The sequence below is a fragment of the Lynx rufus genome, unplaced genomic scaffold (genome assembly GCF_022079265.1).
Source record: "Lynx rufus isolate CCGP_SWC_20201006 ecotype Redwood Valley unplaced genomic scaffold, mLynRuf1.p SCAF_10, whole genome shotgun sequence".
In the NCBI taxonomy this organism is placed as follows: Eukaryota; Metazoa; Chordata; class Mammalia; order Carnivora; family Felidae; genus Lynx; species Lynx rufus.
Genome location: NW_025814824.1, coordinates 57578524 through 57719457, shown reverse-complemented (window position 1 = coordinate 57719457; position 140934 = coordinate 57578524). Strand labels below are relative to the sequence as shown.

General features: G+C 46.9%; 10 protein-coding genes across 14 annotated transcripts in view; 6 read left to right on the top strand and 4 right to left on the bottom strand.

The window, feature by feature from the left end:
* The window catches only part of LOC124526080 (olfactory receptor 2S2), a 5271-nt gene extending 3094 nt beyond the window's left edge, over nt 1–2177 (top strand). The window contains exon 2 of one of the 2 annotated variants that reach the window (XM_047098819.1): nt 1228–2177. In XM_047098819.1, the coding sequence (XP_046954775.1) occupies nt 1228–2177 (950 nt within the window). Of the gene's footprint in view, nt 1–1217 lie in introns of those variants that run through there. The other variant, XM_047098811.1, reaches the window with a different exon arrangement.
* A 26602-nt stretch (nt 2178–28779) lies between these two features.
* On the bottom strand, nt 28780–29007 carry SPAAR (small regulatory polypeptide of amino acid response). Its single transcript, XM_047100420.1, has one exon. It carries the CDS (start codon nt 29005–29007, stop codon nt 28780–28782), a length of 228 nt encoding a protein of 75 aa, XP_046956376.1.
* Nucleotides 29008–33834: 4827 nt separating this feature from the next.
* Nucleotides 33835–34164, bottom strand: HRCT1 (histidine rich carboxyl terminus 1). Its single transcript, XM_047100408.1, has one exon. It carries the CDS (start codon nt 34162–34164, stop codon nt 33835–33837), a length of 330 nt encoding a protein of 109 aa, XP_046956364.1.
* Nucleotides 34165–58264: 24100 nt separating this feature from the next.
* LOC124526073 (olfactory receptor 13J1-like) lies at nt 58265–59212 on the top strand. The gene has a single exon (XM_047098797.1). The coding sequence runs from the start codon at nt 58274–58276 to the stop codon at nt 59210–59212; it is 939 nt and encodes a 312-aa protein (XP_046954753.1). The 5' UTR covers nt 58265–58273.
* Nucleotides 59213–68152: 8940 nt separating this feature from the next.
* On the top strand, nt 68153–69169 carry LOC124524405 (olfactory receptor 13C7-like). Its single transcript, XM_047096676.1, has one exon. It carries the CDS (start codon nt 68153–68155, stop codon nt 69167–69169), a length of 1017 nt encoding a protein of 338 aa, XP_046952632.1.
* A 2452-nt stretch (nt 69170–71621) lies between these two features.
* On the bottom strand, nt 71622–97971 carry TMEM8B (transmembrane protein 8B). Its single transcript, XM_047098787.1, has 13 exons — nt 97434–97971; nt 92966–93155; nt 92383–92590; nt 86198–86331; nt 85614–85882; nt 84682–85007; nt 81596–81689; nt 81288–81411; nt 81059–81201; nt 80610–80788; nt 72877–73023; nt 72627–72743; nt 71622–72376 (listed from the first exon to the last, which is right to left on the bottom strand). The coding sequence occupies exons 1-13, from the start codon at nt 97969–97971 to the stop codon at nt 72041–72043; spliced, it is 2805 nt and encodes a 934-aa protein (XP_046954743.1). The 3' UTR covers nt 71622–72040.
* Nucleotides 97972–100802: 2831 nt separating this feature from the next.
* On the top strand, nt 100803–109881 carry FAM221B (family with sequence similarity 221 member B). Its single transcript, XM_047099789.1, has 8 exons — nt 100803–100905; nt 100978–101021; nt 101076–101559; nt 103704–103847; nt 108689–108799; nt 108975–109172; nt 109359–109478; nt 109844–109881. Exons 1-8 carry the CDS (start codon nt 100803–100805, stop codon nt 109879–109881), a joined length of 1242 nt encoding a protein of 413 aa, XP_046955745.1.
* Nucleotides 109882–113172: 3291 nt separating this feature from the next.
* HINT2 (histidine triad nucleotide binding protein 2) lies at nt 113173–115358 on the top strand. 2 transcript variants are annotated; one of them, XM_047098766.1, is made up of 5 exons: nt 113173–113403; nt 114534–114674; nt 114771–114875; nt 114982–115054; nt 115176–115358. In XM_047098766.1, exons 1-5 carry the CDS (start codon nt 113227–113229, stop codon nt 115265–115267), a joined length of 588 nt encoding a protein of 195 aa, XP_046954722.1. In that variant the 5' UTR covers nt 113173–113226; the 3' UTR covers nt 115268–115358. The 2 variants fall into 2 exon arrangements, with proteins under 2 accessions (XP_046954722.1, XP_046954729.1); XM_047098773.1 differs by having other exon boundaries at nt 115165–115254.
* A 905-nt stretch (nt 115359–116263) lies between these two features.
* Nucleotides 116264–118459, top strand: SPAG8 (sperm associated antigen 8). Of its 2 annotated transcripts, XM_047098756.1 has the most exons (7): nt 116264–116343; nt 116441–117134; nt 117260–117434; nt 117631–117676; nt 117762–117876; nt 117993–118055; nt 118161–118459. In XM_047098756.1, the coding sequence occupies exons 1-7, from the start codon at nt 116306–116308 to the stop codon at nt 118350–118352; spliced, it is 1323 nt and encodes a 440-aa protein (XP_046954712.1). In that variant the 5' UTR covers nt 116264–116305; the 3' UTR covers nt 118353–118459. The 2 variants fall into 2 exon arrangements, with proteins under 2 accessions (XP_046954712.1, XP_046954705.1); XM_047098749.1 differs by having other exon boundaries at nt 117993–118459.
* Nucleotides 118460–118582: 123 nt separating this feature from the next.
* NPR2 (natriuretic peptide receptor 2) lies at nt 118583–134727 on the bottom strand. Of its 2 annotated transcripts, none has more exons than XM_047098727.1 (22): nt 134061–134727; nt 133031–133236; nt 127931–128044; nt 127494–127629; nt 127157–127251; nt 126798–126930; nt 126484–126568; nt 125887–126016; nt 125650–125724; nt 125375–125452; nt 125038–125142; nt 124869–124940; nt 122732–122891; nt 122422–122577; nt 122175–122343; nt 121864–122010; nt 121254–121377; nt 120996–121064; nt 119562–119736; nt 119392–119490; nt 119027–119118; nt 118583–118895 (listed from the first exon to the last, which is right to left on the bottom strand). In XM_047098727.1, the coding sequence occupies exons 1-22, from the start codon at nt 134725–134727 to the stop codon at nt 118830–118832; spliced, it is 3153 nt and encodes a 1050-aa protein (XP_046954683.1). In that variant the 3' UTR covers nt 118583–118829. The 2 variants fall into 2 exon arrangements, with proteins under 2 accessions (XP_046954683.1, XP_046954691.1); XM_047098735.1 differs by having other exon boundaries at nt 125887–126007.
* Nucleotides 134728–140934: the final 6207 nt, after the last annotated feature.

Sequence of the window (140934 nt, the reverse complement as noted above, 5' to 3'; positions counted from 1 at the left end):
ATGCTCACACACGCACACACACACACGCACCATTGCAATTAAGAAAGAGCTATAGAAATATTATGAATGAGGATTCTGAATATAGAGTCTGGGCAATTGCAGCTGAGAGCCTGGAAATCCTCTACACAAAGGCAGACAGGTCTTCCTATAAGCTAGCTGCTTGTGTAGAACACAAGAATGGAGGCAGAGAGCCAGAATATTACCCAAGAATAAAGTATAAACATAAAAGGACAAAGAAAAAACATTCCGTAGTCACCCCTGGCTAAGAATGTCACCAAGATTCTAATGAGCTGGGATTAGAAGTCAATGCCACATAACCTGCTGTCTGATGACTGTAGTCAGCATGGTTATTAAGAATTGTGTTAACTGGCCAGTGAGCTGCAAGCTGCCATTCCATAGTGTGGGTTCCATCACTCCAGTCAATCCTTGTGTTGGCTTCATAAAGTTCTGCCCCCTAAGGAACCTCCCCCCAATTTCTATTAGTGTGTGTGAAAATAGGCAGATCCCAGTTCAGATGACAGTCAAGTCTGTGTTGCTGAGGCTGGGCAGGCTAAGGAAGCAATCCTCGTTATGGCTGAGCCTTTACCTAGGCTTCATTCTGTCTGGATGTGGGTTAACACTTTTATACAAGTTGCTTCCAAACGTTAATAAAGTTTACAGAAGCTTAAAACTTTGCCCATTCTAAGAATTGGATCAGCTTGGGAATTCTCCTCTCTGAGAATCTAAGAGAGCCCAGATTAGGTGAAATTTCTATAGAAAGAAATAATTTACAGCATTTTCCAGCTGTTGATCATAAAACAGAGGAAAAGTCCTCCTTGACTGGGGATTAGCTCTACTGGGCTCCAGTCCCGCCTCCATCAGCAACTTGCTCAGAAGACTCAGACAGGTCACACCCCTCTCTGGGCCTCAGTTGCTTTTTCGGGCCATGAGAGGATGAAACATCAGAAAAACCCCTCGCACACAGTCGGCTGGAACATTTGAGGCTTTTCCTTGGTGCTAGTCTACTCTAAGCTCTGTTGTGTTCCACCCCCGACCCTCTCTCATCTAAAAGCTAAGGACACTCCCACTTACTGTCTCTTACTGCCATTTTTCTCTTACACACACATGCTCTCCTCTTATGTAGCAGAGACTTGATGGCATACTAGATGCCTGAGACTCTTCTCAAGAAAGCCTGATGTGCTGCTTTTGTACTTTGCTGATGACAGAAGGGATATCACATGGAAAAAGCCAACTGGTCCTCCCCCATGGTGGGGTTCATTCTCCTGGGACTCTCAGCCCACCCAAGGCTGGAGAAAACATTCTTTGTGCTCATCTTGTCTATGTATCTGGTGATCCTACTGGGCAATGGGGTCCTCATCCTGGTGACCATCCTTGACTCCCGCCTGCACACGCCCATGTACTTCTTCCTGGGGAACCTCTCCTTCCTGGACATCTGCTACACAACCTCTTCCATCCCTCTAGTCCTGGATGGCTTCCTCACTCCCAGGAAAACCATTTCCTTCTCAGGCTGTGCCATGCAGATGTTCCTCTCCTTTGCCATGGCAGGGACAGAGTGTGTGCTCCTGAGTGTGATGGCATTTGATCGCTATGTGGCCATCTGTAACCCCCTGAGGTACCCTGTGGTCATGAGCAGGTCTGTATATGTATCCATGGCTGTCAGCTCCTGGACAATTGGTGGGGCTGCTTCTGTGGTACACACATCCCTGACGATTCAGCTGCCTTTCTGCGGGAACAACGTCATCAACCACCTTGCCTGTGAGATCCTGGCTGTCCTGAAGTTGGCCTGTGCTGACATCTCCATCAATGTGATCAGCATGGGAGTGACAAATGTGATCTTCCTGGGGGTCCCAGTTCTGTTCATCTCCGTCTCTTATGTCTTCATCATTGCTACCATCCTGAGGATCCCTTCAGCTGAGGGGAGGAAAAAGGCCTTTTCTACCTGCTCTGCCCACCTCACTGTGGTGGTCATCTTCTATGGGACCTTATTTTTCATGTACAGGAAGCCCAAGTCTAAGGATCCCCTGGGGGCAGACAAAGAGGACCTTTCAGATAAGCTCATCCCTCTCTTCTATGGGGTGGTGACGCCCATGCTCAACCCCATCATCTACAGCCTCAGGAACAAGGACGTGAAGGCTGCTGTGAGGAACCTGGTGGCTCGGAAATACTTCACCCAGTGATGGAGGAGGGGTCCTCTGTGGTTCCTACCTCCAAGGGAGCAAGGGTTTTGATCATTGCAGCTGCCACTCAAAAACCAGGTGATGTTAACTGAAATGATCGCTTGCCCTCTAGTTCATTTTCAGGGATTGTGTAACTTTTCACGTTGTGTCTTCTGAGTTTTAGCCAGATATCTGAGAGCTTCAACAGATGCCAGGCAATAAATCGCTAATGTAATGTACAAAGACATTCTGAACACATCCTAAAACCGAGGAGAAAGGGACCATTAGGGCAAGCCGAATAGCGCATACTGTGTCTGAGCTACACAGTCAGTACACACAGGTGAGAGGGCTCTCACAGCAACTTTTTCATCCCTACTGGACTCCCCAGGACAGCCAGGAACAAGGAGGAAGTGGACATTTTCATTATTAGACTCAGTTTGCCTGAAATACTAAGAGGAGACAAAGACAAGGTCTCCACACAGAGGGCTTTTGAGTGGAAATAATCTAGCCTGATGAACTGAATTGCTTTTTAGCTATGAGAAAATTGAGGCTTATTTTTTCTCAATGCATTTCACATTATGAAACACTTCTTCTAAGTTAAATTCAAGGAGTATAGAGTTTGAATTTGATGTTTACCACTTATACAATTCCCAACAGAAAAGCTAGTTTTCTGGTAGATAATAACTCAGATTCTGGAAGAGAGAGAGAGAGAGGGAGGGAGAGGAGAGGAGAGGAGAGGAAGGAAAGAAGGAAGGAAGGAAGAGGAATGAAAGAAGGAAGGAAGGAAGGAAGGAGGAAAGAAGGGAGGGAAGGAAGGAAGGAAGGAAGGAAGGAAGGAAGGAAAGAAGGAAGGAAGGAAGGAAAGAAGGAAGAAGGAAGGAAGGAAGGAAGGAAAGAAAGAAGAAGGAAGGAAGGAAGGAAGGAAGGAAGGAAGGAAGGGAGGGAAGAAGGAGGGAGGAAGGAAGGAGACAGCTAAATAGAGGCTAAAATTATTTGAAGAGTTTAGTGGGGTACAATTTGACACATTTCTTTGTTCCAGAACTTCTCAAAGTCTTTAATATGTTAAAATACACCGTGAATGTCCAAGAGATGTAAAATCTGTAGCTTTTCTGAGCCTCCATAGCTCAGCACAATAAACACTGGGAAGCATTTTCTTACCTATGACCTTGGGCAGGTTGCTTAATCTTTCTCAGTCTATTTCTTCATATTTAAAACCTAACCATTTGATTTTAGACAAATTAGATAAGATACTATATAAATGAGTACCTATTTATGGTAAACGCAATAGAACTACAGATGGCAGTGGTAGTATCACGAATGCTGCACAGTGCTGTGTACCGTGTGGAAATGAGCCAGACATTGTTCCTTTCTAGACCAATAGACAGAAGATGAATGAGAGTCTCAGAGATGGTAGTAGATGGATAGAAGCAGTTTTAGGCCAAGTTATATTAAATTACATATTTAATTCTTTGAACACTGGCAGACTTATTTGAAAAGAATTTAGAAAGTGAATCCAATTTTGAGATTAGATCTTGGAAGTTTTTGCTTCAAGTGATATTTAAGTTTTATTATATTTATGAAAAGTGAATTGCATAAAGATGCATATTTTGTTAATACAATTTCACATCCTTATGTGAGTCCTGTTCCTGATTTCTACCATTACACCATTGCCAAGGATCTTGCTGTTGCAAATGCGCCCGTGACATCTAGCGGCCATTTAAGCAAACTTCAGACACTTAGCGCAGACAAACAGTATCATTGTTTGAAGAGGCTAGGGGTTTTCTTGTTCAACCCTATCTACAGGATGCATAGAGTTCCTCTCCAATGACCCTGACCCTAGTCAACCGGCGTTTGCGTGGACACCTCCAGTGACAGAGAATTCAATACTTCCAGATTCTAGCTGTTTCACTCAGCCCTAGGAAACCCTTCCTTGAATTATGCTAACCTATATCCTCCTCTAGCTTCTGCCTTTAGTCCTAATTCAGCTCTGTGCCTCTACATGAGATGCACCTAATCTCTTTCGTTCTGACATATGAAGACAGGTCTTCTGGTGCCCTGAGTCCCCTCCATCCTTCCTCCAGTGCCAAAATCACCCAACTTTACCCAACTGCCAGGGGCTGAACTGTACGTAGAGCACCATCTAGTTTATTCCAACAATAGAAAGACTGTGAAAGTTCTGAAAATACCTTGGAAATAAAAATGATGCTGCTAAGCTAACTCCATCTCCCCAGGATAGCCAAGATCAGACTGGCCAAGAGACACACTTTTGACCAAGCCCACCTTCTTGTCAGGCTGTCCTCTGCTCACTTGCTTTTCCACTGAGTAGTGGCGGCCGTGTCCTTTTATATTATGAATGACATGTTCCTAATGTAAATGTTAAGTTAAAAATCATGTAAATAGTTTCCTCCAGGGATAATGGCTACTTCTATTCCCACCCTCCAATTTCACATTCCTTGCATTTCAAAGTCAGTCACCTGTCTCCTGGTCCATGCTTTCGAGAAGAACAAGATGCATCAACAGTAACAAGATGACAGAAGACTGAGGAAAATTTTTCTTTGACCTAGGTCTTCAGTCTTAAAAACTATGGCTATGGTACCACACAATATAGGAATCCATCCCCCAAATGAAAAGAATCAGAATGTCTAAACTTTAAAAGATTACTGGTCTTTACCACAATGACGTTTGTTTCATGGATGATTGCTGGACCATAGCTAGTGGTTGACTGGATGGCTGGGAATGCTTGGGATTAAGGGGTTTTTTTATCGCTTTGCAGGGGAGTTGATCACTTTGGGGGATGTCGTGGCTCTAGAAGCTTAATTAGGTTTTTAGGGTTGATTAGGCTTGAGGAAAGGAAGATCACTGAGTATGTCTGGACTGATGGTGATTGTATTTGGTGAGGTTGATGGAATGACTTGATTAGGTAAGAACTTTGATAAGATATATAGCTCCTGGTCTAACATCAAAATAAAAAGAAAGGTTTCAACTATAAGTTTGGTCATTTTAAGAAGTAACCTTTTTGGTTTGCCAAATATAAAAACTTTGAAGTAAAAACAGGCTATGCTTAGTTATTTTTTAAAAAAATTAAAATGTTCAATTCTCTCTCCAGCCTTTCCTTGTGCTTTGGTACCTCAGCGTTAATATTCATTTCATTTGAGGCCCACCCGGTCTCTTAAAAAGCCAGCCACAAATAGCTCTCAATAGCACCTCTGGGCAGACACCAAAGAAGTAAATCTGATCCTACGTAAAATGTAGTGGCTTGCCAATGTTTTTGCCGGTTAGGAATTATAAGAATTTAGCCATAGAATTTGAAAATAAATCGAAGTCTCTTTTTAGCCATTTTTTGTTTTTAGTACAGACCAAGATCCTATTCATTGCAAAATGTTTTCATAGGCATGAATGCTTGTGTTTGATCCAGGAATAATAAATGATTGACTGTTACCCAGCAGCAGGGTGGGGTGGGATTCCTGGCACTTTGATTTTTTTAAGCAAAGGAAAAAACAACTGAGCAGAAATTGTTCTTTCAACAGCTTTTTGTGGAAATGTAGATTAAAGAGACTAGGTTTTTAAAAAATCCCTTATTGCAGTAATTACAAATACGGTTGCATGAAGCTAGTGGAAATACTGCTTGAGTCAGTGTAAGTTATCTGACCTAGACGTCGCCTCGAGGGGCATCAACTAACAAGACATCTTCAGTTTATTAGCTTTTTTATCTTAATGAGTTCTGGGTTAAAATATTTTCTTCTTAAATATAAATATTTGCTTTTGCTAAAGCTAATTTGAAATTCTTTGGTGTTGACTTGAGTATGCACAGAAAAGTTCAGTTTTGCTGGAAGAAGCTAGGAAATCCACTGTGGAAATTTAAAAACGCTAATGTGTTATAAATCATTACATTTCATTGTGCAAATTTTTACAATATAGAATAATATTTAAAATTATTTAGAAACAAACCTTGATGCTAGGCATCACAAAAGAAAAGTTTGTCTCATTTAAGAAGTGCTCTAAACTGACAGTTCTTAGACTTTTTGTCCTGAAGATTAACAAAACTTAAAAGACTGATGATACTATGTGATGTGGATGAGGATAGAGGGAAATAAATACTCTCACATTCTGCTGGTGCTAATGGAAAGTAGGTCAATTGTTTAATATAATGTTATAATATTAGGTAGACCTGCAGAATAAGGAGGCTGAATAAAGAAAAGAAAATTTAACCATCTTCCAAGAAAGAAATCAAAGGGGCCTAAAAGTCAAAGTCCTGTTTCACAAACGGTGTCCCCATATGTTTACTGGGAGGGAGAGGAATGCCAGGTTTAGCAAATCAATATACAGAATGCCTGATTCAGTTCAAATTTCAAATAAACAATGAATGCTTTCATAAATATATACACAAAATATATAAACTTTTTAAAGTATTCATTGTTTACTTGAAAGTGAAATTATACTGGGCAACCTGTGTTTTATCTGGCAGCCCTAAATTAATATAAAACAATAACAGAGGTGACTGGGTGGGTCAGTTGGTTGAGCAGCTAACTTTTGATTTAGCCTCAGATCATGATCTCATGGTTCGTGGGATCAAGCCCCACATCTGGCTCCGTGCTGACAGCATGAACCTGCTCGGGATTCTCTCTCTCTTTCTCCCTCTCTCTCTGCCTCTCCCCCACTCGTGAACACTCTCTCTCTCTCTCTCTCTCTCAGAGTAAATAAACATGAAAAAATTATTATAATAACAAAAGAGGAAACTTTTACCTTGGATTGCTGCTAAAAATCCCGCCCTGGGTCTTCTCTTTTATGATGTCCCTTCCCCTGGGGAATGATTACTGCCAAAGTTCTGTCACAAGAATGGCTCAGCTAGTTTCTTTATTTTATCCTTATCCTTGGGTCTGTCTTACAGTATCCTCCAATATTCCTCCTTCATTTGGTCTTTCTTTTCCATGTATAAGCCTTTTCGATTTCATGTTGCAGTTAACAGCTGCATTCAACATTCAGTTAGCAGTACATTCAAGAGCCCATCCTCTTATCTATCTCAAAACTAGGGAAGGGCGGGAGACACCAAATCCAGAACAGAAAGTACAAATAACAAGCTAAATCTTTGGGGTGCTCAGCTGCAAAGGACAATTGTTTCACTACTCTTGGTGCTTTGAGAAGTAAACGACAGCCTAGAATAGACAAGCGAGGACAAGATTCTTTCAAGAACATGAAGTTTACCTGGAGCCTGATTAGTTCCAATCCCACTTATTCTGATTTGCAACCATCCTCCTCTACCACCACCCAGACCTTTGGGGGCTTAAGAGGGCCTGTTACAAATATAAGAAAATATAGTCAAAGCAAATACTGAAAATTATATAGACATGTGGACACTGATGTGATATTTGATATGAAGGAGTTGCTCTTAAATGTTTTGGGGTATAATAATGGTAATGTAGTTACAGCTTTAATCAGAGTCCTTACGTTTTTAAGTACATCCTGGAATATTTTCAGGTCAAATGATATTTTTGGAATTAGCTTCTGAAGGTAGGAGGTGGACTGTGTGCAAGTATAGATGAAACAAATAAGCTTGTTGCAAGTGGGTAATGGGTGCCTGGGAGCACAATATACACTCTCTATGCTCTTGGGTATGTTTGAAATTTGCCATAATCAGAAATTTTAGATAAAAATCATCATACTCATTCAGTGGAATATTAATTCAGCCTTAACAAGGAAGAAGCTTCTGGCACCTGCTATAACATGGATGAACCCTGAAGACATTATGCTAAATGAAACCAGTCACCAAAAAAACAAATACTGTATGATTCCATTTATATGAGGTACCTAGAGTATTAACATTCATAGAGACAGAAAGCAGAACGGTGGCTGCCAGGGGCTGGGGGACAGGGAAATGGGGAGCTAATGTTTAACTGGAACAGAGTTTTCATTTTGGAAGACCAAGAGTCCCGTCGGCAGATGCTGGTGATGGCCGCATAAGTGAATGTACTTCATACTACTCAACTCTACACTTTAAAATGGTAAATGTTGGGGCTCCTGGGTGGCTCAGTCAGTTAAGCATCGAACTTCAGCTCAGGTCATGATCTCCCAGTTCATGAGTTCAAGCCCCGCGTGGGGCTCTGTGCCAGCAGCCTGGAGCCTGGAGCCGGGAGCCGGGAGCCCGGAGCCCGCTTCAGATTCTGTGTCTCCCTCTCTCTCTGCCCCTCCCCCACAGGTGTGTGTGCTCACGCTCTCTCTTTATGTCTCAAAACTAAACATTAAAAAATTTTTTCAATAAAATGGTAAATGTTATGCATACCTTAATACCACAATAAAAATGATACCAATTTCATTTTAAAGTAAAAAATGCTACTCTCATAATGGATAACACAAATAAAAATAGAAAAGAGCAATAAAATCTGAATACAGGGGATTAGAAAACTAAATTTTAGTTCTTGAAGAATAAACACACATTCTTTTTTTTTTAAATTTGAGAGAGCGAGAGAGTGAGAGAGCATGAGTAGGGGAGAGAGACAAAGGGAGGGGAGAGAGGGAGAGAGAGGGAGAGAGAGAATCCCAAGCAGGCTCCATGCTCAGCTTGGAGCCAAACTCAGAGCTCAATTCCACAACCCTGGGATCACTACTTGGGCGGAAACTAAGAATCAGACATTCAACTGACTGAGCCACCCAGGTGCCCTAAAACACACATTATTTTTAAGATAAAAAAAAATCTACCTCTTAATCTCCTCAAATGGCAAAATTGAGCTTCCCTTTATTATTTTTTTCTTTTTTCAACGTTTTTATTTATTTTTGGGACAGAGAGAGACAGAGCATGAACGGGGGAGGGGCAGAGAGAGAGGGAGACACAGAATTGGAAACAGGCTCCAGGCTCTGAGCCATCAGCCCAGAGCCCGACGCGGGGCTCGAACTCACGGACCGCGAGATCGTGACCTGGCTGAAGTCGGACGCTTAACCGACTGCGCCACCCAGGCGCCCCTGAGCTTCCCTTTAAATGTATTTTATATTTGAATTTACCAAATAAAAAGAAACAATAATGAACAAATTACTAAAAATTATCATAGGACGGCACCTGGGTGGCTCAGTCGGTTAAGTGTCTAGCTCTTGGTTTCGGTCCAGGTCATGATCTCACAGTCGTGACTTCAAGCCCCGCATCGGGCTCTGTGCTGACAGTGTGGAGCCTGCTTGGGATTCTCTCTCTCTCCCTCTCTCTCTGCCCCTCCCCTGCACTCGCTCACTCTCTCTTTCTCTCTCAAAATAAATAAACTTTAAAAAATACCATAGGAAATACAGCAAGCATTGCCATCAGACACTGTTTACCCAAATGGTTAAGTATGACAATTTCTGTAAGCCATGTGTCCTCACACCCCCTAAGAACCAGATGACAAAGTCAGCTGGGAGTCCTGATATTGCCGAGATCCCTGAATGGGGCACCTTCCCCAGCACATGCCCGCTGCTCTTCCACATTCATTGTGCATTCTAGGGATCATTACCTTTCATTCCAGTCCCTTTGGCCAAATCCCAGGAGCTTTTCCACACAAAACAAAAGCAGGAAGCAGATAAAATGACAAAGCAGCAACTCTTTCACTAAGAAAATTCCACCACGAAGCTCAAGGTGGTAAGTTTGTTCTCAAAACTAAACATCTCACGCCGGCATTCACTGTTTTTCATTTTCTATTGCCCTGAAAGATAACTGACATCAGCTACCTCTAAAATGTCAAACTCCTTAGAAATAATCTAATTCTTGCAGTGTTCCCTACGCACCCATCCCACCACCCATCTCTCTAATCCAAAGTAAGCACCATGGGCTTAGGGCTGAGGACTCTATGGGTCCTCTGACCTGGGGACTCACAGGATGCTAGACCTCCAGGGAACTCATTCTCATATTGTGACTTGGCCATGCTAAGGGTCAACCCCTTTCGCATACTTATACCTAAAGAAAACAGACTAAGCAATAAGCACGAAGGCAGTGACCTAGAGCCAACAGGAGAAGATGGACATTGAAGGAGCAATTAAAAGTGTGATGAGTGCTATGAAGAAGCATAGAACACCTTGGAAACCCACGAGAGGCTACCTAACCTAGCCTGGAGTGGCAGTGGTCAGGAAGACTTCTCTAGCAAGACACAGGATGAGCAGATTGAAGTTACAGCTCATCTTGGAAAAGAACCTTCCAAAGGGATGCCCTAGCTCAGGAGGTATCCCAACAGAGGATAGAGCATGAGTGAGGATGCTGGAGGGAGCAACCCCCGCCCTGGATGGACTGGAAACAGGTAGAGGAGCACAGTCATGAAGAACACAGGCTTTGGAGACAAACAGCCCTGGGTTCCATTTCCAGCTTTATCACTTAATAACCACAGAAATGTAGACCACCTGCTTGACCTCAAAATTATGGACAATTTAACTATATGCAAAAGTAGAATTGTTTCGTGAACAATCACATCCTATTCATCACTCAGCCAAATGATGACCAATAGCCAATTCATGACCAATCTTTCATTTATAACCTTATCCAACTTTCTGATGCCACTTTTATTTTGAAGCAAATCCAAGACACTGTATCCTTACACCTATTAAAAAAAACAGCATATCTCTCAAAAGTAATGAAATTTTTAATGTAAGGTATAATACTGTTATTATGTGTAAAATTTTATCAGTAATTAATATCATCAAATATCTGCTCATTTCCAAGTTTGAAACTTCCACTTGTCTCCTAATGTCCTAATCTTTTCTTTCCTTTCTTTTTTTCTTTGGGTTTCTCTGAATAAGAATCTGAATAATCCTTACATTGTGCTTTGCCTCTTTAAGCCTCAATTTCCTCAACTAACCGTGACCTTCTTATTACAGCCTTAATTTCAGAAGGTCATGGCGACCTTTTGTTCTCAATCCTTGCTGCTGCCCAGGAAGGCGCCCCTCTCTCAGACTGCCTGGGGGCCTGTTACCTCTAGACTCCCTCCCCCTTTACCCCCAATCTCTGTGCTCCTTTAACCACCACGCCCACTCCCTCCCACTGGAGCCTCCCCTTGCCACCTGCATCTGTCCCTGGTTATTGGTCATTGAGTGCCATCTTGTTATCTCTTGGATGGAGACAGAAACAATTTGAAATGCACGAGCATGAAGGAGATGAAGGCAAAAAGTCATGAAGTACAGCCTCAAGGTCAAGAACCCATGAGACAGTCAGGCTTTTACCACAGCCCAGGTTGTCTCTTAGTATATCATGTATACATTATTATGCCAAGGAAGTCTCTGTCTCTTTCTGTGCTTCAACTTGTGTTAACTCCTGGTCAACTCCTGCCACCCAGCTTGCTATGAGTCTTACTGTCTCCAAAAGAGGGAGTTGATATGTGAGGGACCCTACAGAAGGGGTAGGGAGTGGAGAAATCCTGCCACATAAAAATGGAGTTAGGTAGGACACATAGAATGTGCACAATAAATATTTGTTGGGTGTAACTGGTGAACAAAATTTGTAAAAGGCACCAATCACAGTGCCTGACATTGTAAATTTTCAATAAATACAATCATAAGATAAGTGTTATTATCAGATGATCACTGAGGTCTCTTCCATCTTACCACCAAAGCTCTAAGGCATGAATGCGCCAGGATTGGGCCCACATCCAGTGGACGCTGGAGACCCACTCCTTGGGGCCAGGACAGAGTGCTCAGAGGAGTTACTGTGTCTGTGGACTTCCCTTCCCCTTCAGTTACCTCCCCCCACTAACTCTGCACTGGTGGGAAAGGCAGGACATTGACCCTACAGTCTTTGCTGGCATAATCTGTAAGATCAGCCCCTTTGCTGGCATAGTTGCTAGATCTTCACATCAACTCCAGAAAGGAGACAGGGTGGGTTCCCAGCCACATTTTGCAGGTAAGAAACCTGAGGCTCAAAGAAAGAATAAATTCTTCCCTGCTCAAAGGGTCAGCCAGGACTCTGGTCCCAAATCCTTACCTTCTGATTCCCAGGCCAATGCTAGTTCTTTCCATTTTCCCATTTCTTTTTCATTGTTTTCAATCCAAATGATTTATTTTTTTTTTCAGACTACAAAATAACACATGCCCATTGTAGGAAGGTTGGACAAAAGCAAAGCCCTGTAAGAGGTGATTCCATCCCCTATGGTGAGCTGCTCTAAAGAGTGTGAAGTAATTTCCCTGTGCTCATTTTTACACATAGATATTTTTATGTAATTGAGATTATATTGTATGTGCACATTTATAGCTTATGACTCATTTAATTTTATAGCATAACCATCCCTACCATGTTACCAAAAACTCTTTGTTGACATCTTTTTAGTGTGTATAATTTTCCATTTTATGATATGCCACAGTTATTGAATATGCCATTTACTGATGAACAATTATTTTTCCAATATTTTTCTTGTAAATAATGATGAGATGTACATCTTTGTTCAGAAAACTTGATCTACTTCTTTGATTATTTCCTTAAGACTAAGTCCTAGAAGGGGATTGCTTCTGTCTGGACCATGCTGGTCTCACCAGCAGCTCAAGGAAAGCTCTCTCAGGTTGATACAACTATCATTCAGAAGCAAAGCAACTTTTAAATTATAACTTAGTTAAGCCAATTTAATAGAAAATTGTAATCTTTAATCATTTCTCGGCCTTTTGGCTAAGATCAAGTGTAGAAAATTGTAAATTTGTATGCTTTGTAAAAATATTTTTTAATGTTTATTTTTGAGAGAGAGAGAGAGAGAGAGAGAGAGAGAGGGAGCATGAGCAGGGGAGGGGCAGAGAGAAAGGGAGACACAGAATCTGACACAGTCTCCAGGCTCTAAGCTGTCACCACGGAGCCCAACACAGGGCTGGAACTCACGAACCACGAGATCATGACCTGAGCTGATGTCAGACACTTAACCGACTGAGCCACCCAGGCACCCCTATGCTTTGTATGTTTTGAAACATATTGGTCTTATGTCTGACAGCTTTGATAAATGTAGAATTTACTAAATATTCCAGTTGAAATGCAGTGAAGATATTATGAGATCATGCCAAATTTATTTTTTTGTTATTAATTTTTTTAAGTTTATATATTTATTTTGAGGGGGAGAGGGGCAGAGAGAAAGGGAGAGAGAGGATCCCAAGCAGGCTCCACACTATCAGCACAGAGCCCAATACAGGGCTCAATCCCCCACAAACTGCAAGATCATGACCTGAGCCAAAATCAAGAGTCACATTCTCAACCGACTGAGCTGCCCAGGCACCCTGATCATGCCAAATTTCTAAGTGTCAGTGGAGCAAATTAAAAAGACCGTGTTGTATCTAAGCTGCCCAGATAGCAGAGGTCCACAAGAATGGATCTCACAGCAACTTTGCCAGCCCCGATCCATCCTCCAAAGTCCAGACTTGAATAACCACCTGCCTATTTGACGTCTGTATTTGGATGTATAATAAATCCTCAAATCTAGTAAGTCCAAAATGTACCTCTCAGTTTCTCAGTGCCCTTCTTCCAATTTGTTCCATTCCCATTTTTCCCCATCTAAGTAAATGAGGGCACCACCACCTACCTACTCAGCCCAAGAACCTATGGATCATCCTCATTGACTCTTCCCCCGCCCTCTACATCCAATGCAGCAGGAAGTTATATTTGCCTCCTTCAAAATATATTCAAATGGATGGGGCGCCTGGGTGGCGCAGTCGGTTAAGCGTCCGACTTCAACCAGGTCACGATCTCGCGGTCCGTGAGTTCGAGCCCCGCGTCAGGCTCTGGGCTGATGGCTCGGAGCCTGGAGCCTGTTTCCGATTCTGTGTCTCCCTCTCTCTGCCCCTCCCCCGTTCATGCTCTGTCTCTCTCTCTCTGTCCCAAAAATAAATAAATGTTGAAAAAAAAAATAAAAAAATATATATATATTCAAATGGAGCTGATTCAGTTGGTGCACATGCTTCCCTGCAGGCCATTCTTCACATTTCAAAGCATGCTTCTTCCCAGCTCAAAACCCTCTAATGGCCCCTTGTCACATTTGGGAATAAAATCTCAATTCCCACACAGTCTGTGTCCTGTCTACCTCTTCAGCCTCCCCTCCAGCTGACATCCTTCTGAGCTCCTTTCTTGATGTCAAACTTCCCAGTTCCATTTTGTTACAAGGCTTGGCATGTGCTTTGTCCAGATCATCACACTGTGTTGTCCTTCACATCACTCAGGTCTTTGCGTAAAGGCCCCCTCTTTACATACCTAAGATGGACACCCTCCCATCCCCCTAAGCTTTTATTCTTCCCCATAGCACTCTTTACCACCTGACAAACAATCTCTTCATTTGTTTGTTTATTGACTATCTCCCACTGGAATGTCCACTCCGTGGGGGGAATGGACTTCATCTGTTGTGTTTATTGCTATAGTAACTAACATGCTCAAATAAATATTTGTTGAATTAATGAATGAGGTACAAAGTTTTCACTATGAAGAATGTGCATTAGAGTCACTAGAAGGACAAAGAAAAGGTCATTCTCTTGAATAACTGAGTTCTATTCCTGAAGCCAAGACTACACTACATATTAACCAACTTGAATATAAATTTTAAAAGAGAGAGAGAGAGAAATGCAGAAGCCAAAAAAAAAAAAAAAGGTCATTCTCTGCAACTTGAATTCCCACTGAGAGGAAGGAAACTGTAAGAGCATTGGAAAATGTAAGCCACTAGACAAACTGAGATTATTAGCATCATATTTCTGTGGCATCGTGCTGGATGTGTCCAGCACATCTGGTGTGCTCTGGTGGACATGACGTAGTCCCTGCTCACATGAATAAAGACATCAGTAGTTGAGATGCTCACAAAAGGCTCTTGACTGAGAGAAAGAGTTTGTTTTAAGTGCACCAAATTTCTGACAACACTGGAGAGTTAAAGAGAGCATTTAGGAAAGTAATCATTTCAATTTTAAGAACAGAACCTTGAAAATTAGTTTTGTTCTCAAATGCTAATAAAAAATTAGTGTTTATCCAAAGTAGTGACGTGTGGGAAAATGAATACTTTATCTATTTTAAGGCAAGTGGATACCATTTCTTATTTCTCTATGCGCATGATGAAATTATGTAATTGCTGGAAATAGACAAGAGTGTCATCTAGTGGCCACTCATATAAACTACAGTTCCTTGAAAGGTCAACTCCAAGACCATCTGAGGGTTGTATGGTCCATCTTGCCAGTGATTACCAGATTTCCAGATTTCACAGTCATGCAAATCTTTTTTTTTTTTTTTATGGAGACTTACATGGAGTCAATATTTGATTTTGTTGATTTAGGATGTTAAATAACAACAAATACCACCTGCTATCTAACAACAAAAAAACATTTTAGCACCCCCAAAATAGAACACGATCTCAGAATAATAAAAACAAAACTAATAAAGAACATAATCTCAGAATAAAGGAAGTGTACTTCAAGTTGCAAATATTTAGCTTTATAAAAAATGCACCACCCTGTTTCCTTTCCTCAGACCTGGAAAGCTTTATGGACAGGCACCAATGTGGAGACTGGAATTCAGGAGCTCTGCTCAGTTAACGAATCCTTTCTGCAACAACCTCTGCTTTAATACCCACAACCGAGGAGAGGCACGCTCCTCGTCCACCTCCTTCCAGCCCTGGGAGAAAGGCTTCCCTGTAACTTAGAGCAGAATTTGCACCCTCCACCACGGGTCCTGGTTTGGGACTGGGAGTCTCCAAGAAGATGCCTAATCTCTTTTTTATTCTGATGTGTGAAAGTGGCTCTCAGATCCCCACCATCCACCTCCCCTAATCTTTTCCCCGGGTTGAACCCCCTAGGTCCTCAGCCTGGTACTTAACACTCCCAGCCGGCTGTCAATAAAGTACATTCTTCCACGGCTCTGGTTGCTACAAAGTTAAGATCAGACATTTGTGAATAGATCCTGTGAAGAAGAATCAGAAGTCTGAAAACTTTTCCCAGGCTAACCAGCTCAGAGCAGCACAGAAGTTTACTTACGTATCTATCTTCTTGGCAACCCCTCAGCAAGCACCCAGGGAGCCACAGCCTCCTATATTACAAATTATATCATCCATACCTTTAGGTAAAACATCCTCCCAGACGCCTCCTGAGTCTCTGAATAATGCTGAGGTCTTTCATTGGTCTTACTCCATTACTGACCTTTCTTAGCCTCTTACTAGTGGGCTGTGCTTTCAATAGGAAGAAAAAAAGTGGGTTAGTATGCTGTTTCATTTGTTCCAGCTGAGAGTGATAGAAACCTCATTATCAACAGCGGTTTAGATAAGATGGTTTATTTCCCTCTGGTGTACAAGTCTGGAAGTAGGCAAGGTATGGTGCCCCCACAATACCAGAAACCTAGGCTCCTTCTACCTTGTTGTTCCACCATGCGGGGCTTCCACTCCAAGGTCACTTTACTGTCCAGTGTGACTTTCTCCAGTCATTACATCCACATTCTGGCCAGATGGAAGGCAGAAAGGCAAAGAACAGTACTCCTTCTCTACTTCAGGACATTCCCCAGAAGTTGCACACCACTTCCACTGGTCATTCCTAGATCCAATGGACGCCACGTTGTTGCTGTCCCTTTTCTAATAATAAGGAAGAAGGCAGAGGGGCGCCCCGCTAGCTCAGTCGGTTAAGCAGCTGCCTCTTGGTTTCGGCTCAGGTCATAATCTCACAGTTCGTTGAGTTCGAGTCCCATGTGGGGCTCTGTGCTGACAGCATAGAGTCTGTTTAGGACTCTCTCCCTCTCTCACTGCCCCTCCCTCACTCTTTCTCTCAAAATAAATACAATTTTCAAAAAAAAAAAGGAAGAAGGGGAAACTGAGACTGGGGGACAACTGTGCTGACAACCAGCTTGCGCCACATGTGCCCGAGATCAGACACAACAAGGTCCAATGATTAATGAATGACCCAACCCTAGTGGTCAGCCTCTCTGCAAAATCACTAAACTTGACACCAAATTGAATAGGATCCCACAATTAAAATCCCCTAAAATAAGATTAGTGACCTGTGGGCAAAATTGGGACCAAAAAAATATGTATCCAGTGGAATCATGATCATTCAAGCAAATGGGTTTTTTAACTCAGATCTTCTCGATTAGCATTTCTGTGCAAGAATTCCTTCCCAGCATTTCTCAGAAATGTTATGTTTTTCCGAAGCCCAAATCCTCATTAAAATAAGTTGAGAAATCTAGAAAAACTGGGAAAAGTTTTCTCCCATGAGAATTAAAACTTAATGATAGAGTGGGGGAGGGGCAAACCAGGGGAAGGGGATTAAGAGGTACAAACTCCCAGTTATAAAATGAGTTAAGTCATGGGGATGAAAAGTACAGCATAGGGAATAGAGTCAATAATATTGTAATAACTGTGTGGTGTTAATAACTGTGTAATAACTTACTGTGGTGAGCATTCTGTAATATAGATCATTGTCGAATCACTAGGTTATACACCTGAAACTAACAAAATAAATGTCAACTAGGGGCACCTGGGTGGCTCAATTGGTTAAGTGTCCAACTCTTGATTTTGGCTCAGGTCATGATCTCACGGTTCATGAGTTTGAGGCCTGCATCAGGCTTTGTGCTGACAGCGCGGAACCTGCCTGGGATTCTCTCTCTCCCTCTCTCTCTGCCCCTCCCCTGCTCTCTCTCTCTCTCAAAATAAATAAATAAACTTATAATAATTATAAATGTCAACTATTCTTCAAGTTTTAAAAAAGATTTACTTTATCAATTCAAGGACTGGTTGTTGTGTTTATATTTTACTCTGAAAAAATAAAACTAAAAAATTTTTAGGATAGAAAAACAAAAAAACCAAAACAACAACCAAAAAACCTTAACGACCAACATAGAGATGTCACTAGTTCAAAGGAATCCACTGATATCGTGGCGCCTGGGTGGCTCAGTCAGTTAAGCATCGCTTGATCTCAGCTCAGGTCTTGATCTCAGGGTTGTGAGTTCAGGCCCTACATTGGGTTCCCTAATGGGCATGAAGCCTGCTTAAACACACACACACACACACACACACACACACACACTCACACAAATGAATCCACTGATGTCAAATCAGAAGCAAGCGTAGAAAACACTGAAGCATGCATTGGAGAATTAAGGTAGACAGTTCCTGAGCGGAAGAATCACAGGACTTGACTGCAGCTGTTGCCACGTCATAAGCAGCGGTGTAAGGGAGCCGGTTTGCACAGGCTCCAGAGGGCCGGTTGTGTGCATCTCTTTCCAACGCTCAGTGACATCACATTGGTAGCTTGAAATTGACCATGGCGGGAGTATTTATACCTCCCCTCAGACACTGGCAAGTGCTATATATCAGGGCTTTTATTTTGCCCCCAGAGAGTTGGTTTACCAGCATATACTAATTCCAAGTGTGTGTTTGTGGACTGGTCTGCTGCTAACAGTAAGTCATTTTTACAAATAAAATATTAGTAACTTTATACACATCAGATACTTATAGGAGTCCTATGAGTGGTGTTAGAAAAAATAACAAATTTTGAGGCCAAATAAGTCCTTCTATTGGCAATTTCAATAAGCAATTTTTACATAATGTTATTAATCTTCCTAGTGGGTTTGAATGTTAATGTAATATTTCCCAATAATGATGGCCGGCATTTCCAAGTGTTTGAGTATTCACTATGCTACAGCTTTGTTAATACTCAACAGGAGAGAGGCAAAAAGAATACGACGTGATTGCTGTTGTCAAACACTCCAACAGGAAATCAGAAACTACTCGAAAGTCTGAATGGGCAACAGCAATATTGACTTCAGCAGCAAAATCAAGACTAAGGCAAGCAGAGAAACATGGTTTATCATTAAAAAAGGAAATAAACTTCTCTGAAACAACATGTACCCTAAACTCGAAGACGTTTAGGACACAGTCTTAATTCAACCAACATTAGGGCAAAATGAAAGAAAATTTTCTACATCTGGAACACTTGTCTCAAAGCAAATATCAAGACTATCAGGTGGAACAATTTATGCTTTGTGTTTTTAAAGTTCATTTTGTAAATGATAACTTTTAAATATCAAATATTTGTGGTATTCTCTTTCCATTTTCAAGTGATTTTATTTGGCATTGATTTTGTGTTGTTACCATTCCCTTCCTTTTATCACTTTCTATATACCCAGTGTCTGTATCAGGTAGAGATCTGTTTTACATGTTATTAAAATAATCTTGTCACAGTATATTGGTTCATGATAATAATAATATAAAATCGTGTTATTCACTGAAAACTTCTGGAACTTTCAGCATCATACTATCAGAAAATTATTCACGGTTTATTATTATGGTCACTCATTTAAAAGCATGTAGATAAGTATTATGAAAAATGTGGAATGATTTATGGTTTCAGAAATCTTGAGAATTCCTGGAAATTGCAATTTGTTAATCTTGGCTGCTGAATATTAGCATCAGTTGGAAATTTGGAAACATTACTCTGGATCACTGATTTTCAAACTTTGTCAAGCAGCCCATCTTTATCATCAAACAAGTCTACCTTGGAAACAGAAAATACAACAGATATAAAAGGAAGCTCTGGCTGAAGGAGACAGAATAAGGAGATGCAATTCTGTCCTGTACATTGCAACCGAATTGCTGAGTGACTTGGGGCGGATCTCATAGGTTTCTGTCTTGGTTTCCTCACTTGCAAATTGCAAGTTCATTGCAGCTCATGCTGTTCTCCTGTTTTGTGGGAGACACTTGAGACAATGCTGCAGGAGAGCTTTGCAAACCTGGGACAGCTTGTAGAGGGTTAGGAGCTGGACACATAGAGGCCATCCACACACCTGATACAACCTTTCTAATGTGAGCCCGAGGGGGAGAGCAAGGACTGAAACCCCAGACTCCATACATCCTGGCCGCTTTTCTGGACTGTCTGCCGGTGCCTGTCCCTTTTAAGAGCTGGAGCGTCAAGATGGAAACAAGACCTTGGGTTTAAAGTAGAATCATTCTACACCTAGTTAGGATCAGGCAGTAGAACACAGAAAATCATATTCCTCACGTGAAAGTCATGGATTATAAAAAGGGGAGTGTGAATTGTGTGCAAGTTCAAAGTTCACTGAAATGGGGGCCAGAAAGTTGCATTTCAGTCTGGCACTGCCACAAAATGTAGAGGAATGTGTCAGGTCCCCACTCTGAACTTCAGATCTTCGGAACTGTTACATCTGTTAAAGTCCAGGAGGTCTTGGATGACTCCACATTTCCATGAGGATTCATGCTCCTCATTCCCCAGCTGAGCTCACACAGAAACAGGAATCAGTTTTGTTCGTCTGCGTCCGGAATGTTCCTGCTAAGTGGAGCTCCAGCATTCCTCAGCCCGGAGAGAGCTCTTTTTGGAAATAACTGCTATTTTCTGAACAGTAGCAGCTAAGTTTGCTTTTCTTAACCTTTGCACCATCTTTAAAAAAATATTTTTACATGTAATAAAAAGCAACACTCGTTCAAATAAATTCCAACAATGCAGAAGCATATGAAGTCAAAAGCACAGGCTTTACCCCTGTAATGTCCTCTGCCTGGTCTCCCTGTCCTTAACCTCACCACTGCCCACCTGGGCCTCAGAGGGATCTTTCTCATCTAAACTCATACGTCTAAACTCCTTACAAGGCTCCTGTGTGGGCTCTGTTCTCACCTTCGGGCTCTTGGTATCCGTGGTAGGTATAAAAATGGTCTCCCAAAAATGTCCACGTCCTAATCCCCCAAACCTGTGAATATGTCATATTATACCCAAAGGGGAATTACTCTTGCAGATGACCGCGTGCCAGCCCCTGCCCAGGGAACACGGGGGTCAACAAGACGTGGTCCCAGCGCTTGGTGAACCCCCAATTTACTGATCTGGACAAGGCTGCAAATAACACAATCGGGTGCTCAGGGGAGGGAGAGCGGGGAGACCCAAGGAAACTTGGGAGGAGGGGCCCTTGAGCTAGACTTACAGAAGAGGGGGCACTTCAACAAGGAGAATTTGGGAGAGGGTGTTCAGGAGGAGCAGCACGAGTGGACATTCAGAGAGCTTGTGGCGGCAGGGAGTAGGCAGTTCGGCCGGGAGGAGGTGAGGACAGCTAGCTCCTAGAGAAGGAAGCACTTCTTGTCACACCTGACCAGCACGTTTCTGGGTAACAGAGGACGAAGGCAACAAAGAGGCAGCAACCATGGGGAGGAGGAAAGGTCCCAGGGAGGGTGGGGCTCAGAGGCTCTGCTGCTGAGCCTGCATCTCAGACATTCTTGGGGATAGGAGGCCTTTTTATATGATGCACCACCTAAGTGGGGACTTTGGGCAGCCAGAAAGGCTTTGGCCTGGAAGTCCTAAGTGGTGGTAAGGAAGCCTCTCCTAGCCGAGGGCCCTGTCATCTCCTCTACCACTGGGGGAGGGGGAACTAGTTGTCTTGGCAGTTTCTGCGGCCGAAGACCAGGATCCACATGCTGTCTCCCGACATAGGATGCATGTGTGGACAGCCAGTCCTCTCCTGTAGGCTAAGCCGAGTCCCCGGACACCCCCTGTACAAACTGCACCACCCAAACACACCCCTTGGGCCCAGAACTTCTGACAGTGACCTTCACACCCAGATCCCGGCATTTTCTGGAAACTTAACAACCATGCCCCTACTCCCCAGGCTTGCCCACCCTACCCATGCGAATGAGGCAGAAGAGGTGTGTGTGTATGTGTGTGTGTGTGTCTATCCCTGTCTGTGTGTCTGTCCTAAGAATTTGTTACTATTGCTATGTCTGTGTTTGACTATGGTTTTGGATCTCCACTCAGATTGGAGTTGGTTTATATTATAATTGAAAAAATAAATTTTAGGGGCTCTTGGGTGGCTCAGTCGGTTAAGTTTCCGATTCAGCTCAGGTCATGATCTCACAGTTTGTGGGTTTGAGCCCCATGTCAGGCTCTGTGCTGATGGCTGAGAGCCTGGGGTCTGCTTCACATTCTGTTTCCCTCTCTCTCTTTGTGTGTCCCCCCCCCCCCCCGCTTATGCTCTGTCTCTCTCTCTAAAAAATAAACATTTAAAAAAATAAATTTTATTCCTTTTTCTTTGGTTCTTGTTTCTCTTATTCAAAAGCAAACCATTCATTGCAGGAAACACAGATAAACAAAAAGGGAAAACATTTGAAACCCTACAAACGGTCCCCCTCCCCCAGAGACAATCACTAGTCAACACCCGGGCGTGTCCCGCTCCTCCATGATGCAGCCAAGTGTATTTTCTCAAAAACACAATTTTACACACGGCACATGTGTAGTTCTCTAATTTACTCCATTTCTTACTCACTGATACATGACAAATGTCCTTTCATGTTAATGAGTTTGAATGTACCTTATTGTTTTCGAGCCTGTGTTCCATGTTAAGGCTGTGCTAGGATTTGCTGGATCAGCCCTCTCCCGAATAGGCTGCTTCTAACTTTTCACTATTACAAATGAACCAGACAAACGCATCTGTGTGTAGGTGCGTCTAGTTGTGTCTGATTTTTTTTTTCAAGTGTCATGTCCTAGGGAGAGAGGGGACCTGGCAAGGTACAATGACCCTTTTCTATTCCTTGGAACAAGTGGTTTCCTCTAAGGAAGGTACTTTTCCGGAAAACATGTTATTTCATGGCCTACTAACTCCAGAATCCAGCCTGTCCCAGAGAGAAACACCCCCCTGGTTGCAGGGCCAAGAATGTGCAGAAAAAGCAGGGCAGGGGTGAGCCCCTCCGGATAGCTGGGTTCAGAGGAACTTCCTGCTTGCTTGCAGACATCCTCTAGACAAAACAGGACAGAATCCTCACCTCTGCTGCACAACCCGGGAAACGGAGTCTGGGCCAGTCAGTGTGGGGGGTGGGGAGGGCAGGGCTAGGAGGGGAGGGGTGGAATGAGCTGGGTTTTCCCTGCCCTTTGCCCTTGGGTGGAGCTGGGAAAGGAGCTCCAGAAGGTGAGGGGAAGGTGTGTGTGGAGAGGCACAGTCCCGGCCCTCTGCAGGTGTGAGGCCTCAGGAAGGGAGGCTGTGGTGGGCTGGCTCCTGGCGGAGGTCCGTTAGCCCGGAAGTCCAGGCCTCCACAGAGGTTCATCAGGGTGAGGCCCCAGAGGCTGCTTATTAAAACTGTGTCAGGCAAAGGCCCCCTTTCTTCTCCGAAGTCAGAGATCCAGGGAAATCCACGTGTAAGGCTTCTGTCCAGGGAAACCCTGGGCAAATCAGATCCCCAGGTGCCCTGACCTCCCCTTCATTCGGAATATATGAAATGGGTCTGCTGTGAGTCGGCTGGAGGCAGACCCCATTTGTGGAGGGAAAGGACTTGGGCTTTACTCCCGAGGGTTCCCGCCCAGCACTGCTGGGAGGCATTGGTTCCAAGTGCCTCCCAGTGGGCAGCTCGGGATCCTCAAGTACAAAACGGAGGTGATGGGGTGGCTGTGAGCACTGAGGAGCTGACGGAAAGCAGAGTGCCTCGGGCACAGCCAAGTCCAATGCAGAGGAACTAGGAGGAGGAGGAGGACTGCAGAGACACTGGATTTGGAAACTGGGTTCACGTGAGGCTCTGCCTCAGATTTCCTGGGTGAGTGTAAGCAGCCCCTTCCCTTGCTGACACCAGATAAACACCCCTGCTTTGCTAGCATTCTAGTGCCAGCCTGTGACTGTCCCCGCGCAGCCACCCCTCCCCTGGGAGACAGATGCTTCCTGCCCTCTTCTTAGGCGCTGGGCAGAAGAGGGGGGGCACCTGGGCCAGTATACAACACACGTACACACCCATGCCACACGGCACACGTTCACACACCACACACATACTCTGCCTCACGTCACATCCCCCCCACACACTGTTGCACCCACGTGCTCCACACGCATGGAGGACTGTAGGAGCTGCTCCTCCCTTTTCTGGGTCATCATGCCACACTGTCCTTACTCCCAGCTACCCTATACTCATCTTTGAGCAGATGCTCCCACTTCGCTTCGCTGAGAAAACCATCTGGCACGACTCGCTCAACTCCCTTCTCCCCTCCCCCACCCCAGGCAAAGCAGGCAGCCTTCATCTCATCCCCATACCCCACCACCCAGCCCTGGACCCTCTGACCCCCTTCCTGAGCTCCCACTCCCAGGCCCACCCTGGGGACTCCTTCCGTGGGTCTTGTCCTTGCCGGTGTGCAGTTAGTGTCTCCCTGTCCGATCTTCCTTGCTCAGCTCCTGCTCAACCTCCCGCCCATTCCCAAAATTAATAATCAGCTCTCCCTCAGGGTGCTGCCACTCTGGTCAAAATATATCACTCCTTCAGCAAAACTAAAAGGCAACCAACAGAATGGGAGAAGATATTTGCAAATGACATATCAGATAAAGGGTTCGTATCCAAAATCTATAAAGAACTTCTCAAACTCAACACCCAAAAAACAAATAATCCAGTGAAGAAATGGGCAAAAGACATGAATAGACACTTCTCCAAAGAAGACATCCAGATGACCAACCGACACATGAAAAAATGCTCAACATCACTCATCATCAGGGAAATAAATACAAATCAAAACCACAATGAGATACCACCTCCATACCTGTCAGAATGGTCAGCATTAACAACTCGGGCAACAACAGATGTTGGTGAGGATACAGAGAAAGAGGATCTCTTTTGCATTGTTAGTGGGAATGCAAGCTGGTGCAGCCAGTCTGGAAAACAGTATGGAGGTTCCTCAAAAAGCTAAAAATAGAACTACCCTATGACCCAGCAATTGCACTACTAGGCATTTACCCATGAGATACCAGGTGTGCTGGTTCGAAGGGACACATGCACCCCCATGTTTACAGCAGCACTATCAACAATAGCCAGAGTATGGAAAGAGCCCAAATGTCCATCGATGGATGAATGGATAAAGAAGATGTGGTATATGTATACACAATGGATTATTAACTGGCAATCAAAAAGAATGAAATCTTGCCATTTGCAACTACATGGATGGAACTGGAGGGTATTATGCTAAGTGAAATTAGAGAAAGGCAAAAAATCATATGACTTCATTCATATGAGGACTTTAAGAGACAAAACAGAGGAACATAAGGGAAGGGAAACAAAAATAATATAAAAACAAGGAGGGGGGACAAAACAGAAGAGACTCATAAATATGGAGAACAAACTGAGGGTTACTGGAGGGGTTGTGGGAGGGGCGATGGGCTAATCGGGTAAGGGGCACTAAGGAATCTACTCCTGAGATCATTGTTGCACTATATGCTAACTAACTTGGATGTAAATTTTAGAAAATAAAAAATAAAAATAAAGAAATATATCGCTCTTCTTCCCTTCAAATTATCTTCAACTGTGACCTCCCCTTCCTCAGTTCCCACTGATTCAACTGCCCTTATGCATATACACACACACACACACACACACACACACACACCACTGTGCAAGCTGCTCCCTTCACTCCACTCAAACTGTTCTCACCAAGGTCACTATCAACCCTCATGTTGCAAAATCCAAGGTCTCTTCTCTCTGCTCACAGTTGCCAGCTGCCCCACCCCCACCCCAAACAGTTCTTCCAACCAGGTGACTCACCCTCCCTGAGAACCACTTTCTCCTTTGCCAGATAAAATACAGGACACCAGTTAAAATAAACTCTCAAACAACAAATAATGTTTTAGTATAAGTATGTCCCAAATATTGCATGGGACATACTTATGCTATTTTTTTTTTTTTGTCTATCTGAAATTAAAATTGACTGGATGTCCTGCATTTTTACTTGCTAAATATGGTAACCCTACTCCCTGCTTCTCTACCCCATGTGCTCCCCACCCTGCTGTCCCTTCTTTAGCTCCTCCTCATCAGCCTGCTCCACAGTGGTTGGCCTTGACTGCCTTCTCTTCTCAAACTCCCTGATCTCTGGGACAGCTTCTCCCACACCCTCGAGCCCAGCTCCACTCGAAGCTGGGCTTGCCCAGAGTCTCTAAAGCCCTTCTCTCTCTAGATCCTACTGCAGGACCCGCTGCTCCTCTGTAGTAACAGCAGATTGCAATGCTGGGGGCGGGGGCGGTGTGCGCACAAGCACACAGTAGGAAAGACCGTACCTGCCCAGCCTGACAAGCAAGGCTGCCTCTTTGTTGCCTTTGTCCTCTGTTACCCAGAAACATGCTGGTCAGGTGTGACAAGAAGGAGCTAGCTGTCATCCGTCCTCACCTCCTCCCGCCGAACTGCCTACTCCCTGCCGCCACAAGCTCTCTGAATGTCCACTCGTGCTGCTCCTCCTGAACACCCTCTCCCAAATTCTCCTTGTTGAAGTGCCCTCTTTTCTGCAAGTCTAGCTCAAGGGCCCCTCCTCCCAGGTTTCCCTGGGTCTCCCCGCTCTCCCTCCCCTGAGCACCCGATTGTGTTATTTGCAGCCTTGTCCAGATCAGTAAATTGGGGGTTCACCAACTGCTGGGACCATGTCTTGTTGACCCCCATGTTCCCTGGGCACGGCCTGGTACACAGTTGGTGCCCAGCCAGTGCTTATTGAATAGAGGAGTGAATGACTGACTAAATAAGAGAACAAGTGACAGAATGAATAAGCACATGCATGAGTAAGTGAGGGAGGAAGACTCAGTGAGTAGATGGAGGGGTAGGTGGGTGGATGGACGGATGGATGAACGGATGGATGGATAGTGGTTAGATAGGTGGGTAGATTAGCAAGTGAACAAATGAGGAAAACTCAGGGCTTGATATGATGCCCATCACCTGCAGAGTGAGGTCAAGCTTCCTACCGTTGCTTTGTTTTCAGAGTCATGTGATTCCAGCCTGCAGACCCTCCTTCCACTGACCCAGCGAGGTTGTGACCATGAGCACAGGGACAGAGCTCTGGGCCTGGGGTCTTGATACCTGGGTCCAGCTGAACGGCACCTGACCTGGAACAGAGCTTACTTTGCTGGAGGGCAGAGAGAGACCAAGGCTTACTTTTTCTCCCTTCCCAGGCCTTGCACTGCTGTCTCTGCCCACCTGGAGCTTCCATGCCCGGGTATATCTTTGTGTCTAGACATGCTTGCCCACCTCTCATACCTGGGAACCTCTGAGAACAGGCCCCTACTGAGCTCTTTAGAGACGCACCACCCAGGACCCCCTCAAGGAAGGATTCAGGGGCAGCCTCAGAGCTGCTCTGCCTGAGGCTGAACCTTAGGGGACAGGGAAGGGGGGCTGCTAGCACTCAGAGACTGAGCAGAGGTAGGAGGCACATATCAAGGTCCTGCCTCATAATTTGACCTTTTCCTCTATCTAATCCTGCACTCTCCTCCTTCCCCTCATGGATAATGATCCCTATAAACCCCAAACTTTGTCTCCGTGTTCATTTGAGGAGAACACAACCTGCAACAGTTCCCTTCACTCAGTCTCTGGGTCCTCTTTGCAGCCGGTTTCCTTCCACGTGCATCTACGAAGACCCTGTTTGGGGGCTTTCAGGTCCAGAGTGACCAAGACAAGCTTCCCAGGAGCTCCCGTTCCTGGGCGGTCAGTGCCTCTCCCTTCCCCGTGCTCCCCTGCTCCATCCCTCTCCACCAGCCTCTCCCCCTGGCCCCTTCCCCCTCTGCACCTCTACAGCCCCAAGCCTCTCTCTGAGAGCCCTTCCTGCGGCAGCCACAAGGCCAAGATGGCCGGTCTAGGTACCCGTAGAGGCCAGACCTCTGTCAGGGTCAGTTTTTCCCTCCTCAATAAGCAGGTCCTAGGAGAGGCATCCATTCAAGGCAGGATGGAGATGTATGAGCCAGGAGAGCCAGAAGTTTGCATCCTTCAAACCATATTCTAAACCTGGCACAGCCTTCATTTCCTGCTACAGAGAAAACAGATTTTCTTTTAATGAAAACTGAGCATGTCTTTATTTGTGATGAAAACAAGAGCTTTGTTACATGCTCTCAATGTAACACAACATTTTAACGTATTTGGAATTATCTTGCAGCTCATGATTTTTCTATCATTCCTAAGTGATGGAAGTCACTTACATTCTCTGAGAATAGAAGTGACCTATAAGAATATAGTAAGAAAGTCTCAAAGTATGTTTCAAAGTCTTCTTTCTGGCGTTGCTGTTAAGAAAACATCTTGTACTTGCTGTGACTTTCTTTTTCCTCTTGATTCTTGACCTTGATTCTTTTCTGTTGATTCTTGAGACGTCTATGAAGGGGTATACATTTTCAATCGTAAAATAAATCATGTGTTCCCAGGAAGCAGCCCTTTGATTTCAGGATCTCAGGGCTGATGCAGGCAACTGGCAGGAGACAATTCTCGGCATCAGGTTCTTTGCAATGTGCACTTGCAAGTAACAAGACAACTCAATCAGAAGGGAGATAAAAACATAAAAATGTCTACTTGAGCTCGCTGTTTCTTCTGGTGGCAAGAGAACCAGTGTCACAGGCATCCCGGGGTAACCTGAGTGAACCAGCACTCTGTTTACAATAAATTCCAGTGACATCTCAGTCCCCCATGTAAATCAGAAGAGCTGGCTCACCGTGCAATCTGACACTGCCCAGCAGTCAGTCACTCTTCAGGCCTCTCCTAAGCCCCATCCTGTGGGAAGGGTCCGGCTGAGCTCTCAGGGGTCCAAGCTGAATTCCGTCTGGTCCCACCGCTGCGGATCTCCCAGGCTGGAGGGCACAGCAAAGTGAGATGGGATGGGACGGGGAGCTTGCAGAATAGAGGCAGGGAAGGACAGGAATGCAGCATTGGAGGAGTAGGACACCGGGGAAGGCTCGCTGGGTGACGAGTGAATCTGACCCACCAGCAGAACAAATCCTGGGGACTGTCAGGCCTCACATGAAGGTCCAGAAGTCCCGGGCACCCACCACTGGTTGGGCATGGTGACCTGGCCCCGTGAAGAAAGAAGCCTCCTGGCAAAACGTGGCCACTGTAAAGCTGTGGCCGGGGCCCCCCTGAGGATCCTGGGTCCTTGAGTCACAGCTGAAGCAGCACAGGATGCAGGTGATGGCTACGGTGACCACAAACAGCACGGCCACCACTCCGATCACTGCTGTTTCCATGGCCCCACGTGGCAGATGACCGGCTGAGCCCTAGCTCCCCATTCAAAACAGGGTGCCCTTGGTGGTGGCAGGCACTCTGCCCTTCCAGCCGCTCTCCTTGTGGTCTCCTAAGCGGAGGCTGGTCTGAGGCCCTGGGTCACGGCCCTTCTGGGCCATGGGGCACCCCGCATGGTGCTACTCAGACCTCGGTGGGTCTTTGTTATTGTTTTCTAAGCCTCTGGTCTGGATTCCAAGAACTGTGGTCAACTCCGCTGGCGACTTCTGGAAGAAGAGCTGTCCTGAAAGATGTGAGCACAAGACTTCCTGGACTTGGAGGGGCTGGAAAGAAGGAACAGAAGACTTTGCTCAGAGGGAAGATTGCCAACCCTGCCCCCTGGTGACGCCTACAGATTTCAAGACTTTGTCTTCTCAGACAAAAGACAAGATACTCCGCCTCCTGGGGACCCCGGATGAGCCTGGGCTCCGCCCCTAGAGGAACCTTGGGCCAGTCCTTGAATCAGCCTATCCGATGCCTCCTGAGCTCCTGGACCTGAGCAGGGGCAGGAACGCAGGTGGGGAGAAAGGCTCTGTGCCAGGTCGGGGCGGAGGCACTGCCAGGTCACCACAAGGGCCATGGGGCCTTTGGCAGGGGGCTGTGGTCCCTTTCACTTGGCATCCTTTCCTGCATGGGGTGGGAGAGCGCTATCTAGATAGGGCAGGATCCAAACCCCTTCAGTGATTCACTATGGGGCTCCTTCACCCTGTGGTTCCTGTTCCAGGAGAAGCCGTCTCCTGCATGGCCTCCCCGCTCCCCAGCCCTCCTTGCTGCCTGCTCACACTCGGATGCTGTGAAAACTTACCCAGGGCTTCTCCAAGCGACAGAGCCGGCAGTGGTGCCATGGCCTCCTGACCTGGGGGCCACCCCAGGGGCCAGGCCACGGCACACTCATCCCTGGGCGCTGCAGCCTTGGTCCTGCTTGGGACAAGGCTCCGAGATGTCTGAGCAGCTCTGAGAACTTCCTGGATTCCTTCCTCCAATTGTGAGTGTGGGCCCAGGACCTGCACAGCTGCCTGCCCCCTCTGTGACTGCACTTACCCCACCCCCCCACACACCCACACCATTGCAGCCCGGCAAGGCAGGCTCTCCACTTAGCCCATCCGGGTGAGGGGCCAGCCGGGCCAGGCCACCCAGGAAGTCTGCCAGAAGGGCTGCCTCCTGACCGCCACCCGGTCCCAGCTCTTCCACAGCTAACCGCCTGAGACGACCCCACTTCCAGAAAGGAGGCTGGATTGCCGGTCCCACTTGACCCAAACTCTGAGAAACAGAGCAGTGAGGAACAATGCTTCCAGGTACCAGGCACAGGGTTTCTTGAGAGTTCTCCAAGGCCCCAGTGAATTTTCTTTAGTACCAGTTTTAGGAAGTTGCTAAGTGCAGGATGAGAGAGCAACTATTTGAACTAAATGAGGCCTGTCATATTCTCACTCTTCCCTTTTCCAGGATGAGCTCCGGGCTCTTCCTCTGCATGAACGGCATTGGGCAAGCCGGGCCCATGGCAAACCTGGACACCTCGGATTATTTGTGTTAAGTAGGGCAGCCAGAGCAGAAAGGAAACATGATGTGCCAGTCTGGGGCGCATGGTTTCAAACTGAATCACCAAAATCAACTCGCCAGTTCAGGAGACAGAGGGCACCAGAGGAATCCGGTTTCAAACTGAATTATTTGTTTCTTTGAATTCTCGTTTGCCTGGTCTTTGTGGACGCATGTAGTTGGAGGCCACCCGTTGTAGATGTGTGTCTTTCAGCATTTTAAAACTGGAACAAAGGACAATTGCTCAGCCCTCTTGTCTTCTGCCTTGGATGGGTTTCCTTATCTGTTTCTGAGATTGGGGCCCCTTCTCTGATTCGCCAGTAAACTAGGCCTTCTGATCCATTCTGACAACAGACATTCAATAGTTGAACACAGGCTGTGTGGCACAATGAGAGGGCCCCAGGGATATTGTGAGGACAGGTCCAGTCTGCTACGAAGGCTCCTCAGGGTTGCATATGATGTCACACCCGCAGTCTGCAACATGGAATGACCAACACGGCATCTCAAGCCCAGGGCACAAGGAGCCATCCTTGATGAAGATGGACAGGGTGCAGATACTTTCACCACAATGCCCACTCAGTTCAGGGTCCTTGCCTTCAACTATCCCCCAACAGCCCTGTCCCGTGATTTAAGCGGCAGCGGCATTCTCAGGCGAGTTGGAAAGATCAAGACAGCCATACATGTTTACTACTGCTCAGAGACGTTTGTGCTAAGGGCTTTTTTCTGGGTATCTTCTCCTCTTCTTGTGACTATTGTAATCCTGTGATATACAGCCCCTGACCATGGACCCCAGACGCCATGGGACTTCCCAAGATAACTACCATTTAGATACATATGTGTCACCCACAGCCACCATCATCAACTGATCAGAAAAAGACACATCCCTTACTTTCCCTTACATTAGAAGGGCAAAGATGATGGCAGACATCCTAAAGCAGAGAGAATAGAGCTCTCCCAGAGACTCCAGGCCACATTTAGGAAAGGCAGGCCATCCGAGACTGACACAGGGCTACATAAAGAGATGAGGGAGGGAGAGGGGACGTCCAAGCCAGCAGGCCCACCCACGTCCATCTGTTAAATGTTTCCCACTTTTCAGGCCCCCAACACTGGGGATGGAGGGGGAGCACAAGCCCCCTCAGCAAGGGCCCCAGGAGCTCAGAGGCCTAATCCCCTCAGGGTCCTACCATACTTGGTGTCCCTCAAGCCCCAAACTTCTGGCAGCGGTTATTCTGATCATATTTACTTTTCCAGAGAGCATGACGTTCTGAGAATTTTTCCTGAGCATCTGTTGTGTGGGCTGGTTCTGCACTGGGGGCAGGGAGCCCTCAAAGTTTCTTAGATGCATGAGGGCAGGGGCCTTGAATCCTGCCATAAATCTCTGGGGGAAGAGACAGATGTATTCAGTGTTCCACCAGAAATATAAAAATAAATATGAATAACAAATTGGAAACCCATAGGAATGAGCAACAAATTCTTCTTGGGCAAAGACACAGAGAGGGGAAAGTACGAGGTGTTTTCTGGGGCCAATGACCAGAGCAGTGTGGATAGGACAAAAGGAGCAAGGGACAGGGACCAGATCAGGGGCCTTTAATAACCAACCAGGAGGCAGGGACTTCACCCCTAGGGCTATAAGGAGTTTCCGCAGATCCTGCAGGCCACGGTGCAGAGATGCTTCAAAAAGGGGCAGGGCTGGACATGGGCAGGAGTCCAGATTGGGGGGGGGGGGGCAGGGAGGACAAGCTAGGACAGACTCAGGAATGCTGGAGGGGAGGCAGATTTGAAGGACGCTGCAGAGATAAAATCAGCAGTACGTGGTGACCCGTGACCTACTTTCCCAGCCCAGAAACCTAGCACGGCTGTCAGTGTGGATTTGCCTCCCTCTCCCCCTTACACTTCCAACCCTCACAGAGAATCCACCAGGAACTAGAAAAGAAACAGGATGTTCTGTTCCAATGAGTCACCAGGCCCCTGACTTTCTGGCCCGTTCTCGAGCCCCTCCCCACCACCTCTCCTGGCCCCTAAGGCTCTCCTCTCTCTGCTTCCCACCCAAGCCCAGGCTGAAGGCCTCAGGACAAGATTTCCTTCCTCCCTGTGGAATTGTGCCAGCTATTCATGGGGTATTTAGAACATGCCTCCAGGCTTTGGCAAGAAGAGGTCTCTGCTATCGATCCATTTTACGGAAGAGGAAACTGAGATCCTGGGGAGACAAGCACTCTCCCAAGGCCACCCAGCACCACCTCCTCCAGTTTAAAGAACCTCCCAGCCCCTCTGCTATACACAGGCACCAGTGGGTCTGGGAGCTGGAGCCTCAAGGCTTGGATAAGAAACCCTGATCAAGTTATCAAGGAAACACTGAATTCAACACAGCTCACAGACTGGGGCTTCTGCAGGTCCCAGGGTTCAGTCTGCCCCGGAGATGCACTGGAAAGAGCACTGGAGAAAGAGCCCTTGGTGACCAGCCTGGGTGGCCTCACCCCTCTTCTCTGAGCCCCTGGACTGTCCCACAGAAGCCCAAAGCCCCCCTGGTACACAGAGAGCCCTCTCTAGGCAGGGCTGCGTGCAAACCCCACGTCCTCCCTCAGAGCTTAGGCCCCAAGCTTTTCTCTCCTACTGCCCTTGGAGCACCACAGGGCCTGCCCAGTTTCCCCCAGGGCACGGCCAGCCCTCAAGCAGCAGGCATAAGCTGCCAGTGCCAGGCACTCACTTCTCATCAGAGAAGGATGTTCCCAGGGCATTGCAGACACATGCCTGGCGGCTCAATCCTTCTCTCCCACTCGAGCTGTACGATCAAGAGCCTCTTCACAAAAGCTTCCTCAGTAGTTTTTATTTTCTTGTATTAAGGCACCAGTGAATTGACCTTGCAGCCTCATACTGTCTTCTCCAAACACAAGGCATTGCTGTCCCCTCCCAGCTACGCCCCTGGCCAGGGCCTGAGTAAATCAGAGGACAGCACTTCAGAGAGCACGGTACATCTTCTGTGCATCCACATGCACTGGTGTCCCCTGGGAGTTACAGTCACAGGCAGGGTCCATCCCCAAAGGACCATCTCTGCTCTCACCTTGTTACCTTCCAGTGTGCGCAGGGCCACCCCTGTGCTCCTCGCTTCTCTCCTTATAGTACCCTGGGGGGGGGGGTAGTATGCAAAAGAAGCCAAGCAGGACCCAGGGCACAGTGCTCAGTGTTTACCACAGAGAGGCGCCCTTCTGCACAGGAGCATGGGGGTCCACGGGAGGGCAGGCAGTGGCTGCCACTCACAGGCGTCAGTGGTGGCCTCGGTGGGCTTGGTGGTGGGCTTGGTGGTAGAGGTGTCGGTGGAGGCGATGGTGGTGGAGGCCCACGTGGTGCGTGTGAGACACGTGGCCAGGATGACGGAAACAGTGAGCGTGTCCCGGGTGGCCCTGGCCCGGGAGGAGCCAAGGCTGGGCCCACCGGACTCGGTTTCTCCTCGCGGCCGGGCGGTTCCTCTCCACGTCATGGTCCCGCTGTCCGTGGTACAGGCAGGTGGCCAGCAGCAGCACCAACAGCAGAAGAGCCACGGCAATGCCTGTGATCAAGCCCGCGAGGGTCGTGCTTCCCAGGAGGCCTAGCATCTGGAAGCTGGACAGTCCTTCCTCTCGGCAGCTCCCTGCTGCTGCCTCCCCTTCGGCGGCCTCTGCTCAGCCCTCACACTCACTGGACTTTGTTGCCTCAGCTCCTGCGGGCTGGAGAGCAGCCAGGGAATGTGGGTGCAGCCTCTTTGGGCTGGAGCTGCCCGCCAAGTAAGAGGCCAGGCGACTGTTAACTCTGGGGAGGTCCATGGGGAGGCTGGGTGGGGACAGAGGAACTGTCAGGAGGGACTGTGGAAGGAAGAACCCTGAGGCTGAAGACAAGAGGTCCCGGCCCCCCCATCCCTGTCACCTGGCCAAACGACCAAACCGGCCCCTTCCCCTCCCTGGCCTCCGCTCCCTCCTCTTTTAGACGGGACAGCATAGCAAGTAAGAACATAGGTTCTGGAACAACACAACGCACTAGTTCTATGACTATACACAAGTTACTTGACCTCTTTGTGCCTCCGTTTCCTCATCTGTAAAATGGCTAATAAGAGTAACTTTCTGGGGCACCTGAGCGGCTCGGTCGGTTGAGGCTCTTGCCTTTGGCCCAGGTCATGATCCCAGGGTCATGGGATTGAGCCCCGAGTCAGGCTCTGTGCTGAGTGTGGAGTCTGCTTGAGATTCTCTCTCCCTCTGCCCCTCTCTCCTGCTTATGTTCTCTCGCACTCTCTATCTCTCTCTCTCAAATTAAAAAAGAAAAAAAAGAAAAAAAGAGTACCTTCCCCCATACATATGGTTTTCTAAGGATTTGAGCAGTTAAGATTATAAAGCACTTAAACCAGTCCCTGACACATGTTTGCCATCAATATTGCAGCGGAGTTTGGGCTGGGGAGACCTCGGGATTTGAGCGCCTCTGGCTGTCTGTCCTGCTGCCGGAGTCCTCCAGGACAGGGGCGGGCCCTGTGCAATGAATTGTCCTGTACTTCCAGAGCTCAGTGAGGCACTGCGGGCAGATTCATCATTGAGACAGCCAGACGCCGTCTCTAGGTCCTCGGTGCCCAGTCTGGGAGTTACCCGTGCTGCAGGAGGCAGGGAGGGGGCTACTGAGCTCAGAGAGGCCAGGCGCCATCCCAGCCTCCTGGTTCCCCATTCAACAGTCTTGACTGGCCATAAATGGCAGGCTTCTGGCTCCGTCCCATGCCTTCTGAGCAGCAGAAGTGACATACCATTCCTTACTGGTGGAGAATTTACAGAGCAGGCCGGACCTGAACAGCCGCAGACTCCCCTACCCCTCCTGGTCCCAAATCCCCTCTGTTCATCCTAAACAAGTACTGTCCATTTGGCTCACGTGCCTCAGGGCTGGGCACCCGCTATCTCCCTGGGGAGCCCTTTCTGCTGTGGGTTTGTCAAGCTGTCCTCAAAGCTCCTTTTCACATGCGGCTCTCTGTCTCACTCTATGAGACCACAGATGTCCAGGGACCCTCCACAGTGAGCGCCCCCACAGTTTCTATCCTTCCCTGCTGTGTGCTCATCTCTCTACCACCTGGAGGAGTGTTTTCAGCAGCCAGCCTCTGTGTGACCTCACGCAAGCCCGTCCCCTGACCCAGCCTGGTTCCTCCTCTGGAAAAGTTCCAAGGCAAAAGGTGACCTCTGGGGACTTTTCCTCTCAGACCTCAATGAGATGAGCTCTCTCAGGGAGGCCTCAAACCCTTAGTGAAAACCCTCTCTGGATGAAAACGTCAAACATTCCCTTCAACCAAATTGGGCTCAGGGGGCAGCAGGTCTAATGAGTCCTGGGGCTTTTGCCCTCAGAGTGAAAACCAATTCAACTTTTAATGATGCTGGAGTGAGAGCTCCTTCCTATGGCTTCCAGGGCCCTGGGGGCCCAGCTGCCTTCCCTCGGGGCCTATTAAGGAAGGAAGTCTGCTGGAAGGAGGAGGAGGAAGACAACAGAACTTTCTCCTTCTCGAAGGAGATTCCCACTCCACACCAGCCACGGATGGGGCAGGACCCTGCAAACTGCAGACATGCAGAGCTTCAGTCAGCACAAAGCACTCTTGGAATCACCCAGACCCAGCCCTCACTGAGAGTTAGAGAAATTGAGGCCAGAGAAGGGAAGGGACTTGCTTAAGTTTTCCCAGCTTTGTGGGCTATTCTGTACAGCAGGTAATCAAGACAGCACTATTCCTAAAGTGAGGGGGGCATCCAGAGTGAGAGTCTGAGATCAGCTGGTGATCTTCTACAGAGATAACCGGGAAAGGGCTGTACAGATGTGAATGAATCTGAACTCCCCACCTCTCTATCTCTGTCTCTCTTTCTCTCTCTTCCTCCCTCCCTCCCTCACTCTCTCACACACACACGTGACATTTGTTTTCTTAAGTGCAGGGTCACTTCCCATCTGGACAGAAGATAGGATCCCAGAGTGGGTGTTTGATTAGATGCTTTGAGCCCTCGGGGGAAGGTATAGAGACCACAGTCCTCTGGGACTGCAGAAGTGACTGAGACCTTCTTGGAGTCCCAACTGAACACAAGGGTTTGCAGGGCTGATGACTTTAGAGGAACGTGTGACTGTGTCAGAAAAGCTCTTGTGTAGCACTGTGGTTGTATTTCTCTCATGGGGTTTGGTCTTCTGCACCCCGCACAAGCTACCTTCCTAGCTGAGGGACTGGAGTTTCAGACTATGCAGCTGAAAGATCAGCCTTTTGGAGTTCTTATCATTTAGCTTCATGCCCATTCTTTCCAGAGTGCACAGATTTATGCATTCACTCACATATCTGTGCACCCTTGTAAATTGCTCTGTAGGTAAACTCATGCACCGAGAATTGTGTGTGTACACATACTCAGGCACATATTCATGCACATATGCATGAGTGCATACAAGTTCCATACAAGCTCACAAACTCCTGTGTGTACTAGATACAAGTGGTTCTTGGCTGTCCCGAGAGCAACCATTGTTTTCAGCGCTTGGTAGCACCACCTAGTGGTGAAACTGTAAAAAATCAGTTTTGTATTCTGATCTTTGTTTATAGATCATAATTTGAATCCATTTACTTAACTCCTCTCTGTTCCAGATTCTGGTCTGGAAATTTTAAGGAATTTCCACAAGATATAGTACAAATGAAACCAGATTGATGGAGGCACTAAGGAAGGGAGTCTCTGGGAGGTAATGAAGGGTATGCCCCAGCAGAGCCTCCCCTAAGACCTATGATAGACAGCCAAGACTAGGAATGAAGGTGAGGTGGGCACTGGCAAAAAACAAGTTGAGTGACTTTAGGTATTGCACGGGTGGCTGCTCTCAGAAGAAAGGCCAAGACTCAGCTCATCTTTTGTTCTGCACAAAAAGCAGGGATATTGGCCAGCACGTTCCTAACTTGGCTTGCTCATGCCAGTTAGAGAAGGGAGATGCTCCTCTGCCTAACCGTGGGTGGCCTTAGTAAATATTGAAAAGAAGTTGCCAAGAACAGCAGCAAACCTCTCTCCTCTTCTCAGGAGCTCTCCCTGCCCTAATCATGGCCAAGTAGACCACCCCCAACCCCAATCTAAAAAACTAAATCATAAACAACCAGGCTCTTTTTCCTTCTTTCTCCATTTGCCTTACACCAACATGCTTGAAAATAAGCTACAGAATTTTTATAGAACTATTTCAATTACAATACCAAACAAACATCAGTCTAGGTCCCTCTTTAAAGCAAGCAAATAGGGTCACCTGGGTGGCTCAGTCAGTCAAGCATCCGACTCTTGATTTTGGCTCAGGTCATGATCTCACAGTTTGTGGGGATCAAGCCCTATGTCTCACTAATAGTGCAGAGCCTGCTTGGGATTCTCTCTCTTCCTCTCTCTCTGCCCCTGCCCCACTCACATGTATGCACACTCTCTCTCTCAAAATAAATAAACTTTAAAAATAAATGAATAAATAAAGTGAGCAAATAGAGAAAAATTGCTAGATATATAAAAAAAGATATCAAGTATTGTACCTTATTACCAAGGTTACTAGAATCTAAAAAACGGAGAAATAGTAAAATCCCAAAATGTATATTCTAAATAATATTCAAAAGTCAATCCATACATAAACTTGGGAAAATACTCAAAGCAGGAAATTTACTCTCATATTAAAAATCAAATCAGGAAAGATTGCTTTGAGAACCATCCTCATAAGTCTCGGGGAAAAAAAAGGAATAAAGAGAGAAAGAGAGGGAAGAAATGCCCAGGAAATCAAATAAGCTTATATAGCAGACATTCTAGAAGTAGAGAACAGAGCCCATGGAGAAATGATCATTAAAGAAATAAAGAAGGGCACCTGGGTGGCTCAGTTGGTTAAGCATCCAACTCTTGATTTTGGCTCAGGTCATGTTCTCACAGTTCATGAGTATGAGCCCTGCGTCGAATTCTGTGCTGACAGTGCAGAGCCTTCTTGGGATTCTCTCTCTCTCCCTCTCTCTCCGTCCCTCCCTCCATCCCCTCTCAAGATAAATAAACTTAAAAAAAAAAACTTCCCTGAGCTGAAGAATTCCATCTTTAGATGAAAAGTCACCCTGAGTACTAGGCAGACTATTTGAAGAAGCCAGAGCAAGCCATCTAGGTACACCCAGGTGAAATTTTGACATTAAAAATGTGATGTAAAAAATATATATAAAGGAACTCAAATGTTACAGTCATTATGTAAATAGTCTGGCAGTTTCTTACAAAACTAAACACATGCTACCATAGGATCCAGCAATCACACCTCTTGGTATTAACACAAAGTAATTTAAACTTATGTTCACACAAAACCTGCATACAGATGTTTATAGCAGCTTTATTCTTTTTTTGTGTTTATTTATTTTCGAGAGAGAGCACAAGCAGGTGGAGGGGCAGGGAGAGAGATGGAGACACAGAATCTGAAGGCGGCTGCAGGCTCTGGGACAGCTCAGAGCCCGACACAGGACTCAAACCCACAAACTATAAGATCATGATCTGATCCGAAGTTGGACGCTTGGCTGACTGAGCCACCCAGGCACCCCAGCAACTTTATTCTTAATTGCCAAAACTTAGAAGCAACCAAGATGTCCTTCAGTAGGTGAATGAATAAATAAACTAAGGTACATTGAAACAGTGGACTATTATTCAGCACTAAGAAGAAATAAGCTATCAAGCCATTAAAAGACACGGAGGAAATCTTAAATGCATTTTGGTAAGAGAAAGAAGACAATCTGAAAAGGCTACATACTGTATGATTTCAACTATATGATATTCTGGAAAAGGCCAAACTATGGAGACAAAAGAATCAGTGGCTGCCAGCGGCTAGAGAGGAGAGAGGAATGAATAGGCGGAGCACAGAGGCAACAGTGCCATTGCCAGTGTTTAGGGCAGTGAAACTATTTCGCAGGCACTATCCTGGTGGGTACATGTCATTATACATCAGGCAAGCCCTTACGATGTACAACACCAAGAGTTAACCCTAATGTAGACTATGTACTTCGGGTGACTCTGATATATGGATGCAGGTTCATTGATTATAACAAATGTACCACCATGGTGCCAAATGTTGACAGTGGTGAAGTCTGTGCATATGTGGAGACGGGAAGTATGTGGGAGATTTCTGTACATTCCACTCAGTTTTGCTGTGCACCTAAAACTGCTCTAAAAAAAATAGTCTATTTTAAAAAAGGAAAAGGAGGGGCGCCTGGGTGGCTCAGTTAAGTGTCCGACTTTGCCGCAGGTCATGATCTCATGGTTTGTGAGTTCGAGCCCCACGTTGGGCTCTGTGCTGACAGCTCAGAGCCTGGAGCCTGCTTCCGATTCAGTGTCTCCCTCTCTCTCCCTGCCCCCTCCCTTTCTCACACTCTGGCTCTCTCTCTCTCTCTCTCTCTCTCAAAAATAAATAAACATTAAAAAATTTTTAATAAAAAAAATGATCCTACAAATAACAGGAGCTGTTCAAACTGTCTCAAAGAATAGAGAAAGAAACGTTCCTTTTTTAATCTATAAAATTTACTTTATAAAACTAGCATAATAATCCTGATACCAGGGGCGCCTGGGTGGCTCAGTCAGTTGAACGTCCAACTTCGACTCAGGTCGTGATCTCACAGCTCATGAGTTTGAGCCCCACGTCAGGCTCTGTGCTAACAGCTCAGGGCCTGGAGCCTGCTTCTGCTTCTGTGTCTCCCTCTCTCTCTGCCTCTCCCCCACTCAACACTCTCTCTCTCTCTCTCTCAAAAATAAATAAACATTAAAAAAAATTTTTTTTTAATAATCCTGATACCAACCCTGACAACTATAGCATGAAAACACCATAGACAAATATCAAAACTCTAAAAAATGAATACCATGTTTGTATCCCTAGCAGAATACTGAAAGACTAATACTCCATAAGCAAATACAGTTTATTCTAGGAATGTGAGGGTGGTTTGATATTTTTAGAAATTTATTGTTGTAATTAATTATATAAATAGGTAAAAGGAGTAAAACCATACAATCACCTCAATAGATGGCAGAAAGACATTTGATAAAATTCACTATTCATTCCTGATAAATATACAAATGAACAAAAAAATAGAAGTGTAGTATTAGAAGGATACTCTCTTAATATGATTAAAAAGAAAAATATCTCAAACCAGTAGCCAACATCATGACTGTTGGTAAAAAAAACACAGATGTTCTCATGAAAATCAGGAATAATTAAGAATGTTCACACTCACCACTTTAAAAAAAATTACTTTTATTTTTAATTTATTTGTATTTATTTATTATTATTTTGAGAGAAAGAGAGAGCATACACACACACAGGCAGGGGAGGAGCAAAGGGAGAGGGAGGGAGAGAATCTTAATCAGACTCCATACACAGCATGGAGTCCAACTTGGAACTTAATCTCATGAACCAACCATGAGATCATGACCTGAGCCAAAAATCAAGAGTGAGACGCTGCTGAACTGACTGAGCTACCCAGGTGCTCCTATGCTCTTTTTTAACTGTGTTAAGTAAAAGTGGTAAGAGAAACATCTGGGTGGCTCAGTCAGTTCAGCGTCTGACTCTTGATTTTGGCTCAGGTCATGATCTCCCAGTTGGTTCATAAGATCAAGCCCCGTGTAGGCTCTGTGCTGACAGCACGAAGCCAGCTTGGGATTCTCTCTCCCTCTCTCTCTGCCCCTCCCCCTACTCACACACTCTCTCTCCCTCAAAATAAATAAATAAACATTTTATTAAAAAAAAAAAAAGAGCATAAGGGTGCCTGGGTGGCTCAGTTGGTTAAGCGTCTGACTTTGGCTCAGGCCATGATCTCATGATTCATGAGTTTAAGCCCCACATAGGGCTCTCTGCTGTCAGCACAGAGGCAGAAGCCTCAGGTCCTCTGCCCCTCCTCTGCTCTCTCTCTCTCTCAAAAATAAATAAACATTTAAAAAATAAAATAAAATAAATTTTAAAAAGAGCATAAAAGGCAGAGATCATGAATTGTATAATTGCATACCTAGAAAATTTAAACGATTTTGCTAAAAACTATTCACAAATAAGAGGTTAATAAATAAGATTATTTAAAAATAAAAATACAGGGACACCTGGGTAGCTCAGTTGGTTAAGGGTTCGACTTTGGCTCAGGTCATGATCTCGCAGTTCACGAATTCGAGCCCCACGTCCGGCTCTGTGCTGACAGCTCAGAGCTTAGAGCCTCCTTCGGATTCTGTGTCTCCCTCTCTCTCCGTCCCTCCCTCGCTCGTACTCTGTCTCTCTCTCTCTCTCTCTCAAAAATAAACAAAACATTTTTAAAAAAGGAATAAATTAAGCAAGAATACTAATGGTGGGGCAAGGAAGAAATAAAACATTCTGCTGAGGAAGGAAATATGTGAGCTTCTTCCTAGGAAGCCCAGGGTATCTGAAGAAGAATCTGAATTATTACAGAAAGAATACAAAGAAAAGGAATTAATGGGCAATCTTTGACATTCAAAACGGCCCTTTTCCTTGTAAGTCAAGCCATTTTTTTGAGAAGGTTTTCTAAGTTCCTTTTTCTCCCCCTTTCAACCTATTGAATCAGGAATCAAGCTGAGGACCCAGGCCACGGAGGTCCCCCCCATTGTAGAAAGCTACCCACTTCCACACATGACAGCCGAGTAGCAGAGGTTTGAAGCTCTAAGGTAGATGGGAGCCGTGATATCCAGGGCCAGGGGAATACTGGTCTCTTCTGGCCCCACGTGGTGATGGAAAAGAGAAAAGAGACAGAAGGAGGAGGAATGAAGTATGAAATACGTGAGGTAGCCCCCAGGGAGTTCCAAAAATAAGTGGTGAGACTGTGGGAAGATGGGGTTAGAGATGAGTATATGGAAACACTGACATCACTTGAAAGGAAAATACAGTCTACAAAATCTGGGAACATAAAAATGTGACCTTATCTGTGCGTATAGGGCAGTTAGCGCTAGGAATGTTTGCATTGTAACCCTAAATATATGCACAGACAAGTCTGGAGAGCTATACAGTGTGATGTTAACAGTGCTTCTCTCTGAGTGGTGAGGTTACCAGTGATTGATTTTTATTCTGGCAATCTATATTTTTTAAAATTTCAACAATAAACATCTACCTTGTGTAACAATAAAAGCAACAAAAGTTATAGCTTTAGAAAAAATATTCAGAAACCATGCCCACCCAAATAGAATAGCTCTGAATACCAGCCAAGCAATCTACCTCATTCACCAAAGATCAGTCAGACTCCAGAATCATAAACTCAATTGGTGCCAGCTTAAATATGCCAAAAAGTATAAGAAGTATACCAGATTGTCTGTCCTCAGAAATGTGTGAGAGCTGATTAATCCAAGGGGAATGCTCTTCCCCAACTCTCCTGGATGGTATCCCCATGAGCATTTAGACGTGAATGTGCAGATAAACAGTAAATTTTCTTGAGCCTCAGTTTCCCCTTACGCACTATGAGAGAAAGACTGGGGACAGATTGAATCTGTACAGTCTAAGTTTTTTTCCTTCCTGACTTCTCGAGTCTCTGTAACTTTCTGAAACCACCACTGAAAGATAATTGTGACCCTTAGAATTCTATTCGTTTATTTAACTAATATCTATTTAATCAAGTCCTGAATTCAATGCTAAGGCTAGGGAGAAGAAAGACATAGTCCTTGCCCTCCAGGAGCTTTTTACCTTGAATAGGAGACCGATATAGAAATGATTACAATGTACCAGGTAAATTCTGGGACCTAAGTGTTCACAAGGCCCCAGCAAAGTGCAAAAGAAAGGGTCATTCATAAGTAATAAACTTCTTTCCCTTTTCTCCCCAACCTACTATTTTAGTAATTGCTAGAATAATTACACTTTACAAATTGATCTGACTTGAACCTCCCACAACTCTGTTATTCTCATATTACATATGAGGCACAGAGCCAGGAAGTGGCAGGGCCAGAATTGAGCCCAGGCCTGCCTGGCCCCAAAGTCTACCTCTAACCCAGTCCTGGACTGAGAGATGGAACTGAATGAGACATGATGCCATCCTTGGAAAGAGAAGCCATGTCTGTGAGAATCCACAGGAGAGGAAAAAGAGAATATGGGAGGATAATGGAGAAAAAGGGAAGAGTCTTTCAAGACTTTTGCCCTAAAAATTTGAAAAACTCCCGATTCAGGCTTATGTAGAACATCCAAAGAGATAATAGATTCCTGAATGGCTTTCCAACCTATCCTTCACTAAAAAAAAAAAAAAAAAAAAAAAAGACAATAATAAAAAAAATAAGATGGTTGGATAGATGAATTCATATGTGATAAAGCAAATGTGGCAAATGGTTAACAATAGTTGAAATTAGATTTTAAGTATATGCCTATTCACACTACAGTTTTTATAACCTATATATATATTTGAAAATTTACACACACACACACACACACACACACACACAATGTTGTAGGCAGGGGGAAATAAGCAATAGTTGGGCAGGGAAGTAGGAAAATAGAGTTTTCTAGTTCTGTCTCACTTGGCAGCTATTAGCCACATGGCAATTGAACACATGAAATGTGGCTAGTCTGAGTTGAGAAAGTCTGTATATGTGATATAGACTTCAGATTTCAAAAACTTAGTACACAAAAGAATGGAAAATATCTCATCAATAATTTTTATCCAATTCACAGGTTGAAATAATAATTTTTATGTTGGATTAAATAAGAATATATTTTTAAAGTTTATTTTGAGAGAGAGAGAGAGCAGGGGAGGGGCAGAAAGAGAGAGAGAGAGAGAGAGAGAGAGAGAAAGAATTGCAAGCAGACTCCATGCTGTCAGCACAGAGCCCTACTCGAGACTTAATCTCACAAACCATGAGATCACGACCTAAGCCGAAATCAAGAGTTGGATGCTTAACCAACTGAGCCACCCAGGTGCCCCTAAAATATATTATTTAAATTAATTTCACCTGCTGCTTTTTACTTTTTTTAAAGCTACACATTTAACTTACACGTGCACCCTGTGTAGCATTTCTACTGAACAGTGTCACCTAGAGCATCCAGTCACCACAGATCCTATTCCTTTGCTCACTCACACCTGCTCTGGATCACGTCCTGTGCCAGGGCAGGCAGGGATGAATCATAGTCACAGCCTCAGAGAGCTGAAGGTCTAGGTCCTGGAGACAAGCCAAGACAGACTTGAAAACACTATAGGATTTCAGTATCTAGGTAATCTCTGTGACTTCCTTGCTTATGAGTGTCCACATGGTGCCTTTTTTCTTTTTCTTTTTTTTTTTTTTTTTAGACTGAGGACAGAATCTTTCTAGAGTACATTTAGAAATATGTGGGGTGTTTGAAGTGGTCAGCATTTGGGGTCAGCATTTCATATGCAAGAACTAGGGAAGGTAAACATTCCACATTGAGGACAGTCCCATATGAGGAAGAAATATCTTGTCCAAAACACCAGTAGTGTACCTGTTGAGAAATTCAGTAGAGGAAGAATGACATACCTGTTTCTACCCTCTGGATAAGGACTCTGAGGCCTGTTAACCAACCCACACTGAGGTAGCACCATTATTTCTATGGAGGCAAGAACAAGGAGTTTCCTGAGGTACTGAATCTCATAACACAATTCTGTATCTCCTGAAAGGTAGGAAAATTACCCTGGGACAGTTAGGGACACCCAAGGGTTCAGCTCCCAGTAGGAAACCCGTCTGATTATGAAGACTGCCAAAGGCAGTGTTCAATTAGCCCAGCCTAGTTAACCATCTGGGAGTCTGTACCCAGAGCTCAGGGCACCACTCTCCAGCATTAGGCTCTAAAATGCCACAGGGACAGACCACTTCTGGAGGTGGTACCCAGTGAAAATGAGCCATCCCTCTGGTCTGATCTCTGGGGGCCAGAGCTATGGGAGATGAGGAGTGTGGGTGGGTGTGCCACATCACTTCAGCTGAAGGACAAGTCCCCAAACTAGATCCCCAGAAGGCCTTAGCTGAGCAACAGGTAAATATATAAGAACTCACAGATAGATGAGTATCACTGCTAGCCTGTGAAAGGATCAGAAATCCCTTCCTAGAACAAGGTGCAGTGGTCCAAGCAAGAGATGATAGGTGCATGCATCACAATGGTATCTGGGAGAAAAGCAGGTAGAACAAACTTAAAAGATATTATTGAGATGGAAGTAAGACAACTTTCTGACACATCTGATGAGGAGAATTAAGAAGTAGAAGCCACGTATAAATCTAGGGATCTGGAATGAACAACTGAATAGTAGAACAGGCAGGAATAACTTCTTGAGAAACTGGTCAGTGAAGGGGAGAAGAAAGATGAGGCAGCAGCTGCAGGAGGAAATTATGTCAAGAAGGTTTTATTTTAAAGGTGCAAGAAGATTGAGCCCTATATTCCATGGGAATCACCAAGGGAGAGAGGTGACTCATGGAATGATGTTTCTGTGGAGGAGAGAGGGATTAGAGTCAGGAATGGGGGTGGAGTGGGATATTTTGAGATTGATTCCCTGTCTCAGTGCCTGGTGTCATGAGCCATGAGCCTCTAGCCAACTAGATACCTGAAGTGACCCTCCTTAGACCTCATTCCTTTTCCTTTCTGTTAACATTAAAAAATTTTTTAAGCTATGTGCTATTTACTACAAAAGTCTAAAAAACGGTGATAGAAAAGTTGAAAGCAAAAAGATAGAAAAGATATGTCAAGCAAATACTAAGCAAAAGAAAACTGGTATAATGTTAATAATAGATAAAGTAAATTTTAGGGCAGAAAAAATTCTAGAGATAAACAGGATCCATATACAAACACAAAGGATTATTTTCACCAGCAGGATACACCAATTATAACATTGCATGCTCCTAATACTCAGTGAAGTGGTACAATAGAGTTTTCTAGTACTGTCTCATATGGTCGCTATTTTAGACTTTACAGAACTTTATAGAACTATAAGGAGAAATCAGTAAATTCACAATGAAGAAAAGGATTCTAACACATATCTTTTCATTATTGAGAGACCAAGCAGACAAAACAATCAGTAAGAATTTAGATTCGAATAAAGTAACTGTGAAGCGTGATAAAATGGACATATATAGAAACACTGCCTTCAGCAGAGAAGACACATTCTTTTCAAGTACACAGATGCTATTGATGAAAAATTGCCAGAAAGTGGGTCGTAAGGCAAGTCTCAACAAATTTTAAAGGATGGGTATCCTACAGACCATATTCTTTGACTACAGTGAAATTAAATTAGAAATCAAGCTGAGATAAATTTTAAAAATTCAGGGTTTACCCAATGACCTCCATTTGTTTGGAAATTAAGAAACACACTTCTATAATAACTATAATAAAAGAAATAATAGTGGAAATTACAAATTATTGAGAACAAGAGAGAAATAGCACATATCAAAATATGTAGAGTGAAACTAAAGGAGTATTTCTATTAGAAAAAATAAAGTCTGAAATTTAACAAGCTTAAAAATTGAGAAGAAAGCCAAAGTGAGTAGAAGGAAGAAAATAATAAAATTAGAGTGGATATAAATCAAATAGCAAATAGAGAAACAATAGGGAAAAATCAACAAAATCTAGAGTAAGTTTTTGAAAAAACTACAATCAACAAATCCTGAGCTAGACTAATAGAAAAAAGTGAAAAGACTCAAATAAATAGAATCAGAAATGAAAGAGGAGACACTACAACAAATGACAGAGAAATAAAAAAGAACATAAGGAATTACTATGAACAATTATACACCAACATATTGCATAATCTAGAGGAAATGGATAAATTCTTAGAAACCCATAACCTATGAAAACTGAACTGAAAAGAAATAAACAGACCAATAACAAATAAAGAGATTGAATCAGTAACCCAAAACCTCCCACCAAAGACACACTAGGACCAGATGGCTTCACATGTGAATTCTACCAAACACCCAAAGAAAAATTAAAACCAAAAAAAGAAAAAGAAAAAGAAACACAGAACAAGAGAGAACACTTGCAACTCATTTTATGAGGCTAGCATCACCTTGATACCAAATGGAAACAAAGCTGCCACAAGGGAAAAAACAAAACAAAACAAAACTAATATCTAATATCTAACTAACAAGCTAATATCTAACTAATCTCTATCTAACTAGCTAACTAATATCTAAACTAACAAGCTAATGTCTTTGATGAACATACATGCAAAAATCCTCAGTAAAAATTTTAGAAAACTGAATTTAAAAACATATTAAGAGGATTATATAACACAACAAGTCAGATTTATTCCTGGAATGCAAGGATGGTTCAACATACAACAATCAATCAATGTAAGACACCACATCAACAAAATGAAGAACAAAAAACACATGAACATCTCAATTGATGCGGGAGAAGCATTTGACAAAATTCAACACTATATAACTATAAAAACACTCAACAAAATAAAAATAGAAGAAAACTACTTTAACATAATAAAACTCATATATGAAAAACACACAGCAAACATCATACTCAAAGGTGAAAGACTGAAAGCTTTTCCTCTAAGATCAGGAACAAAGCAAGGATGCCCCCCTTTCAACGTAGTACTGAAAGTTCTAGCCAGAGAAATTAGGAAAGAAAAAGAAATAAAGGCAACCTAACTGGAAATAAATAAGTAAAGTTATCTCTATTTGAAGAAAATCTGATATTTAGAAAACTCTAAAGACTTCACAAAAAAAGCTGTTAATGCTAATAAATGAACTCAGCAACATAGCAAGATACTACACACAAAAGTCAACACACAAAAATCAGTTGCATTTCTATACATGAACAATGAACAATCTGAAAAATAAATAACAAAAATAAGTCCATGTACAATAGCATCATAAAGAATAAAAGACTTAGGAATTAACCAAAGAACAGAAAGACTTGTACAATAAAAAAATACAAATATTGCTGAAAGAAATTTAAACAGGCATAAATAAATAGAAACACTTCCCATGCTCCTGGATTGGAAGACTTACCATCCTTTAAATATCAAAACTATCCAAAGTGACCTACAGATTCAGTGCAATCCCTATGAAAATCCCAAGGACATGTTTTGCAGAAATAGAAAAACTCATCCTAAAATTCAATGGAATCTCAAAGGATACTGAGCAGCCAAAAACAATCTTGTAAAAGAAGAGCAAAACTGGAGGACTCACACTTCCTGATTCCAAAACTCACTACAAAGTTACAGCAATCAGAACAGTGTGGCATTGGCAAAAGAGGGGGGGGGGGGAAGAGAGAGAGAGAGAGAGAGAGAGAGAGAGAGAGAGATCTATAAACCAATAGAATAAAATAGCCCAGAAATAAACTCCCACACATATGATCAAATGATTATTGACAAGGGTGCCAAGACCATTCAATGGGGAAAGGACAGTCTTTGCAACAAATGGCACTGGAAAAACTGGGTATCCACATGAAAAGAATGAAGTTAAACCCTTACCTAAAGGGATCCCATACCCCCAAATTAACTCAACATGGATTAAAGACCTAAATGTAAGACCTGAAACAATAAAACTCTTAGAAGAAAGCACAAGACACAAGTCTTATAACATTAGATCTGGCAATGACTTCTTAGATATGACACCAAGGACATAGGTAACAAAAAAACATTAGACAAACTGGACCTAATGAAAAATTTTAAACTTTGTGTATCAAAAAATACTATCTATAGAATATAAAGGCAACCTACAAAATAGGAGAAAATATTTGCAAATCATATATTTGATAAGAGATTAATATCCAGAATCTATAGAGAACCTCTAAAACTTGACAACAACAACAACAAAAAAAAAACAATTTAATTCAAAAGTGGGAATAAGATTTGTGTCAACATCTCTCCAAAATGATATATGAATGGTCAATAAGTACATGAAAAGATGCTCAATATCACTCATCATTATGGAAATGGAATTGAAAACCACAATAAGCTACTACCTCATGCCCATTACAATGGCTATTATTAAGAAAGAAAACAGAAATTAACAAGTTTTGGCAAGGATGTGGAGAAATTAGAACTCTTGCATGCTGTTGATGGGAAAGCAAAATAGTACAGCCACTGTAGAAAATAGTACGAAGCTTCCTCAAAAAAATTTTTTTAGAATTGCCATATCATCCAGCAATTCCACTTTGGGCATATACCCACAAAAATCAAAAGCAGGGTTAATATTAGCATAGCAGCATTGTTCACAGCAGCTAAAACATGGGAGCAACCCAAGTTTCCATCAACTGATGAATGGATAAGCAAATGTATATATACATACAATGGACTATTTGTTAGTCTTAAAAAAGGAAGAGATTCTGCAATGTCTACAATAAGGATGAACCTTGAAGGCATTATGCTAATTGAAATAAGCCAGTCACAAAAAGACAAGTATCGTATGATTCCACATAGTAGGCTCATCTTCTTATTTACAATTCCCTATTGCCTTGTCTATGAATTCAGTTTCCATTTACTATCTCCAGGAATGATGATACAGGAGCTGAAGGAGTTACTGAGAGGATTTCAGCTCGGCTTGGTGGCTCCCCATTCCTCCTGGGACTTTTCTGTGAGTCTCTGGTTCAAGCATTGACAATTACTGACTCAGTTGGAAGGCCAGCATTTCTGATGCCCAACTACCTGAACCTGCCTGCTTGCTGCCAAGTTAGAGTCCCTAACCAGTCATCCTGATGGTTGCCTCAGGCCCTTCCCCCTGCTCCTGGTAACTGTTGCCTCTGAGCTGAGAACCCCCAAAACCACTGTCCTTACTGTAGTAATCCCTTCCTTATTTTGTTTGGCTGTGGTTTCCTCTAACAATCCAATCTCATTTGCTTACCATTTTCAGCAATTCCTTGACATTTCTGGTCTGCTGGTAGCACTGTCTCTGATTTTTCGGTGCTGTTAAGAATTTATTTTCACTTAAACATGTAAAAGTTTTATCTTCTACAACTTTTGGGGAAGCCATCCATACAAGTGTTGAGTTTCCAAACTTGGCTGGTGCCAAGGATTCAAGATCTTACTTTCTGGACCAAAGTTGATATATACTTTTCTGACTTGTAAGTTTATTGATATGAAAGGCATCCAGATTCATAAAAGTGAAGGTATATTTGAGGTTTTGGCCTCATTGAAAATGACATAAAGATAATTATAAAGCTTAGAGAAAGGACATATTAGTGAATAGACTGCTGGATTCTGAGAGAATAGATTCTTTTTTTTTTTTTTTAACGTTTATTTATTTTTGAGACAGGGAGAGAGACAGAGCATGAACGGGGGAGGGTCAGAGAGAGAGGGAGACACAGAATCGGAAGCAGGCTCCAGGCTCTGAGCCATCAGCCCAGAGCCCGACGCAGGGCTCGAACTCACAGACAGCTAGATCGTGACCTGAGCTGAAGTCGGCTGCTTAACCGACTGAGCCACCCAGGCGCCCCGAGAATAGATTCTTTTAACGTTTATTTATTTTTGAGAGACAGAGCATGAGCTGGGAAAGGGCAGAGGGAGAGGGAGACACAGAATCCCAAGCAGGGCCCAGGCCCTGAACTGTCACTGCAGGGCCCCATTCAGGGCTTGAACTCACAAACAGATCATGACCTGAGCCGAAGTCAGAAGCTTAACAGACTGACGCACCCAGGTGCCCTGAGAATAGATTCTTTTAATACACATTTGGTCTCTTCCCTCAGTTAGAAGCTAGTAGAGCCCAAGGTGACAGGGTGCACAGCCACATAACTGGGGCACACAGATTTTATGTCCACCGGATTCCTTGATCTGTCATCCTGCCACCATAGTGATCTCCCTAGGCCTGAGCCTTGGAATTCAGGGCTTCATAGCTGTTCCAACCACGTCCTCCCAAAGATCATCAAGATTGGCCTGATGTCCACCAGGTGGAGCCCAGAAGCTAGAGGCCATCAGATCACCCCCAAATCAATCTTGCATCTCTGACAAGAATAAAACACCAAGAGGCAGAAGGGTTTATCCCAGAAATATAAGAAGAGTTTGACCTTGGGAAAAAATATATATTGATGGAAATCACTTCATTAACATATTAGAAGGAGAAGAGCTCTATGATCATGATGGATACAGTAAAAGATCTGGATTAATGGAGAAACAAACAATATTCCTGGATGAGAAAATTTGATTTTATAATGATGTCAATACTGCCTCCCAAATTAGTCAATGAATTAAAGGCAAAATCTCAGAAGAGATTTCATGAAATTTGTCAAGATGACTGCAAAATGTTTCTGGAAAAGGAAATGTGCTAGAATAACCAAGATACTATTGAAAAAGGCTAGTAAGAAGGAATTTGACCTAGAAGATATCAATATAGACTAGTAATCTACAGTAATTAAAACAGTATGGTATGAGGACTGTAAGAGACAATTAAATTTATTTAAAACATAATACTATGTCTAGAAAGAGATCCATAAATATATGAAAAATTAGTATTGGTAAACAGTGTTGCAACAAATATAATGCTAGAAAAATGTATGTAATCTAATGAACAGAAAACACATCAGAGATATCCTGGTTTGGGGAGGGAGGAATGGATTACCCAGGAACATGAGGAAACTGGGGATGACAGATAAATTCTCAGTCTTGATTGCACTGATGGCTTCATGACTATACGCTTATGTTAAAATTCATCAGATTACATGATTTAAATATAAGCAATTGTACATCACTTATCTTTAATAAGACTAGAACAAGAAAGCATGCTTTAAAGCCACATTTACATATGATTACAAAATTGATCTTTCTATGTAGATATGCATATGTAAAGGACCAGAAAAATATGTAGATAGACACACATAAAATTAGAGCACTGGCTACCTTTGGGGAGTCAGGGAGAGGGGGCATGAAGAAGGAGTATAACTTTTACATCATACATTTTTGTATTCTTTGCATCTTTTTATTTTTTAAAAAAATTTTTTTAACGTTTTATTTATTTTTGAGACAGGGAGAGACAGAGCATGAACAGGGAAGGGTCAGAGAGAGGGAGACACAGAATCTGAAACAGGCTCCAGGCTCTGAGCTGTCAGCACAGAGCCCGACGCAGGGCTCGAACTCACGGACCGTGAGATCATGACCTGAGCCGAAGTCGGATGCTCAACCGACTGAGCCACCCAGACGCCCCTCTTTTTATTTTTTTAAGCTTATTTATTTATTTTGAGAGAGACAGAGAGAGAACAAGTCGGGGAGGGGCAGAGAGAGTGGGAGAGACAGAATCCCAAGCAGGTTCTGTGCTGTCAGCATGGAGTCCGATATGGGGCTCAAACTCACAAATCATGAGATCTTGACCTGAGCTGAGATCAAGAGTCGGACGCTTAACTGACTGAGCCACCCAGGCGCCCCTCTTCATGTTTTTTTAAAAGAATGTTCTGGGGGTACCTGGGTGGCTCAGTTAAGTGTCCCACTTCGGCTCAGGTCATGATCTCACTGTTCATGAGTTCGAGCCCCATGATGGGCTCTGTACTGACAGCTCAGAGCCCAGAGCCTGCTTCCGATTCTGTGTCTCCCCCTCTCTCTGTCCTTCCCCCGCTTGTACTGCCTCTCTCAGTGTCTCAAAAAATGAATAAATGTTAAAAAAAAGTAAAATAATAAAATAAAAGAATGTTCTATATGTATAGCTTGTATAAATACATAAAAAGCTAATAAAGTCACTTGTATTTTAAAACAGTTAAATAAAAATCCAACAACAGGGGCGCCTGGGTGGTGCAGTCGGTTAAGCGTCCGACTTCAGCCAGGTCACGATCTCGCGGTCCGTGAGTTGGAGCCCCGAGTCAGGCTCTGGGCTGATGGCTCAGAGCCTGGAGCCTGTTTCCGATTCTGTGTCTCCCTCTCTCTCTCTGACCCTCCCCCGTTCATGCTCTGTCTCTCTCTGTCCCAAAAATAAATAAACGTTGAAAAAAAAAATTAAAAAAAAAATCCAACAACAATAACAATAGTCAGCTCTGAAATAAAACGACCCTATTTGATAAGGAGGCCCTCCAGCCCACAGAGGCATGGACTCTGAGAACTAGAAGGAACCTCAAGGAGCAACCATCAAGATGCCTGTTTTGAGGTTGGAGAAGAGGAGCCAGGTGCAGTGAGAGGCACCCAGTCACTGCCTGACCTGGGCAGACCTGCTTTGCACTGAGGGAGATGCATTCAAGGGCAGACAAATCAGCGTCGCAGAGCAAACCCCGGACACTGAGCCAGCTCCTTCCTCTCTAGAGCAGTTTCCTTGTCTCTACAATGAGGGTGGGCCAGGATGGTAAATATGGACTCCTTGCTCTGATATTCTGTAATTCTGTTTGTCTCTTTTCTTCTAGTTCCCTCCTCGTTACACTCTTTCCAGATTTTGCATTTTCTTGAGATCCTTATGACAGTTGAACCAGGACCTCTAACTCTCCTGGAAAGCACCCCCGCCTATCATTTGTGTACTCACCATTCATTAATGTTTAAATTTATTCGCGAGAACTCTTTATGTATTTATTTAACTGCTCATCCACTCACTCATTTACTCATTCTATAAACATGCTTGGGTCACACTGACTGGGGACTGATCTGTGAGTGCAGATCCCGACCCTGAGTCACTTTCGCCAACTTTTTCACACCAATTAAGATTTCCAAATAGACTCTGTGTAATTGGGTCTTTGGGACATCATCCCTGAAGCACCCCAAAGTTTCTACGCTGGGTACATTTCCCCTTCTCCCTCTAAATTGCCTTGGGGATTGCACAGTCCCTTGGCACATAGGGAGCTTTGAAAGGTGCCTACTCCATTTGACCTGCCTGCTCCCTGGGAGGCTGTCGACCACGATCCGGGAGCCACCCGGGTCAGGGAGTCCCTGGGAGGCCGCAGTAAGCTACTGAGTGCCCTGTTCAGCCTTGAGCCCATCAGAATTTCCTAATTCCAACAAGTGTGATACTCTTCAGAGAACGTCCCACTGAATTTTGAGTACTTTACCTAATTCCACCCAATTCTAAAAGCTCTACTTAATTCTATTGAGTTGCAAACACTTCACTGAATTTTGCAAAAGTCTAGGCGTGTGTTCTTAGTTGGGAAAGCTGAGTTAGTGTGAAACCCCATGTCCTGCCCACCAGGGTTCCCTGTGTAAAGGAGGCTTGGGCCCACTTCTTTGAACTGTGTTCTCCTAGTTGCAGCCAAAGAAGGTTCCTGGTCTCTAAAGTATATTCCAGGGAACAAGGGACATGAATCTGAAAAAGCCTCAAGGTAAGTAAAAAAATGGAGATATGGGGGCAGGTGAAGGGGCCTTGGCTAGGAGTCAGGACCTCCAAGGAATTACTGGAACCTTGGCTTCCCCCTCCAACTCAGTGTGTGATGATGCTGGGCAAGCCCTTCTCTCTCTGGACCTCAGTCTCCCCATATGTAAAAAGGGGTTGGTCTACATGAGCTGTGAAACCCTTCCAGTTCTGCCAGGCTGTCCTCCAGATTAGGAACAGCTCATGTTTGTCACCCAGCTGCTCCCTCCCAATTTGTCTTAGCCCCATGAAATCACATCAAGACAGGAAGAAGTTGATGGCTTCAACTTGGCCTTCAGAACCTGGGGGAGGAGATGCCACCCCTGTGGGCTGGCAGGGTAGGCAACAAGCGAGAAGTGAGTGAGAGAGGTGAGTGCCACCTTGAAAATGCCAGCAGGACTGTGCACAAAAGAGAGAGGGCTCAAGGTGACCCAGGAGAAACAAAGGAAGGCTCCCTGATGGGGGTAGCATCTGAACTGGTTTTTAGGTAGCAGATGGCCAGGAGTAAGGCAGAGGCAGAAAGGACACTGTAGGCTCTGCAGACAAAGCTTCCTAGCCCTGCTTTGAGAACCAGAGTTCCATAGCATCCATACACATCCCTTCTTGGCCCCTCTTCCCAGAGGCCCTCATCCTCCAGCTAAAGGGGAGACAAAAGAGCAGGGAGAGACAGCAACTCAGCACACAGGCTGGAAAGCAGACGAGACATTAGAGCTGGTTTGGTGACCATGTCCCTGCTCTGATGTTTCTCTGTCTTCCTGGTTCAGTCCAGACAAAGTTTGCTCCCTACCCCAAGGGCTGTTCCTTCTCTACTGACACGTCCAGGGTCCCAGCTTGGTCTCCATTCATCCTAGTAGTCCTGCTTGGTCCTCTGAAGCCCTGGCCACAAGTCCAAGGATCCGTACTACCAGGTGTGTGTGTGTGTGTGTGTGTGTGAGAGAGAGAGAGAGAGAGAGAGAGAGAGAGAGAGAGAGCCCATGAGAGAGTGCCTGCTACACATATGCATGCACTCACGTGGATGACCATACAGGCACATACATGAGCCCATGTGTGGCATATACACGCACAGGCACATATGTGCATACAGGGGGGGTCAAACAGTTGTTTGTACACACACATGGAGTTGGGGCCATATATGGGGACATTACGTGGGTGTATGTATATTGCAATAGAGAGCCAACAGCTGCTTATGTTTGTTAGTGACTTTAGGGGATAGATTATAGTATGTGGAGCCATGCAAAGGAAGCTATGGCATGGCCCGACTACTGGGGCTTCAGGAAAGCACAGTGCCACCTCTATGCTGCCCACAGCCCTGGCACAGCGTCTGCTGCTATTGACACTCTGTTAAATAGAGGTGCCCCTCCATGAGCCCTGTCTCAGGTTTTCCCAGCCGAATCTTGGAGGGAGCTTGTGGATCACACTCCTCTACCCCACAATGTGTCTAGACACAGTCAAGAAAAGGCAAGACCTTCTATTTGAGGTCCCAAGACTAGGGCAGAGCCCTCCCTGCTGCAGAAGAGGCCCTTCGTTCCTGCAGTAGGACCCAGAGCCCTGGACCCTGTGTTTATTCTGTGTGAGAGGAAAGTGTCCACAGGGGCCACTCACCTTGAACTTTGCTGGGTGGTGCAGGCCCAGTAACACCCAGAGACTCCATACTGGGAAGGATTTTTGTGACCCTTAGCATGGCTTAACAGAAAGAGAGAAAAAAAAAGGAAGAAGTATGTCCATGGGAGAAGTAGGCTTCCTGTCACTAGAGGCCCGCAAACAGAAGCAGGATGAAGCTAGGCATGGGAATTGGAGATGATTTCTGCATAGAAATGGTTTGAATTTAGTGGCCCGGGAGCATATTTGTTCCCCTAATGCCTAGCATGGTGACTGTAATAGGAGCTCAATCTCTGCTTCATTCTGGAATGGGTAAACACAGGAGGAGTAAAAGAAGGAAACTCTCATGCAAGTGAGGCACGGACAGGAACTGGTGCTCACTCTAGATCCGGGCTTGGACAGTGTGTCCCATGGGTTTATTGACATCTTGCAAGTGTCTGAAACACTAAGTATGTCCATGGGACATGTTGACTCATGCTCATTACCTGGTAAGAAGACTGAGGGGAGAATGTGGGAGAAAGATGTTCATCCATTGTGATAAAAGAACAACCAACATTTGGTGCTTGGCTGAAGCAAATCTCTGCCGTGAGCATGATGTCAGTGCCATGCATTTGGGAGGACTAGATTCTAGGCCCACCTTGCCAGAGGCTTACGATGTGACCTCAGCTTCCTACCTGTGCAATGAGATCCAATGGATTCACCTCTCAGGGAGTTTTCCATGCAGATGCCTTAGGAATTCATGAAGTCCAAGCAGCTCTAGCTCAGGCCCAGAGAAAATAGGAGGTCTGGGGCCAGGCCAACTAGTCCTTCAAATTTCAGCTCAAAAGCCTGTGATGAAGGCAGATTCTGAAGGTCAATCCACACACAGTAGCTGACAAACAGGCCCTGTGGAAGGACAGGTTGGATGAGCCAACTGATAAGCTCAGAGATCAGCAGCCCCTCCAATGTGAGGCACAATGTATGCTTCATGCATGGAGACCAGAGCTAACCTGAAGACACAAATCAGATTTCTGCAGGCTGAGAAATAAGGGAAAAGGGCATTCCCAACAGTGGGAACAGTATAAAGCAGCTCAGAGGTTCCTTAAAGCCAAGAGGAACCTCAGGAACCATCTAGCCCAGGGATTCTCAAGTGTGGCACTGTGGCCAGCAGAAGCAGCATCACCCAGACAAACTGAGTCAGAAACTCTGCGGATGGAACAACACAATCTGTATTTTAACAAACTTTCCAGGTGATTCTAGTACACATTCATTTGAAGACCTCTGATCCAGTATACTTTTTTCCCCAAACTATGTTAGTAGAATACTTATGTGCTGTAGATTAATGTAAAAAGAATGATACCCATGGTCAAATAAGTTTGGGAACTACATGCCCTGTACCACTTTTGGAAAGTCACAAATCACATTGGCATATAAGGCTCTGAGAAGTCCTGCGGTAAAGAACTTTATTTACTTTCAATTAATCTAGTGGTATCTCAAATTAATTTTTCAGATTGCCTACTAACATTTCCATTAACACTCTCAGGGAAATGCTGATCCAGATCAATGCTCACTTTTCACGTGGATGAATTGCGGCCTAGAGGTGAGGTGTGCAAATTGTCCAAACTCGAGGACAGACTGTGCATAAAAGCTGGAAAAGGCCCAAGCAATATACTTCAACCCAAAAGATGTTCTTTTTTTTAATGTTTATTTTTGAGAGAGAGAGAGAGCACGAGCAGGGGAAGGGCAGAGAGAGAGAGGGAGACAAAGGATCTAAAGCAGGTTCTGCAATGAGAGCACAGAGCCCAACACAGGGCTTAAACTCATGGACTGTAAAGTCCTGACCTGAGCCAAAGTCGGATGCTCAACTGACTGAACCACCCAGGCACCCCAACCCAAAAGAGGTTCTGTGGGCTCTCCACCACCGTACACCCTCTTTCCCTCCATCCCAGCTGTGTGCCCCCCTGAGCACTGCAGTATGGAGCTGGTCAATAGGACAGAGATCTCTGAGTTCTTTCTGAAAGGATTTTCTGGCTACCCAGCCCTGGAGCACCTGCTCTTCCCTCTGTGCTCAGCCATGTACCTGGTGACCCTGCTGGGAAACACTGCCATCGTGGCAGTGAGTGTCTTAGATGTCCGCCTGCACACACCCATGTACTTCTTCCTGGGCAACCTCTCCATCCTGGACATCTGCTACACGTCCACCTTTGTGCCTCTGATGCTGGTCCACCTCCTGTCAGCTCAGAAGACCATCTCCTTTATTGGCTGTGCAGTCCAGATGTGTCTGAGCCTGTCCGCAGGCTCCACAGAGTGTCTACTGCTCGCTATCATGGCCTACGATCGCTACCTGGCCATTTGCCGGCCACTCAGGTACCCCGTGCTCATGAGCCACCGGCTCTGCTTATTCCTGGCGGGAACCACCTGGGTCCTCTGCCTCTTCAAGTCGGTGACTGAGACGGTCATTGCCATGAGGTTGCCCTTCTGTGGCCGCCAAGTGGTTAGTCACTTCACCTGTGAGATCCTGGCAGTGCTGAAGCTGGCATGCGGCGACACGTCAGTCAGTGAAGTCTTCCTGCTGGTGGGTGCCATTCTGCTGCTGCCTGTACCCCTGGCATTCATCTGCCTGTCCTACATACTTATTCTGGCCACCATCCTGAGGGTGCCTTCAGCCGCTGGGCGCCGCAAAGCCTTCTCCACCTGCTCGGCACACCTGGCTGTGGTGATGCTTTTCTATGGCACCGTAATATTCATGTACATGAAACCCAAGAGCAAGGAGGCACGTGTCTCTGACGAGGTCTTCACGGTCCTCTATGCCGTGGTCACACCCATGCTGAACCCTGTCATCTACAGCTTGAGGAACACGGAAGTGAAGGAGGCTGCCAGGAAAGTGTGGGGTAGAAGTTGGACCTCCAAGTGAGGGACACCTGGGCTCTTTAGGGTAGTGGGTGAGGACTCCTATAGGGAGGACAGGTGCGGTGCAGGGCTGTGTGGCTGGAATCTTCACCCCAGAAAGCCAGCATCGAGTCCCACTGGGGCCGCCACAGAAGGGCTCACAAAGCACCGCTTGGTTCCTCCCCTGGCATGGCCTGGCCAGCTCTCGGCACCACCGCCTGCACCTCTACAGCGGCTCCTGGCTGGCCTCAAGACTTCACTCTCAGTCTCCTTCCACTCTATCCTCCCTGGGGGATAGATAGAGGGGCCTCCAGATAGAGGGGCCTTTTTGAAAAGCACATGTGATCACACCCTCTCCTGACTGAAACCCAGTGGCTGCCCGCTGCCCTCAGGACAAAACATAAGCTTCTCAGTGGGGCATTCACGGCCCTCACAAGCCGGCCCTGCTAGTCCTGACTAACCCCTGGGCTCCTGCCCCACATTCCCCCTCCTGACAGCCACACGTGCCAGCCAGGTGTGAGCCCCGGGATCGGCCAGCACTGCCCAGCTCTGTGCTCTTTTGGCTCTTCCCACGAGGCAGCACAACTCCACATGTAAAAGGATGGCCTGACTGTCAAGGGCCAGCTCGAATGCCACCTCCCCCACGAAGCTTTGCCCCTCCCTGAGCTCCTCCTGCTTTATTTTCAGTGTTACTATAAGAGCAGAGAGGGTAAGAATCCACTCTGGCCCACAGCCCAGCCCTGCCAACCCTAGCCTCCCATAGGTTTTCTTAAATACATTCACGAACACATCAGTGTAGGGGTGATAGTGGCAGAGCCTGGGGTCCTTCCTGAATCTGAGCGGAGCTAAGTTCAGAGATGACAGGCATGGTACCCAGGGAGGTGACAGGAGAGGAAGTGATGAGGCCCAGAATCCATGATTTCCAGACCCGTCTGGCCACCAGGGCACCCATCACCCTGAACAGCCAGGGCCTGTGTTCCCGATGTCTCTCTTGAGCACGGAAAGCAGCCTCTTCCATGCCTCCCAGCCCAGCATCCAGGCCTCGCCTGGCTTTGGGGAGACTTGCTCTATCCTTCCTTACCTCATTGCAGGGATCCTGCCAGAGCTGCCCCTTCCTGGTGCTCAGCCTCTTCTCAGCTTTCCTTTCTGAGAATTCAGCGAGCACACAGCAGAAATGGATGCAGATTCACAGGGCATCTCCCTTCCCTGCCCCCCTCTGGCCTCAGTGGTACTGTCTGTGTGATGGGGAAGCTAGCCTTGGCCTCCAGGAAGCAGTCCAGCTCTCCTGCCTGCCCCCCGCTGCAGGAAAGCGGAATCCTTGCTTGAGCCCTCTGTTCCCCTCCAGTCCCTCTTTCTGCTTCCCATGTCGGTCAGAACAGAGGCACGGAGGAAAGAAGCACAGCCTGCTCGCTGAAGCTCAGCCCTTTCTGACCAGGCCAGAGTGAAGCCTGCCCACAAAGATGCCCAGCTTTGATGCCAGGACAAGAATCTGGATGTTATCAGGTGGGCATTGGGGGTGTTAAAATCACATTTACTTTTAGATTAGTGATTAGATATCATTTTCACCGATGAAATTGGTGAAGAACTTTTTTACTGTCCGTTGGTAATGAAGGTGCAGTGAAGAAGTAATGTCATCCACTGCTGGTGAGGGTGGGAATAAGTTAATATAAATTCCTGGCAAAATCATCCAGAAGTATGGGGGCGCCTGGGTGGCTCAGTCGGTTGAGCGTCCAACTTTGGCTCAGATCATGATCTCATGGTTTGTGAGTTCGAGCCCCGCATCGGGCTCTGTGCTGACAGCTGGCAGCCTGGAACCTGCTTCAGATTCTGTGTCTCCCTCTCTCTCTACCCCTCCCCTGCTCGCGCTGTCTCTGTCTCTCAAAAATAAATAAACGTAAAAAAAAAATCAGTCAGAAGTATGAATCAAAAGACTTAAAAATTGCTGGACTCTGTGACCTAACACGTCTACTTGTAGGAATTAGTCTAATATGATCATTAGAGGTGCAAAGATCTATGAATAAGGATATATATATACGGACATTAATCACAGCATTATTTATAGTAACAGGAAGTTGTAAGAATCTTAACATCTAATCATAGAAGAATGTCCAAATAAATCTTGGTGGTGTCCAATAATAGAATATGATGCAGCCTTCAAAAATTCTTATTTTCTGAAGAATATTTGATAATGGAAAATGCTCCCAATGTAGTTAAATAGAAAAAAGCAGAATTCACAACTTTGTATTCACTGTGATCCCAATATTATTTGTTTAAGTATTTTTGTTATGGATTTATGAATAAGTATACATGCAAAAAATTCTGGGAAACTATGACAAAATATTAAGAGTTTCCACTGGGTGGTGGGGTTAGATAGGATTGATAGGTTAGATAAGGATTGTTTCTTTATTTAACTAATTCCAATATTTCCAATATTTATAACATGAACGTGACTTAGAACTTAAAAATAAGGTGATTCATTTTTAAGAAATGGACGATCTCCTGGCTCCAGAGTAGAGCACAGATGAGAAGGCCTCCAGCCTGAGGGGCATGCAGTGAGGAAGCTGTTGTCATAAGCCATAAGCCAGGCTCTCATGAGGCCTGACCAGGCGGGCAACCAAGCGGAGAGAGGGCAGCTGGGAAATATTTGGGATCTACAGATGACTACAGAGGTGGACGAGAGAGAGAATGGCTTTGTGGGTTGAAGCTTGGGTTTCAGGCTTATTTGGGTGGATAGCGCTGCTGCCCCTTGAGACAGAGATGGAGAAAATGAGAGCAGTGAGGGGATGGTGTTGGGTTCCAGGTGTCCGTGGGCAGCAAGAGGGCACTGGTCCATGACCATGTAGAAAACAAATAGTACCAATCTTCGAATGTTTTACTTTGACCTGTGATCTTGATAAAAATCCCAAAGGACAAGACATAGTATCACGGGAAAATCTATAGCTGCCACTGTTTTAGTGAAGGCTGTGTTGTAGTTCCTAAACTGCGACAAGTTGTTATTCTTTATTATGAAGGAAAGGGAGGGGCACCTGGGTGGCTCAGTCAGTTAAGAGTCCAACTCTTGGTTTTGTCTCAGGTCATGATCTCACAGTTCATGAGTTTGAGCCCCACATCGGGCTCTATGCTGACAGTGCAGAGCCTGCTTGGGATTCTCTTTCCCCTCTCTCTCTGCTCCTCCCCTGCATGCTCTCTCTCTCTCTCTCTCTTTCTCAAAAGAAATACACTTAAAAATTTTTAAGTGAAGGAAATGGAAAGGAAAGGAAACATAAGGAGATAGGAAGGGAAGAGAGGGCAAGGAAACCTATAGAGACCCATGATTAAATCCCTGACTTAATCTCCCTCACAAGTGCTCAGGGCCTCATACTCTAGACAGCGATTCACTTTGCTAAACTTTCACGAGTCCCCATCCTCACAACATTCCTGAATGAAGATGCCCCTTTTCACGGACCAAGACACGCAGGCCTGCGGCAGGGGGCCACAAACTCCAGTCCTCAGATCCAAGGGGCAGGACAGCAATGAGACTCAGTCAGAATCTGTCCCGTGTCTCTCCTGTGCCCACCTCACTGCAACCAGGCCCACCTCACTGCAACAGGCCCTCCTGGGAAAGCACAAGAATCCTGGGGTGTCCAAGCCCCACAGCTCCCAAACCCTCAAACTTGCGTGGTTCCAGAGTTTGCACTTTAAATTGGGCAGGGACTGAGAGGTCCCCCGGGGCCCAGAGCAGGAGAGCTGTGTGGCAGGGGACCAAGAGCTGATCCTGGAGGCCTTGGCCCTGGCCCATCCCAGAACAGTGTGTCTGCTTGTAACGAGCTCAGCACTTGCCGGCTCTGTCTCCCAAGCCTCGGGTCAGAACACCTGGCAGCCTGCTCCAGCTACCTGCAGGTGCTAATGTCACTGGACAGTAGGTGTGAGGTAAGGACAATCGGTCTAGCATGTGGGCTGTTCTCATGAAACCTTTTTTCAGTGTATGAAAACCGGAATATTTGCTTGTGAAAGAGGACGTAATGATACTAGTAATATTGGCTACCACTTACTGATTGCTTATCATGTGCCAGGCTCTGTGCTAAGAGCTCTGCATGCCTTGTCTCGCTGGATCCTCAAAACTACCCCACAAGGAAACACTATTCTTATCTCCACTTTACAGGTGAGGAAGGTGAGGCTCGGAAAACTGTGAGCAAGTGGCAGGTCTGGGACTTGGGCCCTGGTTGGTCTGACTCCAAAGCCCACACTCACCTGCTCTGCCATCCAGCGAGGAAGTAGTGAAGCAGGAATCCTAGATCCAGTCCTGTCAGGGAACTTGTAACGGAAGCTTTGGTCCTCTTATTCCCATCACCTTTCTTTTAAAATAATTTGTGAAGCCTAAAATAAAATATCAAATGGTTCAAACTAGTCGCCAGTCAATGAAATTGATACAATATTTACCTTGCAAAGTAACCCTGGGTCTGTCAGACCTCAGGGTTGGAAGTTGCTAGACAGAATGAGGAAATGTTTCAGGGGTTACAGAGTACTAGAAGTCACCTAATTGAGTGCTTCCATTCACAGAAGGAGAAATTTGACCAAGGTCATACAGCAGAATCAGAACAAAGGCAACAATCGCTCCTGTCCCAGGGCTCCCAGTCCTAGCTTATGGCATCACCTTGACTCTCAGGAGGTCTAAATCTAGGGCGTGGAATTAGACAATTATTCTCAGACACTCGGTTTGCTATCTCTGTGTGAACCTGATTTTCCAGAACATGACAGAGTGTGAGACATTGGCAGATAGATGCCAGAGTGGTTTTCTGAGTGTACTGTGAGATAATATCGTACCTAAATACTCAGCAATATTTCAGGTTCTCCTCCTCCCAGCATGTGGTAGGATTACACAGGGCCAGTGAAGTGTGGGCAGATGTGACACTTCTGGGGCGGAGCATGTAACTGCTGGTGTGAATGCCCTAGTGTGTCCTTCCCCAGCCATCACAACCTGTGATGTCCAGATGGTGGAGCCTCCATCAGCCAAGATCTCTGAGGAAGACACATGGAACAGAACCCCCTAAAGACCTACAAAGGACATGTAGCATGAGAAAGAAGTAAACCTTTGTCATGGGAAGCCACTAAGATTATGTGTTACTGCAGCAAAACCTAGCTCATCTTAACTGATGCACCCAGGGAACAGCAGCCGCTCTCTGGTGTCCCATCTTGTGGCCATGAAGCAGAGTCAAAGCTGTCGGTTACCTGGACACATGGCATTTTCTAGATACAGACCTATTTCTTTGGGGCCATAAATCTGTCACCCCATGAGCTGGTTCTAATTTCCATGAATGTATTATGATCAGACTCCTAAATTGTGAGGAAACCCACTACTCTCTGACTTAGCTCTTCAGAAAGACAGGGAGAAGACTGGCACCCCCAAAGTTCTTCTCCCAGCAATCACAACAGTCGCTCCTCTGTTGCTGTGTGTGTGTTGGTGGGGGAGGTGATCTCAAAGTGAGACATCCAGGACGAGGGTTTGGAGCAGCGGAATAGCACCAGATCTCAAATGGCAATCATCAACACTGCCTGGGTGCAGGCACCGAGGGTAACAATGATGAATCGGACATGACCCTTTGATTAAAATAGCTCACAGTCACTTGAGAGAGGGACAACACACTACAATGCAGGGCAGAACGCAATTAACCTGTGCTTATGGCGGTAAGCATCATGTTGTTGGGATGGTCAGTTCTAGGAAGGCATCTGAGCGGGCTGTGCAGAGGAGGGGTGTGAGAGAAGAGCCTTGGAGGATGAGTGGAAGAGAAAGGCCTCTCCAGGCTGAAGAAAGAGTATGAAGAGGGATGAGATAGGAGTGTGTGGGGTTTGTCCATTAATGGGGAGTGGTCTGGTGAGGCTGGAGCAGGTGTGTGTGTAGGGGAGATGGGGCAAGCGGGCAGGCCACAGCCTGTTTTCAAAAGCCCTCAAATGCCTCTGCCATTCCCACTTGGTCTTTTTGTTAGAGATGAGGGTGAGGAAGAGAAATGTGGGGACAGGTGGTTTCCCACCTTTCACCTACTTGGGAACCCCCCCCCACCATGCGTACACACACACACACACACACACACACCCGTGTCAGGTATCAGAATTTGAGGTTAACATAGCTCAATTTGTAAAAACACAGCGAGTACAGACCAAGCCCTTATTCTTGCATCTGAAATGTTGTGGGTATAATCCATGAAGTGATAACCTAGAAAAGGTGCTTCCTTTTAACTTCTTTACAGATTTCAAGTTTTACTTTGTCTTTACATCCTAGACTCAAAGAGAATCTCAGAGGTTTCTAAAGCCCAGAGAGAGGAAGGGACATGCCCCAGGTCACCTAGCGTGAGGGAATGAGCGTAAAGTATTAGGACGGAAGCCACACCAGCCTCTGCTGTATTCTCAGCTCCTAGCACAGGGCCTGGCATATAGTAACTGCTCCACAGTTATCTGTTAAATGAGTGAATGAATGAGCCACCATCATACTCAGGCAATTCTGTATCTTTTTGCCAAACCTCAGCAAGAGAAACCCTGCCCTTAATTGCTCATGTGGATAAGATGTAAGGTCCAGCGCTGACCCAGATTAATCAGCTGCCTCTGTATCTCCAGAAACACCCTTAACAGTTACCCTAATTCAGGCCAGAGAAGGGAACAGTGGCACCAGCTCTGGGGATGCCGGGGGTCATGACAGACGCTGGAACCCTTGTCAGGAGGTGGTGAGCACAGATCCAGCAGGTGCTCTGTGACTGAAGATGCAGCCTTTGATCTGGATCCTCATACAACATGTAGCACTAGGCAGCACACTAGCACCTTTGCGGGTCTGCCTCATCTGAGCTACACAGGACCTCCATTTTTCAGAGGGATTCTGAGTCTCAGATAAGCCATGTGACTTGGTCAATCTCACGCAGCTAATTAGTGCTGAGTGACGCTGGGGTGCAAAGCTAGGTTTTTTGAATCATGCATTGAATATCTGTTGAGTGACTGCTCTTGGCATCACTCACTGTAGGAGGTGTGTGAAGGAAGGAAATGGGGTCCTGCTCTCTAGTAGAGGGGACGGGTGCACAGCACACTGTAGAACAGAGGGACAACCAAAGGTGGAGGGAACACAAGAAGGGAGCATGTAACCCCTCATGGAGCAGGGAGAAGAGAGACAGAGAGAATAAACAGGGCTCTGAAGGATGAGCAGGAAGCTCCCACTGGGGAAGGGAGGGAGGACCTGCCTCTAAAAGGGAATGCCTGGATGGCTTTCAATTAAGCATCTGATTCTTGATCTCAGCTCAGGTCTTGATCTCAGGGTTGTGAGTTCATGCCCCGTGTTGGGCCCCACACTGGGCATGAAGCCTACTTAAAAATAAATAAATATAAAAAAATAAAATAAAAGGAAACTTCTTGGGCAAGATGTAGCACTGGGAAAAGACAAGATTCATTCAGCAGAGGATGAGCCCGTCAGCTCCTACAAATGCTGGATGCAATGAGGAAGAGGAATGAGGGGAAAAAATCCAGCCCTGACAGACAAATGGAACTCCAGTGCTGTCACAGGACAATGGCCTCACAGTCAATCCAGAAGTGAGGTGACTATATCTTCTGTATGTTAAATGTCACACTCAGCTCCTGTTTCTGCTTTAAACCAGGGGTTACCTGAGCCATAAGACAGCCTTCCTGCCTAACAAGACTGCTGTACCTTAGGGACATTAGGGCTCCCTCCTGACACTGGCATTTCCCAAGGAGGCAATGAGACCAGCTCAGAAGAGCAACAAAAGCCACCTGAGAGAGAACTGCCACCTCTGCCTACCCCTCCCTTTTAAAACTAGTCACTGAATGACAACACCCCTGCCAGATTAGAGCCTGGTGTTCCCTCCTCCTGAGACATCATTGTCAATATAATTTATTCTATAAGGCAATATGGAGGCCAAGAAGTGAGTCACTTGGCTTGCATGATCAGGGTTAGATCCTGTGACCAGTGGCTCTACTGGAATTTTATGTTCTTTTTTTTTTTTTTTCAACGTTTATTTTATTTTTGGGACAGAGAGAGACAGAGCATGAACGGGGGAGGGGCAGAGAGAGAGGGAGACACAGAATCGGAAACAGGCTCCAGGCTCTGAGCCATCATCCCAGAGCCCGACGCGGGGCTCGAACTCACGGACCGCGAGATCGTGACCTGGCTGAAGTCGGACGCTCAACCGACTGCGCCACCCAGGCGCCCCTGGAATTTTATGTTCTTATATGATCTTCTAAAAATCAATGGATGAGGGAAGGAAAAAAAAAATCAACGGATGGCCTATCATTCCTTAAAGACAGATGACCACACATCAGGCTTACACATCTTGTGGAGTGGAAATGTTTGACCCTTAATGCCCAAAGGAACACTAGATGAGCATCACCCATCACCCACAGGCCTTCCAAAGTTCATCTCACCTAATTCAGGGAAGAAAGGGGGCAACCTTATGATAGGTGTGATATGTTTCTGTCCATTTATTTTTCTTACTGGTGTACCCACAGCACCTAAACAAGACCTAGCACAGAATAAGTATTCAAAACCCATTCAGCAAATGAATGAATCTGAAATACCATGAGCAAAATTCAACCATATGGAGTCATAACCTAAAAAAGATGCTTCCCTGAACAGCCAAGGACTCTTTATATTACAAAGGAGTGTGCCAAACATGAATCCTACCCTTGTCTCCCCTGCACCCACCCGGGAAAACAACAAAGAGTCTAGGGGTCTAGAATGTGCCTCATCTCCCTAAGTTACGTCACAACTTGAGGCAGAGCTGAGGGCCAGCTTACAGGCCAAGCTCAAGTTGTGATGTAACTTAGGGAGATGAGGCACATTACAGGTCCAATCCTCTCATCAGATGATGAAACTAAATTGCAGCGGCAGGGCTGACCTGCCCCCAGGGCACACATCCAGGCTGCTTGGCTTCCAGGTCAGCAAGAGCTTTTTCTGAGAGCTGTGTGGTCCAGACAGGGAAGGAGGGAGAATGAGATGGCAAACCAGACGGCTGTGACAGAATACATCTTGCTGGGGCTACACGAGCACCCTAACCTAGAGATGGTCCTGTTTGTGCTCTGCCTGGGCATCTACACCATGAATGTGCTGGGGAACTCCCTCCTCATCGGCCTGAACATGCTGGACCCCCGCCTGCACAGCCCCATGTACTTCTTTCTCAGCAACCTCTCCCTCATGGACATCTGTGGCACATCCTCCTTTGTGCCTCTCATGCTGACCAACTTCCTGGAAGCCCAAAGGACCATCTCCTTCCTTGGTTGTGCCCTGCAGATGTACCTGACCCTGGCGCTGGGCTCCACAGAGTGCCTGCTCCTGGCTGTGATGGCATATGACCGTTATGTGGCTATCTGCCAGCCGCTTAGGTACACAGAGATCATGAGTAGGTGGACGTGCCTGTGGATGGCAGTGCTGAGCTGGGGGACAGGTTTTGCCATTTCACTGCTGCAGTCTCTTCTCACCTGGAGCCTCCCCTTCTGCGGCCACAATATCATCAATCACTTCTTCTGTGAGATCTTGGCAGTGCTGAAACTGTCCTGTGGGGACATCTCTCTCAATGCACTGCTATTAATCATGGCCACGGCTGTCCTGACGCTGGCCCCACTCCTCTTCATCTGCCTGTCCTACATTCTCATCCTTGCTGCCATCCTTAGGGTGCCCTCTGCCGCAGGCCGGTGCAAAGCCTTCTCCACCTGCTCTGCCCACCTCACAGTTGTGGTGGTTTTCTACGGGACCATCTCCTTCATGTACTTCAAGCCCAAGGCCGAGGACCCCAACCTGGATAAGATTATTGCATTGTTCTATGGGGTCGTGACGCCCTCACTAAACCCCATCATCTACAGCCTGAGGAATGCAGAGGTGAAATCTGCTGTCCTAGCCCTGCTCTGGGGAGACCTGCTCTCCAGGAAATTGTCCCACCTTCCCTGTTGCTCTTCAACTGTGTCACGCAAGACAGCTAGGTCCATCATGGTAATGACTTCAAATCGCAGTGGCTGAAACCCACAGGGTTTGTTTCTCACTCTTGCGGCAGGTCATCAGCAGTAGACTGGGCGGGCAGGTCTGCTCTGAACCATTGTTTTCATCCCTCGGGGTGTCAGGATGATAACGCAGCTACCACCTGGAACATTGCTAGTCACCATGACAAAGCCTGGCTGGCTCTTCAAGCTTCACTTCCACTTTATCCACCAATGCAAGCACATGCCATGGCTAACATCAAGGGGAAGGTGAAACACACTCGCCATGTGTCTGGAAGGAGCGGGAAGACTGAGAATAGCCTAACGGTTGCCACGCCATCCTACAGTCAACCCAAGAGCCACTAGAGACGTGCCTTCCTTTTCTCTGACCATCACAACCCCACACATCGAATTAGTCACTAAGTTGAGAAAATCCACCTCCTAAGAGCTCCTAAATGGGTCCCTTCCTTTCAATGACATTGCCTCAAAAAACCTTCACTATCTCTCTCTCAAGTATCACAACAGCTGTGTCACCACATTTTTGTCCTCCAAACTCTCGTCAAAATCCTTCCTCTGCACTAGCTAAAGCCCATTCAAAAAAACCCAAACAAAAACAAAAACACCAAACTGATCATGCTACTCTCCTGCTTAAATCCCCCCAGTGGCTGATTTCCCATGGGATAAAAACCAGACCCCACCTCTCCATCCAACCTCATACTGGCTGCTTGCCTCAGCCCCACTCCACCCACACACACTCTCTGGGCCCAGGCCCGGCCAAACTATTCCCAGTTCCCCAACAACTATCAGTCTGCCCTGCCTCTGTGTCTCCCCTTGCTCTTCCTTCTTGTGTCCAGACACTTCTTGACCTTTAGTTAACATCTACTGGCCACTCATCACAGACCAAGCGAGGCACAATACTGTGTCCTAAGTGCTTTACTCACTGGGGACCATTTGGAATGACAGAAATCTCAGTGGAGGAATGCAATATGGACACTGGTGACCAGAGAGAACCCTCTCCCAACACCTCGGCATTATGGAATCATTCAGCCCTCACTCAAATCTTCCCCCCTCTTCCTGAAAACCCCTCTGACTCCTCCTAGCTGGGTGGGGTCTGTCCCAGCTCTGTGTCCCTCTTCAGTGCCTTCTGTACTCTGCAGACTCTGTTCTGAATCCCAGCTATTTGGGTTCATGCAACCTAATGACCTGAGTCTGTACAACCTAATATGAAGAAAATGTATTTCTGATACGGCAACAGCCCACATCTCTTGGCTCACCATTCAGTCAGCCACATCACTCTGCTCAGTGCCCCAAGGAAAAGAGAAGGCAGAAAGCAGAGAACAAAGGGATTTTTCCTGGCTTTTGAGCTTCCTCGGCTCTAAAGTCTTAACAGAAGAGTCTTAAGGCATAGACAAAAGATTAGGGAGAAAAACTGAAAAGGGAGACTTCTCCACCTCCAGATTATCAAGAGATTCCCTAAGCTAGGGAGAAGGAAGAGAGAGGAGAGGACGCAGCAAGGGCACTGGCACAGAAGTGTCCAAAAGGAAGAGGCCCTGGGCCCCAATCCCGAGGACAAACCCCTGGACAGGGTTCCAGGATCTGAAGGATAGAGCAACTCATGCCTTGCTGGTCAAGTAAAACTCCCAAATAGTCCCCCAGAGGAGAAATGGCTTCGAGGGCAGCCGAGGCCTCACAGATCTTTGCATGTGGCACAGAAGTCAGGAGAGCCTCAGCACTGAAAAGGGTTATGCAGATGGCACAGGAAAGCGCTCGGGGATGGCCTGCCTGCACTGCTGCCTGAGGACCAGGTGGAATGTGGGAACGCTCAGGGGATGGGTGCAGTGTGGACCCCGGTGACCAGAAAACTCTCTCTCAACATCTCTGCATTATATAAGATCCTTAAGACTCAGCTGTGACCCTTGTAGAAAGAGAAGAAATCCCAAACTGATGAAGGATGTTTCTCAGGCAAAATGGGGACTCAAAATAGAAGTTATGTACCGTGATATTTCCTGCACATTTGTGACTTGTACCTGCTAATCCAATTTCCTGAGACCTCAGCTTCCTTTCCTGTTGGGTGTGGGCACCACAAGGGAGGTCTGTCTTGCTAATTTAAATCATGTCAGCACATACACATACACACACACACACACACACACACACACACACACACACACTCACTCACAACTCCCTACTCCCAGTGAATGCAGCCAGCCATGAGAGGGCAAAAGCTCCAGCAGCTCATTCTGGCTGGGTTCCCGTCACCCCTGCTGATTGCCTCAGACCCTCTCTTACCCTCTCCTCCCCACACCCTTGGCCCCAGGAAAGAAGGCAGCACAGAACCAGCAAATACTTCATTGGAGACACACCAGACTCCACCTGCATCAACTCAGAATACCAGCCGCCCCAGCCCCAGCCCCATCTGTCCTGCAATCCCCCTCCCAGCACAAGACAGCATGGCACAGCCCAGATGCTGCCTTGGGAAGGAAGCCTGAGGCCAGAGTTGCTGAGCTGCTGGGAAGATCTGGAGACTCAGTTTCCCCAAGATGGACTCCATTTCCTCGGGAATGATGCCATGTTCTGAGAGGGCTTTGTCTCCCGGGGAAGGAATCCATGTCCTTAGGAGGGCTCCATATCCCTGGGAAGGACTCCACACCCCTAGGAGTGACTCCTTGGTCCTGAGGGGCTCTGTGGCCCTGCACAGGCTCCAGTCCTTAAGAAGGACTCCATGGATGCAGGAAGACTCCAAGCCTTCAGGAAGTGCGCCAGGCCCCTAGAAGAGCTCCATGTCCTCAAGAAAGACTCCGTGGCCTCTAGAAACACAACCTCTTATCCCTGGGACGGCTCCACATTCCCAGGAAGGGCTCTCTGCCCCTAGGAAGGGTTCATATTCCCCAAGGGCCAGGCCCAAAGCCCCCCCTCAGCTGGCACAGATGCTGCTGACAGTGGCCCCTCCTGGGCCCACAAGGCCCAGCTCCTCCTGCTCATTGATGCACAGCTGGTAACCGCAGCCCCGGGCCCGGGCTCCAGATGGGACCCGGTGGTCAGTCTTGGCACGTGGGGGCAGCAAGAAGCCCACACTGCCAGCGATGAGCATATGCCAAATGCTGTGAATGTAGAAGTAGTTGTCTCGGGTCTCCACAAAAGCATAGAGTAGGACAGCACTGCCTGCAATAAGGCTGCCCGGGCACAGGTAGAAAAGCCAGCGGCGCCACGTGGGTGGGTAGCAATGCCGGCGGCGGACGCTGCGTACTGTCTGGGGGAAGCAGAGAAGTGGGACTCAGGAATACGAGGCCTTGTAACCCGAGCCAGAACTGGTCATTCTCAGGCTTCCCTGGAGCCCTGGTCACGACCTGAAGGCACCTGCCAAGACTGGAGTGGGCACCACGAGCAGCGCCATGATGATGACCGGGTCCAAGCCCATCTTACATTGAGGACCAGACACTCAGGGCCCTGCACCCAGGTGCTGCTGGGACTCCCCCCTCCCCTAGCCCTCCCAATCTTACCCAGGCTGTGGCCAAGATCCCCAGGGCGAAGAGACTGGGTCCGAGCAGGTTCCAGAGTCCATGCCGATCAAGCTGTAGAGCCATAGACAGCAGCATAGCCCCCAGCAAATACAGCACCTGGAGAAAGAGGACTCCGGGGGCTGGGCCGGGTGGGAGAGGGGCACTTGGCAATGCCCCCAGGGAGAGGTTGGGAGTGAATTTCAAGTAGACTTTGCCTATGGTTGTCCCCCAGGGCCCACTCTGGACTGACCTGCTTGACCACAGGCTGTAAACGAGCCATGGCAATGACAGTGACCCACACCGACATTAAGGAGCCCAGGAAATCACAGAACTGCAGCACATCGTAGTCCATGATGCAGAAAACCACAATGCCTGGCTGGTCACAGGCATGGTAAAACTGGAGGAAGAAATGACAGGCATTGAGAGAACCTGGGGCAGTGGTCCAGGTCCCTGAAACTGGAGAAAGAGACGATGAGGGTAGTATACTGCTGTCAGAAAAGCAGAGGTCAGAGATCACAGACTGAGCAGAACTGGGAAATGCCTGACTGACTCCCTGCTTCTGAGAAGAATGTGGTAGGGAGGCCTGGTCTGCTTCACAAGTTGTATGTATCTGGCAGCCCCCACCCCTGTCCTCACCCTCCTAATCTTTCTGCTTCTGGAATGTACTGTGGTGAGCACCAGGCAGGCAGGGGATCCAGGTCTGTCAAACTGAGGCCAATCCTTCCCTACTTCTCATGCTCACCATGGGTCCCACCTATAATCCCCACCCCTGGCCCAAGCTGTGGGGCTGGACTCTGATCTTGTGGCCAACCCAGACCCTAAGCCACCCCTGCATATCCCAGTCTCCCCTGATAGCTCAGCCTCATCTTCAGATGCATTCATCTTCAGGCTTACATTACCTGGCCCTCTTCATCCCCTCCCACCCGATGTCATGGGTGGAGAGATGAAGCAGTAAGGAAAAAGGCAGTCCCTAGGCCATGGATAAGAACATGTCACTTTACACCACGGAAAAGAATGTAGGGAAGGGACAGTGTCCACCTATCCTCCACCGTGGGAAAGATGGTAAAGAGGAGAGTATTCAGGAGCTTCAAAGGGGGTGCAGAGGACACAGGTGGAACTGGATCAGACTATACTGGGCACCCCCATTAAGGAACCAAGGTCTGCAGTCAGCCGTCCTTGGTCTGTGGTCCCAACCCCTCTGCCTCTCTGGACAATGCCTCTGGCATCCTGTGTTCCCTTATTTGTAAAAAGGGCTACCCAGGAATAACCTGAGTTCTCTTTGCCTTAGAACATCTACTGTCACCTCTCTCTGAACTTCCATGTAGAATTTATGTGATTTGATTATTTGATTATTTATTGGTATCAAACACTAATCACATGTATGGTTTTAGGACTATCTTTGGTGCAAAAATGACAGGAACATATATCCCTCTGTGTCATGTGCTATGAGCCCACCCAAAGACAAAACAGGACCTATGAGGACAAACAGCTCCAGACTGAAAACGAACATCATGGTGGCATGCTCACTCCCCCATCACCTGATACTGTCCCTGCTCCGGGTCAGGAAGACTAGATCCTTATGGTGATGAAAGAAGAAAATTTAAATGCTACAATGGGAGAAAAAAGGTTTTTGACCTATATAAACGATGAAAATCTACTCATTGGAGCTGACCTTGAGACATACTAGCAGATTTTAGGGGATCAAAAAAATTTCTTAAGATTCTGTGAAACAGTATGCTTGATCTCTGTCCCCTGCATGTCACCCCAGGTCCTCAGGGAGCCATGTCTACCAAGGGCATCTCTTGATCAGAGAAACAAGCTGGTGTCATTGCCAGGGTTGGAATGAAATACATCAGGCTGAACTGAAGCTGGGGCAGGAAAGCTGTGTTGTACCACCCAAAGGTGGCCTTTGAAGCATCTTCATCACTGACTGAAGGGACCCTTTAGGTACAATTTGCAGCCCAGATCAACTTCTTCATCATTCTATTGAAAGGCAACCCTACATCACAAGGACTCTCTGAATCCCAAGAGAGGTGGCCTTACAGACCTCAGTGAGAGAGGTAGCCCAGCCTTCCACAGGCATAACCTTGGCTGTGGGTGGAGGGCAGGGATATCCAGTCCACAGGTGAGATAAGAGGTAGCTGAGTAATATCACAAGTCATTCCGTTCTGGCAGCAATGGGTCTCTGTCGCTTCTGGGAAGAATGGAAGTGGAAGAACCTGGTCTCCTGCTTGACTGCATTAGAGTTGAGAATGAGAAGGTGGAAGTGAGGTCAGGAAGAAGAGTTCAGGAAAAAACATTCTATCCTGACCTCAAATGACAAACCATGACACCCCAGCCTTAATCAAACAGTATCCCCTGTAGAAAAAAAGCAGATGGAAAACAGAAGCAGGTCTGTTGTGAAAACTAGAAGAATCCCATCCAGGTGCAGAGCTGCCAACAATAGAGTGGGAAAACAGACTCGAAAGTTCAGTCTCTAGAAACAAAGGATGAGAAAGAAATTGCTAAGTTTCTTTTTAGCTTGTTGAAGATTTCATCCAGTTATTCAAATTGTAAAATTTGCACCTGTGACAAAGGAAGAAATGTGAATAATGTAAGAATAGGGAGGAGCTAGGAGTTTAGAAAAAGAAAAAAAATGAAAAAGAAAACTTAGGTGTATTAATTGGCATTGGGAAACCTTGGGTTTGATTCCTCCAAATTTTAAAGTCCTAAGCTTATGTATCTGTCTTCTGTCTTTCCCTTCACTTTGGAGGTAAAAATGCTGTCCCTTCGAGACTGCTTTGGAATGATCACGTTTTGAGTATCCCAGGCTTTTAAGTTTGGGGACATGGCTCCCTCTTACATATTATTAAACTGAGAAAGTGAGTTCTTACTGGGAAACTCTGAGAGACTTTTCATGAGAGTCCGCATCTGCATTAATATTAGTGTTTAAACACACCTAAAAGATTTATTTTATCAAATTTTTCTTTCTCTTGTATGTCCTAATTAATTGAGAGTTAATTTTGGTTCCTAATCAAATCAATATTTTGGTCTTTTGCTATTTTAGCTATTGGATATTGATTATTCTCTACCTCTAAGACCAGATATAAGTACTACAGCTACTAGATTACCCAATACTGTTTTCTGATTTGGATTTCATTTTAAAACATTAATTCTACATTTCAGCCCTCACTGAGCACTTGCTCCATCTGCCTGACTTTCAAGTATTTAGGAGGAAATGCCCAAACTGGGCATTTCTGGAATGCCCTTTCTGGAAGAGGGACTTGTAATAAATCCTTCAATCTCAGATAAGAGAAGATACACATCAGCAAAAGAAAAGTAAAGCTGAATCACCTAATAGTGAAGACACATCTAAAGGAATAATTAATTGAAGGCTGAGTTTCTCCTAGGAATTTCTCTGCACTGAAAAAAAAGAGTAGGGGATAATGGAGAGCTTGTCTCTGGAGTAGAGAGGTTTGGAGAGCAATCATTTCACTAGTATTCTATGGCTGATTATTCTCCAAGCATACTAAAAGGTCAGAGAGATTGTTTAAGGTTGTAGGAAACCCACGGGGGTAGAGTTAAATTAAAATTGCAGCGTGAGGAGAACACCAATCCTGATCTGGCTACAGTTACTGCTGAATGTCTAAAAACACCATCAGTAAAGCCCATCACTGACTCCTTCATGGGGCACAATTTGCTAGGGAAACCAGCCAACAACCTGTGTCAGCTTACTTCATTGAAACTCCTCAACCTGGAGAAGACAGCATCTTGTCATTATATATTCTGGGATATACATATTTGCTTCCACCTGCTCTATTATTCGTGTAACAGAATCCATTATCCCTTGCCATGGTACCCCATTTATTACCATCTTTAACCAGGAGACACAATTTGTAGTCAACAAAGGAAAGCAAATCACTCACCACCACAGACTTTACTGGTGTAAACATATTGCCCATCTCCTAGAAGCAACCGGCTGAACAAAACACCAGAATGGCCTCCTGAAGGCTTAGTTATGGTGTCACCTGGGAGACTCTACTCTAAAAATCTGGAATACTCTCCTGTATGTTTGGTGCCCAGTATGTGCTCGGTAAGCTCTAGTCATCTTATACTTTATGCCATATATGTTCATGAAAGCACATCCCTACTGTAATAAACTTTCCTCCATGCAGAAATAAAGAAACAAACAAACTTGTAATATCGTTGATCCGCTGAAAATTATAGGCTATTTTCTACATTGGTATTCCTTATGTTAGCAGCAATAAAAAGAAGTGATAGAAATAACACAAGAAGATAAGGGAATATTTAAGAAAAAAAATTTAGACTACAAATTGGCTTTTGTTAATATAATTCTAATTTAACTTGATACTTCCTCAGCTTTGGACAGTTCTTGTGAGGTAATTTTTGAAAATTAATGTAAATTTTTTTTCTATGGAATTTTATATTTTTATAACCTAACTGTAGAGTTCATCTAACGCTTCAAAATGGAGTTATCCAGGCACTATAGAATGTAAAACTGAAAATGCAGATATATTCAATCCGTGCAAAGATTGGAATATTTGCACTCAGGATATAATGGAAGTTACTGCTATTCTTTTATTTTCTGCTTCCATTTCCTCTTGGAAAAAATCATGGGATTTTGCCAAGGGCCACTAAGAATGACTTGTGAGGTATGAGAAACAGAAGAGATATGAGAAGGCAGGCTTGTAGCCAGGATGTCAGCAGTCAACAAGGAAAGCCCCAGACATCAGCTCTGTCTGGGTCTTTGGGGAGCGGATTGTAAGGATCCGACTAGCACTGTGAAGGGCTCACGGCTTTGGACTGCATGCGTTAGAGTTGCACAACTGCAATTATTGATAGATTTCCCTTGATGACTTCTTGTATTTGGTTATATTTTCTGACCTTTTCATTGGTTCCTACCTTTTAAGAATTTGAGAACTATTTTAATTTTTTTAATGTTTATTTGTTTATTTTGAGAGAGAGAGAGAATGTGTGTTTGTGTGTATGTGTGTGAAATGGGAGAGGGGCAGAGAGAGAGGGAGAGAGAGAATCCCAAGCAGGCTCCACCAGTGTGGAGCCCAATGCAGAGCTCAATCTCATGACCATGAGATCATGTCTTGTGCCAAAATCAAGAGTCGGACACTTAACCAACTGAGCCACCCAGGTGCCCCTTGAGAACTATTTTTTAAAAAAGAATTTGAGAACTATTAACCTGAGGTCATAAGGTTCTCTACATACTTCAGGATTTCTGAAAAACTGAAGTCAGGTTAGAAATTTATCAATTGCCTCGCTGCCTTGGTACTTGGAGAACAATATAGCTTAGTGATTACATGTGAGGGATCTATGGTTCTACCACTCATGTTACACCTTAGACAAAGTAGGTAAACTGCCCTCATCTGCAAACATGGATGATAAGGGCACCTATTTGGGTTCCTGGGTGGTTCAGTCAGTTAAGCATCGGACTCTTGATTTCAGCTCAGGTCATCATTTCACAGTTCGTGGGACTGAGCCTGAGTCAGGCTCTACACTGATAGCCTGAAGCCTGCTTGGGATTCTCTCTCCCCCTCTCTCTGTCTCTCCCCTGCTTGTGCACATGTGCACTCTCTCTCTCTCTCTCTCTCAAAATAAATAAACTTTTTTAAAAAGTACTTATCTATTACTCTAGTGCTATTGTGAGAACTCGGTTAGCAGTGCCTGACACACTAAATGTTATTTTATTATTACCGTTATCTGAACTGGTCTTGCTACATACAAAATCAAGTGCTGGATTTGTGACCTGTTTTTCTTTTAATGTATTTTACATATTATGTAATGTATTTTGCATTTTAAATATTTTACATATTTACACTTTGAACTCCTGAAGAACAAACCTACTGTCTACTCCCATGCCCTGGATAGGACTCGATGCGCTACTCCCAGGTGCAGACTGTCCTGGATTTGAAGACAGGGGAAGACTGTCATCTACTGTCCTGGGACTGTTACCTGCAATATGATCAATGGGTCCTTAAATGCAGACTGTGGAGGAACGAAGTAAGTCTAGACTAAGTAAAGAATGCGAAAGGAAGAGAGATGGGAACTTGCCCAGGAAAACTGGATGACTAGTAGCTCTACATTTTGGCCCATGTGGTAAAAGAACAGGGGTTAGAGCAAGACTTCAGGCAACACCTCAGAGGCCAGGATCTTTTCCTTGATCTTTTGCTTATTATCCTGTGTGTTTCTCTTTTGTAAGTAGACTCCACACCTGACATGGGGCTTGAACTCACAATCCTGAGATCAAGAGTCACCTGGTCTACTGACTGAGCCAGCCAGGCATTCTGCTTATTATCCCATTTAAGAAAGTGGAAGCTCTGTATGTGATGTCAGTCACTGCAGGCTCCCCTGGTGTTCCAACTGGGGAAAAGGCCTTTTCTGTCAAGGACAATTTGCCACTGTATCCAGAATATGAGGAGTCATCTGGCATACTAAACATTCTAGAGCCAATGCCCAGATGTTCGTGCAAAGTGCAGAGAATGGACACAGTCTCCCCACATGCTCCAGGCTCCTAACACACTCAGGTACTCTTACTAACTATGAATTCCATTAGATCTGCATGCATCCAGGAGTGGGCTGGTGGAACAGTTGTTGCTAGAGGACGCGGTAGCAACAGTATAAAGGGCATCTGGCAGTAAAGAGAAACACTCTCTACTATAAAAATAGAATGAGGCACTGTCAGAGCAGGTCTAAAAGGGGGTGGGGGGCAGCCAAGCAAAATTGGAGTGTGCCCTTCTCACCCAGCTGAAGAGGCCAAGGTCTCTCTACAGGGCATGGTTATAGCCTCCTCTTCCTCATTTGTGCATGAACATCCTGGAGGACCCTACAGCATGCCCCTCAATTCACCCCCTACTTTCTCCTGAATGATAAGTAGGACTTTTGTGATTTGGACATATGTGTGATCTATTAATGCTGAACAAAACGGAAACACATATTGATTTTTGTGATTCTTGTTGCCAAGACAAGAGGAAAGTCTGAATCTATCTAAGATTTCTGCAGTGCTCATAAGCAGGCACTATACGTCACCAGATGCCAAGAGTCCAGAGATGAGCTGAAAAGATCCCTAGATGCAGCATCTCAGGGGGAAAATCTACATGGGGGTTACATCACAGTTGCAGGCTCACTCCTCTACCTTTTCCTTTCACTGTGATGCTTGCTCTAATATGAACTTTTCTGTTTGTGGAGGAGTGGGAAGACACGGAGAGGGGATTGTGGACATTCTGTAATGGGAGGGTAAGGATTTAAAACTATACTAATCTTCATCAAAATATGCTCCTTTGAGCTGGAATTTTATGTCACACCACCACTTCCCATGATGGCTCAGGACGTAGCGGAGTCCATAAGATTTCTTAGGATCCCAAGAGCCAGAATGCTCTATAAACTACCCAGGTAGAGACATCCTCTCTGTCTTCCAAAAGCTCTCATGAGAGATCAAGGAGGCCATGGTGACTAAATGGGGATACACCTTCTCATACCATAAGAACATGTTGAAGATGCAGAAGTCCCCAGGACAATGAGGAACATGAACACAGTGTAGCTAGCCCTCACATCATGAGAAGTGGAGACTCCGTACAGAGACATGGGAGAAAGTGCAGATCCCTTGCCACTGTTCAGAGTGGAAAGGTGAAGCTGTGGACACCGTTCCATACCATAAAACAGCCAGGGTGTTTAAGTAAAGGTCTCCTTGGCCCCTGGGGTGTGACACAGCTGGAGAACACACACTGTTTCTAGTGGCTGTTGCTTATCTTAAGTTACAAACGGCCTTGTTAATTTATCCCAATGTGCCTTACAAAAATTACTATAGTCTTCGCATGCCATGACACTGCTGTAGAAGACACCGTTGAAAAGGAGACATCCTCATATGATGAAGGTGTAGACATCCCCACATCCGTGGAAAACACGGTGGAAATGCAGACCCTCACCCATCACCATGAAATAAGGACTTGGTGAAGACACAGATGCACCACATACCGTGGAGAAGAACATGGTGAAGGTGTAGACAGCAGCCTCCAGCACATATCGGCTCCGAATGGCCAGGACCACGGGTGGCAAAAACATGAGGTTGCTCAGGCAGAGCAGAAGTGTGGACAGCAGCTGGAATCCATAAGTGAGCGCATCTGCACTGTCAGTGCAGCCCCAGCCCCTCCACCCTGCGAGGGGGGAGAGCACAAGGTGGAAGGTGGAAGAGGGCCCAAGGCAGCCACGGTTGGGTTCGGGTTGGGCAGACACTTCTGCTGGCAGCCTCTTGCCAGGCGCAACGTCACAGCCGGTAGTGGGTGGTCTCACCCTGGCTCGGCCCTCCAGTTCTCTCCAAACTCATTCTCAGTTCCAGCTGCCGCCCCGCAGTCCAGACCACCCCCCCCACACCCCCCACCCAGGAGCCCACCGGCGCGGCTCCCTCGCCAGCCCAGCCCGCTCACCGGCCTTGCACTCGCAGGCCGCGTACAGGTAGTTGTGCGTGCGCAGCAGCTTGCACTGGCCATAGGGCCCGCAGTCGTCCACACAAGGGGACAGGAAAGTGCGCAGCCGCACCTCAGCCGTCGCGTTCCGGCACCGCACGTACCTGCGCACATGAGGGCTGTGGTCACCTGCGGCCCGGCCACTACTTCTGTGTCCCAACCCCGCCCTGCCCCGCCCCGCTCCGCTCACCGAGGCCCCACGCCGCACAGAGAGCGGAGGGTCAGGAACCAGGTCCCAGTCTGTGGGAAGGGGATTCGCAGCCTGGCCACTCTGGAAGTGGCACTGACGGAGAGGAGGAAGCCAGCCAGGGACTCTTAGAGAAGGGAGAAGAGGGCATATATCAGTGAGAGGGAGGAGGAGTCAGTATGGGGTCAAGACCCAAAGAACCTTCACCCACCTGACCCTACTTCCCTAGCCCATCCTTTCTCCATACCATCCCCTACTGCCCCAGCCCTAGACTTAAAGCCTCCTCTGCTTCTCCCGTTCCTCACCCCCACCTTTAGAACAGGTCACTGCTGCATCCCCCAGGCTCAAAGGCACCTCGTGAGTCAGGCATCCGAACACTGTCACGTTTTCCTGGCGCAGGGAGCTCTGAGGAGGGCAGGTATGAAGAAGAGGCAGTCACACCCTCCAAGCCCTACCACCACCCTACCGCCCCCAGACTCCTACACCTGTTAACCCTTCTCCAGAAACCCCTCCAAGAGCTCGCTGGACATCCATTCCTGTAGGTGCTCTCCACGTCAAAGCCTGCCTTTCTCCTTCTCCCCGTCTTTTTCTCTCCTTCTCCCTCTCTCATCTCCATTCTTAGAACAGAAAAACTGGAGAACACCAGATCTTCCACGGCAGAGATCTTTCAAAAACTAATGAGAAGGAAAGGCCCAATTCTGAATGTTGTCTTTGAGCAGAATTGTTTAAAACTCTGTCTAGGCAAGGGAGAACATCCTGTTTCAGTCCTGTCTAGCTTGCTGGAGGGAATAGGAGGGGGACTGTTGCTGGATGTAGAAACTAGTTGTGAACAAATGTAACTGTAAGGTTTTCAGTCACCTTCTTATCTTCACCTGGGTCTGAAGGCAGGAGGCGTGTAAAGAAATGTATTCTTCCTCAGGTGAAGTGATCCTAGGTACTAAATATCAGTAACAGAATGCCTGAGGGGTTAATGTAGCAACCTGTCTGGGATTTAAAGAAACCAGATATCCACAGGACTAAACGTAAGGAGCGTCTACAACAATAAAAGTCACAGGATGCCATAAGCTCACCTCATTCAAGAAGGATTTGAGGTAGCTTATTAAATGCATATAATAGGATGAAGTAAATGCATGAGGGAAATTTAAAGATCAAGATAAGAAAATAAAGTCTGTCTCTAGCTGTGAGCCATATATTTGATGCTGACTTCCAAGCAACCAAAGCAAAAAAGGAAACATAATGAGTTACCAGATTTTATCTTATGAGTCCATAAGATAAAATTTAATCGGAGTCTCAGAAGTACAGCATCCAAAGGGGTGGTTCTCAGGAAAATTCTAATCAAAGAAGCACTGTGTTCTGTCATGCATCCTGTCCTCAACCACAAGGGTGAATTTCATACAACTTGCTTATAACTTCCTTCAATGCAAGCCAGGGTAATATGCCAGAGTATTCCACAGAAATCATTCTAGTGGGAAGCCAAAGGAAAAATGTCCTCTAGGTATGCAGTTCTGTGATCCAAATGTTCAGTTCTTGATTCCAAGGGGAAAAAAATTAAAATACTTGGAGGGAAAAAGCATAGAAGATGAGCCAACATCTTTCAGAATAAATATAACGGACTGTTTGCAGTGGGTAACAAATGTCATGGCATATAGATGGGTGTAATATAAGCGGATGAATGCAGAAAGGGCCAGGGAGGAGCCATGGGGGGTGGGGACACTGGCCTTCTACTCTCAAGACACTGAGGAAGAACAAGTATGCGTGGTGCTGGTCTCTGAAATGGGTGCTACAGTTTCAAGGTCAAATCAAGACCTCACTGTCACTGCCCAAAGGCAGTAAGAGTCCAAATTTAAGTATGAAAATAAGGAATGTCTTCAGGTTGAAGAATCTGCTCTGTCCTGACCAGCAGAAGGACAAAAAGTTCTGAGCCATGTGCCATAAAAGACCACATCTAGCCACAGATCAGGTCTCAGGTTGGCTGATAGGAAAATGGTGCCTGCCCCCGGAGCAGGGGAATAATAGAGTTAAAAGCCTGGCTGGGGGAAACAGTACATAAATTATTGGATCAATGCCAGTCTAAGACAGTCACTAAGGTCCTGATACAGGACTCTGCCCTCAGCCCAGTCTTATTTAATGCTGAAAATAATGAAGCCTGGCTCTTCGAGTGTGTGAATTACATAAAGCAGGGAAGACCCAAGGCCCAAACTAGTATTAGGCAATGGCTCAAAGACGGACATGAATTCTTCCATTCAAGTTACAAAGTTCACTGCAAAAATATGAGACAGGAATGGGCAGCAATTCACAGGCAGGCTCAGAGCATGAAAATGCGTATGCCCCTTGGTTGCAAGTAGATAAACACAGAAGTTAATATGAAAAAGGACTGAGAGGACACACAATTTTATGTCTTCGACTTTCCAAAACTTTTACATGTGATCCTATTATTTTTATAATAAAAAAGTAAGTGTCTACAACTGTTTTGAAGAAAATAAAAAGGAAAAAGGAAAAGACCTCAAGATGTTAGTTCACCGCGGCCCCAGGTGATTCCCCAGTGTGATGTGGAAGCTGAAAGAGGGAACTGGATCTCAGGCTGCACAAACACCACCTGCCACCCTGGTCAGACCCCCTTGGATCACTGATCTCAGAGACACCATGACCAGAGGAGACAGCAGAGGATGGGAGATGTCTAAGATGCTGAGATTGTTCAGCTTAGGGGAGATTGAGGGGCATATGAAGGACTGTTAAAATAAGACAGCATATAACAACTGTACCACACCGATACAAGGTGTAAATAATAGAGGAAACTGTGCAGGGAAAGAGGGGGGATATAGGAACTCTCTACTTTCTGCTCAATTTTTCTATAAGCTTAAAACTTCTCTGAAAAATCAAGTCTATTAATTTAAAAAAAAATAAAAAGGACAAGGACAGATTTACTGGCAATAGCTTCAGGGGCAAAACAAAGATTGGTGGATAGAAATCCACGGAGGCAGATTTTCATGGAATGTGAAGACTGCCTTTAGCAATCAGAGCTAAATATGGACTGCATGGCCTTAAGAGGTGATGAACTCCCCATCACAGGAGATTTGCAAGAAAAGTGAACACCTGCCATAGAGACCCTTAGGAAGCAGAAGGTTAACCTATAAAACTGGGATAAGTTTAGCCCACTCTGAGTTGCCCTGGCTGACCTAGCCCATCTGTAGTAAAGTCAATACTCAGGGGAATGTTTTTTGACCAGAATTGGGCTGAGACATGGTCGCTAATCATAAAGTTGGTCAAAAGGAACCCAGATATGCTTCCAGAAGGAGTTAAGAGCCCCCACACCCCTGACACCTTCTCCTTTAAGTTCCCCTCCAGGACAACCTTCCCCCCTCCCCCCACCGCCCCCGCTGCTTTCCACCAAGAGTACCACATTGAGCTGGAGCTCCAGGCTGAGGACGCCCCCACTGTCCAGCACTGGCAGCAGCCTCAGGGCAAACACTGCCGGGCGCTCAGGGGGGAGGGCCACGCTGGGGCCAAAGAAGATGTAGAAGTGGACAGAGAAGGTATCCAGTTCATTACGCAGCGTTGGGCGCACTGGCCAGCAGTGCTCTGGTGGAGATGTGGCCCCAGGCCCCTCAGGAGAGGCCCCCAGGGATGGCGGCTCTGGGGGCAGTGGTTGGTTGCCCAGTGACTGGGGCATGTTCATGGCAGCTCCAGGGACCAGGACACGGGACAGGCTGGGCTGCGGGCACTCTGTGGGCAGAGGAAATCAGTGCTGGGGCCTGCTGCCCTCACAAGCCCTGCAGCCCCACCACAAACCAGATCTGAGCCAGACAGGAATTAGCAAAGGGTAGGGAGAGACAAGAACTAGAATCAAATGCCCCTTGGGAATATGGGGCATCCAGGGTCACAGGATCGGGCCCAGGGGGTTCCTAGTGGTCACAGCTAATGTCATGTCATGTGGAGGGAGTCCAAGTCATCTGTCCCTCCCTAAGGGCAGTGAAGACACTGTTGAAACAGATGATGGGCCCTCTCAGTGTTTGGCATGGGCTTTGGCAAGGGCGGTGGTTTTCGATGCCCCTGCCTACCCTAGGAAACTGAAAAAGAGACTAAGCCAAGGAGAGTATTGAGGTCCCTTAGTTAGCCCCAAATCCAGTGCAAAATAATGATCTGAAGGCCTTCCAACAAATCAAAGCTCCAAGTTGGTAGGGCTTTTGGGAGTGTAAAGGAGCCTGGGTGGAGTTGAGCAGACTACAGGGACATGGCAGAGGGTCAACGAACACAGCCACCACGCTGCCTCTTCCCAGCCACAGATATCAGCACAGGCTGAGTGGCAGAGGCAGATGTGGGGCTTCTGACCTTGCAACCGCACACACAGCTGGAAGCGGATGGTCCTGCCAGGACCCCGGGATGGTATCTCCACACGCACGTAGACCCAGTGTCCCCAGGGGGGGAGTGCCAGCTCCAGCTGGCACATCGAGGCACCTCCACAGGATACAGAGCTTGAGTTGTGCAGGGGTGGGGCCTTGGGACGTAGGCGCAGTGTCAGGGGGCAGACCGATGCCCCGCGGCTCCCCACACATACCAGCTGTGCTGAAACCCTGTAAGTAAAGCTGGGCACAAAGACCCTGGACAGAGGGGAGGTTGGGGGTAAGAAAGGACAGGTGAGAGGGTGAGAAGGACACCAGAATGAAGAAAACACTAGGAAGAAGTTAGCAGGAAGGGACAGGGGATAACAGGAGGTCTTTTCAGGTCCTCCTGTCCATGCTGAGAGAGAGGGAGGCAGGGGTCCAACCCACCCTCAGGGCTTTGGGTGGCCCAGCAGCCCAGGTTGGCCACAGGGTGAAAAGAAGCCAAAAGAACGCTATTGCCTGTTTGAGGCCAGGGAAGGAAGAGGGAAAGGAAGAGGGAAAGGATCAGGTTTGGGGGAGTATCTGACTTACTTGTACAGGGCTGAGCGATTGTGCGGGGAGAGGGTTTGCTCTGAGGGACGGCCAGGCACCAGCACAGCAACATCCAGCAAACGCCGGACAATCAGCTGCGGCTGAAGGAGGTACTGACACTCATCCTGGAGACCCTGAGACAAAAGCAGGGGCGGTGGGAGGGTAGAGACAGCAAGGGTGATACTAAAGCAAGGCAAACAGAATCTGCTGAGGGGTCGGGGACAAAGCTCCTCTGGCCTCTTGCCCCCAGAGCTAGGATTGAGGTCTCTCTAGGCCCTAGGTCCCTCCTGCCTTGTCTGCACCTCTGTTTTTCCTAGGTCTCTAGGATCTGCTGTGATCCTCGGCCTTGGCTGTTTGGGGACTCAAACCCAGTCCTTCCTGACAATCAGGCCCGCTCCTCCTCCACTCTAACTCCTCCTCCTGAGCAGTCCTGGACCATCCCTTGATGCAATTTCAAACTACCCCATTTCCCCTCCAAGCCCTCAAAAACTTAGAACACTGTCTCTCTTTGGGGGTTAGAAAGCTCCTTGAGGCCTCCAGTCCAAACCCACCGGAGCCTACTAATCTGAATCTTTAATTTCTTTTATCCCCCACCTGCCCTCCCAAGAACTTGTCCAGCCTCTGCTTTAACACCTCCAGGGAAGGGCCACTCTACCTCCTAGGCAACCTTCAGACTGTAAACAGCTTGAAAACAGGATCCTTGTCTTATTTTATTTTTGCTCCCCCAGACATGGAACCTAATATAAAGTGCATACCTCACAGATGAATGTCTGCTGAATATATGAACCAATCAATCAATCAACACAGCTGGGGGCAGCTCTGATGTTTATGAAGCCAAAGCCTGTTTTCTGTCTCCCCTCCCACTGCTCTGCCTCAGGAGACCCACAGATTCATCTGCTTCTTCTGAATCAGGCTAGGTTTCTTCCGTTGCTGGACAACAGTCACATCTAAGCTGCTCTTCTGGGTGAAATCCCTGACCCTTGTCGACTCAGTTCACACCACCTGGCACACACAGCCTCCTCACTCTTCAGTGGGCACAGTCCCTTTATTCTGGTTCCTCTTCTGCAACATCTGCAGCTACCTAAGCCCACCAATCCTAGCAATTCAGAGGATGGGGTTCCTGATTAGGCTTCTCTGTTATTCTGGACAAATGGCCTTATGTGGGCCCACTAAACTGGAGGCTACTGTTTATTTATGTGGTTATTCTGACCAAGACAAACCTCTAAACCTCATTCTGACAAATGTTGCAGGCTCTGACATCCTACCGAGTTCCATACCATGGAATAAGCCAGCCAAGGCACTGACTTCCAGCAAAACTCCACAAGGCTGGAAGAAGGCCTTGATGGATGCCAGGCCAGAAGATCTCACTACCCTTCGCCTGGAATTCTTCTGTGCTTTTTGCAGCATTGCATCCTCAATGCGTAGCACACCACCTGGCAAATACTAGGTGATAAAAAAGAGGATCCTTTCAGAGAGCTCTTCAAACTACCTAGTTGCTCAGAGACCTCCATCTCTGATATCCACAGCAGATCCCTCATCTTTGGTGTCAAACCCTAAGGCCCAGAAATACTAACACAAGGCATCTCATCAACCCCACTTCCTAGGGCAGGAATTACCACCACAATAACTTTGCAGTAAGCAAGCCCCAAGGGTGGATGCTCACACTTGGGAGGTGGCTCATTTCCTTGCAGGATGGACAATTCAGGGGAAGAGATACTTTCCTCCACATCTTTCTTGCTGTTGGCTTAACTGAAGGATTAGTGGACATGACCTCAATGGTTAAAATGCATTCCTTCCTTAAACTGTATAATAGGCACATCTAACACTCCTCCTTTATTGTGGAAGGAAGCACTCAATCGGTGAAGAGCAGGGAATGTGCAGAGGTACAGCAGCCTTCGCCCTATGATAGGGCAAGAGAAAGGGCACCAGAAGCCAGGTCTTCAGGAGCTGCCAAGGCATGAGCCAGGTGAGAGAGTCCAAACTGAGCCAACATCAGCAGTCATGTAAGGAACAGGGCCAAAGCAAGGACACTTGAGAAACCAGGAGGGCCAAAGTGAGAAGTAGAGTGCGAACCAGTCTGAAAGAAGCTGGGAAGGAAAGCCTTCAACTGAACCCTAAATGTCCTAGTATGGCTGGGCTGAGTTTCCTAAGGAAGGCCTGAGCAGGGTAGCTAGACTCTGGATAGGGCTTACAGACTAAGATGCCCAAAGACACTTGCCCTTCTCTGTAGGGATATCCCAGTACCCAGCACAATCCCTGGCCCACATTCGGTCAGCACCAATCAACATGGAAGAGTGCTGGACAGACTGCAGGGGGCAAGAGTGGAAGCAGGGAGAGGCCTGGGAGGTTACTGCAGTGGTCCAGGACAAAGCTCAGGGAAGGTATGCTCAGAGTGGAAAGACAGAAGTGGATGTCTCCAGAGCATGCTTTAGAAGTAGAGTCAACAAGACTTTTTCTTTATGGAGTAGCTATAGAGAATTAAAGGGAAAAGAAGAATCAAGTATGACACCAAAATTTGGAGCTTGAACAAATGGTGAATAGCAGTGCCAATTTATGGAGAAGAAAAGAGAGAGAAGAGGCTTAGCCTAGAAGAAGTAAAATGGGAATCAAAGAGATTTTTACTTTTGGCTTTGTTTTGATTTGTACATGCTAAGTTTGAGACATTTCTTGGACATCCAATCAGAGATACCAAGTAAGCAGTTAAATACAAAGTCTGAAGTTCAAAGAAATGAGGACTCATGGAATACACTTGGAAGGCATAACCTATAGGTGGTATTTAAAACTATTCTTCTGGGGACACCTAACAAGAGAATGGAGAAATAAAAAAGCAACTGTCTCAGGACCTAGCACTGGGGCCCCACAATATGCACCAGGCAGAGAAGACACCAAGAAAGGACACAGAGAAGGAGGAAGAGGTGGACAGGAGGAAAATAAGGACAGTTCTGTAAAGTCACAATGGCCAAAAGGAAAAAGTGTTTCAGTTAGGAAAGAGTAACATAAGGAACTAGTTAACAGCTAGTTACTACTTAACTCTGGAGAGGGGAAGTGGGGACCGGAAGGAGATGAAAGGAAGACTTACTTTTCACTGTATGCCTTTTGTACCTTTTGAATGTTGTACCAGGTGCATATATTACCTATTTGAAACACAAATATAATAATTTAGAAGGCAGAGGAAGAGCAGAATGAGCACTGTTAGTAGGTTTTAATCTCTTCAAGTTGAGACACAGAGCTTCACTTGGTCTTAGTTGGTGGATTCAGCCGAATCCTTTCTTCTCTAGTCTGTTTCTTTGTTTTCCTATCCTTGTTTTCATTATTTTACCTGCTTTCATTTACTTTCAAATCTTGGAGCTGGAAAGAGGAAGCATTTGAGGAGAATTCTGCTCCAGACATTTGGAAAACTTTCCCCTAATGAGCCATGTGGGTGCCAGATGTTGTCTACAATCCAAAGGCCAGTCCCTCAGTGCAGGCTGGGCACCACAGAACGAGCACATGCTCCGAGACAGGGAAAACAAGGTGATGGAGGGCATGAGTCAAGACAGAAGAGGTTGATAGGAAAAGGGGGAAAAGGAAAGGAGAAGTGAGATCAGTTTTGGACACTATGAATTCGAGAAGATGGCAGAAGAACAATAAAAATATGCCATGCCCTCACTACGTGCCAGGCTCTGTGCTGGGTGCTAGGAATACAGCAGTGAATGGCATGGACACAGGAGCTCGCAGAAGCTCTCCACAGAGCTCAGGAGAATGGCCAGGGCCAGATAACTCACTTCCCTTTTACCAGCTCTTAAGGATCCCAATCACTCTCAGGATAAAGTTCAAGCTTCTAGGTCCTTCACCATCTGCTCTGCTCACCCCTCCAGCTCTCTCACCCACTCCAACAACCACTCCACACTGAACCACTTCAGTTCTCCCTTCTGTGCTTTAGCCCATGCTACCCCCACCACCTGGAATGCCTTTCCTTACTGTCTCGACATCAGGCCTCACTTCCTATTTCCTAAAACCGCCTCCACCATACTACCAAGCCGAGTTAGCCATCTCTCCTTTGTCCTCTTAAAACATCTCCTGTATCTCACGAATATACATCTTATTTATCTGTGTCCCTCACACCCAATCCAAGGTCAGAGACAAAGCAGGTGCTCAAGGACTATAGGTCCAAAGCTGAGGAGGACCCTAGAAACAGTGCTGCCTTCTTATGGTTGGGACTCCAGACCTCACCTGAGGAGAAGCCTCACAGGAAGTCAGGACAATGGTATAAGGAGAAAGCAAGTCAAGAAGATGGAGCCCTGGAGGAATGCTCTGGAAAATTCATCCACAGGATTGAATCTACGGAATTACCCAGAGAACTTAAGAATCCTTAGAGGCCCATGTAAGATTCCGAAAGATAATCTAATTCTTAGGGGAACCTAAAGGATGATCCTTGCCCATCCCTACCCCGAAGCCTCTAGAAGAGTCCTTGTCTAAAGACCCACATCTCTCATGGTATCCGGGTCTGCTGCCATTCATTGGGTAAGGTATAACTGTGCCCTCTTGTCTCTAATGTTGCCACATCCCAGAAGTTCTGCTGGCTAACCCTCCAGCCTGCAGTTCCAAATCCCCAGACTCTACTTCCTATATCTAGATGCAAATGGCTATGTCAAGGCTAGTTCTGACCTCTCCTAACCAGGTGTTAGCTCCTATAATCCCAGTCCAGGCCTAGGCCCCAGGTTCCTCCTGCCCATCCAGAAAGGTTTTTGGATAACTAGAACAGGGCTTCAGAAGAATTCTCCCTGTCAGTTCTCACAAAGAGAGTCAAGGATCAAAGTTACGATCAGGAATGGGCTCTTTGGGATTTGGCCAAAGACCTAAGACATTCCTCAGAATAGAATAACCCTTGGTTCTGAAGAGAGTCAAGATCCACCCAGAACCCAGAGGCATTTCCAGGTGAGTTACTAACATGCTGTCATCCAGAGGACTCCCAGGCCTTGACAGGAAATTCTCTGGCACATCACTCTCAGGAAAAACAGACCTATCACTGAGGCCTCAGGAAGCTACCTCAGACCTAGTTCCCATCTCTGATAACAGCAGTGCCGGTGCACTTGTCCCTGTACAATTCTCAACTCATTCAAAAGCCTCACAAGACCTTCTCTGAACACCAAGCTATAGCAGAAGGAGGAAAGGCAAGCCTGATACAATCACAGAGCCACAGCCCTCAAGAAACTCAGCCTGGAGAGATATATCTGAGTCAAAGCTTCACCTAATTGGAAATTTCTGCCCCTTTCAATTCTCAATGGCCAAGTCCCACTACATTTCATGTTCTTCAGCATCCTGTTCTTTAAATTCTTGCTCCATTCATGCTCAGCCCTTCACCCTTACCACTGGCCCCACACACATAACCATCCCACTCTGCCAATGGCCAGCTCATCATACCCTCCCTTCCTGCCAACGGATAAGAATAAGAAACCTATAGATCCTATCACTAGGAGGAAACCTGGCCTGCCCAGCACCTGGAGGTGGCAGGAAATCTTTGTGGCATTTCCTTCCCCTCCAAACCAGAACGAAGAAGCGTCCTGACCTTTGAACCTACACTTTAGACTTTAAAAATCTCTGTTCTATGAAATCAGTGCTGATATTTAGAGAAAAGGGAAACAACAGCCAGGAGGGGCACCAGCTTCCCAAAGCATCCTTTTAACAGGAAAGGGCTTCCGTGACCCCAAGTGTTCTCCTATGGTCTTCCAGAGGGTATAGGGGGCTGAAATTATGAGAGAAGAGGAATGCATTCTCCTAGATGGACCAACGACTGAGCTGGAGCCTATGAGAGTCTGCATAGCTACCACCAATCAAGATGTAGAACCAGACCAGTCCTGGGCTTCTGCAGCAGCTTCTGTGATCACCTTGAATAACCCTTGCACCTTCTAATAGGGACACTACTCCACAGTGCCAGGAATCTGACCGATTCCGGACTCTGGACTCTCCCTTCAGCTAACCTGGGACCCACTATATCCTCCTAAGGCTCCCAAATTGCCTCCTACAGATCAAGACCTCTGGCCCACCAGGTAAACTTCTGCCCTCTAGCTATGCCCCACCCTAGCCACCCTTATGCTGTTACCCACCCTGGCACAAGATTAGCATGTCAAGTAGCCTGTGGGGGGAATTCAGCAGACATGGAGAAGCAGCTTTGGCCCCTCCTTTCCTGGGCAGCGTTAACCCACCTTGACAGAGATGTGGCCGTGGGCCTGGGGAAGGTGGGCAGCCAAGAACCAGTCCCCAGGTAAGGGGCTGCTGACGTTAAAGATGCCTGAGGTGCGGTTGGGCAGTGTCCAGCTGAGGGTCAGTGAGAAAACCCCAGGCACAGCTGTGTCCCCCGGGAAGTGTGTGTGCAGGGGATTGATGACAGGGGGTGCCCCGGACCGGAAATACCTGGGGGACCAGAATGAGGAGAGGAAGACAATAGGCAATGGGGTGGGAGACAGGAAATGGGGAAAAGAAGAACTGTCAACTCATCGCCAATAACACAAGTGAATTCCCTACACTGATACATACAACAAAGTGGTTCCGGGTCAGGAGTCAGGACATAAAGAGTAAAAGGTCAGCTCAGACTCTCACACAGTCAAACAGTACTCAGGAAGTAGTCAGGAGACAAAGGTCTTGTCCCTCACTCAGTCATACTTCAATCCGGACAAGGGTCAGGGATCAGGGTCAGGAGGTCAGTTTAGATACTTATAAAGTCACACTTTAGTTTGGAGAGTGGTCTGGGGTTGGAGGTGGGGTCAGGATGTTAACTCGGACACTCACACAGTCACACTTTGGTCTGGACAGTGGTCCCCAAAAGTTCCCCCCTGCTCCTTGAAGATGATGAGGTTCCAAACAGCCAGGAACGTGTCCTCGGGAACGTGGAAGTGGAAGAGCTCGGTGCTGGCAAAGGAGCGGAAGGGACTCAGCTTGCGGGGTGAGCAGGTGGAGTAGTCAGTCAGGAAGAGGCCTCCTGGGGAGCATGCAAGAGAAAAAGGAGCAGCGTAGGACTCAGGGCATTTCTGCTAAGCAACAGGCACACCAGTCTTCCTCACCGATAGCACAAACTCAACAAATATTCTCTTCTGAGCCAGGAGCTGGGTCTCATGCTACCCTAGCCATCATCTGCTTTAATCCTTACAATGCCTTGGGGAAAATGACCTGTTTTTACAGATAAGGAAACTGAGGCTCAAGCCTAGACCAAACTGAGAATTCAAACCTACATCCATCTACATCCCAAACCAGGACCCTTTATATGACCCCTCACTTAGGAGCCATTGTTCTCCTCTTAGCAAGCCTAATAACACAGATGTGTGAATGGCACACGTGTGTGTGTGTGTGTGTGTGTGTGTGTGTGTGTGTGTGTGTTGGCATGGACTCTTGGGCCACTGAGCAGGCTAAACTCCACCTGTGGAGCTTCAAAGTCAGCAAGGAACTGTCTAACTTTCCTTGTTTATTTTCTTCCCCTTTCTGTTCCCCTGTGGTCCCAAGAGCAGTGAAAACCCTCAGAAGCCTCACAAAAGCTGTCTGTATACTGGCTCAGGGCAGGAGGGAGGGTTGGGTGGAAATGTGGTGAGGATGCAAAGGACCAGCTTGGGTGGCAGAGGCAAGAACAGGAGCTGGCAGACACCATGAGAACTCCCAGGAGAGAAGGGAGTCATCAGGCCCTCTAGGATTCAGAATGAACAACCAGAGGGCATTTCCCCAGAGGAAGACTCAGTGAGGCAGTCAGTTCATGACTCAGTGGAATCTCAAACCACTTGGAAATATTCACACTTGGGGCTGGGGGGTACTGGTCATCTCTAACTGAAGTGCCAAGCTACAAGATACCTGATCATGGTTGTTCAGAGCACAGCCAAGGTGAGCAAAAAAGTCTAGTGGCAGCAGCTAGCCAGGCAAACACACAGGCACTATGACTGCTAGAATTGTGAAAATAACCTGTAGCTCAGCTGCATAGAAGGGTGTCCCAAATGGCAGGCAAAATTCTGGAGAATCTGACTGCTCTAGAGATTGAAGACCAGCCCCAGAGAAGCACAGAAGGATGCCCCCAGGACAGATGAGAAGGCTCGGAACTCAAGCAGCTTCAGGACAGAGCAGGGGCTGGAGGGGAGACCCTGGACGAGAGTTTTCAGCCAAATAGGAAATACCCGCAAGGCTTACCTCGTCTGACAATCTCCCTTCCAGAAATGGGAGCTATAACTCCAAAAATGAGGTATATGATACAACAGAGAAAGAGCTACCTGGGAAAGACAGTCTGCAGAAGGAGGGAGCACAGGTAAGGAGGACACCGGTGAACTTCAAGGTCACCCTACCCAGAGCTGCCCTAAATATGTAGAGGCCACTGGCCCTAGACTGGCCTATCCTCATCCTCAAAGGCCAGTCACACCAAAGGACTAGTCAGTCCAGTTCAGACCACATGATTGGTTTCAACTGTCAGCGAGGAAGACCTGCCACCTTGCAAGCTGAGCACTGATTAACAGGGAGGCAGAAAGCCAAGAGCTAAAAAGCTTGGATACTATTGTTACAAGCAAGCAGAGCTCTGGAGCGCCCTCTGCTGGGGTCGAGGGAGGGCCTCTCCTCCTCCAAAGTGGGTACCAGGGATGGGTCACGGGATGGGCCATTGCTACTGCTAGGAAGAAATGTTGGCCAGGCCCCCAATGCAGACTCTCAGAGAACTAGTGGTGAAAAGTAGCTAATGAGTTTTGGGAAACAATGGATAAACAAATACAAAAATCCTTGTGATTCAAAGAAACATGGCATGGCCAGGAGAACCGGGGAACTAGTTAAGCAGTTCCCCAAAAATGGCCAGGGGCTATAGAGATCATGGAATGGGCCAGTGGGAAAAGTCCAGCAACTTGACACGGTGGGAGGAACCCAGAAGTTCTGAGGGGAGACGCCTGAGAGAGCATCCACAGCCCCAATCACCGCAAGCTCTGGTTTGGCATTTCACAACAGAGCTGTGGCCCAGAGGAAATATGAGTAAAGCCCTGGTCAAGCTCAGATGAAGCTGTCCTGGATGCTCCACTACCTCCACATGAAGCTAGAGTGACTCTCCACCACCATCTGAAACATACATGCACATACACAGACAGACAAACGGACACACGTGCATACAGGCAGAGGCGGGCCCTGCTAGTGATAGCACTAGGTAGAACAAAAGGCCACTTCCTGGAATGGGCAGGCACACCTGGGCTATGCAACTATAGTCAGTGGAGGAAAAGATCCAAGGATTGGGGTAGGACCAGGAGACCCAGGAGGTACCTTCCATTCCTGAAATGAGATTGAAGCCAATAATAAGCATTTATCAAGACTATACTATGTGCTGTGATGTGCTATGATGGTCCTGTGACACTGCCAGCCTCTCCTCTGGTGAAATCTATCACCACCACTAGGTCACAGAGCACCCCTGCAGGCAGGCCACCAAGGCAGTGATTATTAACAGCATTAAGGGCAACTCTGCCCAAAGTAGGGCCTATTCAGTGCTCTTTTCCAACTTCATTACAAGTCTCCCCAAAGCACCTGAACCCACTTCTGGACAATCGTGTTTTAATCCACACCTTTTAGCTTTATACAGTTCTGTGGCCCATGAACAAAGAAGTCATGGTGGCAGGGATGGAAGCTATGAATTGAGCTCAACAGTATGGATTCTCCCTCGCCCGAACTGAAAAACTGGTATGGCTGCTACCTCCTCTGAGTGTCTAATCTGCCAGCAGCAGTAATCAACACTGAGCCCCTCTAGAGCTCCTTCCTCCGAAGAGTCAGGCTAGGGCTGACCAAACACTGCCAAACACTGCCTCCAAATAAGAAATCCATTTGGAAGGTGACACTTCAGTAATCCATCTATACAAGAAGCATGTTCCTCCTAAAGAGGAACATGTATTCTTCCCCTCACGTAATAACATAGGCGCTCAGAGGACACACGGGCTCACATGCACCCCACAGAACATACCAACAGACAAGCATGTACATACACTGACATGACCAGCATTCCCAGGGACCCCTAAGGTACACGCACAGACACTTAAGTGCCCAGATGCCAGTGCACATACACATAGTGTTTGGACATCTCTGCAGGGGCACAACCGTTGGCATGTATTGATCTCCTCAAGCTTGTACACTGAACTAGGCCCCCAGAGCTCACCGAAACCCAGCTCCAACCCTCAGCTGCTTGGGTGTTATTGCCAAATACTCCCTTAGGCACATCTCCATCCTATCTACAGTGCCACCCACCAGAGGTGGCAGGGGTTGAGGCCATGAAGACCACAGTCATCTCCTTCTGATAGGGCCAACTTTATGGCATATCTCCTACAGCCAGGACCCCCTCCTCCTATCACATTCTACCCATTAAGAAGTTGGACCTCTCTCTCTCTGAATCACTTCCTCCCTGAATGGTGGCTGTAGGCTGACAACCGGCAAATGAGGAAGAATTTGTGGATTAAGCCTCCTTTTGGGAAGACAGGGGAGAGGACAGGTTGTGCTTTGAGTCTTCTCCCAACTGGGTCAATTTTCCTATTAGGCATATGTTGCAGTGAAAAAAACCACTAGTATGGGACAGGAATTAGGAAACTTTTTTCTAGCCCCAGTGCCACCATTTACAAGCTTGTATGACCTTGGGAAAACTGCACCCCAACTGAGCCTCAGTTTCCCCATCTGTAAAACGGCCCCATCTGTATTTCAAAACTACTCTAAAAGTGTCAGGAATTATTCCTAAGCAAGTCAAGTTTATCTGGAACAAGGCTCATTAGCAAAAACAAATCCCGTTATAATGGTGACTAACCCATGTCCATCTGTTTGCTACACGTTGTTCTCAAAACTGTTTTCTTAACCCTGTTTTAATGCATGCCCAATATCTCAAAGTTTAGGCCACATCTTCCCACACTGGACTAAAGGCTCTCTGGTGTAGGAGGATCATGTCTCCCCCATCAAACTTCCCTTGCAGGAGAAGTTTCCAAGTTTTCTTCCTCAGAAAAGCAAGAGTCAATGTGGGGTCAGCGTGGACACCAGCAAAGAAAACCTTGGAGTCTCTGTCCTGGGGACTATTAGGCACCTGCTGAGCCTCAAGCCCACAATTTGCTCTCTTCTGAACCTCCCAATTCCTCTCAGTTGTGTAAGACCTCTCTCCTCCCTATTTCTCCCCACCTCTTCCCCAGTGATCTAGCTGCCCAGGTCCCACCTCTCCTGAATCCCTCCAGTCCATCCCTCCCTGCCAGAACCCCATCCCTGCCTCGGTGCTTCCTGCTTCTGCACTCACCAGCCCCTGGGCCAAGGACAGAGAACAGCAACAGCAGCAATAAGGCGGGCGGCAGCTGGAGCCCAGACCTGAGTCGAGGCTGGGAGAGGGGCACGGTATGAGAGAGAGGGGTGGGTAGTGGGAGAGACTTGGGTAAACACAGAGACGAGGGCAAAGGCTGAGATAATGGATTGGGCTGTGCTAGGCACTGGGGTTTGAACAAGGGCAGGGAAAGGGATGGAAGGAGGGGCTGTGATGGGGACTGGAGCAAGGGTAGGGTTTGGGCCTGGGGGTTAAGCAAACACTGGGAATGGGGTCGGGACAGGGGATGGGCTGGGATTTGTGACAGAAGGTGGAACACGGGCATAGGCGGGGTTAGGGGCCAGGAAAGGCACAGGGACTGGGACTGGAGCGGGGGCCTGGGTTGGGACCTGGATCTGGGCATTCGCTGGGACTCAGGCCGGGGCTGGGACCGATTTGGGAAGCGGGGCGAGGGCGGGGCTGGGGGCCAAGGGCTGGATGGGGATAGGACGAGGGGCCGGGACAAGGGCTGGGCCATGGCCCGGGGCGGGGGCGGGGCCGGACCGGCCAGCGCGGGGCGCGCGCAGAGCTGACCCACGGCTCCGCTCCCCACCCCCGGGGGGTGGCTTTCGGTGTCCTTGTGGGCCCGGGGCTGGGGTCGGGCCGGCTGAGGCCAGGCCCGGGACCTGGGTAGGAGTTCAGGCCTGGGCGACTCCGGGCTGCGCTGGACCGGCGATAACCAGGCCCCGCGGCGGCGGCCTCAGCCTGACGTAGTACGACACTCCGCCCCTCCTCAATTCGATTGGTCCTTATCAGTAAAGCCCACCCCATGCCCTATTCTATTGGTCTCCAACTTGATTCTGCGGGCCTTCGAGGACAGACTCCCGCCCCAGCCCCAGCTCCCTGAACCCTGCCTTTCTCACCCCATCCTGGGAGCCCCGAAGCCCACCTCAGATCCTCACAGTCCCCACTGATGGAGCCACACACATCTCATAGGAACCTTACAGAGACCCTCACAAACCCAGACACCTACGGACGTCCCCACAGATGTCCGCAGACTACCCAAACACTCTCACAGAGATCCAACAAACCCCTTTAAGAGAAGTGAGCCCCCTAAACTCGTCCCCTTTGGTCCAATGCAGCCTCCTCTGGAGACCGGACTGTTGTTGCCACGGAGACTACCGGGCGTTCCGATTGCTCTGGTGACGGATCCCTCCTCTCCCGGCACGGGTTCCAGAGGTTTCAGTCAAGCTCCTCCCTCAACGGCCCCGGAACCCCTCGTCCCTCCCCAAGTCCCCCTCCCCAGATCTGGCCAGAGCTCCTTTGCGAATTTCTGCAGGTGTCCAAGTCCCCTCGCCAAGTCGTAGACTTGAAGGCAAGGTCTCTCACTACATAGCAAGTACAGCCAGGTCTCATCCAAGAGCCTTCCATCCCTCGCTAACATTTCCCCTTCCCAGCTTAAGACGAGATCCTGACCTAAGGACTTGTAACAGCCAAGACAGGCCCAGAGGTATGTAGTTTCTCCAATGGCTCTTCCTCCAAGCCCTCATCTCGTTCCCCTCCTAACATATTCTGTCCCTTCCCACCTTAGTCCAACCCTCTCCCATTCTCTACTTTTCATCCTTACCCTCCCCCTCCACCACGTTTCTCCACCCAGTTCCGTCTTCCCCTTCTTTTTCTCCTTCCTCTCCTCCTACCGACTGATTCTCCACCCTCAAGTACCTTTTCCTGTGCTGAATGTCAGGTCATCTTCCTAACCTACCTCTCTCACTACTTCTTGTCCCAAGCTTCCCCTTTGGAAAGACTAATGAATACAAGTAATGAATCCATCTGGAGCATGAGGGGGAAAGTAGGGAGCACAGAAAGTTAAGGCTGGAAAAGTTAGGCAGTGTTGCAAGTAATGACAGGCCTTGAATGTCAGGGCCCAGAAATTTGGAGTTAATCTTAAGGCTGAGACAACTGAGTGTTTTCAAGCAAAGGAACAGCATTGTTAGGCTTGCATTTTAGAAAGATCTCCAGTGGGTCATTAAGGAGGGCTGACTTCTTTTAGACATCCCTCCAAGATAAATTAGTCACACCTCACTCCCCACAGCATCCTGAGCTTACCCCAGCACAACATCACCTCATCTGTATTGTCATTGGGTTAACCTGGTCCACCTTCCCAGATTCTTTCAGAGTCCAGTGCTTGGCACAGTGCCTGGGTGAAAGCGTAAGATTGGGCTCTTTAAAAAGTATCAGTTTACAGGGGCAACTGGGTGGCTCAGTCAGTTAATCTTCCAACTCCAGCTCAGGTCATGACCTCATGGTTCGTGGGTTTGAGCCCCGTGTCGGGCTTGGTGCTGACAGCTCAGAGCCTGGAGCCTGCTTTGGATTTTGTGTCTCCCTCTCTCTCTGTTCCTCCCCTGCTCATGCTCTGTGTCTCAAAAAAAAAAAAAAAAAAAAAAGTAAAAAAAAATTTAAGTATAAGTTACATAAATCAATGAAAGAATGGCTGAGTGGATTGATGTGCTGGGGAAAGTCGCAGAGGGGCAAAGTTATTTCATAATCCAGGTAGAAAACTATGAGAACTTGAACAGAATTGGAGGGGAGAGAATGGATTTTGGTAATACAGTATTTAGAAGACAGGAAACACAGTTCTTGGTGCCTATTTGAAGATGAGGGCTGAGGGGAAAGGATAAGACTAAAATAATTCCCAGAGTTCAGTTTTGATGCCCTGTGGGACATCCATTTAGCAATGTCCAGCAAGCAATTGGGTTTGAGTGTGAAGTACAGGGATTTAAAGAGGTCTGAGCTGGAATTATGGATTTAGAAATCATCAGCATACCAGCCAGAAGTAATTGAAGCCTTGGACATGAATGACATCAAGGGAGGCTTGATTATGATCCCTAGACAAAACAGGCTGCAGTCAGGGCCCTGCCTAATGCATCATGGCATTGTCCTGCACTCTTAAGAGCAAACCCCCACCTTGGTTTGATAGTATCCCAGTCTCTAGAACTCCACTGCCTGAACATCCTGGTCCTAAGGCTCAGGCCCCTGCTCTTGGACTAGCCAAGCTGCTATGTTCAGGCTCTTCCTGGGGCATGGTCCTCTGCTACCATCTACTGATGAGATTCTGACTGCTTCAGCCTTTCTATCTTTAAGCTCCCTCACAACCCATAGCTACATGCCATACGGCATCTAGGCACACAGGTGAACCTCTTGGCACCATACCCTGACCCAAAGTTCATCTTGCTTCCCCTTTACATCTCAGGTGCACAGAAAACTTTATCCTAATTCCATAATCCCCCCCCCCCCCCGTGAACTCTGACTTGCAGACCCTCCAACCTCCGATCCCAACCTAATGAAGCCTGTACCTTATTCTACCACTAGATGGAAGCAAACGAGGTCACAGAAGAGCCTCAAACCACCATGGATGCAGAGGAACACCCCTCTTCAAAGGACCCCTCTGCCAAGGACTCACAGGAGCCCCCTGGCCCTGAAACCTCCTTTGAGACTTCCATCCCTGAGACCCCTTTAGAGCCCCACACCTCTGAGATCCCTTTAGAGCCCCACATCTCTGAATCTCATAGGACACCATCTGCTTCCCAGGCCCTTTTAGAGACCCGCACCTCTGAAACCCCTTTGGCAACTTACATCCCTGAGACCCCCTTAGAGCCCCACACCTCTGAATCTCATATGACACCATCTGCTTCCCAGGCCCCTTTAGAGATCCACACCTCTGAAACCCTTTTGGAGCCTTCCATCCCTGAGACCTCTTTAGGATACTCTGTCTCTGAGATCCCTTTGGAAACCACTATCCCTGAGACCCTATTGGAGACTCACATGTTTAAGGTCCCAGAGAAACACCTTTCTTTTCATACCTCATCACAAGGCCGTATCACTGTACCTTCCTCTAATACTCTGAAGGAAGACCTCTCTGAGTATTCCTCCAGTGAGGTCTCACAGACAGGGAGGTCTACCCAGATCTCTGAGTCTGAGATCCTTCTAAAGCACTCCCTTTCAGGCCCTTCAGCCCAGGTCCACCTGGACACATCTGCAAAGGAGAAGGAAGAGGAAGGAGAGGACAAGGAGCAGGTGGATGCCACTGACAGTACCGCACACACAGCTCAGCCTGGACACCAGCTGGGCAAGAAGAAGGGGAAGAAAGGAGTTAGCCGTAATTGTGCCTGCACTTTTCCCCATTCCCCATTATATATATATAATTTATTGTCAAATTAGTTAACATACAGTGTACACAGTGCACTCTTGGCTTAGGGAGTAGATTCCCATGGTTCATCACTTATATACAACACCCAGTGCTCATCCCAGCAAGTGCCCTCCTCAATGTCCATCACCCATTTTCCCTGCCCCCTAACCCCCCACCCCATCAACCCTTAGTTTTTTCTCTGTATTTTAGAGTCTCTTTTGGTTTGCCTCCCTCTCTGTTTGTAATTATTTTTTTCTTTCCCTTCCCCCATGGTCTTCTGTTAAGCTCTTCAAGTTCCACATATGAGTGAAAACATAGGATATCTGTCTTTCTCTGACTGACTTATTTTTTAGCATAATACCCTCCAGTTCCATCCAAGTTGTTGCAAATGGCAGGATTTCATTCTTTCTCATTGCCAAGTAGTATTCCATTGTGTATATAAACCACATCTTCTTTTTTTTTAATTTTTTAATGTTTATTTATTTTTGAGAGACAGAGGCAGCATGAGTGGGGGAGGGGCAGAGAGAGAGGGAGACCCAGACTGTGAAGCAGGTTCCAGGCTCTGAGCTGTCAGCACAGAGCCCGACGCAAACCACATCTTCGTTATCCATTCATCAGTTGATGGACATTTGGGCTCTTTCCATAATTTGGCTTTCCGTAATTTGTTGAAAGCGCTGCTATAAACATTGGGGTACATGGGGTACATGTGCCCCTATGAATCAGCACTCCTGTATCCTTTGGATAAATTCCTAGTAGTGCAATTGCTGGGTCATAGGGTAATTTTATTTTTAATTTTTTTGAGGAACCTCCACACTGTTTTCCAGAGCGGCTGCACCAGTTTGCATTCCCACCAACAATGCAAAAGGGTTCCCCTTTCTCCATGTCCTCTCCAGCATCTATTATTCCCTGAATTGTTAATTTTAGCTACTCTGACCAGTGTGAGATGGTATCTCAATGTGGTTTTGATTTGTATTTCCCTGATGATGAGTGACATTGAACATCTTTTCATGTGTCTGTCAGCCATTCAGATGTCTTCCTTGGAAAAGTGTCTTTTCATGTCTTCTGCCCATTTCTTCACTGGATTATTTGTTTTCCAGGTGTTGGGTTCGTTAAGTTCTTAATAGATTTTGGACACTAATCCTTTATCTGATATGTCATTTGCAAATATCTTCTTCCATTCCATTGGTTGCCTTTTAGTTTTGATTGTTTCCTTTGCTGTGCAGAAGCTTTTTATCTTTGGAGCTCCTGGGTGGCTCAGTCAGTTAAGCATCTGACTTCGGCTCAGGTCATCATCTCACAGTTCATGAGTTTGAGCCCTGCATCAGGCTCTATGCTGACAGCACAGAACCTGGAGCCTGCTTCAAATTCTGTGTCCCCCCTCTCTCTCTGCCCCTCCCCTGCTCACTCTCTCTCTCTCTCTCAAAAATAAGTGAACTTAAAAATTTTTTTGTAGAATCTTTTTATCTTGATGAGGTCCCAATAGTTCATTTTTGCTTTTATTTCCCTTGCCTTCAGAAACATGTCAAGTAAGAAGTTGCTGTGGCTGAGGTCAAAGAGGTTGTTGCCTGTTTTCTCTTCTAGGATTTTGATGGTATCCTGTCTCACATTTAGGTCTTTCATCCATTTTGAATTTATCTTTGTGTATGGTGTAAGAAAGTGGTCCAGTTTCATTCTTCTGCATATTGCTGTCCAGTTCTCCCAGCACCATTTGCTAAAGAGGCTTTTTCCATTGCATATGCTTCCCTGCTTTATCAAAGATTAGTTGGCCATATATTTGTGGGTCCAATTCTGGGTTCTCTATTCTATTCCATTAGTCTATGTGTCTGTGCCAGTTACCATACTGTCTTGATGATTACAGCTTTGTAGTAGAGGCTAAAGTCCGGGATTGTGATGCCTCCAGCTTTGGTTTTCTTTTTCAACATTACTTTGGCTATTCAGAGTCTTTTGTGGACTTTTCCCCATTCTCATCACTGTCTTACACCTGTCCCAATAAGAGGGGATTGGGTTACTCTTTGACCTGGCCCCTTCTTTTAGTTTTAGGGACTCCTTACTTCCCTTTGGTTACTCAGCCTCTCCCTTCCCAGGTTATGCAGTTCAACCAGAGGTCCCCACTCAGCAGACAGAGAAGGTGGAAGTGGCTAAGGCAATGCACAGAAAGAAGTTCAGCGCTCAGGCAAATTATCTTTTCCAATGGGAGAAGAATGTAACCCTGAATGCCATCCAGACAGGTGAGCCCAGGAAGCCCTTGAGAGGCCTGTGACAGGCCCATGGCCAACCTCCAATGCAACTATATCAGGGAACCTGCCCTGAACAATGGAGAGCTGCTCCTTGTAGAAATGGCAATGCTGCCTGCCTGAAATATTGGAGTGGAGCAGGCAGGTGGGCCAAAGTGGATGGCATGGGTGCAGGAAAAAAGTGAAGATATTCATATAAAACCCAGGTAGGGACAGGCAGCTAAAATGAAGTTGTTTAAAAAAAAAAAAAAGCAGGGCCACAGGCCGACCCCACATCTAGGGCTCTAATAGCCTACACCAAACAGACCTTAAAGCAGAGATGGCCCAGACCTTGGATAGTCCAGGAGACTTGGTGCTCTGACATGGCAAAAGGCCTTGGTCCCCTTGGTTGAACTCCATTAAAAGGCTGTCACCCTGCATGCCAGACCGAGAATCACCTGGTACCCAAAAGCCATGAGTCTCTCCACCAAAAAGGAGAGTTGTACCTCCCAGCCCTATCAATTCCAAGTCTCAGCCCAGAATTAGTACTTTTCACAGCCCCATTAGTGGCTTGCTAGCTTATCTAGTCGGCATATAAAGGGTGTGCAGATGTGCTAGGTATACATATGCCATCCGGTGTGTGAGCATGTGTACCTGTGTTGCTGAACTTCATGTCTACAGGGAATACCTTCAGAAAGAAGGCCACCCTGACCCACTCTGCAGATTCTGGGGTTTCTAGACTGAATTAGATAGGCATCACTGTATTTATTTTTGTCTTTCATACTTCCTTTCCCCTTATGATAGGAAGAGAGTTATGTTGAGACTAGATGGGCCTAAGATAGAAAGACAGCCAGGTAATTCTATGTCCTTCTCCCTTCTCCATGCAATTTGCTTTCCTCATTCTCATGCAGGGTCCCTTCCCCTTCCACCCCGGGGCCAAGAAAGTCACAATGATCTCATTTGGGTCTCTGGAGAATCCATGTATGTTCTGTGTAGAGAAAGAGCAAGTGTAAGCTTTTATTTATTCAGCATTTATTGAGCACCAACTATGTGTCAGGCATTGAGGTAGATGCGGAGGTAGTGGTTGGTGGGATTTCAAAAACAAAACCCCTCAAATAATTTGTACTCTAATGGGAGACACCAAAAAGTAAAAGGATAATTGTAATTCATTCTAATAATTGCTGTGACTGAGGTTAGCCCAGAGTGCTGCATGAGCAGAGATAAGAGGCACCCAATCTTGGGGGCTCAGGGAATAAGCCTTGGAAGGGATGACTTCTCAGCTGAAATCTGTAAGATGAGTAAAAAGAGGTGGCCAGGTAAAAAGTGAGGTAAGGTGAGACATGACAGGGCAAGGCACCAGGAGGAAACTGCAAGCAATGTTGGACAGAGCTCAGCTCTGGACCAGGAGAATTGTACAGGCATTTCTGTGGCAAAGGTCAAGAGTTGGGACTATATCCTAAGGGCACGTGAGAGTCACTGCAAGATTTTAAATGGGACAACAACACGACCAAATTTGTGTTTTTGAAAGACCACTGTGTCAGTAGCATAGACTGGAGAAAGATACGACTGGACGTAGGAAGACTACATTTGGCCCTGGTAATAGTCTGGGTAAGAAGTGAATGGGTATAGGTGGATGAAGTAGATTCAAGAAACGCTGAGAAGACAAAACTGACCTTTGGATCTTTGGATGTGTAGGATAAGAAAGAAGGACATGCCTGGAATGACATCTAGGTGTTTGGCTTAAGAGACTGATTAGATGATGATGCCATTCATGAATGCCTAAAACAGAGTAGATGCATAAGTACACGTTGGATGAACAGAGGACAAAGGATGAGGGCGAGGTTCGGAAGGAAGAATTGAATTTACTGCATTTGAAGTGCTTGTGGAACATGCTGGTAAAAGGGTCCAGTAGACAACTGGCTGTATGGGTCTGAAGCTCAGGAGAGAAGTCTGGACTAGAGACATCCTTCATGAAAAGACATATGTTGTATGGAGATATTCTAAGCAAAAAGAGATGTTATCATGCAAATGTGAGTATGTGACCATGGAATTGACTGTGTTGTACCTTGCCTGGTATTTTCACAGTAAGCATCTGTGCCGTAGACCTCTTTGCCACAAATATTATTCTGCAAAGTTAATTGACCATAAGGCAATTTGCTGTAAAAGATAAAAAAAAATAACTAGTTGACAATTTGATTTGACAGTTTGTTGGTTTTATCCACTGTTTGGCAGTTTGGTTTCATTTCTCCACTGACACAGTACTCCCATTTATATATATATATATATATATATATATATATATATATATATATATAGTATAAATCTTAGTCTTCATAATGGTCTACACTGTGGCAGAGTTTTGAGCTCACATTTCCCATACAACTTTGGAATGTCTATCAATGGACATGTGACAATATGCCAGGAGCAAACAACAGTGTAGGAGGCTTTCACAACACAATACACAGCTCAGTGGCAAATATGCATCCTAGTATTTGGAAATTGATACCTCTCTTAGTGAAGGAGGAAATTTTAGCAAAAAAAGAAAAAGTGAGATGCTGAACAAGGAGATGAGTCAACAAGCAAAAAAATAAATTGTATAATGCTATGAATGAAAGACTTTGAAGACAAGTGCTTAGGGTACAATCCACAACATAAAATCAGTTATTTACACAGCATGGCCATGAATCTACACTATGCATTTTAAATTCAAATATTTGGATTTTGCAATAAGGTCATATTTAATTTTGGTATTCATTTTCCATGTTTAACTATGCCCTCTTTAATGAATGTCCTTTTATTTTTTTGTGATTTTATCTTTCGTGGCAAAATTGCCTATGGCCAATTAATCATGCAGTGGAAATGTTTGCGGTGAAAATGCTTGGAGCACAGATTCTTAAGGTGAAACTACCTAGAACCACCTGGTACACCGTCAAAATGGCATTCCAGATAATGTCTCCTCCCCCTACCAGTCCTTGTCCACTTATAACAGAAAGACAGTTTGGAATCAGAGCAGAGAGTAGAGGGTCCCACTCTGGACTATATAGCCTGATGTCAATTGTCCTGCTTTAGGGGCACTGACACTTATAATGGAGTCTGAGGTATAGTTGCCAGTCTCTGTTTAAACTCTAGTCTGCTTCATCTAAAGGCGGGGCACTGACTCCCATATCAGTGCTTGCACTTGACTCTCCCAGGCTTTCAAGCGGGACCTTGATATGTGGGCACTGACCCTTGTTCACCTCCACCTCTCATCTGTTCACCGAGTCTATCCTGCTGCTCTGGACAGAGTTCAGAATTCCGCTAGTGGAATCCTGGCCCCCACTCACTTCCATTGTGACTCTACCTATATACCCTGCCCTTTCAACAAAGCCTCACTGCTATAATGGGGCACTGACACTTCAGGCTGGCAGGATCAAGACAGAAGTAGCAAAGCCAAAAGCCACGCCTGGACAGGCTTTAGACCCTGAAAGATCATGGGTAAGGCAAGAAAAACTAGACTGACAATTAGGCACAGAATTGTGGATTGTGGCCCTGGCCAGAGTCAAAGACCAGAAGACACTAACTCTTTCCCACCCTCCTTATGGAACTTCAGTGTTAAGCCTAGAATACTGGGTCTCTCTTCTGTCCTGAAGGAGTTTGCTTATTCATTTAGTCAGTCAAGCTGTCTGTGCTCTCTGAGCACCTATTCTGGGCCAGGCCTTGTACGAGGACTAGAAATATAGGTGAAAACCTACAGTCTAAGAGGAATACAAGTGAAAAGTCCACTATTATAATGCATTGTACTGTGAGAGGAGTAGCAAAGGAGTCAGAGAAACAAAGAGGAGGAGCCCCTAGACAGGCAGAGGAAGTCAGGGACAACTGTTTGGTGGAGGTGACACTTCATTGTAGCCTTTAAATGGGAATGAGTCCCATAGCTGAAGGTCCCACTCCATAAGGACTCATACAGGATTCTTGCCTAGAAGTTGGAGTAGTCTCAGGTTTCATGAAGGGTGAGAAAATGAGTGGAATGTGCTCTCTGGTTCTCCCACATTTAAATGGCTCCACCCTTGCCTTGTAGTGAGATTGACCATGAAGCCAATTTCAGATCCCACTACTGAAACCAGGCTCTCAAGGGTTGTGGCATCTTGCTGGTGCCTATTCTCAGGGATACTTCCTAGCCTCACAAGCTTCTTTTTCTTGGTCTTCACCACTCATGACTTCTGGCCTATCCCTTTCTCCTGATTCTTAGAAAACTATAGGCAGCCCTTCTCAAGTTCATAGATAGCATCAGTTCAGGAACACCAGGAACATAAAGGGAAATAGGAAGGTGCCAAACTGGAAAAGTGAGGAAAACCCTCCTCCTGGTCCCAGAGCTGCCCAACCTCCTCCTCCTCTTCCGGTCCCTTTAACAACCACATTTCCTTAGGTGCCAGTCCTCACCATCTATTCTATACCTGGCCAATCATCTTCCCTTTCCCTCAACTTAGACACTTCAATGAAACAAAACAAAGTGAGGCTCTAATGTGGGAAGGGGAGGAAATGAGAATCTTAATAGCCACAGAGAACTCAGCAAGATTCGTGTTCGTCTTCAAGCAAAATTTCATTTCGAATCTTCCTGCTCAGAAACCACTTCAGAAACTGAAGACTGTCTTCAGTCATTTCTGACAGGCTAACAGAAATGAAGTAGATCCTGGGGTGGGAAAGGAGCTGAAACACTTGTGGGATACTGAGAAAATCCGATGGGGAAGATGTCTCAAAGGGTGGAGATCATGGGTCGAGTGAATACACTGGGGAAGAGGTGAGACCACAGGGGCTGGGGGGGGGGGGTGCTTAGGCTATTTTTCCTTCTCACTCTTCCCTGTTAATTCCTCCACACTCAGGTCTCCATATTGGCTGGCGCTGCCCCCATTATCTATGGGACTGTTTCCAAATTGGAGATGAATCCAAATGCTTTTGTGGACACTTATTGAGAGAGCACCAGATCATCTCAGGTAGGGAGAACTGACCAGCCCCTGTCCATGGGAAGGGAAAACTATACTCGGGCCATGTGTTGGGATGTATGAGAGAAAGTGTGTGTGTATTGGTATGGGGGAGGGGGACTGGCACAGGAAGGCTAGGCCCTATTAGGTGCCAGTCTAATCCTCCCATCCATCCCCATTCCCATAGACATATCTGTGCCCTGCAATGTGGGCCAGTGCCGCTGCCTCATGTTCTGCTTTATCCCATCACGCCCAGAGGAGGTGGGTGAGTTCTGGCTTAAAAGACGAGCTACCTTTGACCCTAAGGCCTGGAGGGCCCAATGTCGCTGCAAACACAGCCATGAAGACCATGCAGCTACTGGGTCCCATTCCTGCAGGGTGAAAGGTAATTTCTAGGGTGAGGGGAGTACAGGGGTGGGCATGAATGGGATGCACATGGTTTGGGGATGAGGATGGGGGAACTGGTAGGAGAAACTTGGGTTTGTGGTTGGTGAGGAAGAGAGGAGAACGTAGTCAGCCCGTGGGAAAGCGCCAATTCCCTATACTTGTCTTGGCTTCCCCCTTGCCCTAGGCTGTTGCTGCAACTGCTTTGAGTCTAATTTCCTCTGTGCGGCCTGTGACCGGCGCTGGGAGGAACATGAGACTTTCTTTGAGACTGAGGAGACCCGGCGACGAGGAGGGAGGCCTCACGGTAAGGGGGCAGGGGCAACCTGGAACGGGACCATTCCAGGACCATAGTCAGAAGGCCAGGCAGGAAGGTGCTCCCACCCTCAGTCATTCCATCCTGGACTACCTCTCTCTCTCAGCGCCTGCATCCCAAACTTGCACCGGTCTCCAACCCCAGGAGCAGACTGTGTGCCTTTTGCAGAGATGCCTACCCTCTGAGAAGCCATCGTCAGGAATTCTGACTCTGAGACTTTACAGACACAGGGGCCCTCCGGCCATCCCAGCACCCATCCCAGACCTCCTGGGCTCCCTGGCCCACACAACCTGTGGCCTGGCCCTAAATTTGACCCCCATACCTGACCCTTTCACCTCTGCTTTTCCCTCCTCCAGGGACAGACACTGTCAACACCTGGCGCAAGCCTCTCTGAGCCTGGCTCGAATCAGCAATAAAGAAAGGGGAAGCCACTGGAATCTGGCCTGCTTCTGTATGGGGTGGACAGAACCCAGCCCAGTGACAAACACCCTAGGACCTTAGAGTTGGTACCTGTTGGGAACAAGAGAGGACACCGCACAGGAGAGAGGCTGGATCAAAGCATCTGCCTCCACCACACCCACACTCAAGCTGCTAGCTCTGGCATCAGAAGGAGAGTGGCTTCAAGGAAGCCAAGGAGGGAGGGGGGTTTAAGAAGGATAGAGGAAACACTGATGTTAGATGCAGTTGGGGACTCCAGTAGGATAAAGACTGAAAAGTGTCCATTGGATCTTACAATTAGAAGGTCTTCAGATAATGTAGTTTCAGTGATGCAGTGGAGGTAGAAACCAAGTGGTAAGTTTGAAAGAGTTTCTTTAAGAAGCTTGGATGAAAAGAGCAGGAGAGAAGTCAGACAATATCCAGAGGGAGATGTGCAGTCAAGGAAGCATTTTTTAGGAGGGAAAAAAGGAAGGGACCAGTAGAGAAAAAGATTTTGAAGATGCAGAAGAAAAACAGAGATACCTGGTGAGACAAGATGCCAAAGATGGAGGGAGGGAATGAGGTCAGGGCAGAGGTGAAGGGATTTGTTCTACACAGGAGAAACACCGCTTCCTAAGACCAAGAGGAAGGAAGAAAGAAAAGGATGGGGACTTCCCTGAGCTGCAGGGAGGAGGATCTTGAAGTTCCCCTGCGAAGTAGGAGACAAGGTCAGTTGCTGGTGGGGGAGGAGAGGGATAAGAGTGGGGAGTAGGAGATGGGAAGACAGAGGCGAAGGTGTGGGAAGGCTAAGGTGGGGAACTGGAGAAAAACCTGATCCGTGGATAGTTGAGGATTCAGGGACAGCTGAAAGCAGGAATCTAGTTAAAGAGGAAGAGAGAAACAAAATAGATTGATGGTGATGGAAGGTATCAGGGAGGATGATCAGGAAAATAAAGCAAAAAAGAAGGCTTGAGGATGTGGAGAGAGCTGACCATACAAATGGAAAGAAAGTGAAGCCAGGAAGCAACTGACAGATTGAATAAAGGAACAGTCAAAGGACTAGGACGCTCTAATAAGGTGCAGTAGCAGATGTAGTGGTAGGGATCGAAGCATAGGAGACAGTGGTCAGAACCTACAGAGAGTTGCAGCTCTCAGGTGAGAAAAGCTGCCAGGGATCACAAAGTTTGGAGTAAAAACTGTAGGCCAGGGGCCAAAATCAGTGAATCATAGATTATTTTTATGCGGAGTGGGAGATTCTGGCACTAATTGGTTCTGTGATCCTAGGCATATCATCACTTTCCCTCTCTGGGCCTCAGTTTCTGGATCTATAAAAGAGGAATAATCTCTGTGCTACTTGCTCTCCCTGAGAACCTAAAGAAATCACCAGTTTCAAAGTGCTTTGTAGTCACCTACCCTGCCTGGCTGGTTTCCTTCCTCTTCCTAGATCCCAGCTCTTTTTATCTCTTGAACTTCTCCAGAGCAGCTCTAGGGGTTGCTGCTGTCTCAGAGGCACCACGAGAACTGCATACAGCCTCTAGGGCACAGAGAAAAGGCCAGTCAGTCACATTTCCCCACATTTGGGGAAGCTATCTGTCCTTCCAAAGGAAGGAATACAATCTGGACTGCTAGAACTCCTAGGGGAAATTACAGGGTCAAATGTCTGCCCATTGGAGGAAAAAGGCCTTTCTAACAATAATATGGCTATACAAAAGATTATTCTTATCTCCAGAAGTAGAGTTCTTCTTGACTGGTGATATGCAATTAGTGCCATAATGACCATTCACTGAAACGAATTCAATAGTCAACAGTAAAGGAATGGTTACTGTAATAAACTCATTCAAGGAAGTAATATGCAGACATTACAAAGTATATTTACATAGACTATGTAATAATATGGAAGATTGATTGTAAGGGGCAGAATAGGAATATACATCCAATACATATGTACTTTGTATAATGAACGGAAATGAAACACCAAATGTTATTCATTCCACAATCACTGATGTGCTAAAACAACCAACTACAACAAAAACCACCTAAAGATACAGTGGTGGCTTTTGTCCTAAGTGTTAACTGTCAGGCTAAACCTTGGTTGGGTAAGTATATTAGCATTTTGTGACCCCTGTTCCTTAGGTCAAAAATATATATTCCAACAAAATGAAATATACTTCTCACCCAGCAATGACACACTCCCGTTGTCCCTCAAACCCGACTAACTGAAAATACCAGGTACGAGGCTGTTTCATACACCATTTCTGATTAGAAAAGAACATTGGATACCTACTCCTTTGCTTGTTAGTCGTGCGCAAAGACAGGTCACTATCGCCGCCTCCCGTTAAAAAGAAGAAGAGGAGGAGGGGGGGGGAGGGGACGGGGAGGGAGAGGGGAGGGGGAGGAGGAGAAGAAAAGGAAGAAGAAAGCAAAAAAAAAGTCCTGAAAACGAACTGCAGAATCTTCAATGTTGGAGTATGCACACAAGAACATAAACAAGGGACTGCCCTTAGATGAGTAAGTTAAAAACCTTTGAAATGCTCAAGGGTCTGAAATGCCCTCGTGGGGAAAACGCTGGCTATCTTATACCTCCAGTTAAATACAGAGAACTGAGGGTTGATGGGGGTTGGGGTGGAAGTGGGAATGGCCATCACTGGCATTGAGGAGGGCACTTGGGATGAGCACTGGGTATTGTATGTAAGCAATGAATCATGGGAATCCACTCCCGAAGCCAAGAGCACACTGTATATATACAGTGTATGCTAGCGAACTTGACAATAAATTACAAGAAAACAAAAAAAAAGATAAAAGGACCGGTCTCAGTTCACCTTCAGCCTCACAGGGCAGGCATTCCCGCCCCCTTCTTCCGGGACTCCTAAAACCTTGGCCTCCAGGGGTTGCGGTGATTCCCGGAGCCAGCCAGCGCCGAGTGCCCGCCCTCAGAACCCGCCCTCCTCCTGACCAATGCGGGGAGAGGGTCTACGATGTCAGAGGCTCGGCGCCGCACCAATGTTGTGCAGCAGAGCCAAACGGAGTTAAATCCCACGTCTCTTAATCCTTCCAATGGAGTGAGAAAGTCTCTTGGGGAAACACTTAGGGGGCCCAATGGCAAAGGAACTTTCACTCTGACCAGAAGTCGAAGCCAATGAAGTGGAAAACTAGCCCACGAGCTGGCAGAAGCAGCCAATGGGATGAAAAGATCCCGCCCCCACCGTGGCGGCGGAGCCAGTGGAGTGAATGACACCACCCTCTGGTCCAAAGGGCCTCAAGAGAAGCCCAGGAGCGCGGCCAATGGGATGGCAGGGCTCGCTCGCGGCCTCCAGCGGAGCCAATGGCCGTCGTTTGCCGGCTCCGTGGCGGCCCCCACCTCGGGCGACTGCGGGGCCTGCTTGCTGGCCGGAGGAGAGATTCGGCGGCTGAGGGCAAGATGGCGGCGGCCCTGGTGCTGGCCGCCGGGCTGCGCGTGGCGCGCGGGGCTGTAGCGCTGGTGGGGCCGCGGGGGGCGCAGGTGAGGAGCGGCCGCGGGGGCGCGGAGGGCGTCCCGCGGGCTCTGCTGCCCTCCGGGGCCGGCGTTCTCCCCCAGGCGCGTGCAGCCCATTGGCCTCGCGGGGACGGAGCCCGAGCGTCTGGAAGGGAATGCTGCCTCTCCTGGAGGCGCAAGCTCCAAGGCCGCTTGGCGAGGTCGGGCTGGTAGTCGGCAGCAGCCTCTCGGCGGTGGCTCGGGCGCCCAGGTGGCGACAGGGTCGGTGCGTTGGCTGCTGCCTCCTAAAACCGAACGCCTGTTTCGGGCAGCCTCCTGAGTGCCCCCTGCAGGAAGTGAGGTTTGTCTTCTCGGAGCCAGTCTTCTGCCCGCCTCAGACCCCTGGCCTTCTGAACACGTGTTAATCTCTCATCTTCCCATTTACCAGAGGGGTCAGGTTCATCCCAACTCTTTCTCCCATGGTGTGACAGCACTGACTTGAGCCTTCTCTGAGCCCCCGGAAACGGGCATCCCTACCCTCAGTCCCCTGCGTCTGTCGTTGCTGAATTCACTTAACTCTTCCTTTCACTGATTCAAGGAACTGGAGTTAAAATTCACAAAAGAGCTCAGATGTAACACCAAGACATGTTTGTGTCAAACAGGGAAATTGTGTGAACACCTGAATAAAACAGGTAAAATACCTTAGAGATTAGATAACAAGTAATGGAAATAAGTGGAAACTTAGTAACAGGGCTTGAGTACAGGGAAAGAGCTCCAATGGTCTTAAAAGATGATGCAGAAAACTTTATATTTGAAGCCAAGAGGAGGGATTTATCTAAGGTAATTCCGTGATAAAAGAGGAACCAAATCTTAAGTTTCCAGTTCTCATCCTGTGTCCTTTCTCCTGAACAGTGCTAAATTTACTAGACACTTTAGGAACAGGAATCAATTGCAGTACTGAATCCTGTATTGTATCTAACCAGGCTCAGCACTATCTGACCCTACTCTCTACTGCTGACACTCTGAAATTGAGGAAATTTTCCTTAGGATGGGAGCCACTAATAGGTTCTTAGAAGGGTGAAGTTAATGATTATCAGAGCCCGGCCTCTGCCAGCTCCTGACTATATGGGAGAGGTATTGTCAACCCCCTCCCTTGGGTATGTCTGACCCACTTTCAGGTCCGAGGAGCTGCAGGTGTGACCGATGGAAATGAAGTGTCCAAGGCCCAGCAGGCAGCTCCTCAGGGAGCAGCCCCAACTATCTTCTCCCGGATCCTGGATCGAAGCCTCCCAGCTGACATTTTGTATGAGGACCAGCAGGTGGGGTGCCCTTAGGACCCATCCTCTTGGGAATTTAATAGGTACCATCAGCCTGTTGAAGTAACAAGGTGGCCTCTGGCCTTTCACTGCTTCCAGTGTCTTGTATTCCGTGATGTGGCCCCTCAGGCTCCTGTGCACTTCCTGGTCATTCCTAAGAAGCCCATTCCTCGGATTAGCCAGGCTGAAGAAGAAGACCAGCAGGTGGGAAGAATAGAGCCAAGGTTTGGCTTTGGGGGGAACCCTGGACTCAGCTAGAGGTTTTGCTCCCTGTGAATGAAGCCACCCATCTCCCTCCCTTTCCCTCTAGCTTCTAGGACACCTTCTCCTTGTGGCTAAGAAGACAGCAAAGGCTGAGGGGCTGGGAGATGGATACCGACTTGGTGAGTGACTTTTGGCCATTGAGCCCCTTGCCTATGAATTCTCATACCTACCCTTCAATATGATCTTTATTCTTTGACCTTTCCCGTGATCCTGACCCCCTAACCCCAAGCTCCATTTCAGTGATCAATGATGGGAAGCTGGGCTCACAGTCCGTGTATCATCTGCACATTCATGTACTTGGGGGCCGACAGCTCCAGTGGCCTCCAGGTTGAACCTTCCAACTGACCAAGAACCCAAGACCTGGATTCTTGGAGGATGGGGGAAAAGGGACCCTATGATGCTAATAAACTTGTTCTCCCTCAATTTTGGATCACTGTCTTAAATATATAAAGATTTATATCACAAATAGAAAAGAAAACATTAAAGATAATGATTCTATGGTACCTGGCTGGCTCAGTTGTTGGAGCATGCAACTCTTGATCTTGGGCTTGAGTTCGAGCCCCACGTTGGGTGTGGCGATTACTTAAAAATACAATCTTAAAAAAAAAAAGATTATGGTCTTGACTATGGTCTGAGTCAGAGACATTAAGGAGGCCCATCCTGTAGTGAAAGAAGCATTTGCCTATAGATTTGTGAGTCCTCATGACAAATGGTCCACCTGGGTCAAGCTTCTAGAAAAATAGCAATAGAAATAAGCCTATATGAGTAGGGAGAGACTGAAACCCAGGGGTGAGACACTCAATCCTGGCCCTTATTCAGATGCCAAGACAAGTTCTAGGGTGGTCTGGGAGGAGGATGGTCAACGTGAGGGTCTTTTACTGAAGGAGAAGTAATCACACCAAAAAAAAAAAAAAAAAAAGCTGCCACTCTTTGATCCCCATGTCTCACCATTTTGCTTTTTAGTTGTTTGATGTATTTTAAACCTTCAACTTTTAAAAGACTCCCTGCCCCACCCCATTTTTTAGAATGAACTGCGGGTAAGTTACTGTTGCCCCTACGCAAGTACACTGTCTGATACTAAAGTCCTGTGCTTGTCTCCAACACAAAGAACCACCTTAGAAAGCCTCAGAAAGAATCATGCTTAAGTGTAGAAGGCAGAACCCTAGACTAGCGGAACCTTAAGAGCTGGGCTGAGGCGGAACGGAGTCTGAACGGAAAGCAAACTTCCTAGACTTCCCCAGGTTTAAGACTTCCGCCCCGCAGAGAATTTGTCTCCACCCCCACCCAGCACTTCCGCCCAACTCTAGTCCTGCGCAGTCTCCTGGAATTATTTGCCGTCTCTATGGCAACCCGGTAGCTGGAGACTGAAGATGGAGACCGCGCAGTCTACCAAGGGATCGAGATGTCGGTGAGAGCGGCAGCTTTGGCGCCTGGTGTAAGGGGACAAGAAAGGTCAGCGGACTTACACCGCTTTTGACAACTTTGTCGCATTCGCTTTCTTTCAGATCTTTAGATGTACAGCCTGGCACTGAAGGACTAGGGTCCACTTCAGAACCATTTTCTTCGGATGGCCATCCTATAACGGCCCTGGCAGCCGCAACTACAGCAGCTGCGGCCTCCTCCACCGACAAAGCGACTGTGTTATCCGCAAAGACCCCAGCGTGCCACTCTGAGCCGAACCTTCTCATGAACCACTCCTCTGACAGTCTTCTGGGGGATCCCTGCACTGGAGCCAGCTTTACCCACAGCATTGGCTATGGGAAACTTGGCATTGAGCCTATCTATGTTTCCCATATTGCTCAGGATCCCTGTACTACAAAAGACCTTAGCTCTAGTCCTGGCCCTATTCTTGGCTCCAGTTCTGGTTCCTGCCATGGCTCTGGTCAAGACACTGGTCCTGATTCTGGCCCTGGTCCTGCTACTGACGCTGGGCCTAGTCCAGGCTGTGGCCATGACCGTGAGCCCAGCCCCTACAATCTTCCAAGTTTCAGAACCCCCCAAGCAGATCTGGTCCCTAATTATGCCTCCTGGAATCACTACTGCCACTGGGAACCGCGGAAACAACCCTGGAAATTTTTGCAAGTCTCAGAACCTGGTGCCCGAGGGCATTGGAAGACCCCTGAGGTTGAAGGGAAGTGTAAGGTTCCCAATGAAACATTGCCACGGGGCCACAGCCTTCTCTACAACTGGGAGGAGGAGGTATTAAGGTTTTGACCTGCTCCCTTTTCCTGAAGACTGTCCCCAATTTCCTGGGGGAGGCAGTAGTTTATGATGAGGGTGGGTGCCATAAAGGACATCCTGGTCACTCAACTTGGGGCCCACAGAGAGCCACCAACCACCTGGATCAAGTCCCAAGCATGCAGGATGGGTCCGAGAGTTTCTTCTTCCGACATGGACACCAGGGACTGCTGACCCTGCAGCTACAGTCACCCATGTCCTTCAGCACCACTCAGAAAGACTCATACCAGCCCCCACGAAACTGCTATCAGCCAACTCGAGGTGTGAAGCATGAGAGAATGGGCCAGAATGAGCAATCAGAGATAAAAGAGAGGAAGGAATTTCTAGTGGGACTATGGATTGTTTAATGGGTACAAGGGTAAAACCCCATGATTTTCCTTCTTTTCTCACATTTGTTTCTTTGGGCCTGCTTGTTAACCAGACTCTCCCACTCTCTCCACTCCCTGCCCTCCTACAGGAAAGCGTGAAGCCATGCTGGAGATGCTCCTGCGCCACCAGATCTGGTGAGAGGCTGGGCGAAGGGTAAAGGGGAGGCGGGGAAGACAAAAATCAGGGAAGAATGGCTTTGACGCCCCCAGGACTATACAGTAAAGAGGTGCAGGCAGAGCAGGAAGCCACAAGGAAGCAGTTTGAGGTCGAGTCTGTGACACACCATGACTACCGAAAGGAGCTGGTGCAAGCCGGGCCTCCTGCCCCAACCAAGGTGAGAACTTATCCCACCCCGCTTGTACGGCTGGGCTCTAATGGGCTGTGGGAGAGCAGCAGAGGTTAAGAGAGGGAGCTTCAAACCAAGAGTTTTTCAGTATCTTTCCCTTCCAGCCTCACAACTACCGTCGGGAGCAACCTGAAACCTTCTGGATACAGAGGGCACCACAGCTACCGGTGTGTGAGGGTGTCAGGAGTCAGGGAAAACAAGGAGGGGGAAGAGGCTGTTCTGTTCTGGCTTGGTGCAGAGCGGGATCTGTCCTCATTCTGGCCTTCCTCCAGGGTGTCAGTAGCATCAAGACTCTGGACACGCCATTCCGGAAGAACTGCAGCTTCTCAACACCAGTGCCTCTGTCTCTGGGGCAGCCTTTGCCCTATGAACCTGAGAATTACTCCCACCAACTGGGAGAAATATCTTCCCTTGTCTGTCAGGGAGGAGGACAGGGAGGTGGAATGGGTGGAACTACTATCTAAGGGTTGAGGAGGGAAGAGGGATATGGACTATGGAATCGATTTCTGTCTGTACTGGAGAGGTGGAAAGGAAGTGAATTCTGTCTGTACTTGGTGAAGAGGCTTCGCATAAAGGGTTCTCTCTCATCCTGAGACTGCTAATTCAGTGATTCTGTGAGTAACCATGTTCCTTGGATTTGCCCCTAACCCAGACTCTGACACCATGACATTTTTTGTTGTTTTATATTTGGCCAAAATATTCTGGTTTAGATACAGATATTTACAGAAGGTAGGGAAGAAGGGAACCAGGCCAGAGGGAGGCAGGTATATGTACAAGGCTGAGCTGCAAAGGGCAACGACTTCCTTACAAAGTAGGGTTTTTGTGCACGTTGGTTTCCATCTTACATGACAGTGTCCATTTCCGGTGTGTAGAGAGATGGTGACTGCTGCCCACCCAGGTACCAGCAGCAGGAGATTGTCTCACTTAGGAAGAAGTAGGGTTTACAGGAGCCCAGCAGGGCCTTTCCGCTCTCCTAGGAGCCAGTAAGTTCGCATCTTTCCTTTTCCCTGGAAGTGGGGGAGTGAAGATAATTCAGATTCTTCTATGTTATTCTTTTTATCTCTGTCTTTTCCCCATGATCCCCATAATTGTTTTCATCCTCCCTTTCCATGACCCCTCCCCCATGGCCTGCCATCACCTTCATCTCCACATCCCCCCGAAGCTCTAGCTGGAAGCATCCTAGCTCATCCAGGGCATCCTTGGTGGTAGAGGAGACATGGATCTTCAGGGCTGGGGTGGGATGGGGTGCCAGGATGGTGGAAAAATGAATCAAAGAAAAAACAATAGAAGAGTTGGCAGTACTGGAGAGAGCTTTACCAAACCACCACCCCTCAGGAGGCTCTCAGTCTTCCCGGGGCACATGCACTAGAACCAAAATATGTCCAAGAATGGGGCGGTCAGGAACTGTGGTCTCTCAGACTGAGAGATTTGGAAGAACTCTGAAAAGAAGAAAAGGGCACCACAAATTGAGGCTGAGGCTGGGGTGGAGGACTGCTGTTTTACCTTGACCATTAGACTCCATTCGGGAGGCAGTGTTCACCGTGTCTCCAAAGAGACAATAGCGGGGCATCTTCAGGCCAACAACCCCAGCACAGACGGGCCCTGTGAGAAGAAACAGGTTGGGGGAGCCTGGGAAAAGCAGAAACGAGGGACGGAGTGAGAGTCAGCCTTACCCGTGTGGACCCCTATGCGTAGCCTCAGCTGGTCATGGGGTCGGTGGCGGATGCGGAAGGAAGAAACTGCATCCAGTAGTGCTAGAGCCATACGAGCAATTTCCGGGGCATGACGTTGACCATTTCGGCCTGGGAGACCAGACACCACCATGTAGGCATCTCCAATCGTTTCTACCTGATTGAGATGGGGTTTAAAAGGTCACCTCTATGTGTATCAGTGGGAATGGGGAAGAGCAGAAAGAGACAAGCTGGACACCACTATGAGCCATCCCAGCAGCCTGGGAGGCCAGAGCATCGACTGGAAAATGAGTGCTGTGGTGCTGAGAATCAGGGGTGGGGTGCGGGCAGAGTTTCAGGGTGTCTTTAAATCCTCCCACAACCACCCCTGTACCTGGTGAACACTCAGTAAGCATTTGCTGAGGGAATGGATACCCTGTCTGCAACAAGATGTGAACAAATAGGCTCTGCTGTCAGGAGGTGGGAAGCAAGGAAACAGGCCTAACCTGAAGAGCACAGAGGCCGGTGAGGTCAGGCAGGCCCAGTGAAATAGGCCTCAGACAGCCTGAACTGTCCAAGGTAAGAAAGCAGACGCTTGGCTGTGTTAATTGTACTGAAGCTATACAAAAGAATGTCCTGTTTTTAGGGACTAGACACTGAAGTGTTTAGGGATAAAGGGGCACTATGCCTGCAACTTACTCTCAAATGGTTCAAAAAGTAATTAGGTTGATAGATATATTTTTAAAAAATAAAGCAAATGGGGGTAAAGTATGAATAACTGGTCAATCTGAGTAAAGGGTTTATTGTCACAGTAATAACAGACGTGGTAGAATAAGTCCAAATAAAGGGACAGGAACACATATGTATTGTTGGTGTAATGTTAGACATTTCCACAATAAATCTATTATTCCCATCTTCTAGGTAAAATACCTGAGGCTCAAGGAGCTTTACAGTTACTTGCCCAAGGCCACACAGTCACAAAGTCAACACCTAAATCCTGATGATTTTTACTGCCAGGCACAGTAAATAAAGCCCACGCCGTGCCAACTCATGACTTCAACAAAATTTTTTACAAGGTAGCTTGTTCCTCAGCCCCATAAGTCATTCTGTACCTACATCCCACATGATTCGTCCATGTCTAGAGAGAATGGAGGGAAGAGAAAAGACGATAGACAATATTTATACCCCTAGGCAAAAAGTGGCAGATAGGCTCTAGATCCTGTGATGGTTCCGATTAGGGCAGCTTGAGGATTCACAAGAAATTAGACTAGGATGTACAATTAGAGTGCCAGAGCCTCGTCTGTCTACAAAGGGCACCCAGTACTAGGGTGCTGGAGACCCAGGAGGGCAAACTGCCAATGGAGCAGGTAGGTACGTAGGGTTTGGGGAGACTGGGTTTTAAAGGGGTCTCAGTAGGAGGGTAGCCCTGGCTCTCACCTTGTAGACGTCAAAGTTGTCAATTATGGCATCAAAGCAGGTATACAGGTCATTAAGAAGTGTCACCACCTAACAGGATGGGAAAGTAGAGCCCCTGAGACCTGTGCCTAACTTTCTAAGAATTCTTAACCCATAAGCTAGAACAAAATATGGGAACTCCAGAACAAAGGAATCTCCCCTATTATCAAGGATTCCTATGCCCCAGTGAAGTTCCCCAGATCCCTATCCCACCCCCTACTTCTCACCCATGGCTCTCACCTGCATGGGGGTGCTCTCTGCTGACAAAGCTGTGAAGCCAACAATGTCACTGAAGTAGATGGTAACACTGTCAAAGGCCTCAGCCTGTACAGTCTCTCCCCGTTTTAACTGCTCTGCCACTGAACTAGGAAGCAAGGGTGCAGTATGAGCCAAACTGAGAGAAAGAGGATGAGAGGGGGAGAGAAAAGGGGTATATGGTTGAGCAGAAGAGGAGTTATGAAAGCTAAGCCTGGTAGAAGAGGAGGAAGGTGGCTGGGAAGACATTACAGACTAGCTCAAGTAAAGCATTTAAGTGGTGGGGGTTGGAAGGGGACCCCAGGGATGGGCACTAAGTGTCTCAAGTTGGGATTGTTCTACATACACTTGCCGGTGCAAAGGCATGGTAGAGCAGGGTCCTAAGAAGAAGGGATAGGAATCAGAGAGAAGGCAGCAAAGCTCATTTGAAGACAAAATGACAACACACTGTGTAAAGCCAGAAAGGCTCACTGTGTCAAGATATAACAAAGCAGCATTCTAAGAGTTGGGAAGTGAGTTCTCAGGAGCTTGATCAGGCAGAACTCAACAGAGTAGAATATCAAAGGAAGGTTGGGGAAGGGTGACAAATTCTCACTGGGGTAGAATTTGGTAGAGCAGAGCCTCAGCCTTGCGTTTCTCCTCCAGATAGGCCTGTGTGCGCTCCTCCACCAGCTTCTCCAGGTTATTGGCATACTGCTCCATGCGCAACAGCAGGTTGTCCAGTATGCTCGTGCCGCCCTCCCTGGGGGGAGGCCAGAATATGGTACCTGCTCCCAGATTCTCAAGACTCCCAGGACTTCCTACCCAACCCACCTTCTTGGACCCACCAGCCCCACACACCTCATCCACCAAGACTGATGAGGCTTCTATCCCTGGGGAGCCCTTGCCCCCTAAGTGCCCTCTCACTTGTTAAAGCGGCGAATGAACCCCTTAATTTGTCCAAAGTCTGGCCGCTCAGCTGGTTCTTGGGCCCAACATCGCTCCATCAGCAAAACCAACTCTTCATTCAGTTGGGTCCGGTCAATGCTCGGCCGGAAATATGGCCGTTGACCATTTCGGACCTTCTGGACAATCTCTGAGGGTGATAAAGGGTTTGGATGAAGAACAGGGTCCCCCAGGTAGAGCAGTCTGTGGGTAGTACATTGCCTCTCACCTTTGGGGCTGAGGTCCAGGCCCTCCAAGTAGAAAGGACCACTGCGAAGTGCTATCTCCTGTAAGATGATCCCAAAGCTATAGACATCAGCCTTCTGCATGCCTGTGGTTGGCAACGGGTTCCCACCAAGCAGTTCTGGGGCAGTCCACAGCTTCTCTAAAAAGAAGGAACAGGCTGGCCAGGTCCTCAAAAAGAGCCCATAATACTCCCCATGTTCCTGTCATTCCATCTCCCTCTCCCACCCTCCCTAGGTGGAAATGATCAAGGCCAGAGGAGCTATATAAAAGTGAGTTGTGGGGGAAGGCCTCACTGGCATAGAGGGCGTGGCTGTCATCAGGTTCAGCAGTTGATCGGAAGCTGGCCAGGCCATAGTCTGTGATTTTGAGCACAAAACGACTATCCACCACACAGTTGGAGGACTTGAGACTCCCGTGGGATGCAATAATGCTGTTATGGAGAAAGGCCATGCCCTGCAGGATACAGATCAAGTCATGGGTTTGGATCATATATGGCTTAGGATACCCCCTCTCTATGAGATGGGCATTAGCTAGCTGTCTGAAGATCTTGGGACCATAAAAACCATAAGCTACTTTTGGAAGGCATCCTTTGCAGTTTCTACCCATAGAAGCAAGCTGAATAGGACAGTTATCCCTTCCTGGTACCATAAACGGTATATTGGCACCTAGGCACCAGGGACAGAAGAAATGTTTAAGGGGAAGGACAAGGGGAGCTATCAGTTATTTACCCTAGAAAGAGCAGTCAGTCTTCTGAGTAGTGAACAGAACTAGGAGGGTGAACTCTAAGACTGATGTGACTGACACCCACGATGGCCTCAAATGTACGGCCACCACTAGGAAAACCTAGGAAGGCTAGAGACTCAGCTATCCAGAGTACCTAGATGTACCAAGACTAACCAGTTGTCAACTTTAACATATAACCATGTGTAGGCAGGCAAGTCAGGATGGAGGAGGAAAGTAAGGGCCAGAGAGAAAGTGGAGAAAATAGTAAATTAGTAAAACCCTGGAAAATGGACAAAAGTAGGAGACAGCTGCCAAGCCAACACAGAAACCAGACACTTCTGGCCCCGTGGGGCCAGACAGGAGAAAACCTTTGCGTATGAGGGACCATTAGGCAGGTCCTAAGAAGGCAGAGTGATGCTTCCCAAAATGAAACCCTAGGAGCCCACCCACGTCAGTTCAGGTGGAACAGAAAAAGGATGCAGTGTTCTATATGCTAACCAAAACAACCGTGTCTAAATATTTAGCTCTGAACATAAACAATTCATAATTCCAGTCTCTGTGAACTCGTCCTTTTTATTCCTTTTGATATCAACAAAACCTTTGGGAGTCACCAAATTTGTGAATACAGAAAGGATTAATCAGGCTTCTGGCTTTGTTCTAAATCACTTTTCCATCAAATTATTGTTCTCTCAAAAGTCATATTTTTCTTATATTTAATGTCACAGCCAACACATCAACTCTACCTAATATTTTATCTCATTTAATGGCAAACTTTCAGACACACACAAAAATTCTAAATAACCTCATGAGAATTAAACAGAAAAGCCAAAGCCAGCTTCAGGTGCAGTACAAGTGACCCACTGGGCTAACTCACTGGCTGCAGCACTTGCTCTACACACCTGTCCGACCCATGCAAGATTCAAATTCATACCTCTCTAAACCCACGGGCCTCTGGGTCACTTGAAAATAGCTAAAACCTAATATATGGAAAGATACTACAGGTTTAGGATAATTTTCCTTGGTTTCTCTTAGTTTTACTAGTAAATGTTCTTTATAAAATTTCAGTTTTTCTGAACAAAAGAGCAGATATGCCAAATATTGGTCAGAGAATACATGATTCTATGTTTGAGGACCTCATTCATTTTTTTCCTGCTAAGAAATCTTAATATAAGCTCGTGGAGATTTAAAAACAAAACAAAAAAAAAGATGATGGCAAGAGATGAGATATTTAGGGCAGGAACACGAAACTTCTTTACAAGTACAGGACTCATTGTGGCCAATACATCTCCCCCAATTAAAAACTCCAGACCCTTCATTTACCCATTATTGTCCAACCAGAGGAATAAGGGGAACTGGAGAAAATGGGACTTTTAGAGGACTAGGAAGGAGAAGCTGAAAGCAAAGATCAAGAAACAAAGGCATTTTAAAGCAGATGAACTCTTTAAAATTTTTTTTTTTTTCAACGTTTATCCATTTTTGGGACAGAGAGAGACAGAGCATGAACGGGGGAGGGGCAAAGAGAGAGGGAGACACAGAATCGGAAGCAGGCTCCAGGCTCTGGGCCATCATCAGCCCAGAGCCCGACGCGGGGCTCGAACTCACGGACCGCGAGATCGTGACCTGGCTGAAGTCGGACGCTCAACCGACTGCGCCACCCAGGCGCCCCAAAAGCAGATGAACTCTTAAGAAAGAGTGGGGAAGACTCACCTTAACAAGGTCATTAATGAGCGAATAACGAAACATCCAGTCCAAGTTGATGCTGTCATTTTCCAGAATATCCTGGTAGTGACATGGAACAGATTATGTGACTATCCTAGTAGCACTAGCTATCACAGGCCTTTCTCCCCTGCCCCTAGAATCTCCACCTTTCCCTTACCTGTAAACTCCCACGAGGACAATACTCGGTGACAATGCAAATGTTGGGAGGGTCAATGCAGGCACCAATGAAGCGAGTGAGATGGTTGAACTGAACATCTCTCATCTAACAACAATAACAACAAAAGGTGAGGGGGCGGGGGAGAGAATTCAAAGAGATACAGAAATCTACCACTACATGAGAGAGCCTTTCTCTTAATTGTACCTGCAACTTAAAATCACTTATAAATAAACCCCTTGACCTCCTAGCCAATTTTACTATTCCCCTCTCTTCTTCCCCCTTTCCTCTTCTCCATCCCTTTTTACCCTGAACCCCGAACCCACACACCATTACATACATGTTTGAGTTCAAACAGAACCTGCCGGGTCAGCTCAATGCGCTTCTTATTCACGTGTTTGATGGCAACAACATTTCCCTGATGGTGGGAGTGAAAGAGGAAAAGGGAAATTAGTTCCTGGGTGCTGGGAAATACTGGAGAACTGTGGACATCCAGGAGCTCAGCTGGACACAGGAAGGAAGGTTATGAGGGGCAGAGATTTGTGGGAAGAGGTGATAGATGGGGATGAGACAGGATGAAATGGTGGGGACCAGAACAAGCGGATGACTGTTCACCTTGAAGTGACCGGTGTTGGCAAAGATCTGGTATTTCCCATGGGCTGTCATGAGCGAGCCGTAACTGGATCCCCGCTGGGGCCAAGGGCAACATGGAGGCGGAAGGATGAAAGGAACATTAGATGATGGTGGCAGTGCAGGGGCTATCATTACAGGCCAATGTGCTGGGAAAGGTCCAGGGTACGAAAGGACAGGAACTCAGAGGGAAGCAGAGGGACAGCTGAGACAAGGGCTCACCAGCGACAGTGTGAGGCGACTGCCTGCACCTTTATGATATCGTTCTGAATTGCCAAATTGCAGTTCTTCCCAGCGAATGCGCCACAACATGCTAGCCAGCTCCTTCTCCAGCATCAGCTTTCTGTAAGGACTGCACATCTCAGTTGACTGGCAAGCCCAATCCTGCCACCCCGTAAGCCAACAGTGGGGTTTCAGCGGCTTCCCCGAAGCTCCCGATGCTACAACTTTTATACCTGAGGCAGGACTCGCTGCAGGACTGAGACAGAAGGATGCATTCTCTACATAGGGGATACATGCCCTATGCTCACTTGAAAACACAGAGGCTGAAGGTAAAAGTTCTTTCTTAAAATGGTAGCATTCACGGAAAATTCAACTTTGCCCTTATAAAACCCCACTCAAAATCCCCAGTTAGGACACCCAGTCTAGAACCAAAAGTGGGAAAACAACACCTAGGCTAAAAGACAGCTTAACGAGAAAGGCTAGAGAGGAAGACGTTAGGCCTAAGAGGTAGCCATCAAACGAAAGATACCCACTAACCCCCAGAAAGCCTGGGCAGTGGGAGGGAGGGAGCAGGTCGGTGGGAAGGCCAGAACTCACCGGAAAATGAGGAAGCTGGAGACACCAAACATGATGAAGGTGATTCCTGTGCCCAGTGCCACAATCGCCAGAGTTGAAAGCGGAGCTGAAGGAGAGAGGGGACCCTGAGAAAGACTATGTGGAGCTGAGGACGGGGCAGGGGTGGTGCTCAGGGTGTGAGAAGCAGACAGATTTCTGGAGGGAAAGAAGTGAGGAAGGGGTATACAGTATACAAGTCAAGGAAAACAGAGCTAAGGGTGGGGAGTTAGGGAGGGGAGGTGAAAGAATGGGAGGGAGGGGAGGAAGAATTACTCCCAACCCCTGCACACACCCACTTTTATCACAGGATGGGTCGTCCAAGTCAAAGGCACAGGGGGGATTGTCCAAGGGGGGGGCCCCCTTCACCCAGGGGATAGGCCGTCCTGTCCACCAAATCTGCTTCTCGGCTCCTGAGTAGTGAGCTGCAGGCTGTGAGGAAGGAGAAAACTGGGCCCACAGGCCTGCTCCCACCAGCCTCTCTCCCAGACCCCAGCTATTTGGCTGCTTTTCTCTCCCAACTTCCCACCTACCCAGCATGCAGCTCCAGCAGAGAAAGTAAGTCCCTGCCTCTACTACCTTTGGTTCTGCCCCACTGAACCTCTGAAAGCTGGATATTCAGGGCCCACATTCTCCTCCCTGCTTCTTCCCCCATCACCTGGAAGTCCCCAGAATCCAGATCTCCCATGGCCCACAGGACAAAATCAGTCTCTCGGTCATTGTTCTTGTCCATAACAACCAGTCCAGTTACACCTAAGATAGAAAAGAGTAGCCCTTACTTTGAGATCTACTCTATGCCCCTCTCCTATGCCCTGATTCCTCTAATTCCTTAGAGTCCCTCCCTGCCCCTGTTCTTAATACACACCCACCTCTACCACGTTCTCTGACCTCCCCACTAACTTCCTCCTGCCCCTCGTATCTTGTATTTTCTTCTGCCTACTCCACTCCCAGGCCTGAGAGCAGCCCTCTGGTCTCCTCCTGGCCTTCTTCATTACCGTGGTATCTTCGGCCCTGCATCTTCTCCACTATTCGAAGTCCATCTTCCCGGGTGCCTCCTTCCTGTATTGTCTCGTTCAGGACTTCAGCATATAGCAGGATCCCATCATAGAAGCAGCCAGCAATGAGGTTCATCTAGGGGTGGTAACTTCAGCAGTGCTCTCCAAACGAACTGCCAGGCCCCTCCCCAGCCCCCTTTCCCATCTCTGGGGTCTCCCTCTACCTCTTCTCTCTTCTGGTTTGCTTCCTTCCTTCCTCTCATTCCTAAAGTGCCAGCCCTACCTCACTTGAAAAAAGGGCAGAAAGAAAAATCCTGTATAAAAGCAGACAGTTCCCATGTATGGCTGGCTCCACGGCCAAGGCTTACTGCTGAGTTAGGGAGAAGAGCCTTTCCTCAAAGCCTGGCCTGACTCTCAGGAAAGAGAGATCTACTTACCAGGGAGGGGGCTAGCTCCACACCAAAATCTTCCCGGGCTCTTATCAGCAGACGATTCTGGAATTCCTGATACTCAGGATTTGGGGGTTCTCGGTATGTGATCACCAATACTGTCTGTACCAACAGAACATGGGGGAGAGTGAAAAGGATTCAAGATAGGCATTGGGGAAGAGAGGAAGCAGGATAGGGAAACTTGGTGAAATACACATGATATGAAATATACACGGGTGAGTCTGAAGGCTGAGAGGATACTAAACTCTGTGTTGTGTGTGCCCCTGTGTGTGTGATATATGTATGGAATATGTTCAATACATCTGGGAAGAAGTGAGTGGCACTCCTCCATGAAAGGTGCATGGTTCTGGGAAGGTGGCGACTAGGAAATAGATGAAATCAACTCCATCCCCAAGCGTCTCCACCAGCCAAGCCTCCCTGCCAGGCTGCCACAGCACTCACAGCTGCTCGCTCTGTCCTTTCCTATTCACTATCAAGGACAACACTGATAAAACAGCTCCTCTCTGAGGTCTTAATCACTGTTAATGTTATCAGTTAAATGTTTATATTTTCAAAAAAAAAAGTGTTTATATTTTCATTTGGGCCACTTGGAACGGTGCCTCCATTCTAGTAAATAAAAGAGATTTCAGGTTCTATGACAACTGGGGGAAATACTTGGAGACAATGATTCCATCTGTGAAAAGTTGTGGACCCATTCATTTAATGTGTGGAACACCTACCATCAGCAACACTGTCCTGCATAGTGGCATTGTCCTATATGTCACTAAGTAATAGACATTGTCACAGAGAAAACATGTAGTCATATGCCCACACACATTTCACAGATGAGCAAACGACATATGTGATCTCAGCCACACCCACATCTCACTGGCCTTAAGTCAGCACATCTCTGTCTCTCACTGGGGTGCCCATGTGACTCCCACCGACCTTACACATTCTCCCTTCCTTAGCTGATGGACACACTGGCCTCTGCCTACACCTCAGGCCTACCCAATCACTGAGACTAGCCTTTGTCTCAGATGGGAAATTGGCATCGCAACCTCAGGGAAAGACTTCAGATCAATGTATTTTATGAAATGTGACTTTGTGAACATAACATCTATGGACTTCTACCAGTTCTGTTAATTCCTATCATTGAAAGTACATGTGGACATAGAGATACTAGATAAATCACATATGATTTATTACATATAAATTCATTCTAGGTAGGAAATAATAAATTCAGTTTCTAATATGTATTCATTACATTAGACTAGAGTTTGCTTCATAATGTAATTATTCTTACTGGGGCATTTGGATCCTTGATCACATACTTGTAATACTCTCCCACCCTCGGGCAAAATTTAAAAGAAGGGGGCTGAGGTGGAGTTGGGAGGGTTTGTTCAGTAACACCTGTTTCAAGAATAAAAGAAAAATAGAAGGGTAGGATATTGTTGACAAACGATGTGAAAAAAAATCAGGAAAAGAGCCCCAAAAGATCATGCTTAACACAAATTATATTTCAATACAAAGGCTGATAACAGGTTTTTAACACTTTTTAAACACATCATAATTCTCTAGGTTTATCTGTTTGCTAGACTAGCAGTTCTCAAACTTTTTGATCTCATGACCTCTTTATACCACTAAAAATTACTGAGGACCACAAAGAGCTTTTGATTGTTTGGATTACATCTATCAATATTTATGTTTTAGAAATTAAAACCGACAAACTTTTAAAACACAAGAATATTCAACTACCCCTTCGACAGCTGCCAGAGTGATAACAGCAGCACGTGTCATGTAGCCTCTGGAAAACTCCACTGTGCAATCGTGGAGGAGTAAGAGTGAGGACGCAAATAAACATCTTAGTATTATTTCTTAAATAGTTTTGACCTCATGGTCCTTCTAAGAGGATTTCAGTGACCCCCAGGGTTCCAAGACCACATTTTGAAAACTGCTATGCTAGACTGTTTTGCTGTGGTTACTAGCTACTAAAAAAAAGAGCAAGAAAGAAGAAGAATGTCCAAAGAATTTCTATGCTTGCTCAGGGGCTAGAGAGAAGCAGGTAAAGGGAGGTAGATAATGGTGTCCCTTTTTTCAGCGGACTCCAGGTGAGAAAAAAAACAAGCAAAGGCTGCCAAAAACAAGTTTAGCTGTGAGTGAAGCCAGATGTACACCTAGGCACTGGCGTGTGCCTTGAGGCCTACGTTTGAGGCCCCCTCGGCCACATCAGGAGGCGCTGTCAGCAGTGGCTTAAACAGACAAAAAATTGTCTCCAGAAGAGATTCTGTCTTACGCGGCCCTCGGTCCAGCCCTGACTTCCATTCTAGCTGCTGGTGTCCCCTCTGTAATGCAATCTCATGCTGGTCACCTAGGTTGAGACTTCTGTCTAGGTTTGACCCTGTAGTCTTCAAATGCACAGCCTGGGACCATAGAGCCTGGTCATTTGCTTATTTAGCTCCATTGTGTCTACGTATTCTCTGTCCTGGCTGATCATCTTGGTTTATAGTACCTGCCGGCTCTACTCCTCTGCAGACGAATTCTTAGTCGTGTCCCCGCTTCTCCCCAACACACCCGGTAATTCACTTCAACAAGTATGTGCTAGGCATATGGAATACAAAGATGAGCATGATCCTTGCCCGCCAGTAGCTATAGCTCAATGGGCGAGAAAAATCATATCAATATACTTAATTTCTGAGCCTCTCCCCCAGTAGACCAGGTATCTCTGGTTAAGGGCTCTCTGCTCTTTCATCCTTGACTGGAGCTGACTGCCCACTTCCCTCACCCTTTGCCCTGCTTCAGCACTGGAACAACATGAGTAGTTTTTCTAGAAAACACTTCATTACTCCCTTACCCTCATCCCACCCCAAAGCCTTGATTTCCCCCTCAGCATATTCTTGACTGCCTATTTCCCCTTCTTTTGTGTCATAGCAAAATCCCTCTTTGTTTTTCTGAATAATGCCTGCAGTAAGTGGGAGAACTGAGAATTAATTTATCTAATTGTTAGCTGACTAGATCTCATTTCCCCCAAGCTAAGTGCTGGGGCCCCTTGACTGGTAGGAATTCTCAGACAAGAGATATATTCCTTCCACAAAAAAGAATACAGCCCATAAAGCTATGGAGTCCTCCCACCCAGGAGAGCCACAGAGATCTTCCTTGACCACACTAGCTAGAGTACAATTCCCTTGCCATTCCCTTCTCATGAGAAGCGCTTTTTTTTTTCCTGGTTTTATTTTTTACGGGGTTTTTAGTAACACGCACCGCAAGTTTTCCTATGTTTGTATTTATTTGCTTATTTAATGTCTGTCTCTCCTACTAAATGTAAGCTCCAGGCAGGGGCTACATCTGTTATGTTCTCCACTGCATACCAGTACCTCGCACAGTGATTGGGACATAATAGGTGCTCAACAGACACTAATAGAATGAGCCAATATTCAAATGACTCAAACATTGACTGATAATGTGGTTAAGCTCTATAGGAGATGGAGTTAAGCACAAGAATAGGAAATTCAGTCCAACCTGGGGATTCAAGGATTGTTTCCTCAAAGGAAAAATAACTGATCTGAGCCTTAAAGAATACACACACATTATCCAGACAGACAAAGGTGAGAAGGTTGTTTTAGGCAAAAGTGACAGCATAAACAAAACCTGTCCTGCCACTGCCCAGGTTCAAGTGTGACAGTCACAGACTCATACCAGACATGTCATTCACAGATACCACTAAATATATAATTACAGTCACACAAAATTTTACTCATTAGAGAAGATGACCACCCAAGTCCAGCCCTTGTAAAGATCTACTGAATTTTAGATTCAGAGAATCCCAGGGTTGAAAAGACTGTAAAGTTACCCTACATGCCACTTAAAATCCTTTTTCAGAAAAAGGAGAGATAGTGAAAAAATTGGTGGAAGAGTCAGGGAACAATTCATGGGTGTGATTTGCAGGGGCAGAGATTTAGCATGAGGGAAGAAAGAACATTCCAGAAAAATAGAGCAAAGAGAACAACGGCAAGGGGGCAGGGAGGCCCAGGGGTTGGGGAACTGAGAGAGGTCTGGTTGGCTGGAGTACTGGGCATGAGGGGCACTAGGAGGCAAGACTGAAAACCTGGGCTGAACACAGACTGTAGAAGGTCTGAAATGTCATGATAAGGAGTCAGGACTTTATTCTGTAGGAATTTAGTCATTGAAAGTTTTGAGCAGAAGAGTGAAATGAACAGTCATGTCAATTTCCCCTGCAAGGTGTTTCCTAAATTCATTTCTTTCCATTCCTACTACTGCCACTGTCCTTGAAGCCTGTATCATCTCACTCCATTTGACCTGAATACAGGTGGTCTCACTGCCTCTAACCTCCTCCTCTTCTTATCCAACCAGAATTCTGTCTTTATATTTCTCTTCACAAAAAAATATCAAGGACCCCACATCAAGTCCAAGCACCTTAATTTTAGCTTCAGAGCTCTCCTTAATCTGATTATATCTTTGCAACATTATTTCCTACATCTGCTTCAAGCCAACCCTTCTTTCTTGTCAGGTCAGTATCTTCTTGGTTTCCCAAACATGCCCATTTCTATCTTTTATCTCTTCGCTCAGACTGCCTAGATCCTCTCTCCTGCTGAGACTAGGACTATGGCATCTATCTTTCAAGTCACAAAAGATTCTCATCTTTATAAAAAAGCTTCCCTAAACCCAGCTCACATTGACTCTCCCTCATCTGAACCCCAAGTTCTTAGTGTCTGTTCCAGGACACATAATCATATTCTTTCTCGTATTTGTATCTAACTGTACCTCAATCATACCTCGCCTATCCAGAAAGGATGGAAGTCCTCCCAGGGCCCAGGACCAGGTCTTTTCCTGAACTTTTCTCCCTCACAGTAAAGTCTACTAGTGGGACTTAAGAGAATGTTCCAGGATCTTGGGAGGTAGCCTTAGTAATGAGAAAAGAGTCACAAAAGTGGGAAAGTAAGGAAGATAGGAGACTCAAAAAGCCTCTGTTAATTTCACTCTTGTAGCTCATAATTCGTGTCCTGTTTCTGGGGTTTCTGTGGGTCTTATGACAGAGAATCTCCAAAGAAGTTTCCTTTCCCCCTCCTCCATGTTTGGCGCAAATGATACCTGAAAGGCCTCTCTGAGGGCCTGGGCCTGTTCCCGGGTGCGATTGTCCTGCCAGGGCCGGCCTGTGGAGCGTGTGGGGCCTGCACGAAGACTCTCCCCAAAGACGTCCAGGTAAAAGAAGACATAATCCCCATTGGTCAGGTTCTCCCTCTGGGCCTGGAGCAGGATCTCATGCAGCATCTCCAGAGGGCCACAGATATACACAACTGGGAACAAGTATAAAACAGAGGAGCATTCTGAGAAAGTCCCCAGTCCCCAGGCAGCCCCCTCTCTGAACCATCTGCATTTCCATCTTCAGCAAGGAAGAAAGTGCCCTAACCTATCAACCACCCAACATATGCTCCCCATCCCTCCCCCTTGGAGTCTATGTCATAAGTACCTTGGGGCTTTATGGACCATCTGGCAGAGGTCAGAGTCTGACTCCAGACCCCAGAGGAAGGGAGCTATCAGCCTTTAAGCCCCTCCTCTTCCCAGAGCTCTGACTGCTGCGCCCCACCCAGCCCTCCTCACTGCCCCATTCGGCCCTGCCTCTCCCTAGGCTCAAAGGCACTGACTGCTCAAAATTACTGTCAGTGGCAGTTTTACTCTGTCTTTCCCCAACAAATGCGCTGAATCCAAAAGCCCATTTATGGAGTCCTTACTATTTTTCTGCCCTGTCTTGGTGCCCCGTCTGAGAAGTCTCTGCTCACAGATGACACTCATTCTGGAGTGGCCATCAACCACATCCAGTACTCTAGGGCACTCGTATTGCTCCCGAAAGTCAGTTTCCCCCCAATCCCACCTTCTTCTCTGACACAGGCTCCACCTCTCATGCTATCTTATTCCTTGTTTACATCTGCCTATGCTGTCCACAAGCTCCCCTAATACAATGGCTTAGCCTTCTCACAGGTGCTCTCTCCACATGTGCTTCTTGACCCCAACCACCACATACATCTCAGTGCCCACCTCCATCCACAGTTTCCCAGTGCTGAGCTGCAGGGATACAGCGACCCTCCTCCCCTGACCCTAAGATAGCCTGGGCCACACTCACTGCGCCCGTTGGCCCGGATGAAGTGGGTGGCCTGCTCAGGGCCCCCTGGCTCACGGGCATACACCTGGTGCTGCACACTGAGGTTGCTGCCCTGCAGGGCCTCAAAGACGCCCTCGATGGTGAAGTAGTGAGGCCGGTCATCTGTGCGAGCATCCAGATACAGCAAGGCAGCACGGGCAGTCCAATTGAAGTGCCCGTGTAATGTCACTACAAACTCACCCAGCTTGGGAGCAGAGGGGCCAGTGCGCACCAGAGTACGATAATGCTCATTCTTAGCTGCAAAACCAGAGGCCACAGCACCCGCAGTCAGCAGGGGAAGGCGCCAATGTGAGGCAAAGCGGGCCACAGAGGCAGCGGGGTACACGCAACCGGGACCCAACAGAAGATCAGGGTCGTGGTACAGCTTGAGGTCCACAGCGCGCAGCGGTGCCAGGTACTCAGAGCAGGCGCCATCTAGTTCCGAGCTGACAAACCTCAGGTCCACAGGCAGTGCCCGGCCCAGCGCCTCCACAGCTAGTGCCACAGCAGGACCCACCCGTGGCCAGGCCCAGGCATAGCTCAGGTTGTGTTCTGGCAGCACCACTGCCAGAGTCAGGTTCCGCGCCCCCGGAGGACGCACCCCACCTGCCAGGGCTGCCACCAACAGCAGGAGTGATGGCAGTGCCATAGGGAGAAAGCAGCGGCCCCACCACCCCCAGAACCTGGTGCCACTCTGGCCTACGGAGGAGGCACAAGCACCACCCAGCCTGGAACCTGGGGAAGATGGCCAGGGAGAGAAGTGAGGAGAAGCTAGGCAGGCTGCGACACAGAAAGTGGTGGGGACGGGTGAAGAGGAGATGGGAGGAAGCCCCGGGGGTTGGGTAAGGAGTGGGTCCACCGGTCTGGGGCAAGGACTGAGGGCTGAGTAGGGTGGCAGGAGAAGGTAGGGACCAAGGGGGCCTGTGACTGGGATGGGGACAGTGAGAGGCGAAGGAGCCTGATGAATCTTGAGCTTTAGCTGAGAAGGAAAAGGGGATCCGAGACTGGGATGGGGTGGGGGTGGGGGGGAGGCTGGTACAAAGGAAAGGCCTGAGGGGACCTCACAGCTGAAGGGGCTAGGAGGGCTGAGAGCTGCGAAAAGGAGGACCAAAGGGGTAAGGTGGGAGGGGGTCCGCGCCGCGGAAGGACCGGGACCATGGGCGGGCGGGGAGCGAAGCGAGGCCTGGGCTGGAGCAGAGGGAAAGGCAGGGGTAAATCTCCCAGTGAAGGCTTCTCCTGAAGCTCCTGCTTGGACTAACGGGCCCAGGGCGCTGGTCCCATCCGGAGCTGCGGCGGCCCCGCCCGTGTCCCAGCTCCTCTCTGCTCCGCTCCTCCTGGGCCCGGGCGGCCGGCGCTGCCGGGCGCTTCCTCCCGCCCCCCGCCTGGGCCCCCGGGCGCGCCGCTTGTCCAGGTCAGGTCGCCGCGGCCCGGCCCGTCTCTGCTCGCTGCGCCGGCGGCGGCGGCCGAGTGTGACTCCCCGGGCAGGCCGCCCGCCCCCGCCCCCGCCCCCGCCCCCGCCCCGCGCCTTCCCCGCCCCCTCCCCTGCGGCCCCTCCTCCTCCCCCTCAGGCCCCACCCTCTGGCGCCTGCTGTCTCCCCCCACCCCCTACCCTGGCGCCCAGGGACATCCCAGGTCTCAAACCCACCCAGTGACAACTCGGGGGCTCCGCGCCAGGGGCTCTCAGGCCGGTGAGGTTCCTGGTCGTCCTCTCACTTTACGGGCCCAGCCCTGTCTCCCCCAAGCCCCTGACCCACCCCGCCACTGTCTCTCCATCTTGCACATTGCCAAGAGCCCAGAACTTCTCCTCTCCCCACTTGCGTATCCCGCTGTTCTTAGGGTTCCCTCTCTTAACTCCCCTGAGTCCCTCCAACACTCCAGTCTCCAGGAAGCAGTCAGGAATCCCCAAATATTTGGTATCCTCACTAGTCCTCCACCTAGTAAACCATAGCACCCTTCCCATTGCCAGGAACCTCTCCCTCCTTCACCAGGAAGAGGTGCCTGCCACCTGGAAGACCGGCCCCTCCAGGACCAAGGGGCTCCAATGCCTGGTTTTTCCTGAGTCCTTACAAGTCCATGGGTCTCCTTCTTCCTTAGAACTCAGCCCCCCACCCTCCCTCTTCCTTCCCCATGCTCCCTTCTGTGCCCTCCCATGTCTTCAGAGGCCCACCATAGCCCACTGGGCCTCTACCACACCGTCTGCTCCAGGGACCCAGCCCAGGAACAGCCTCTTCTCTTCTGTCTCCCTGCACAGCCCAGGATTGCACCTGATAACAGCTCGTGGACTGAGCAGAACATTCCCCCAGCAATGCAAGCCCATTGTATCCCCCTTGGGTTCCACCCCGCTCCTAAGCCTCCAGCCTAGAAGGCTATCCCCAGATACTCTGTATCTGGCCTGCCAATCTGATCCTGAGAATAGCTTAAGAGGGATGATACCATGGTTGCTGGGAGGGGACTGCTATGGGACCCTGGGGAGTTTCTCTCAAACTATCATAAAGGAGATACATATAAACCCATTCTCTTTCAGAGAGCCACAGTTTCTCTCCCCCTTCAAGCCTCTTCTCCAGAAATCACCGTGCCTAGAAGCTGAGCGCTCCTAGAGTAGAGGGAGGGGTGTAGGTGTGCAGGGAGAGAGGAGGGGCCTACTTTCTCTGAGATGAAGGCGACACCTAGTGGTTTCGGGGGGAAATTAAGGACAATGCCATTTTATTCTTAGGTATATTTCTTTATTGAACACTGGCTGACTTGCACAGCTGTAAGGGTGAATACAAGAAAAGGTGAATAATACAGCCCTTACCTTTGAGGAGCATGTAGCTGGAATCCATGTCAAAGGCAAGACCCCCGACAACATCTCTTGCCCCAAGTCCAGTAGAAATAGCAGCCTTAGGACTTCTTCAACACAGAGGGATGGTAATTTCAATTCCAGCTCCCAACGGTTAGTAAAAAGGGATTTTGTCCTATCTGAGCAAGAAAGCAAAGGATAAAAAAGTCAAAAGGGGATAACCTGAAAAGACATGGTTCTAACTTCAGACCATGTCAACCAAATAATATGTTGTAAGCAACTACACACAGCTTAATAAGGGAAACAAATCCAAAATGACACAATATCTGCCAGAATCTGTGAATTTCAGGGACATGAGGAATCTTACAAATATATTGTTCAATTCCCTCATTTAAAGATAACTGGAAACTGGCGTCCAAGGCCAGCTCAGTCAGTAGAGCATAGGACTCTTGATCTAGGTGTTCTGAGTTCAAGCCCCATGTTGGCTATAGAGCCTACTAAAAAATAATAATAACAACAGAAAACTAAGTCCCAGAGAAGGAGACCACTCCCCCCCTAACCCTAAATGGCTTTTTAATAGTAGAGACTGGAATCCAAGTAAGGCTCTGTATAGATATTCTCAAAGATGGGGCTCTGTACAAATACCCTGCTAACTCATGAACTTAGCACATGAAGCTGTGCTTATAGGGTAATGGCCACCAAAGACCCAGACAGGTCTCTCTGGAACACCTACAGACCCCAGTAATGACCAACACCACTGTTGCCCAGACTCCAAGACAAGTTCAAGTAATAATGATATGTCATTATTCTGAATATTAACGACAACTGTAAGTTATGTTAGGGGTTAAGCTTTCAATCATCTTGCCCTTTCCTTCCTCCTTCCAACTGGCCACTAATACTAGAAAGTGGGAAAGGGCAGGAAAATAAAAGTTAATTACTTAATGTAGTTTCGTATTAACATCCAGTAAAAGGTTTTGTTTGTTTTTTCTTTTTGAGGGTAGGCTGAAAGTACTATGTAAATGAGAACTTTGGTTATCTATATATTCCCATTATCCAAGCAATCACTGCTCTCATTGATGTGGACAATAAGATTTGGGCTGTATTTGGTGACCCCACTGTAATTCATACAAAACCTGAGAAATCTAAAGACCCTCCTGGCCTGAGCAGCACGCAGTAGGGTCCATCTTTCTCTCTGTAGGGTTGGTATGGCCTCCTACTACTTCACAGACACCACTTATCATTTCTTCTAGGATAGGGCCAGCCCAAACACCTCATTTCTGACCCAGAACTAAACTGTTGAGCATCAAATCAGCTAGCTGCTATAAGCTGCTGTGGTTCCCAAGCTGCCCTGTTCCTTAGTGGAAAGAAGTCCTACCTCCAATCACACTCAGGCTCAAGACCCTTGCTGGGTTCTGGGACCACCCATGGGATCCAGGCTCATGCTAATCCACTCCATGGCAGGGCCTGATGCTCCAAACTGACTTCCAGTTCAGCACTGACCAGTTTTACAATTTACCTGGTTTCACAGCTAACTCTGAACCCTCAGGTTTGCCCCCCACCAGACCATGCCTCCAGACCTACAGGATTCCAGCAAAACAAAAAGCAAAACAAAAAAAACAAAAAAACCCACACACCTTCCAGTCTTCTCTCTGCTTGACTGATCTGACCTGCAAAAAAAGAACTTTAACTATATGTGATTCTCTCTTGCACACAAGACAGACAGGTCCAAAGGAACCTGCCAACAGAGGGCAGGGAACAGCCACGGAAAGCAAGATAAAATAAGGCAGAAAAGATACATTTCATATGCAGCATTTCAGTAAAGGGAAAGGAGGAAGCAGTGTAAAAAGAGAAACACAATGAAACATATTGAAGCAAAGAAAAAGTTTATAAAAATTCTGCATTATTTCTTTTAGCCCCAGTGGGAGAGACAGAATCCTGAAAACAGGTCAAACTCCAGTTCACCTTCTCATAATATTCAATATCCTCAAAGAGGAGCTATTATTGTTTAAAAGGTCAAAGGTTTATACTTTGAGTTCACACATCATTTTCTTCTATAAGTTAAAAAGGTTTTAAATTTAAAAATATTTTCAGATCAGATCCCTGCTTCTAACTTACCTGTCTATGTATGTATTTGGAAAGTTGAACTGGACCATACCCTGAGGGCCAGAAATACTGGTTTTGTGAAAAGACAATCCATGGGTAGTTCTATGGATTCCTAAAAAGAAGTTGAAGAATTGTCAGGAGAAGCAACTGCGTATGATTCAAGTTCCAGGTGAACCTTTTTTTTTTTACTTGTCTGCTCCATCAAAGCCTAGACCAGCACATGTATGCATGACCAGTGGTGTCCATTGTTCTTCCTCACTTAGCCTGTTTCCCAGGTACATTTACTGCCTCTCTATGTTCCTAATACCACCCTTCACCATTATTACCAACCCCGGTAATTACTTACCACCCCTTGGGAGTATCTGATAGCCTAAAATCTCATATAGAATATTCTCGGTTATATTTCCTTCTCCACTCCATTTAAAAGTCTACTTTTTTGGGGGGGGCGCCTGGGTGGCTCAGTTGGTTAAGCATCAGACTTTGGCTTAGGTCACGATCTCACCGGTTTGTGAGTTCGAGCCCCATGTCCAGCTCTGTGCTGACAGTTCAGAGCCTGGAGCCTGCTTTGGGTTCTGTGTGTCATTCTCTCTCTGCCCCTCCCCCACTTGTGCCGTGTCTCTCTTTGTCTCTCAAAAATAAATAAACGTAAAAAAATTTTTTTTTAAGTCTACGTTTTTTTCACAGAATCTTTCACTGAGAAAAAGAGGCCTATTTTCCCTCACCCACAAATATGTCACATAAAAAGAAGCAAAGGAAAGATGATCACAACAGCTTCTAGAGAATGGAAATGTATTCATCACTTCTTAAATCTTTTGCTCTATTTAGAATTTCCCAGAGAAGCCACAGACTGGGAAGAGGAGGAGAAATCTGAAGCAAGATCTGACCAAACTGTACTCTTTTCTGTGCATGGCTGCAATATGTCATGAAAAAACAAAGAAGTAGCTAGCTGTGGCAATGTAGGCAGACTAAAAGCAGGAAGACCATTCTGAGGCTCCTGGAGAAATTGGAGCATGAAATGCTAAGTGCCTTATCTAGGATGATGGAATAGTAATGGAGAGAGAGAAACAAATATGAGATAATATGAAGGAAGAAACAGCAGGACTTGGTGGCAGCCTAGGTCTACAGGATGAAGAGGAAGGAGTCAAAGGTTACCCTAAGGCAGGGGTCACACAGGCAAAGGCCAGGTGGAAAATGTCAATGTGAGAAGCAGCTGAATGGGGAGGAAGCCCCATGAAACCCCAGCTCCAACTAAAGTGGATGCCCCCACCCCGGGATGGAGCCCAGAGCTGCCGGCTGTTACAGTTTTCCCTCTGGACTGTTTGAACAGCCTCTGTGACAAGTCTCTGGGCCTCCGGTCTCACCTCCCTCCAAGCCATCCTCCACAATGTGTTCAGATGCCAAAGTGGCCTTTTGAAACAAAAACCTAATTATGTCACTTCCCTGCTTAAAATCCTTAAATGGTTCCCCATGGAAAATGTGTTTTTCAAACTGTTATTTTTAGCAGCAAAACCCTTCTTCAAATAAAAATGCAAATGTAAAACGGAAGCGAAGCCCAGCTGCCCAGATGAAGTAGTAGTGGCAGGCCCAGAAACCAGTGCCCCCTGACCTCAGTGCCTTCTCAGACCGGGCCGCCAAGCCTCTGAACCTCTACCCTTCAGACAGGGGGAGCACAGATTTTCCACAGGGTACATAGGTAAGATGGTTTCAAGGAATCCATTTCCAGATCCTCGTCTTCCTTCCTAAAACGGACCTGCCAAAGAATGACCTTGTGCTCACACAATCCTCCTGCTTTATAAAAGACAGGCATGTCCCTCGCTCATGCCAAATCTAATTATGATGAATTGTTCTAGGGTGTGAAAACTGCTGGGACACCAAGCAAAGGGATATATAAATAAAGATATTGATCTAGGCAAACTTTTAAAGATTAATCAAGGTGCCTTAAACTAATAGGGCTTCCTGCCTTTTCCCACCATA

Bases quoted from the DNA above. Each gene is read 5' to 3' on its own strand.
- SPAG8 (XM_047098749.1), top strand. From the start codon at position 116,306: ATGGAGACCGCGCAGTCTACCAAGGGATCGAGATGTCG. The intron at 116,344-116,440 runs GTGAGAGCGGCA...GCTTTCTTTCAG, and splicing joins ACCAAGGGATCGAGATGTCG to ATCTTTAGATGTACAGCCTG. The intron at 117,877-117,992 runs GTGAGAACTTAT...TTTCCCTTCCAG, and splicing joins GGCCTCCTGCCCCAACCAAG to CCTCACAACTACCGTCGGGA.
- LOC124524405 (XM_047096676.1), top strand. From the start codon at position 68,153: ATGGCAAACCAGACGGCTGTGACAGAATACATCTTGCTGGGGCTACAC.
- LOC124526073 (XM_047098797.1), top strand. From the start codon at position 58,274: ATGGAGCTGGTCAATAGGACAGAGATCTCTGAGTTCTTTCTGAAAGGA.
- FAM221B (XM_047099789.1), top strand. From the start codon at position 100,803: ATGGAAGCAAACGAGGTCACAGAAGAGCCTCAAACCACCATGGATGCA. The intron at 101,560-103,703 runs GCAAGAAGAAGG...CTCCCTTCCCAG, and splicing joins TCAGCCTGGACACCAGCTGG to GTTATGCAGTTCAACCAGAG. The intron at 108,800-108,974 runs GTAGGGAGAACT...CCATTCCCATAG, and splicing joins AGAGCACCAGATCATCTCAG to ACATATCTGTGCCCTGCAAT.
- HRCT1 (XM_047100408.1), bottom strand. From the start codon at position 34,164: ATGCTAGGCCTCCTGGGAAGCACGACCCTCGCGGGCTTGATCACAGGC.
- TMEM8B (XM_047098787.1), bottom strand. From the start codon at position 97,971: ATGGCCCAGCCCTTGTCCCGGCCCCTCGTCCTATCCCCATCCAGCCCT. The intron at 73,024-80,609 runs GTATGTGGTGCA...TTCTTCCTCCAG, and splicing joins TCACCATGTTCTTCTCCACG to TTTTACCATGCCTGTGACCA. The intron at 72,744-72,876 runs GTCAGTCCAGAG...CTCTTTCTCCAG, and splicing joins TACAGCCTGTGGTCAAGCAG to GTGCTGTATTTGCTGGGGGC.
- SPAAR (XM_047100420.1), bottom strand. From the start codon at position 29,007: ATGGAAACAGCAGTGATCGGAGTGGTGGCCGTGCTGTTTGTGGTCACC.
- NPR2 (XM_047098727.1), bottom strand. From the start codon at position 134,727: ATGGCACTGCCATCACTCCTGCTGTTGGTGGCAGCCCTGGCAGGTGGG. The intron at 122,344-122,421 runs GTGAGAGGCAAT...TATCACCCTCAG, and splicing joins CCTGGACCTCAGCCCCAAAG to AGATTGTCCAGAAGGTCCGA. The intron at 119,737-120,995 runs GTGAGAGCCAGG...CATCTCAATCAG, and splicing joins ACAACTTTGACGTCTACAAG to GTAGAAACGATTGGAGATGC.
- HINT2 (XM_047098766.1), top strand. From the start codon at position 113,227: ATGGCCGTCGTTTGCCGGCTCCGTGGCGGCCCCCACCTCGGGCGACTG. The intron at 113,404-114,533 runs GTGAGGAGCGGC...ACCCACTTTCAG, and splicing joins TGGGGCCGCGGGGGGCGCAG to GTCCGAGGAGCTGCAGGTGT. The intron at 115,055-115,175 runs GTGAGTGACTTT...GCTCCATTTCAG, and splicing joins GGGAGATGGATACCGACTTG to TGATCAATGATGGGAAGCTG.